General features: G+C 39.3%; 1 protein-coding gene across 12 annotated transcripts; it reads left to right on the forward strand.

Moving 5' to 3' along the window:
- The first annotated feature begins 40,103 nt into the window (after positions 1-40,103).
- FMR1 (fragile X messenger ribonucleoprotein 1) lies at positions 40,104-102,974 on the forward strand. 12 transcript variants are annotated; one of them, XM_024551072.3, is made up of 17 exons: positions 40,104-40,393; positions 57,444-57,496; positions 61,437-61,530; positions 64,068-64,139; positions 64,421-64,569; positions 68,008-68,101; positions 68,183-68,299; positions 81,037-81,207; positions 81,305-81,383; positions 88,972-89,081; positions 89,773-89,907; positions 90,420-90,482; positions 93,035-93,121; positions 95,598-95,793; positions 97,398-97,544; positions 98,037-98,119; positions 100,506-102,974. In XM_024551072.3, the coding sequence occupies exons 1-17, from the start codon at positions 40,343-40,345 to the stop codon at positions 100,665-100,667; spliced, it is 1,863 nt and encodes a 620-aa protein (XP_024406840.2). In that variant the 5' UTR covers positions 40,104-40,342; the 3' UTR covers positions 100,668-102,974. The 12 variants fall into 12 exon arrangements, with proteins under 12 accessions (XP_024406840.2, XP_024406844.2, XP_024406843.2 ...); XM_024551076.3 differs by having other exon boundaries at positions 100,557-102,974; XM_024551075.4 differs by having other exon boundaries at positions 97,437-97,544.
- Positions 102,975-144,179: the final 41,205 nt, after the last annotated feature.

A 144,179-nucleotide genomic window follows, 5' to 3' on the forward strand; every position in this document is an offset into this window, starting at 1 on the left:
TAAAATTCTTTTAAAAGAATTTCTGCAATACTGGTTGAATTCTTTCTAAAGCTTCATTTTCAAGGGGTTATTGTTTCTTCCATGGGATCCATACCCCTTCTTTTTGGTTAATTTAAACAGGTTGGATGTTAACTGCCCTACCTAGGGTTCTGTCAGCCCAAATGATTTAACTGACTTGTTCATAGAGCTCATGGGGGAATAATTCACCCTCTGGTCCTTCTAGACAAGTCAGGAATGCCTGGAGCTGGAGAGCATCTTCTAACACAACTTTTATACATAATTGCTGCTTCTTAGAAAAAAAAAAGGTATTTGTAAATACAATTTACAAAGTAAATATTGGTCAAACAATGCAATTGGCCAGTCTGACATTTAGAGAAAACTATTAGTAAGTTTTTGACTCTCAAACTGTCATTCTAGAAGTTGAAGGAACACCTGTGTTTGTAATTGTCTGGTTACTCCAGTAACCATCATTGCAGCTAAACTTTTCTTGGTTAGTTTTGTATTTAGCACTGAGTATGTAGTTTCCATATCTACAGGAAAGTCAATTAGATTGTTCCCCACTGTCAATTGTACCTGGGGCTCCTGTGGGGAAATAGCAATAGGTCAGGAGATGCCTACAAGTGGCCCTGAGCTTCCTCATTTGTCATCAGACTCATCTTTCCTTTGTAGAATTTCTTGGCAAAGGTTTTTGTCTTTTTTTTTTCTTTTTGAGTACCAGGCAGTCCTTTCTCCAGTGGTACTCCTCTTTGCAATAGGTACATTATTTGGCACCTAGTGTGTCTTTCCCTTTTCCTTTTGTATCCTGCCTTTCCTTCTCAATTCTCTACATTGTATCCAAGAGAAACCTGGTCTGTTTTAACTTCCTTGTTTCCAGGACATGGAAAGTTTTAAAGGCGATGTGCACCAGCTAGTAGGGATTTATTCCCAATCCCCATCTAAACATTGGAGCTTCCTTCTGATATCTGGGGCACTTTACCCAATAAATTCATGTTTACCGTCCAGACATTTTCTGGTGCCTGTGGGTCAGCATAAGTGTGTTTTCAATAGGCCTAAGAGATCCTTTCTAAAAATTCAGAAGGATCTTCTTTTGGTTTTTGTTGGAAGGCCTGTATCATATTTAGACTTCTTTGTTTACACACCCCTTTCTTAATCCCTTCCAATATGCACCTTTTGTAATGTTCTGGGAAGGCTCCCAGTTGGGCTCTGTCAAGGGAATTGCCCCAGCTTGGTTGGGGGGGTCCATTTGGGATTCTCTTTTTAAAAAAATATTATTTTATCAATTATGCTATTACAGTTGTTCCAATTTTCCCCCTTTGTTCCCCTCTACCCAGTACCCCCCATTCCCTCCAGCAATCCCCCTTTAGTTCATGTCCATGGGTCATGTATATACGTTCTTCAACTTCTCCATTTCCTATACTATTCTTAACACCCCTCTATTTTGTACCTACCAGTTTGTACTTCTTAATCCCTTAATCCCTGCAACTTTTCCCCAATTTTCCCCCTTCTCCCTCCCAACTGGAACCCTCCAATTGATCTCCATATCAATGATTCTGTTCCTGTCTGCTTGCTTGCCTAGTTTGGTTTTTTTAGATTCAGTTGTTGATAGATGTTAATGTATTGCCCTTTTTATGTTCATCATTTTGATCTTCTTTTTCTCATATAGCCCTTTAATATTTCATATAATAATGATTTGGTGATGATGAACTTTGGTTTTAACTTGTCTGGGAAGTACTTTATCTGCTCTCCCATTCTAAATGATAGCTTTGTTAGGTAGAGTAATCTAGGTTATACATCCTTGCTTTTTGACTCTTTGAATACTTCTTGCCAGTCCCTTCTTGTTTACAAAGCTTCTGTTGAGAAATCAGCTGCCAGTCTTATGGGAAACATTTTGCAAGTAAACCTCTGCTTTCTTCTTGCTGCTTTTAAGATTGTCTCTTTATCTTTAATATTTGGCATTTTAATTATGATTTGTCTTTGTGTGTTCCCCTTTGGGTGCAGATTGTTTGGGGCTCTCTGGGATTCCTAAACTTGTATGTCTATTTCACTTCAACAAATTAGGGAAGTTTTCTTTCAATATTCTATCTTCTTTTTTCTGTTTTTTTTTTAATTTTTACATTTTTGAATTACTTCACTGTTGTTCAATTACAGTTGTCTGCATTTTATCCCCACCGCTCGCCCCAAGCCAGGCCAAACCCAGCTCCCTCCCTTGCTTCCACTCTCTCCCTTGGTTTTGTCCATGTGACCTTTATAGTTGTCGGGGGGCTTTAACGCAGCCCCCCAGGTTCCGCCACGGCTGAAGAAAAAGACTACCAAGACATGATCTGCTTGGGGAGGAAAGGTGGCCATTTCTCTCAGGGGGAGAAGGGCCCCGAGCCTCTCTCTCTAGGGGCTTTTATTAGGTTCATTCGCATAGGAATACAGATAAAGCTCATCAATCATTGTCAGCCAGTAAGGGTTAAACAATACAAGATTTACAGAGAACTCTGAGGGCTTATTCTGAGTTACAGCCAATTAGTTAGAGGGCCATAAAACTTTAGGCGCCAGACTCATCTCAGGTCTGGACCCTTATCTCTTAAACTGAGGGTACAAATTAAGTAGGTTTCACAGGAATGTATGTATTTTTGTTAGGCCTGATTCCCCAGGGAATCCCCCCCTCCCAGCACAGGACTGCACTGCCCTCTGTTATTGCTTCAGGCTTAAGTCAGGCAAGGGAAGTAAGGCAGCCAAGAGATTAGGAGACTTCTTGCAGACAGAATGAGGACTCAGGCTATTTCACAGCCGAGGGGCGAGGGTCCATCACCCCCTTTTTCCACAGCCCCCCGAGTCCTTCCCTGCGGGCCTCTTTCGTGACCAGAACCTGTCTTAGGTTGATCCTCCCTTGAGGATTCTTACCCGTCATTGGCTAACTGGCGAAGCTCAGGGCCAAGCAGGGTGAAGTGGGCAGAAGTGGCACTTCTGCCAGGGAGACAAGCTTTTTCTCCGTAGTGGCTTATGGTCCCAACTCTGACTCAGCCTTAACCATGAGGGGTTACAGCCTCTGAAACCAGGCAGGGCGGTTCCCAACATATAGTAGTTCCTGAAAACCTTTCTTCCCACTGTCCCCTCCCCTTCCCCTCTGGCTGTTGTTAGATCGTTCTTAATTTCAATGTCCCTGGTTATATTTTGTTTGCTTTTTTGTTTTGTTGATTATGTTCCAGTTAAAGGTGAGATCATATGGTATTTGTCCCTCAACGCCTGCCTTATTTCAATTAACATAATGCTCTCCAGTTCCATCCATGTTGTCACAAAGGGTAGAAGCTCCTTTCGTCTCTCTGTTGCATAGAATTCCATTGTGTAGCAAGAATCTTGGGGAAATTGTATGTCTTTCAACTGCTAATTTTTTTTAAATTAATTTTTTATTGTTATTCAATTACAATTGTATGCCTTTTCTCCCCTTCCCTCCCCCCACCCCAGCTGAACCCACCTCCCTCCTCCACCCCCAACATCCCCCCCGATTTTGTCCATGTGTCCTTTATAATAGTTCCTGCAATCCCCTCTTCCCACTGTCCCCACCCCACTCCCCCCTGGCCACTGCTACACAGTTCCCCCCCTCAATGTTTCTGGTGGTATTTTGTTTGCTTTTTTCTTTTGTTGATTATGTTCCAGTTAAAGGTGAGATCATATGGTATTTGTCCCTCACCGCCTGGCTTATTTCACTTAGCATAATGCTCTCCAGTTTCATCCATGCTGTTGCAAAGGGTATAAGCTCCTTCTTTCTCTCTGCTGCGTAGAATTCCATTGTGTAAATGTACCATAGTTTTTGGATCCACTCGTTTGCTGATGGGCACTTCGGTTGCTTCCACCACTTGGCTATTGTAAATTGTGCTGCTATGAACATTGGAGAGCACAGGTTCTTTTGATTTGGTGTTTCAGGGTTCTTAGGGTATAATCCCAGCAGCGCAATTGCTGGGTCAAAGGGCAGTTCCATTTTTAGTTTTCTGAGAAAATTCCATATTGTTTTCCACAGTGGCTGCACCAGTCTGCATTCCCACCAACAGTGCACTAAGGTTCCCTTTTCTCCACATCCTCTCCAACACTTCTTTTTTCATTTGTTTATGATGGCCATTCTGACCAGTGTGAGGTGGTATCTCACTGTGGTTTTAATTTACATCTCTCTGATAGCTAGTGATGCTGAGCCTCTTTTCATATCTCTCTGGGCCCTTTATATGTACTCCTTGGAGAAGTGTCTGTACAACTCTTTTGCCCATATTTGAATTGGGTTGCTTGTCTTCCTGGAGTGGAGTCGTGTGTTCTTTATATATTTTGGAGATCAAACATTTGTCCAAGGTATCATTGGCAAACGTGTTCTCCCATATAGTTGGTTCTCTTTTTCATTATAATGCTGTTTTCCTTAGCCATGCAGAAGCTTTTAAACTTCATGTGGTCCCATTTGTTCATTCTTTCCTTTATGTCCCTTGCTTTAGGGGACGTATCTGTGAGGATGTTGCTGCATGGAATATCTGAGGTTTTCCTGCCAATGTTTTCCTCTAGGACTTTTATGGAGTCAAGACTTATATTAAGTGTTTATCCACATTAAATGTATTTTTTTTTGTATTGTGTAATTTGGTGATCGAGTTTCATTTCTTTGCAAGGAGCAGTCCAGATCTCACAACACGATTTGTTGAAGAGGCTATTTTTACTCCAATTTATGCTCCTGCCTCCTTTGTCAAATATTAATTGACCCTAAAGACTTGAGTTCATTTCTGGGTTCTCTGTTCTGTTCCATTGGTCTATGTGCCTGTTTTTATGCAAGTACCAGGCTGTTTTGATTACAGTGGCCTTGTAATACAGTTTGATATCAGGTATTGTGATCCCTCCTGCTTTGTTCTTCTCTCTCAAAATGGCTGCAGATATTTGGGATCAATTATGGTTCCATACAAATTTATGAAGTGTTTGTTCTGAATCTGTGAAATATATCATGGGTACTTTAATAGGGATTGCATTGAATCTATAAATTGCTTGGATAGTATGGCCATGCTGATGATGTTAATTCTTCCAATTCATGAGCATGGTACATGCTTCCATTTGTTTGTGTCTTCCTTCATTTCTTCCTTCAGTGTTGTATAGTTTTATGAGTACAGGTCTTTTACCTCCTTGGTTAGGTTTATTCCTAGGTACTTTACTTTTCTCGTTGCTATATCAAATGGGATTTTTTTCCTGATTTTTGTTTCTGCTTTTTCATTGTTGGTATACAGGAATGCCTTTGATTTCTGAGTATTGACTTTGTATCCAGCTGTTTTGCCAAGGATACCTCAGACAAGGGCCTGGTCTCCAAAATATATGAAGAACTCACATAACTCCACTCCAGGCAGACAAACAACCCAATTAAAAAATGGGCAAAGGACTTGAACAGACACTTCTCCAAGGAAGACATACAGAGGGCCCGGAGACATATGAAAAGATGCTCAGCATCACTAGCCATCAGAGAGATGCAAATTAAAACCAGAATGAGGTACCACCTCACACCAGTCAGAGTGTCCAACATAAACAAATCCACAAACAAATGTTGGAGAGGATGCGGAGAAAAGGGAACCCTAGTGCACTCTTGGTGGGAATGCAGACTTGTGCAGCCACTGTGGAAAACAGTATAGGATTTCCTCAGAAAACTAAAAATGGAACTGCCCTTTGACCCAGCAATTGCGCTGGTGGGATTATACCCTAAGAACCCTGAAACACCCATCCAAAAGAACCTATGCACCCCAATGTTCATAGCAGCACAATTTACAATAGCCAAGTACTGGAAGCAACGTAAGTGCCCATCAGCAAATGAGTGGATCAAAAAGCATGGTACATTTACACAATGGAATTCTACGCAGCAGAGAGAAAGAAGGAGCTTATATCCTTTGCAACAGCATGGATGGAACTGGAGAGCATTATGCTAAGTGAAATAAGCCAGGCAGTGCAGGACAAATACCATATGATCTCACCTTTAACTGGAACCTAATCAACAAATGAAGAAAGCAAACAAAATATAATCAGAGACATTTAAATTAAGAACAATCTAACAATAGCTAGGGGGGAGTGGGGAGGGGATAGAGGGGAGAGGGGTTTACAGGAGCTACTATAAAGGTCACATGGACAAAATCAAGGGGGAGTTTGGAGGTGAGGGAGGGAGTTGAGTTTGTCTGGAGTGGGGTAGAGGGATGGGGAGAAAATGCAGATAACTCTAATTGAATAACAATAAAAGTTTTAAAATAAATAAATAAATAATAAATAAATAAATAAACTGTAGCCACAATATCGAGGTCCTTTAAAATGGAATAAATCAAAGAGAAGCAACCAAATTTAAATGATGGGCAAAATGAATAAGTAGACATTTCACCAAAAAAGTTAAACAAATAACAAATAAGTACATGAAAAGATATTTAACATCATTAACCACTACAGCAGTTCAAATAGAACTGACAAGAAGATTCTTTTTTTTCCTTCCACTCCTTTTTTTAAATTTTTATTATATTTTTTCCACTAATATTTAACCCTCTTATATCCCTCTCCCAACTGCAATCACCATACCATTGTCCATGTCGATGACCTTTTTCCTTTTTGCTTGATCCTTCTATCCCCTTACTGCTCCCCACTCCAATAGCTGTCAGCGTGCTCTATCTACAAGGCTGTCTCTATTTTGCCTGTTGGTTCAGTTTGTTCATTAGATTCCACATATAAGTGAAATCATATGGTATTTGTCTTTCTCTGACTGACTTCCTGAACTTAGCATAATGATCTCCAGGTTCACCCATGCTGTCACAAAAAGGTAAAAATTTCTTTTTTATGGCCAAGTAGTATTCCATTGTGTAAATGTCCCATAGTTGTTTTATCCACTCATCTACTTATGGACACTTGGTTCGCTGCTATATCTTGGCAATTATAAAACACTGCAATGAGCATAGAGTTGCTTATGTACTTTTAAATTAGTGTTTTGGGTCTCTTTGGATATAGTCCCAGAAGTGGGATCACTGGGTCAAAAGGCAGATACATTTTCAATTTTTTGAGGAATCTCCATACTGCTTTCCACAGTGGTTGCACCTGTCTGCATTCTCACCAACAGTGCACTAGGGTTCCCTTTTCTCCACATCCTGGACAGCACTTGTTTCTTGATTTATTGATGATAGTTATTCTGACGGGTGTGAGCTGATATCTCATTGTGGTTCTAATTTGTATTTCTCTGAAGATTAGTGACATTGAGTATCTTTTCAAATGTCTATTGGCCACCTGTATGTCCTCCTTGAAGAAGTATCTATTTAGATGCTTTGGCCATTTTTTAATTGGATTGTTTGGGTTTTTTTGGTGTTGAGTTTTGTAAGTTTTTCAAGAATTTTGGATATCAACCCCTTATCAAATGTATTGGTGAATATGGCCTTCCGTTACATGGGTTGTCTTATTTAGTTCATGGTCTATTTTGCTATGCAGTTGCTTCGAGTAGGTTGCTTCCAGTACTTGGCTATTGTAAATTGTGCTGCTATGAACATTGGGATGAAGAGGTTCTTTAGGATTGGTGTTTCATGATACTTAGGGTATAATTGCAGCAGTGGAATTGCTGGGTCAAAGGCCGTTCCATTTTAGTTTTCTAAAGAAATTCCATACTGTTTTCCACAGTGGCCTCACCACTCTGCATTCCTACCAACAGTGCACTAGGGTTCCCTTTTCTACACATACTCTCCAACATTTGTCTGTTGATTAGTTTATGTTGGCCACTCTGACTGGTGTGAGATGATACCTAATTGTGGTTTTAATTTACATTTCTCTGATGGCTAGTGATGCTGAGCATCTTTTCATATGTCTCTGGGCCCTCTGTATGTCTTCCTTGGAGAAGGGACTGTTCAAGTCCTTTGCCCATTTTTAAATTGGGTTGTTTGTCTTCCTGGAGTGGAGTCGTGTAAGTTCTTTCTATATTTTGGAGATCAGGCCCTTGTCTGAGGTATCATTAGCAAATATGTTTTCCTATACTGTCGGTTCTCTTTGTAATTTGGTGCTGTTTTCTTTAGCCATGCAAAAGCTTTTTATTTTGATGGGGTCCCATTTGTTTATTCTTTCCTTTATGTCCTTTGCTTTAGGGGACATGTCTGTGAGGATGTTGCTGTGTGGAACGTCTGAGATTTTCCTGCCAATGTTTTCCTCTAGGACTTTTATGGTGTTACAACTTATATTTAAGTCTTTTATCCACCTTGAGTTTATTTTTGTGTATGGGAAAAGCTGGTGGTCGAGTTTCATTTTTTTGCACGTAGCTGTCCAGATCTCCCAACACCATCTGTTGAAGAGGCTGTTTTTGCTCCATTTTATGCTCCTGCCTCCCTTGTCAAATATTAATTGACCGTAAAGACTTGAGTTTATTTCTGGGCTCTGTGTTCTGTTCCATTGGTCTATGTGCCTGTTTTTATGTCAGTACCAGGCTGTTTTGACTACAGTGGCATTGTAATACAGTTTGATATCAGGTATTGTGATCCCTCCTGGTTTGTTCTTCTTTCTCAAAATTGCTGCAGCTATTCGGGGTCATTTATGGTTCCATATACATTTCTGAAATGTTTGTTCTATATCTGTGAAATATGTCATGATAGTCTAATAGGGATTGCATTGAATCTATAAATCGCTTTGGGTTGTATGGCCATTTTGATGATGTTAATTCTTCCAATCCATGAACATGGTACATGCTTCCATTTGTTTGTATCTTCCTTAATTTCTTTCTTCAGTGTTGTGTAGTTTTCTGAGTACAGGTCTTTACCTCCTTGGTTAGGTTTATTCCTAGGTACTTGATTTTTCTTGTTGCTGTATCAAATGGGATTTTTTTCCTGATTTCTGTTTCTGCAGTTTCATTGTTGGTGTACAGGTATGCCTTGGATTTCTGAGTATTGACTTTGTATTCAGCTGTTTTGCCAAATTCATTTATTAGGTCGAGTAGGTTTTTGGTGGAGTGTATAGGATTTTCCATGTACACTATCATGTCATCTGAAAACAATGACAGTTTCATTTCGTCCTTTCCAATTTGAATGCCTTTTATTGCTTTTTCGTCTCTGATTGCTGTGGCTAGGACTTCCAGTACTTTGTTGAATAGGAGTGGTGAGAGAGGGCATCCTTGCCTTGTTCCTGATCTTAGTGGGAAAGCTCTAAGTTTTTGTCCATTGAGTATGAGGTTCGCTGGAGGTCTCTCATATATGGCCTTTATTATGTTGAGGAAAGCTCCCTTTATCCCCATTTTGCTGAGTGTTTTTATCAGAAATGGGTGCTGTATCCTATCAAATGTTTTATCCGCATCTATTGATATGACCATGTGATTTTTGTCTTTGCTGATGTTGATGTGGTGTATTATGTTTATTGATTTGCGAATATCGTATCATCCTTGCATCCCTGGCATGAATCCCACTTGATCATTGTGTATGATCTTTTTAATGTATTGGTAGATGCAGTTTGCCATTATTTTGTTGAGAATTTTAGCGTCTATGTTCATCAGCGATATTGGCCTGAAATTTTCTTTCCCTGTTGTGTCTATATTCAGTTTTGGGATTAGGATGATGCCGGCTTCATAAAAGGAGTTTGAGAGTCTTCCATCAGTTTGGATTTTTTCGAAAAGTCTGTGAAGGATAGGGGTTAGCTCTTCCTTAAATGTTTTGTATAATTCTCCTGTGACACCTCTGGTCCAGGGCTTTTGTGTGTTGGGAGTTTTTTGATGATTGCTTCAATTTCGTCTGCTATTATTGGTGTGTTCAGGTTTTCTACTTCTTCGTCATTCAGTTTTGGAAGATTATATTTTTCTAGAAATGTTTGTATTCCACCTGGGCTTTCAAATTTCTTGGCATACAGCTCTTCATAGTTATTTCTTACAATCCTTTGTACTTCTATGGTATCAGTTGTAATCTCTCCTCTTTCATTTCTAATTGTGTTTATTTGGATCCACTCTCTTTTTTTCTTGATGAGCCTACTAAAATGCCTGTCAATTTTGTTTATCTTTTCAAAGAACCCGCTCCTGGATTCATTGATCCTTAGAATTGTGCTTTTAGTCTCGATGTCATTTAACTCTGCTCTGATCTAGGTTATTTCCTTCCTTCTGCTTACTCTTGGCTGTCTTGGTTGTCATTTTCCATTTCTTGTAGGCGTAGGGTTAGGTTGTTTGTTTGAAATATTTCTATCTTTTTAAGGTAGGCCTGTATTGCTATGAACTTCCCTCTCAGGACTGCCTTTGCTGTGTCCCATAAGTTTTGGGTTGTTGTCAGTTCATTTTCATTTGTTTCCAGAAAGATTTTGATTTCTTCCCTAATCTCGGTCTTGACCCATTCATTCCTTCATAGCATGCTATTCAGTCTCCATGATTTTGAGTGTTTGGGGTTTTCTCCTTTGGGGTTGGTTTCTAGTTTCAGTCCCCTGTGGTCAGAGAAAATGCTTGATATGATTTCAATTTTCCTGAATTGGTGTCCTATCATGCGACTTTGTGTCCTATCATGTGGTCTATCTTTGAAAAAGTTCCATGTACACTTGAAAAGAATGTGTATTTTGCTTATTTGGGATGAAAATCTCTCTATATATATCAATTAAGTACATTTCATCTAGGGTTTTGTTAAGTGACACAATATCCTTCTTGATATTTTGCTGGGACAACCTGTCCATTTTTGACAGTGGGGTGTTAAATTCCCCTTCTATAATTGTGTTGCTGTCAATATGTTTCTTGAAGTCCTCCAAGATTTTCTTAATGTATTTGGGTACTCCTATGTTGGGTGCATATATATTTACAATGTTTATGTCTTCTTGTTGGATTCTTCCTTTGAGTGTTATCAAGTGACTTTTTGGGCATCTTTTTATGGCCCTTCTTTTGAAACCTATTTTGTCTGATATGAGTATTGCTAATCCTGCTTGTTTCCCTTGTCCATTTGCTTGGAAAATTTGGATCCAGCCCTTCACTTTCATCTGAGTAGGTATTTGTTCCTGAGATGGGTCTTTTGTAGGCAGTATATGTGTGGGTCCTATTTTCTTATCCATTAGGCTATTCTATATCTTTTGATTGGAGCATTTAATCCATTCACGTTTAAGGTTATTATTGATAGGTAGTTATTCATTGCCATTTTTTCCTACCTGTGTTCCTCTCCCTTTCTCTTTTCCTTCCTTTCCTTAAAGCAGTCCCTTTAGCATCTCTTGCAGAGCTGGTTTGGTGGAAGTGTATTCTTTTATATTTCTTTTGTCTGGAAAACTCTTTATTTGGCCTTCTATCTTGATTGAGAGCCTTGCTGGGTAAAGTAGTCTTGGTTGTAGGCCTGTGGTTCTCATTACTTGTTATATTTTTTGCCATTCTCTTCTGGCTTGGAGCATTACCATTGAGAAGTCAGTTGTTAATCTTATTGGGGCTCCCATATATGTTACTTCCTGTTTCTCCATTGTTGCCTTCAAGATCCTCTCTTTGTCTTGGAAATTTGCCATTTTAATTATGATGTGTCTTGCAGTGGGCCTCTTTGTGTTCCTCTTGCTTGGGGCTCTCTTTTTCCTGGATTTGGGTAACTTTTTCTCTCCTCAGATTAGGGAAATTTTCCATCATTACTCTTTCAGACAGGTTTTCTATCCCTTGCTCTTCTTCTTCTCCTTCTGGTAGTCCTATTATACGGATATTGTTCCGTTTCATGTTGTCCTGCATTTCCCTTAATCCCTCTTCATTCTTTCTGAGCCTCTTTTCCTTTTCTTGCTCTTTCTGTGGTTTTTTTTTTCTACTTTGTCATCCAGCTCGCTGATCCGATCCTCTGCTTCATCAAGTCTGCTTTTCATTCCTTCTACTGTGTTCTTCAATTCAGAAATTGTATTCTTCATTTCCTCTTGCCCCTTGTTGATAGTTTCTATTTCCTTTTTCATGTTAATATAATTTGCAATGAGTTCATTGTAGTTTCCCTGTATTTTCTGGTAGTTGTCTCCGAGCTCAATGAGATTCCTGATATCCATTGCTTTGAACTCAGTATCTGATAGTTGACTTACCTCTTTTTCAGTTAGCATTCTTTCGGAGGCTTCCTCCTTTCCTTTCATTTGGGGATTGTTTCTTTGTCTTTCCATTGTTTGTGAGACTCTTCTTGTTAGCCTCTGCTTCTTAAATTGATGTATTCTGACTCCCTTGGTTTTTGGTATGAACTTCTGTGGTAGAATGCCAATGGGATTCATTGGTGCTCTCTCCTTATTCTCCTGTGCTCACTGGTCTTGAGCTGATGTTTAAGGGTCTAACAGGGTCTAACTCTGGTCTTTTCAGCACTCCAGGTTTTATTGTCTCACCTGTGGGAAAAAGAGAAAGGGGGGTAAAGAAGGGAAGGAGGGGAAAAGGGGATAGAAAAGGAAAGGAAGGAAGGAAGAAGGAATAATGAAAGATCGGAGGCAAGATAAGAAGAAACTTTAAGGAAAATTAAAACCAAAGAATAACTTAAAGAAGGCAGGAAGACGGAATAAAAAAGGTAAAGGATGAATGAAGAAGGAATAGAAAGAAGGAATAGAAGAGGGAAAGAAAGAAGGACAGAAAGGAAGAAGGAATTCAGGGGGAAAGGAGGGGAAAAAAAGATTTAAAAAGTCTTCTGCTGGCTTTAAACTGGTCAGGTTAGTTCTGCTCGTCTTCCTGTGTGTGAAACAGGAGGGGGTGATTGGAAGGATTGGTTTAACTTTTCTCCCTTCCTGAGCCACACTCTTTGCTGTTGTTCAGGCTCCTGTCCAGTTCCTCAGGGTCCTTCTGCTCCCCACTATGCCTTTAGTTCACCAGTTGTGCTGTCCTTGAGTTGCTCCAATTAGGGGCAACTCACACTCCCCCTTCTTGCTATTTGCTGTCTTAGATGCTAAGGGCTCTTGGTGTTGCTATGGGGTAGTTCATCCCCCTACTGGGTCGAGTCTTTCTAGGGAATCCCGTCTCCCCTAGCCCTGCAGCTCCCTTCTGCTGGGCGTTCTGCCTTTGTCCTAGAGAACCAGTAGGCCCTGCAGGACTCTGTTGGCAGGGGCTAGGTAGGAGTTGTTGAGAACTGGTGCTTTTAGGTGTAGTACCTGGCAGGCAGCCAGGCCGTTGATCAGTCCGTCAGCCGCTTTGGGCCTGGGTTGAGCAGCAGGCTGGTCTGCGCACCCACTGGAGGTTTCAGGTGTGGGCGCACAGCTGGGTTTTCAGGTGTGAGTGCTCAGCCGGGGTTTCAGTTGTGGGCGCCCAGTCCGCTAATCTGGGTGCACGCAACGGGGCTTCAGGTGAGAGCTGGGGCTGCTTATCCCAAGTTCACAGTCCAGGGGGTGAGGGGGTATGGGCGCAAGAGGCAACGGCTGCTGTGGTGATTTGTGTAACTAGCAGCTGAGTGCCTCTATTTTCTCTTTTTCTTTTTGAGAAATTCTTCCTTTCAAGCCCCCCTCGTCCAAACAAGCACGTGGCTGCTCACACAGCCCAGCCTCCCTCCCAAGAATCTTGTAGCAGACCCTGTTTCAGGGCTGGGGCTTCAGCTGCCCTGGTCCCTGCGCTGGTCCCAGGGACCTTATTGTCCTTAAGTACTCTTCTTACCGTCAGATCTTTCAATGTCCTCTATTTTTGTTCTCCGATCTTCATATATGCTGGAATACTGTTGGCTGTTAGCCCTTTTCCTCAGATCAGCTAGGTGTTTCACTGGTGCTGAGGGGAAGTGGACTCCCCTCCCACCTATCTTGCTGCCATCTTCCCACATCCAGTGCTTCTCTTATATTTACAACTCTAGCATGATATCAGTGGTTCCAGAGCCAGGACATAATGTGAATGGCTGATATCACACTATACTTAGAATCAGTCCTCCTGTCCTAAGTTGGCCTCAGTCCTTGACATATTTCCTTGATCTCTCTACTCCAAATATAAGTTCTTTGCTAATAGGCTTCTCATCCATCATGAAAAAGAGAATCATGGTGGTCCTTCTTCCCATCAGTCTTCTGGACATGTCTAAATTCCAGCTATAAAAATACCTTAGGCTCATACCAGTAGATCTGGATGCAATTCATACTAATTATAATCACTGTTAATTAAGTGTAAACACTTAATTTGTTATGTAACAAATTTTCCCTCCAACATTTCCTTAATTCTTTAAATAAATTTTTGTTGGAATATTTTTTAACTGGCAGAAAAGATGATATACTACATCCTCAAATAACATTGTTTCCTTCTGTGTCACTTTGTGATAATGTTAATGAGGAAAAAATTCATTCCTGGCCAAGGCCACTGTCGGTGTGATTTGCAATTTCTCATGTCTGCATGGATTCTTTGGTGTCCTCCCACATCCCAAAGATTTACACATTAAATTAACTGGTGTGTCTACATTGCCCCAGTCTGAGTGAGTGTGATGTGTGTGAGAGGCCCCACGTTGGTAGGATGTCCTGTCCACGGTGGATCTTGCCTTGTACCCTGAGCTCTCAGGAGAGGTTTCAGTTGCCCATGACCCTGAATTACAATAAGCAGGTTGGAAAGTTGCCATCTGACTTGTTTATATCAATCTTTCTTAAATGTATATACTGTTCACATTTATTTCAGTGGTTAATATTAGGGTTTTTTTAGGTCTTTATTTAGCAGTTTGATGATGTTTTGTGATCAGAAATATGCTGTAGGAACTTAACTCTTTTTTATATCAATTAACTTATGATAAAACTGGTATTGTTAAATCATTTTGCTTAAACTCAGTTTCCAAAAATATATCAACAACATTAAGTGAGGACTTATTGTATAGGATTCCCATGTAACCCTCACCCAGTTTCCCTAGTGTTAACATATCACATTACCTTGTTACATTTGTCACAACTAAGAAACCAACTTATATATTTTACTATTCACTAAACCACAGATTTCATTCAGATATCACTATCATTCAGTAGTTTTTTCTACTACCTTCCTTTTTCTCTTCAAGGACCCAATGCATGGTTGTCTCCTTTGGTCTGCCATCATTCCTCAGTCTTTCATTGTCCCTTTAATATTTTTAAAGATTTTGTTTATTTATTTTCAATAAAGAAAGGGAGGGAGAAAGAGGGAGAGAAACATCAATGTGTGGTTGCCTCTCACACACACCCCCACTGGGGACCTGGCCCACAACCCAGGCATGTGCCCTGACTGGGAACCAAACTGGCAAGCCTTTGGTTCACTGGCTGGCATTCAATCCACTGAGCAACACCACCCAGGCTGTCCCTTTTATTTTAAATGGCTGAAATATTTTTATGGCTGTTTTACAGGAATAGTCTGAGCCCTGCTCTGTCTAGATACTAAAGGTTATGGATTTCTTCCCATTAATTCTTAAAAGAAAGGTTTGCCAATAGAGAGGAGCAAGAGAGCTGCAGAATTTTGCTTTATAGTAAAACAAAAATACATTATACACGTATTTCTGAGGTTGGACTTCGTGTTACTGGTAGACAGTCTGTCCAGAATGCTGGGGAGTCTCCCCCATTGGCCAAGATGGTGGCAGGGGGAGATTCTTACACTGAGCATGCAGAAGGCTAGAAATATCAATGGATAGGGCCTCAGCATGAAATGCTAGCAAGATAATTGGATAAAGATAAAAGCCCTTTTTCCCCCTTCCAATACCAGATTGGGGGTAGGACCAGGGGAAAGCAGGCACATGGGACTTAGAAGTCAAAATGGCGCAGGGGGAGGGCTGGACCAGAGAGACCTGTCAGTCTAGCCTAGGGAATGAAGGGATAGGTTGGGTAGTGGACCAACCGGTAGAGTGTGCAAGTTTGGGAACTTGGTCATTTTGAGAAAGTACTTGGCCCATCCCACACACAAGCTAATATAATTCCAGGGAAACAAAGAAGCTTTCTCTTACTCATAGCTGATTTGGGCTCCTGATTAGCTGCTTTGTGACCTATACTCACCTCTTCTCTCCAAGGGCCACATGGCCTTAGTAGCCAACGGCCCATGGCCTTCAGGAGGGAGTCTCTTTCTCACCTGATGATGCACTGGCTGGTGCATTCGCATGCTCTCCCAGGTGTATATGACCTCGTAGCTCTAGGAGCCACATTGCCCATGCCATGGAGGCTCCACACACAGGCTCCAGGAAGGAACATGAAATGAACAGCACCTGATAACAAGCTAAGCTAACTGAATGAGGATCATGACTGCCTCACAGACACCTGAGGACTCCAAAGGACTATATTTTAAATTGGAGCAGGAACTCTGGGCACTGACTTTTGTCATGGCCTTGCTGAGGACAGTTGGATGTTTTCCATAGCAGAAAGAGGAGATGGGCTCTGAGACGGGAGTCCACCATTCTTCCAGATTGCACAACACCAGAATAAAACCTCTTTCCTTTTGCACAAGCATCTGGCACACGAGTTTGGCTTTTCTGGCAACAGGCAGCTAGACCTCTGTTTTTTCTTTGTTAATGTTCAGTACATTTCCTTTACTACTTGAAAACAGGCAACCTTTTCATAGAGGCCAGAAGCAAATATCTCTATACTTTACTTATACCTTTTGCTCTGTCGACTAGCTTGCCATTGTGAGCCTGGGGCTCCCCAGATCTTAGTGTTTCACATTCAATACTGTGGATGCAAAGTGCAGCATTCATACCTAGCTGTGTACCCAACACCATTCTGACTTTCTTCCAAAAGAATCCCAGTTCTATTTAAAGCGGCAATATGCCTGGCTAAAAAAGGCAATCCTCAGGCTTCCTTGCAGATATGTGTGGCCAAGTGACATAATTCTGGCCAATTAGATGTAAGCAGAAGTCTACTAGATGAGGTTTTTGAGAAAGCTAGCACTTTCCTGATTTTTAAAAAAGAGGAGCCCTGGCTGGTGTGGCTCAGTGGACTGAGTGCCAGCCTGCAAACCAAAGTGTCACTGGTTCTATTCCTACTCAGGGCACATGCCTGGGTTACGGGCCAGGTCCCCAGTAGGGGGCGCACAAGAGGCAACCACACACTGATGTTTCCCTCCCTCTCTTTCTCCCTCCCTTCCCCTCTCTCTAAAAATAATAAAATCCTTTAAAAAATAGGAGCAGTTGTCATGTGGCTTGCATACGCAATTCCCTCTCTTTTCTGCATAAAATGTAAACTAGAAAAAGTATGATAAATTAGGAGCAAAGTTATCCAATATATGCATAATGGGATTTTCTGAAAAAGAAAATTAATGGAAAAGAACAGAAGTATAAAGATATAATTGGCAATCATCAAAATGCTCTCCATATCCATGATTCTGTTTCTGATGGTTGCCAGATGGGAAGGGGGTGCAAGGGAATGGGTGAAGAGGTGAGGGAATTAAGAAGCACAAATTAGTAGTTACAGAGTAGCCATGGGGATGTAAAGTACAATATAGGAAATGGGGTAGCCAAAGAACCTATGGACATGAACAATGGTGTGGGCATTGCTTGAGGGAGTGGTGGGTGCTGGGTGGAGAGGGGCAAAGGGAGAAAAATTGGGACAACTGTAATAGAAAAATCAATAAAATATGATTTAAAAAAGAAAAAAAAAAGTAAACTCAAGGCCTGGAGAAAAAGCAGTCAATTTGTAAGCATGGGGATATAAAGGACAGTAAGTAGGAAGCAGAAGCAGTCCCCCACATCAGCTCCAGAGTGCCTACCTCCAGACTTCTTTTTACATGAGAATAACACATAAAGTAACAAAAACAATAAAACCCTTTACTTAAGCCTAGATTTGTCAGGTTTAAGTGACATGTAATCAATGTAATCATATGAATAAATACTTGCAACATATGTTGCAAGAGTCACACTTGCAACATATACTGACCCAGCACTACCACAGACAGTGACAGTTAGTAACCACTCTAAATAATCTCTGAGAAATCAAGATGACAAAAAAAGCCAGAATATTGGAGACAGACAATATTCCACATTTGAGAATGGACATAAGGACCTCCAAGAATTCTAAACACAATTCTCACTAAACAAATTCACATTTCCAAAGGACTTTGCTTGCTGCTCTTCAGGCTAAAACTTCACATAACTTTGTCAGCTTACTGAGCCAAATGAATGATTAAAACCAAGGTCCACTGCAGCTTAGGAACACTTCTCTCTTCCGATATTGACAGCCCTTCTTAGAGTGTACCCTTGGTGTGGGAAGAACAAGCCTGTCATATGTACTGCTCTCTAGAGTGAGAAAAGTTCTGTGTGAGTTTGTGGCTTGTGATGGCAACAGAAATAGAAGGCTAGATCCACAATCCAGCTGATACAACACTTGCAGTGCACAGGCATTGGTTAAACTCTTTTAAATACATCATCTCATTTGATGCTCACAATGCTCCAGTGAGGTGAATACTATAATTATCCCCATTTTACAGATAAGGAAACTGAAGCACAGAGAGATCAAATAACTTGCTCAAGAAGACTGGGTTAGGCAGAGCCTCTTGTCCCTAATTCGGAAATACTTTAGAAATCAATCCTTTGATTGGTTCACTCTCTGCAGCACTAGGACACTGCTACAAACCCCAACTCCTTAAAAATTGCCCTTTTCTCATGCTAGTGGTCACTGGCACTTTGAAATTACACAGAATCAACATTCCCTCCACATCTCATGTAACAAATGTGTATAACAAATGGAAATCAGCAAAGCTCTAGTCCTTGGTATTTCAACACTAAGACTAATAATTTTTGCTTTCATTCTATGAATAGGTGGGTGCCAGCATTATTCCTTCGGTGTAGTCAAACTTATTCCTGTTCTTCCTAGTGTTCATCTATTAGACTGTTATCTTTGTTTTCTGCCTCAGAGTCCAAATAGGTTAGGTGCAATAAGTGAGAAGGGCATATGGCTGTAGGTTATAGAAAATCAGCCTTAGAAAGGCTTAATCAAATAGAAGTTTATGTTTCTTACACAAGAATTCTGGTGGTAGGTGGCTGTTAACAATCTTTCACTGATGCCACTGTGATTCTCTTAGACACAACCCCCATGTTTTCTCTAGCTTTAGGAATCATGTCCACAACCAAGGCAGGCATCAGAGTGGAAGAGGCAACATCAGCCAAATTGGTCCCCTTTTCTCAAACAAACAAAACCTTTCCCAGAAACTTCCCAATAAGCTTGTGCTTACATCTTACTTGAAAAAAGTCACGATTGCCACTCTAGCTCAGCATGACTGGAAACATGCATGTTTAGGTTTTCCAGCCTCTGAGGAACAGGCAGGCAAGGGAGAATAAGGTTGGAAATGAAAGTAGAGGTAACCAACCCAGTGTCTGCCACAGATTGCATGCTTATTTGTTCTTAATAACAAGAAAATAATATGATTATCTCATAATGAAGTAGATAACTGAACCGACCTTGAAAGTCAATACTTCTACTTATGCGCACTTATTGGTGATGTTTGGTCCATGAATATGAGTCCTGACATTCAACCCCAAGGTACAAGAGAAATTCCAACTCAAATGCCTAAAATCAGGCTCTGACATATGCAGAGCTTGGAAGATGTCTCCCAGATTCACAATAAGGAAAAACATTGAGAAAACAAAAATACAATATTTTTTCTTAGACATACAGAACTGCCAGCCTAAAATGTAAAGAGTCAGGTGAGTATAAAGAATCACAGCAGAGATCAGAATAAATAAGGCAGAACCTGCTGGAGCCAATTATTTGTAGGAACACTTAAAGGGTGGTTTTGATGAATTGCTTGTGGCTGGGTGTGACCTAGGCTAGGAGTTGAAATCTCCTGGGGGATCAATCTTGGGGGCAGGCCTATACTTTCTTGGGTTTTGCCTCCAGAAATCCCACCAAGTTCTCAAAATGAAGATCTGAGAAAAATCCCCTCATGTTCCTTCTAGGAGATGGGAAAAGCAACTGTTTTGAAATACACCCTGTGTTTTCCATAATAAAGACCTGTTCTCCAAAAGAAATACATTATTACCAGAGCCCTTCATGAGAGAATTTGTAATGAGTAGATCTACCTTGCAAGAAATATTCAAAGTTATTCAAAGAGAAGTAAAATGGCATAGGTCAGAAACTAAAATCTAGGCCCAGGCTGGGTAGTTAAGCTGGTTAGAGCATCATCCTAATATGCCAAGGTTGTGGGTTTGATACCTGGTCAGAGTAGCACATACCTGTATTCACTGAGCACAATCAATGAATACATAAATAAGTGGAACAAATATTGTTCTCTCTCTCTCTCTCTCTCTCTCTCTCTCTCTCTCTCCCCCCCACCTTCCAATCTTGCTCTCAAAAATCAGTAAATAAAAATTTTTAAATGAAAAAGAAATTCAAATCTAATAGATAAAGGGCTTTGTGAAGGGATAAATGAAGGTAAAATAAACTCTCACTTTCTTAATCTTAATTGACTTAATAGATATAATAGCAACAACGTATTGGTGATTATAGTGTATGTATAAGTGAAATTAAATGACAGGAGGAACAGGAGAGAGGAATCAGCAACATTCTGTTATGAGCTACATGCACTACCCATGAAGCAGTATAGCCTTATTTGAAAATAAACTTAAATTATCCTCAGAGAAGATAGAACACAGAATCATATAAAATCCTTATTAAAGAAGGCAGGAAAGAAAGATTCAAAAAGAATCAATGACTACAATGAACATAAAAGTTATAAGCATGATACAGTAATCTGACAATATCAATAATAATTTTAAATGTAAATGGTCTAAACATGTGAATTAAAAGATAAAGACTGTCAAGAATTAGTTAGGGCACTTCTGGTCAAGATGTTGGCATAGGTTAACATAGCTCACCTCCTTGCACAACTACATCAAAATTACAACTAAAGTATGGAACAAACATCCCTCAGAACCATCAGAAATCAAATTGAATGAAAGTCTGACAACTGTGGAACTAAACAAACCACATCCATGCAGACTGGTAGGGGGGGGCAGAGGCATGGAATGGGTTTGTCCCACACCCATGTGTGGTGGATAAAAATTCAGGAGGGATATCTTAAGAGTGAGGAGTCCCAGCCCCACACCAGGCCACCCAGCCCAGGGTTCCAGTGCCAGGAAGATAAGTCCCCAGAAATTCTGGCTGCAAAAAAGAGCAGGGATTTAGTCGGTGGAAGAAACTTCCAGAGTCCTAAGCAGTTCCACTTAAAGAACCCACACATGAACTTACTCAGACTCACTTCCTCTGAGCCCCAGAACTGGGATAGTAGCTTGAAAGGTATCAGAGGCAAACGGGGAGAAACTGAAGTGTCTGGCACTAAGGCAAGAGATGAGGGACAGCTTTCTTGCAAACAGAAAGGTGGGCAGAGGCCATTGTTCCTTTTCTGAACATGCTTCCCACAGAAACACAGAGCTGGATGGCCTGTGCCATACCTGAGACTCTATCAACCTAGCTACTCTGTTTGCCCCACCCTGGAGATCCCCTGAGGGACTACCCCACCCAACTTACGGGACCACCCAAGCTGTTATCAGTGGCTTTTCTATATGAATTGCTGGTCTTGGCTCATGCTTCATAACTTCCTAAATTCTCTCAAACAAGCAACAGCCGGCCTCAGTGAGCCCCAACCCCCCAGTACCTATTGCTAAGTGGCCCCAGGCCCAGCACTAGCAGTAGCCAGCCTATTTCACATTTGGCTTTGCCTGGAGATCTCAGATCTCTTAACCCAGCATGAGTAGCAGCCATCTCAGATTGCTTTATAGCTTAGGCAGGGTGGCCCTGGGCAGAACACAGGTTGGGGCTGACCTTGGCCTGCACCATCCAGGAAACCCCAGAGTCTGCACACCCAGTGGACAGCTACTGACCTCGTTGGAGCACCACTACCCTGCCCCTGCACAGCTGATCCTTCATGGAGGACAGAGGTTGGTGGTCAATGGTGACAGCCAGTCTTTGCAGCTGAGTGGTCTGGCTAAATCTCTCCCATTGACCTTCCAACAGCAATCAACACACAACTACAAGAGGAGGGTGTACTTAGCCCACATGAAGAGTGCACCTTGAGTACCCAGCTTGGGTGATAGGGAAGGCTGTGCCACTGGACCCTAGAGGACATCTACTATATTAGGCCATACAACCTAGACAGGCAGTCAAAGCAGCTCTGCCTAATGCATAGAAACAAACACAAGGAGGCTGTCAAAATGGGGAGACAAAGAAACATGGCCCAAATGAAAGAAAAGATGAAAACTCCAGAAAAAGAACTAAACAAAACAGAGATGAGAAATGAAAGAACAGATTAAAACTTCAGAAAAATAAATAAACAAAATGGAGATAAGCAATCTATCAGATGCAGAACTCAAAACACTGGTTATAAGGACGGTCAAGAACTTTGTGAGGATCTCAACAGCATAAAAAAGATTCATTCAGAAACAAAGGATACACTAACCAAATAAAGAACAATTTACAGTGAAACAACAGTAGAGCTGATGCAGCCAAGAATCAACTCAATGAATTGGGACATGAGGAAGCAAAAACCACCAATGAGAACAACAAAAAGAAAAAAGAATCCAAAACATGAGGTGTAAGCAACCTCTGGGACAATTTCAAGAGGTCCAAAACTCATATCATTGGGGTGCCAAAAGGAGAAAAAGAGCAAGAAATTGGAAATCTATTTCGAAAAATAATGAAAGAAAATTTCTCTAATTTGGTGAAGGAAATAGACATGCAAGTCCAGGAAGTGCAGAGATTCCCAAACAAGATGGATGCAAAGAGGCCCACTCCAAGACACATCGTAATTAAAATGACAAAGGTTAAAGACAAAGAGAGAATCTTATAAGCAGTAAGAGAAAAGCAGTGAGGTACCTACAGGAGAGTTTCCATGAAACCGTCAGCTGATTTCTCAAAAGAAACTTTGCTGTCTAGAAGGGATTGGCAAGAAGTATTCAAAGTCATGAAAAGCGGGGACTTAAAGCCAAGATTGCTCTACCCAGCAAAGCTATCACTTAGCTTCCCAGACAAGAATAAAACTAAAGGAATTCATCATCACCAAACCATTATTATATGAAATGTTAAAGGGACTTACTTAAGAAAAAGAAGATCAAAACTATGAACAATAAATTGGCAGTAAATACATATCTATGAACAATTGAATCTGAAAAACAAACTAAGCAAACAAGAAGAATAGGGACAGAATCATGGACATGGAGACCATTTTAATGGTTGCCAGATTGGGGGGCAGGTTGGGGTAACGGGTAAAGAAGTGAAGGTATTAAGAAGTACAAAATGATAGTTACAGAACACCTATGGGGATGTAAAGTACAGTGTAGGAAATGGAGTAGCCAAAGAACTTATATGCGTGACTGATGGATATAAACAAAGGTGTGGGGATTGGATGAGGGTGGATGGGGTGCTGGGTGGAGGGAGGCAAAGCAGGAAAAATTGGGACAACTGTAATAGCATAATCAATAAAATATAATTTTTTTAAATTAACAACTTACTTAAGAAACAGCCTTAGCTGGTGTGGCTCAGCGGATTGAGCACTCGCCTGTGAAACAAAGTGTCGCTGGTTCAATTCCCAGTCAGGGCACATGCCTGAGTTGCAGACCAGGTGCCCAGTAGGTGACGCACATGAGGCAGCCACACAGTGATGTTTCTCTCCCTCTCTTTCTCCTTCCCTTCCCCTCTGTCTAAAAATAAATAAATAAATAAAGTCAGTTAAGAAAAAAGGTGGAGACTGTCAAAATGGATTTAAAAATAAGACAAAACTATATCTTGTCTCTAAGAAACTCACTTTAAATATAAAGGCAGGTTAAAAATTAAAAGACAAAGAGAGATAAACCATGCTAACCTTAATTAAAAGAAAGCTGGAGTAGCTATATTCATTTCACATAGAGCAGACTTCAGTGAAAGAAAAATTATCAGGGATTAAAGTGGGGCATTACATCACGATAAAGAGGTCAATTCTCCAAAAAGATATGAAAATGCTTACTGTATATGCAGCCAGCAACAGAGTATGAAAATACATGAGGCAAAAGCTGATAGAACTAAAAGAAGAAATGGAGAAATCTATTGTTATATTTGGAGTGTTCAATACCCCTCTTTCAGTAATTGATAAATTGAGCAGGCAGAAAATCAGTGAGAATACAGTTAAACTGAACAGTTCTAGCAATCAAGTTGACCTGATTGACACCTATGTAGTACTTCATCCAACATCAGCAGTATACATATTTCTCTTAAATTCACATAAAACATTCACCAAGATAGATCACACTCTGGTCTATAAAACATACCTTAAAACTGAAGCAACAGAAATCATACAATGTCCACTTTCAGACCACATTGGAATTAAACTACAAATCAATAACAGAAAGATAACTAGGAAATCCCCAAATATTTGGAGATTAAACAGTGTATTTCTAAATAGCACATGGGTCAAAGGAGAAGTGTTCAAAAATTAAAATAGTTTTAAATGGATTAAAAATACAACTTATTAAATTTTGGGGGGTGAAGCAAAATCATTAGTTAAAAGGGGATTTATATATCAGCAATGAACAACTGAAATTTGAAATTAAAAACAGAATACCTTTCCTAGCAGCACCAAAAAAGGGAGATATTTAGACAGAAATGTCACAAAATAGGTACAGTATCTATATGAGGAACACTAAAAAACCTTGATGAAAGAAATCAAAGAAGATCTAAATGGAGAGAGAGTCCATATTCATAGATAGGAAGATTCAATATTGTTAAGATGTCACTTCTTCCCAACTTGAGCTATAGATTCAATGTAGTCTCAGTCAGTAGCCCAGCAAGTTATTTTGTGGATATTGACAAACTGATTCTAAAGTTTACAGAGAAACACATAAGACTCAGAATGGCAAACACAATATTGAAGAACAAAGTCAGAGGACTGACACTACCCAATTTTAAGAATTACTTTAAAGCTACAGTAACCAAGATAGTATAGTATTGATGAAAGAATAGACAAATAGATCAATGAACAGAATAGACAGACCAGAATTAGACCCATAGATATATAGCCAACTGATATTTTCCAAAGGAGCAAGGACAATTCAATGGAGAAATAAGTCTTTTTTTTTTAAATGAGGCTGGAATGATTGGATATCCATATGCAAAGAAGAAGAAGAAAGAAGAAAGAAGAAAGAAGAAAGAAGGGGGGGGAGGAGGAGGAGGGGGAGGAGGAGGAGGAGGAGGAGGGGGGAGAGGAGGAGGAGGAGGAGGAGGAGGGGGGGGAGGAGGAGGAGGAGGAGATCTATACATAGATCTTACACTTTCATAAAAATTAACTTGAAATGGATCATAGACCTAAATGTAAAATACAAAACTGCAAACTTCTAGGAGATAATACATGAGGAAGTCTAGGTTAACTTAGGTTACAGATAACTTTTTGGATATAATGCAAAAGGATGATCCAGAAAGTAGAAAATGGATAGGTTGGACTTTTATTAAAAGTAAAAACTTCTGCTCATGAATAAAAAGACTAGCTATAGACTAAAAGAAAATATTTACAAAACACAACCTAATAAAGGGCTGGTGTCCAAAACATACAAAGAACTATTAAAACTCATCAATAAGAAAATAACCCAATTAAAAAGTGGGAAAAAATCTGGACAGTAAAGAAAAGGAACTATCAGAAAGAGAAACAAAGAAAACAATCCCATTTACAATTGCAAAAATAATAATAATAATAATAACGAATCTAGGAATAAATTTAACCAAGGAGGTAAAACACCTGTAGTCAAAAAATTAGAAGACACTGAAGAAAGAAATTAAAGAAGATGCAAGTAAGTAGAAGTATATGCCGTGCCCATGGAAAGAAAGAATTAACATGTTTAAAATGTCTATATTACCCAAAGCAATGTATGCATTCAACACAATTCCTATCAAAATACCAATGGCATATTTCACAGAATTAGAACAAATATTACAAAATTTTATATGGAACTACAAAAGACCCCAAATAGCCTCAGCAATCTTGAGAAAGAAGAACAAAGTTGGAGGTATCATGCTACCTGACATCAAACCATAGACCGTTGTAATCAAAATATCACGATACTGGCATTAAAACAGATATACAGATGAATGGAACAAAATAGAGCATCCAGAAATAGATCATCCCTTTATGGTCAATTAATATTTGACAAAAGGGTCAAGAACATACAATGGGGTAAAGATAGTCTCTTCAATAAATGATGTTGGAAAAATTGGACAGATATGTGCAAAAAATGAAAGAAGACCACATCCTTACACACACAAAAATAACCTCAAAATGGATTAAAAACTTAAAAATATTAGACCTAGAAGAAACCATAAAAATCCTAGTAGAAAACAGAGGCAGTGAAATCTTTGACGTTTCTCATAGCAATATTCTTTCCTATACATTCCCTTGGTCAAGATAAACAAAAGAAAAAAAATAAACATACGGGACTACTTCAAACTAAAAAGTTTTGCACAACAAAAGTAAACATCAACAAAACAAAAGGCTACCTACTGAATGGGAGAACATATTCACCAATGATACATCCCTTAAGGATTTAATATCCAAAATACATAAAGAACTTAAACAACTCAACACCAAGAACGAACAACCCTGTTTTAAAAATGGGCAAAGGAACTGAATAGACACTTCTCCAAAGAGGACACACAGATGGTCAATAGACACATGAAAAGATGCTCAATGTTCTTACAGAACAGACCCGGCGGCGGGTGAATGATATACTATTACCGAATGGGCCCCGCCTTGTGCTCCAGGGGTTCCCCCCTACCATACTAGGTTTGCCTTGCCTGCCGCCAGGGAAAGACGTCTCTCAATGACAGAGATTGGTGAAAAGGAAAGGAATTCTTTATTTAAAAAGTTATACAGACTTAGAATAATGACTTAATGTCTTCATTAAGGTACTAAAGTCCTTTAGAATACCCACAAACGCACACAGTCCTTCCCTCTCCCTCTGCTCAGTCCAGGGTACCGTATCTCAGGAAAAGAAGTAGAAGTCCAGGGCTCAGGTAGCCCATTGGTTTCCAGCACCGTCAGCTGTGTCGCCACCGTGGTCTCCAGTTAATCCAAAACCACATGGCACCTTTTAATGGCCCACCAGCAAGAGTCCTTTCACCCCATTTCTTCCTAGCAAGATCTCTCCTGCTTCCTAAGCCACGTGGCAAGAGGGAGCACCACAAAGCTGCATGGTCCCAACTTTCGCCAAAGCCACATGGTCCCCACCCTCCAGCATGGCTGCCTTACCTGGCTTTAAATCCCTGTGCCAATCTTCTTCTGCAGCCCCATTTCTGACTCCTCTCACAATCAGTTACACCTGCCAGCATTCCTGTGTTTTTCCAGTCTTTATTGGCTGCCATAGTAAATCTGGGCAGGCGTAGCCCCGTGGTGTGGAGCCAATTGTTTCCAAACTCTCACAGTGGCACACTGTACCCAGGGGGAGTTGCCTCCCAGTTACATCCTGGGTGGAAGTCACTCCCATCCCCCTGGCTCAAAGCATAGCCACAGCTATTTAACATATCCATGAAACCAGTTAAAACATATGGATGTTAAATGGCCATGCCTGAGGTTATTTGCAAAGCTGTTGCTATGCAAAACAACTCTCAATGGCCCTGCTCCATGTGTCCCATCCCCCAGTACAGACCTGCGGGGGTGAGCACATCCCATATATTTTTAATATTTTCTGGACACTGAGTTCTGGACCCCATTACAAATTCCTATTTGGGGTACCCTGGCTGCACACTGTTACAATGTCACTAATCATAAGAGAAAGGCACGTTAAAACCACAATAAGATATCACCCCACACCTGTCAGAATGGCTATCATCAGTAAGTCCACAAATGATAAATGTTGCTGAGAATGTGGAGAAAAGGAAACCCCTGTACACTGTTGGTTGGAAGGCAAACTGGTACATCCCCTGTGGAAAACATATTAAAAATGGAACTGCCTCATGACACAGTCATTCCACTTTTGAGACTATATCTGGACAAATCCAAAAACACTGATTTGAAAGAATATATGGGTGGGGAAGGTGGTGGCGAGATAGGTGGGAGCGGAGTCCAGTTCCCTTCAACACCAGTGAAACACCTAGTTGATCTGAGGAGCAAAGCGAACAGCCAACGGTATTCCAGCATATATGAAGATCGGAGACCAAAGATAGAGGGCATTGAAAGATCTGACGGTAAGAAGAGTGCTTAAGGACAATAAGGTCCCTGGGACCTGCGCGGGGACCAGGGCGGCTGAAGCTCAGGCCTAGGCGCAGGGTCTCCTGCAGGATTCTTGGGAGAGAGCCAGGCTGCATTGTGTGAGCAGCCAGGTGCTTGTTTGGATCGGGGGCGGGGGGCTTGAATAGGAAGAATTTCTCAAAAAGAAAAAGAAAATAGAGGCACTCAGCAGATAGTTAGAGAACTCTCTGCAGCAGCCACAGCCTCTAGCGCCCCTCCCCCCTCAGCTCCTGGACGGTGAACACGGGATAAGCAGCCCCAGCACTTACATGAAGCCCGGTGGCGTGCACTCAGATTAGTGGACTGGGGGCCCACAACTGAAACCCCAGCTGGCCGCCCACACCTGAAACCCCAGCGGGGAACGCACACCTGAAACCTTAGGTGGGTGCGCAGCAGGAGCAGAGGCTAGCTGCCCAATGCACAGGCCCAAGGCAGTGGACCCGCTCCACGACTCAGGCCCAAAGCTGCAGATCAGCCGGAACCACGACTCAGTACCAAAGCAGCGGACCCGCCAGCCGCGCAACTCAGGCCCAAAGCAGCAGACCCGCCAGCTGCTCGACTCAGGCAAAAAGCTGTGGATCGGCTGATCAAAAAGCTGTGGATCGGCTGGTTACCTGCAAGCGACCAACCTAAAAGCACCTGTTCTGAAAAACTCCTACCTAGCCCCTGCCCACAGACACCTGCAGGGCCTACTGGCTCTCTAGAACGAAGGCAGAACACCCAGCAGAGGGGAGCTGCAGGCTAGGGGAGACTGCATTCCCCGGAAAGACTCGACCCAGTAGGGGGCTGAACTACCCCATAGCAGCACTGAGAGCCCCTAGCATCTAAGACAGCAAAGAGCAAGAAGGGGGAGTGTGAATTGCCCCTAATTGGAGCAACTCAAGGACAGCACAACTGGTGAACTAAAGGCATACTGGGGAGCAGAAGGACCCTGAGGAAATGGACTGGAGGCTGAACAACACCGAAGAGTGTGGCTCAGGAAGGGAGAAAAGTGAAACCAATCCTTCCAAACACCCCAACCCGTTTCACACACAGGAAGACCAGCAGAACTAACCTGACCAATTTAAAGCCAACAGAAGACTTTTTTTTTTCTTTTTCTTCTTCCTTTTTTTCTCTCCTCCTTTCCCCCCGAATTCCTTCTTCCTTTCTGTCTTTCTTTCTTTTTTTTATTCCTTTTTCCTTCCATCCTTTATCTTTTTTATTCCTTCTTCCTGCCTCCTTTAATTTATTCTTTTGTTTTAATTTTTGTTAACATTCCTTCTTATCTTACCTCCGACGTTTCTTTATTCTTTCTTCCTTCCTTCCTTTTCTTTTCTATCCCCTTTTTCCCTCCTTCCCTTCTCCTTTCCGCCCCCCACCCCTTTCTCTTTTTCCCACGGGTGAGATAATAAAACCTCAAATGCCAAAAAGACCAGAGTTAGACCGTGTTAGACCCATAAATGTCAGCTCAAGACGAGTGAGCACAGGGGATTAAGGAGAGAGCACCACTGAATCCCATTGGCATTCTACCATAAAAGTTCATACCAAAAACCAAGGAAGTCAGAACACATCAATTTAAGAAGCAGAGGCTAACAAGAACAGTCTCACAAACAATGGGAAGACAAAGAAATAATCCCCAAATGAAAGGAAAGGAGGAAGCCTCAGAAAGACTGCTAACTGAAAAAGAGGCAAGTCAACTATCAGATACTGAGTTCAAAGCAATGGATATCAGGAAGCTCACTGAGCTCAGAGACAACTACCAGAAACTACAGGGAAACTACAATGAACTCACTGCAAAATATATTAACATGAAAAAGGAAATAGAAACTATCAACAAGAGCCAAGAAGAAATGAAGAATACAATTTCTGAATTGAAGAACACAGTAGAAGGACTAAAAAGCAGACTTGATGAACCAGAGGATCAGATCAGCGAGCTGGAGGACAAAGTAGAAAAAAACACCCAGAAACAGCAAGAAAAGGAAAAGAGACTCAGAAAGAATGAAGAGGGATTAAGGGAAATGCAGGACAACGTGAAACGGAACAATATCCGTATAATAAGAATACCAGAAGGACAAGAAGAAGAGCAAGGGATAGAAAACCTGTTTGAAAAAGGAATGATGGAAAATTTCCCTAATCTGAGGAGAAAAAAGTCCCCCAAATCCAGGAAACACAGAGAGTCCCAAACAAGGGGAACACAAAGAGGCCCACTGTAAGACACATCATAATAAAAATGGCAAAATTCCAAGACAAAGAGAGGATCTTAAAGGCAGCAAGGGAGAAACAGGAAGTAACATGCAAGAGCCCCAATAAGTTTAGCAACTGACTTCTCAATGGAAACGCTCCAAGCCAGAAGAGAATGGCAAAAAATATTCCAAGTAATGAGAACCAGAGGCCTGCAACCAAGACTACTTTACCCAGCGAGGCTCTCAATCAAGATAGAAGGCCAAAAAGAGTTTCCCAGACAAAAGAAGTCTAAAAGAATACTACTCCACCAAACCAGCTCTGCAAGAGTTGCTAAAGGGACTGCTTTAGGGAAAGGAAGGAAAAGAGAAAGAGAGAGGAACACAGGTAGGAAAAAATGGCAATGAATAAATACCTATCGATAATAACCTTAAATGTAAATGGATTAAATGCTCCAATCAAAAGACATAGAATAGCTGAATGGATAAGAAAACATGACCCATACATATGCTGCCTACAAGAGACCCATCTCAGGACAAAAGACCTACACAGACAGAAAATAAAGGGCTAGAAAAAAATTTTCCAAGCAAACGGACAGGAAAAAGAAAGCAGGGGTAGCAATACTCATATCAGACAAAATAGACTTCCAAAAAAAGGGCCAAAAAGAGAGACCCAGAACGTCACTACATAATACTCAAAGGAAGAATCCACCAAGAAGAAATAAACATTGTAAACATATATGCACCCAACATAGGAGCACCCAAATACATAAAGAAAATCTTGGAGGACTTCAAGAAAGATATTGACAGCAACACAATTATAGTAGGGGACTTTAACACCCCACTGTCAAAAATGGAGAGGTCTTCCAAACAAAATATCAAGAAGGATATTGTGTCACTTAACAATACCCTAGATGAAATAGACTTGACAGATATACAGAGAGCTTTTCATCCCAAAGAAGCAAAATTCACATTCTTTTCAAGTGTACATGGAACTTTTTCAAGATAGACCACATGATGGGACACAAAGCAAGCCTCAAAAAAATTCAAGAAAATTGACATCATATCAAGCATTTTCTCCGAGCACAAGGGACTGGACACTAGAAACCAACCCCAAAGGAAAAAACCCAAAACACTCAAAATCATGGAGACTGAATGGCATGCTATTAAACAATGAATGGGACAAGAACGAGATTAGGGAAGAAATCAAAATCTTTCTGGAAACAAAGGAAAATGAACTCACAACAACCAAAAACCTATGGGACACAGCAAAGGCAGTCCTGAGAGGGAAGTTCATAGCAATACAGGCTTACCTTAAAAAGATATAAATATTTCAAACAAACAACCTAACCCTACACATACAAGAACTGGAGGAACAACAACAAAGACAGCCCAGAGCAAGCAGAAGGAAGGAAATAACCAAGATCAGAGCAGAGTTAAATGATATAGAGACTAAAAGCAAAATTCTAAGGATCAACGAATTCAGGAGCTGGTTCTTTCAAAAGATAAACAAAATCGACAAGCCTTTATGTAGGCTCATCAAGAAAAAAAGAGAGAGGATCCAAATAAACACAATTAGAAATGAAAGAGGAGAGATTACCACTGATACCACAGAAATACAAAGGATTGTCAGAAATTACTACGAAGAACTGTATGCGAAGAAAGTTGAACACCTAGTTGAAATGGACAGATTTCTAGAAAAATATAATCTTCCAAAATTGAATGAAAAAGAAGCAGAAAACCTGAACACACCAAGAACAGCAAATGAAATTATAGCAGTCATCAAAAAACTCCCAATACACAAAAGCCATGGACCAGATGGTTTCACAGGAGAATTCTACAACGCATTTAAGGAAGAAATAACCCCTATCCTTCTCAGACTATTTGAAAAAATCCAAACTGATGGAATATTCCCAAACTCTTTTTATGAAGCCAGCATCATCCTAAACCCAAAACCAGATAAAGAAACATCGAAGAAAGAAAACATCAGGCCAATATCGCTTATTAACTTAGACGCTAAAATTCTCAACAAAATATTGGCAAACCGCATCCAGCAATACATTAAAAAGATCATCCACCATGACCAAGTGGGTTTCATCCCAGGGATGCAAGGATGGTACAATATTCGCAAATCAATAAACATAATACATCACATCAACAACAGCAAAGACAAAAATCACATGATCATATCAATAGATGCGGAAAAAGCATTTGATAAGATACAGCACCCATTTCTGATAAAAAACACTCAGCAAAGTCATAATAAAGGGAGCATTCCTCAACATAATAAAGGCTATATATGAGAGACCTACAGCCAACATCATACTCAATGGATAAAAACTTATAGCTTTCCCACTAAGATCAGTAACAAGACAAGGATGCCCTCTCTCACCCCTCCTATTCAACATAGTATTGGACGTCCAATCCACAGCAATCAGACAAGAAAAAGAAATAAAAGGCATCCAAATTGGAAAGGAGGAAAGGAAACTGTTACTGTTTGCAGAGGACATGATAGTGTACATGGAAAATCCCATAGACTCCACCAAAAAGTACTTGACCTAATAAATGAATTTGACAAAAGGGCTGAATATAAAGTCAATACTCAAAAATCAAACGCATTCCTGTATACCAACAAGGAAACAGCAGAAACAGAATTTAGGGAAAAAATTCCATTTGATATAGCAACAAGAAAAATAAAGTACCTAGCAGTAAACCTAATCAAGGAGGTAGAAGTCCTGTTCTCAGAAATCTACTCAACATTGAAGAAAGAATTTAAGGAAGAAAAAAACAAATGGAAGCATGTACCATGCTCATGGATTGGAAGAATTAACATCACCAAAATAGCCACACTACCCAAAGAGATTTATAGATTCAATGCAATCCCTATTAGAGTACACATGACATATTTCACAGATATAGAACGAACATTTCAGAAATTTATATGGAACCATAAACGACCCCGAATAGCTGCAGCAATTTTGAGAAAGAAGAACAAAGCAGGAGGGATCACAATACCTGATATCAAACTGTATTACAAGGCCACTGTAATCAAAACAGCCTGGTACTGGCATAAAAACAGGCATATAGACCAATGGAACAGAACAGAGAGCCCAGAAATAAACCCAAACCTTTATGGTCAATTAATATTTGATAAAGGAGGCAGGAGCATAACATCGAGCAGAAACAGCCTCTTCAACAGATGGTGTTGGGAGATCTAGACAGCTCCGTGTAAAAAAATGACACTGGATCACCAAATTACGCCATGCGTAAACTCAAGATGGATAAAAGACTTAAATATAAGTGGTAACACCATAAAAGTCCTAGAGGAAAACATTGGCAGGGGAATCTCAGACATTCCATGCAGCAACATCCTCACAGACATGTCCCCTAAAGCAAGGGACATAAAGGAAAGAATAAACAAATGGGACCTCATCAAAATAAAAAGCTTCCGCATGGCTAAAGAAAACAGCACCAAATTACAAAGAGAACCAACAGTGTGGGAAAATATATTTGCTAATGATACCTCATACAATGGCCTGATCTCCAAAATATATAAAGAACTCACACAACTCCACTCCAGGAAGACAAACAACTCAATTAAAAACTGGGAAAAGGACTTGAACAGATACTTCTGCAAGGAAGAGATACAGAGGGCCCAGAGATTTATGAAAAGATGTTTAGCATCACTAACCATCAGAGAGATGCAAATTAAAACCACAATGAGTTACCATCTCACACCAGTCAGAGTGGCCAACATAAACAAATCCACAAGCAAATGTTGGAGAGGATGCGGAGAAAAGGGAACCCTAGTGGGCTGTTGGTGGGAATGCAGACTGGTGAGGCCACTGTGGAAAACAATATGGAATTTCCTCAGAAAACTAACAATGGAAGTGCCCTTTGACCCAGCAATTCCACTGCTGGGTTTATACCCTAAGAACCGTGAAACACCAATCCAAAAGAACCTGTGCACCCCAATGTTCATAGCAGCACAATTTACAATAGCCTAGTACTGGAAGCAACCTAAGAGCCCATCAGCAAAGGAGTGGATCCAAAAACTATGGTATATTTACACAATGGAATTCTGCGCAGCAGAGAGAAAGAAGAGCTCCTACCTTTTGCAACAGCATGGATGGAACTGGAGAACATTATACTAAGTGAAATAAGCCAGATGGTGAGGGACACATACCATATGATCTCACCTTTAACTGGAACATGATAAATAGAAGAAAAAAGGAAACAAAATATAACCAGAGACATTGAAGTTAAGAACAATCTAACAATGGGCATGGGGGAGTGGGGACGGGATAGTGAGGAGAGGGGACTACAGGAACTTCTATAAAGGACACATGGACAAAATCAAGGGGAAGGGTGCAGGTGGGGGAGGGAGGGGGGTTCAACTGGTGTGGGGTGGAGGGATGGGGAGAAATGGCACACAACTGTCATTGAATAGCAATAAAAATTAAAATTATTTATAAAAGGAAAAATATATGCACCCCTATGTTCACTGTAGTGCTATTTACAATAGCCAAGATTTGGAAGCAGCCCAAGTGCCTGCCCATAATTAGATGAGTGGACAAAAAGCTGTGATACATTTATACAATGAAATCGTACTCAGCTATAAAAAAGAAAGAACTCTTACCTTTCATGAAAGCATGGATAGACCTTGAGGGTATTATGCTAAGTGAAATAAGCCAGTGGAAGTAAGACAAATCCCATATGATTTCACTTAATGTGGAATCTAATGAACAAAATAAACACTCATAGAAACAGAGAACAGGCGGAAAGCTGTCAGAGGGGAGGGGGCTGGGTTAAATAGATGAATAGATTAGGAAAAAAAAATTAAAGGCACAGACAACAGTATGGTGATTACCAGAGGGAAAGAGGGGTGGGGGCAGGTAAAAGAGGATAAATGAGGGATAACTGGTGATGGAAGGAGACTAGACTTTGGATGGTAAACACACAATATATAGATGATGTATTATAGAATTGTACACTTGAAACTTATATAATTCTATTAACCAATGTCACCCCAATAAATTCAATTAAAAATGATCTGAACAGAGACTATACAAAATAAGACATGTAGATGGCTAATAAGCATATTAAAATGTTCAACATAATAAGTCATTAGGAAGTTGCAAATTGAAGCACCAATGAGATTCTACTACATACCTATTAGAATTGCCAAAATTCAGAACACTGACAACACAAAATGCTTATGAGGATATGGAGCAACATGAACTCTCACTCACTGTTGGTGGAAATGCAAAACAGTACAGTAACTTTGAAAGACAGTTTACAGTTTCTTACAAAACTAAACATACTGTTATCGTGTGACCCAGCAATCATCTTCCTTGGCATTTACCCAAAGGAGTTGAACACTTATGTTCATAGACACTTCACATGAATGTTCATAGCAGCTTTATTCATAATCGACAAAAACTGGAAGCAACCAAAATGTCGTTCAATAGGTGAATGGATAAACAAACCATGATACATCAGACAATATACTATCATTCCTCAGTAAAAATAAATGCACTATCAAATAATGAAAAGACAAGGAGAAACTTTAAATGCATATCGTTAATGCATATCGAAAGAAGCCAATATCAAACTGTTATGTTCTGTATGATTCCAGCTAACATGATACTATGGAAAAGGCAAATCTATGGAGGCAGAAAAAACTCAGTGGTTGCCACGGATTAGGAGGTTGAGCTAACGACAAAATAGGCGGAGTACAGGGGATTTTTAGGGTGATGGAGGATTCAACATGATCCTGTAAGATGGATGCATGACAAAGCTTACCCAAACCTATACACCATACAACACAAGGAAGGAAACTTAATATAAACTATGGACTTTGGTTAATAATAAGGTATCAATATTAGCTCATCAACGGTAACAACTGTACCACAATAATGCAAGATACTAATGATAGACATAACAGCAGGGAGGTGACAGGGAACTGATATGGGGACTTTATCTTTTCAATTTTTCTGTAAGTCTAAAATTGTTCTAAAACATAAAGACAATTTAATTTTTTTCTTTTTTAATTTATTTTAAAGAGAGGAAGGGAAAAAGAGATAGACAAAAATAAACATCGACTTATGTTCCACCCATATAGGTACTCATTGGTTGCTTCTTGTATGTGCCCTGACGAGGGCAACCTTGGCATATTGGGACAATGCTCCAACTAACTGAGCTACCTGTCCAGGGCCTAATATTTTTCTAATATCTAGTTAAAAGGAGATGTCAAAGTGAGGCAAAATTGCCATAGCACATGCCATAAAACAAGTGAGGCTTTAGCTGGGTCCTAGAGGGTATGTATGATTTCTCAAGTTAGAAAGGACAAGATATTTAGGATAGGATCAAGGCACAAAAACGACTCGGAGGCACAAAAAAAGACTCGGAGGGCTCAACTTGAGAAGGAGCAGGGAATATAACACAGTAAATCAATGCAAGGACAACACGCAGCAATTTGATGAATGCTAAAAGCCATGGCAAGGCTAGAAGTGCTGAAGCATCATTTCAATATAGATAAATATAGGCATGGAAGTGGACTTGACCAGGGCTGTGCCCTCAATACATATTCACTCCTTCAATAAATATTGAAATATTATGCAAGCACCTACTATGTTCCAAACATTGTGTTGTAGTAGGCACTGGGGACAATTACTAACTGAAAGAAACAAAAATTTCTGTTCTCATTGAGCTTACATGCCAGCGAGAGGAAACAGACAGAACCTGACTTGGTCTTTTCAAGAAACAGCAAAGAAGCCAGTATGGCTGGAATGGAATGAAGGAGAGAGATAGAAGATGAGATAGAGGAGGAAATAGCGGCCAGTATATGAAGGACATAGAGGCTAAAATAGATAAAGACTTAGAGTTTTACCCTAAGACATTCAGGGAACACTTGGACGGTTTTGAGTGGCAAAGTGACTTGATTAACACCTGAGTTATGTCACTCTCTCTTCTGTGTTGAGAATAGAATAAGAGTGGCTGCAGGTAGACCAGAGAGGTTGGTACAATAACACAGATAAGAGACAATGGGGGCTCAAACCATAGTTTTAGCAGTTCAACTAATGAGAAATAAATTGCAGACTCTGAAAGGGTTTGCTGATGGATTAAATGTGTGAGAGAAAGACAGGGTCAAAATGAGTCAGTTTTAGGCCTGAGCAAGTAATTCAAAGAAGGAGTTGCCAGTGACTGAGAGAAAGAAAAATATGGGAAGAGCAGGCTCACAAGCAGGGATGGGCCCATGTATAAATTTAGTGGAGCCGTCTTAAAAAGGGGGCATTTCAAGAGCTAAAGATCAGAGAGAGGCTGAGATGCAAAGTTAAGTGGGCAAGACTAAGTCACAGTACATACAGGTACCAAGGATAAGCATGTTGATTCACCAAACAGTTCCTAAAACCAACCACTTTGTATGTACCACAGACACAAAGGTAAATAAGACATCTTTCTTGCCCGGAAGGAAAACACAACCAATGAAGAAAACAGAAATATAAATAAGTGATTCCAGTACATGAAGCATCATAGTAGAGGTATTCAACATTTACTGAGTCCCTGCTATATCAAGCAGTATGGTCTGGAAGCGGGGGTTAAGCCTAAAGTTCTATAAGAGCACAAAAGAAATTTTTGCAAAAATGTTCGTAAAGACATTTACAAGGGTTTTTCACCATGCTGTGACGTCGAGGAGTTGTCAGTAACCTAGACACCCGTGCTTAGGGAAATGTATTAGTAAAAGCTATGGAATATTCAGCAGCAGTTAGAAGTGAAAATCCAGGTATACACACAGCAATGTGGATCATTAGCTCAAGGACATAGTGTTGAGTGGAAACAGTGGGAAACAGATTTACAGTATAACATCATCTCTGTAAATGTAAAAGGCATACATAAAACACTGCGTGTCTTAAATTATCAAGGATACGTATCAAACAAGTTGCAGTTTGTGTGTAGAAAAAGAATGAGAGTGGAGAATGAAAAAGTCAAGGAAAGATAATATTAACGACATAAAATAATATAAATAAGAGAAGGGCCTTGCAGGGACTGATGATGACAATGTGCTGAGAATTGAAGAGCAAAGTTAACCCACCTCTCTGTACCTGAGGTAAAATAATGAGCTAACAGGAATCCAGCTGATAACCCTAAGGATAAGGGTATTTCTGGGGGCCAGGAAGGGCACGGAGAAACAGGAAGTCATGAAAGTGCATTAAAGTGTCCGGGAACAGCACCCAGTTTAGTGGGCCTTCTGGTTCTGAAAAGCTGGTAATAATTGAAATTCCTGGGTAAAGTGAACACATCCTACACTTGGAAAGTAGTATCATTCTCATCGATCTGGCCCCTTTTATACCACTGGGGTTAAAGATCATGCTGTCCTCCCATTCAGCCTATTGTAAATTTTTCTTTCAGTCCTGTCCATGTCTCTGCATCTCGTGACTACTCCAGAAACCCTAGTCCAACGAGTCATTCCTGTTTACTGTGGTCCCAAGGAATGTAGCCCTTGATCCACTGCTTTTAAAGTAACAGTGCTACTCTGGCTAGGAATGGGGTAGGAAGAGAACTGGAGGTTGAAGGATGCTTCTCATTCTGGGTCACATGACTGCACCTGCGGGGGACTGTTCACCTTGTTGCCACCAACTCAGTGCTGCCAGCTCACTCTCACTGGTCACATTCCAGGTGGAGTCTATTTCAGCTCTGACCCCCCTCCCCCACCATGCTGGATCCTGTCCCACTATCATAGGTGTACCTATCCTTCATAGCTCTTATCACAGTTGCAATTTCACATTAACTTTACTGATCATTTGATTTATGTCCATGAAGGCCTCTGGGATCCTGAAATACTGACAGTTTTTTTTTTTTTTTCCTTTTTGTCTTCACCGAGGTTTCATTAGCACTTAGCACAGTACCTGGCATATGATAGAGGTTCACTAACGCCTCAATTGGTTACAAGCCTTCCAAGAGAAACCTAGGTTAAGGTGGATAGAATTACACTACAGAAGCAAGGAGAAAGTTGAGGTTTGTTTTTCTGTGGAGGGGAAGGGGAAAGAGCTGCAAGGAAACAGGTGCATGGACCCCATGGGTCACATGACTGCTATAAAAATTGTCCCCCTCACTCTTTGGTACAGGGTGGGCATAAGTAAAATAGTAGAAAAATAAGCTGATCAACTGTATATAAATTAACAAATGTTTAACACATTCTGTCTCTCTCTCTCTTTTTTTTTTTTTGGTATGTCTAGTAAATCTATGAAACTAAATCGAGGGAAGGCAAATATATGAGTCAGTGCTGGGTTTGCGGAAGTACTAACATTTCCAGAGGTCCAGACACAATCCATTGCCCCTCAGAGAACACAGGATGTATCCACAGGACAGCCTGAAATATCTTGGGGAGGGGCGCCGTTACTCTCACCGTCTGCCTGTAAAAATCACAAAAGCCTGGGTCACTGTGGTTGCCACTGTTACTAGTTCATAGTCTTCAATATAATTCCTCACCTTTATTCCTGCCCGCCCCCCGGCACTCCACCTCCACCTCAATTAGGCTCGGCCTCACTTACAAAACAAAACAACAAAAATTCTCCAAAGCAAGCCAGCCAGAACTCTGAGAAGTGAATGCGTATGATCGGTCTGGCAGGCCTTTTCCCACGCCTCCTTTCGCCCTTCTACAAAAATGGGCGCTTTAGCCTTCGTCAGGGGACGCCAGGCGGCCCGACCTCCGCCAGCCAAACGACCCGTAGGCGACCGTCCCGCCTTCCCGCGTTCCTCCGGGTCAGAGCACCCGGGCCCGCGCGCCTCACGCCGGGCCCGTCCTTCCCACCCCACCGGATTCTCCGGAGAGCGCACGCGTGCGCTCGAGGACCAGAGCGGAGAGACGGGGCGGGGCTGGGGGGGGGGAGCCCAAAGCCTTGGGGGTGGGGCGGCGTCCGTCACGTGACACTGTTTCACTGTTTACACGAGGAAAGGCCAGAGGAATTGGCCTCGGCTAGGCGCTCTGCTCCGTTTCGGTTTCACTTCCGGTGAGGGGTAGTCTCCGAGCTGGCGCTGAGCCGACGTTTAGAGCCGGAGGTGGCCGCGGCGGCGGCGGCGGCGGCGGCGGCGGCGGCGCGGCTGGTGGCTGGGCCCTGAGCTCCCGCAGCCCACCTCTCCTGGGCGGGCTCCTGGCGCCTGCAAGGCTGTCGGGAAGATGGAGGAGCTGGTGGTGGAAGTCCGGGGCTCTAATGGTGCTTTCTACAAGGTACTTCGTTCTAGGGCAGGCCCCATCTTCCCTCTTCCTTCCCTCCCTTTTCTTGTCGGCCTCGGTGGGAGGCAGGCCTGCGGCCCTGTTCCCCAGCGCTGCGCCAGGGGGGCCAGGGCGCGCTAGGCGGGATGTTGTTTGGGAGGGAAGGACCAGACTTGGGGCCTGTAGGAAGCCACTGGAGCCCCTCTTCCTCCTGCTAGAGGCCCTGGGTCCTACCGGAATGAGAAGCGGGCAAGGAGGAGAGGGTGCCCTTTCGGGGGCCGAGACCCGCCAGAGAGAGCTGGGGACAGGCTAGGGCCAGCGGCAGGTTGGGGATCCCTGCAAAAAGGGCCCGTATCTGCAAGAAGTGACTGCGAGGGCTTATTTCTCTTTTCCTAAATATCCTCTCCCAGTGGTATCCGGGCCCGACGTGTGGGTAGTTGCTTTGGAGCGGGGTAGCTTCTGTCGCCGCCTCCTGCCTAGCAGAGAGGGTTTGAGATCTCCTTTAGCTTCTCTTTCTGTCCAGCATTGAGACTTCCGAGAGCTCCACTGTTTTGGGCAAGGCGTGTGAAGAAAGGGTATTAAGAAGCGGTAATCAATATCAAATTACACTGGCAACTGATTTTTAGTGGCTTCTCTTTATGTATTTCAGACATTTTAGATCGAAAGTTGCAGGAAGACACTGACTAATCTGAGTAATGCATTAAAGAAGTTGGTAATCTTGAATATTTTTGTACCTCCTCCCTTGTTATAAGATGTGGGGAAAATTCAGGAATAGAGATGCTTCAGCTTCTAAAATCATTACCAACTTTGCTTCTTAAAAAACAAATTTTCAACCCTCCAAAGACCTGATTATATGCCATGAAACTTCAGAAAATCAACTGAATGTTATTACTGGGGAATTTTTTTTAAGTGAGTGAAAATAATTGTTTTCTGCTCCCAAGGACTTAACTGCTCTGAATGTGCAGTGTTGCAGTGGACTATTGTTGAAGTTTTACACAGGCCTGATGGTTTTACTCTGTGTTTTTCTTTTTTAAGTTACACCACTGCTTATCAACTAATATCTTACACTTTCAAAAGAAGATTAAAAATATTTTGATGTATCAGTAGTGCATTTGTTGGTACATACTAACTCTAGATCTGGTAATCTGTAAATTATTACTTCCTGTTCAGTGCCCCTCTATAAATTCTGCAAGTAATATCTCCCCTTACTATAGTTTTGGCAATAGAAGGTGTGTATGTCAGGAAGCATGGAAATTAGCTGTTGCCATTGTCCAACAAGATTCTTAAATTTATTATAGAAGAACTTAAATGTTTCAGATGAGACTGGTTTGGCTGAAGGAAAATAAACAATTGACTTAACTCTATATGTGTTTACCAATTGTATGGAAATATTTGAAGATCAATATATTTCATAAGTGAGTAAAGTATATAAACTGTTCCACACTTTTGGCAAAAATATTAAGCCTTTTGCTATAAAAGGAGGAAGAAATAACCCAGCATTTATGTTTTTAAGTCTCACCAATATAAAATTTTTTTCCGTTGACCCTGCGGTCAAAATTTTGGTTGCATTTATTTTGGTGATCCTTAATTTCTGCTAGTTTGTGTAAAATCATTCTGGTTCCAAGATAGGTAGTTTTTGTTTTTTTTTTAACCAGATTTGTGGTGCTAATATTAATAAATAACAGCAGGGGCTAATGGTTGCACAGTATTCTAACCTTGATATTAGCTTAGATTGGATGCCACTCTTTGTCTTGTAGTGGAGTTTGCTTGCTATAGAGCGCAGATAGCACATCCTGCTCTTGAAGGATTTATCCACCTCTTCCAGCAACCTGTGCTTTGTTCCCGTGATTTTGCTTGCAAAGTGATTGAAATATAAGAAATGTTATCAATCCCCTTGCTTTGTTGTTTAACCAAGTTGCTTAATTTGAAGGTAAATAAAAAGTATATGTTGTCCTGTATTTTCCTGAGGGTAAATATGAACAAATGCATGTAAAGGAATTGCTGTTATATTTATTTAATTAGGTTTATTTTTAAGAAAACCTCAAATGGTCTATATTGGTGAAAAAATAGTTTCTATAATGAAAAAGGCTTGAACTTTTATAGGACTTATTGCTGTGAGTTCCAAAAGTAAAGCAAAAGTAAATTAAGTTGCTTGTCCTGTAGGAATTGGCAGACAAGATGAAAATAAAGACCAATAAAAAATGAACTATAGTGGCGAAATGATAGAAAAGCCTTTAAAAACTAAACAACTCAATCATCTTCAGTGTAATTGAATTCAGACTTTGATTTGCCTAACAGAACCAGGATATTGCAAGGGACAATTCTCCATCTTCTGGGCCCCTGATACAATGTTGCCACATACACTGCATAGAATATATGCTGGGAACAATTGAATTGTTTTTCTAAAAAATAAGCTCAGATTGCAGAATTAACAGAACCATGAAGGCTAAGTCCTAAGATTGTAACAGTTCATTTCTGTTTCTCACTCTGGTGTTTGTTCTTAAAAACTGGGAAGTTGGAATTATTAATTATCATAGCCACTACTATCCTGCTTAGGTATTTGACTTAGAAAAAATTAGTCACAAGTACAATTTATAGAGCCTTATGTTATTTAAAACAGGACTACATTTGAATTATACCTAGCAAAATCTTTTCAAAGCAGCTCCTAAATGAGTAATGCTGAAATAAGGTCTTTATTCTAGGGGCATCTGCCTAAAATAGTATAGTGGGGGTTTTATTGTTGTTGATGTTTTTTTTTCTTGACTCAGTTATACATTAAGAATGATAATGAATTAACTCCATTTTAGATGTAGAATGTATGTCATTCCAATATAAATGTACTAATATATCTCAAGATTCCTAGGTTTTGTATAATACTATGAAAATTACTAAAGAAGGGTAAGTCGTATATTAGAAACGTAAGATACAATACCTTCCCCTGGCCAGCGTGGCTCAGTTGGGCACGGTCCTGCAAACTGAAAAGTTGCCGGTTCAATCCCAGTCAGGCCACATGCCTGGGTTGCAGGTTCAGTCCCTGGTCAGGACGTGTATAGAAGGCAACCAGTCAATGTCTCTCTCACATCAATGTTTCTCTCTCTCTCTCTCTCTCTCTCTCCTTCCCTTCCCCTCTCGCTAAAATAAAAAATAAAATTGAATTTTAAAAAACAATACAAAAATTTTTGTTTCTGCAAATATACTGACATATGTAATGTGGTATAAATATATTACAATTTTATTGTTAGATTATATTTTAATATATTTTATGTTTTTAGATTTGGTATCTCAGGATAGACTTTAATTTGGTGAGTAGTGATATGGAACTAGCAGCTAAATAAGAGAAAATCTGAAATCGAGGAAAATTTTTTAATGAAGACATAAGTAGTCCAAAATATCATATCAACTACATAGCCTCCTAGAAATCACTGTTTTACTAGACATGTATAAGGCACTGTTCATGTTTCCTCTGAAGTCTCTAGACCTAACTTTGCATACAGGTGATATTCTGTACTTTGAGGAAGTGTATTATTCAGGTCAGCCACATGTTTTTTCTTCCCAGAGTCTAAATAACCTTTTTAGTGTTTAGTATGTTTGTGGAAACATTATTTTTTCCCCTTCTAAACTATGCATTTTCCAAGTTCATAACCAAACATTCTGAAAATATCGAGATAATTAAACACAGAATTCAGTGATACAACTGCTGGCTGGGTTGTTCATTTGGTTCAAGTGTTGTCCCATGCACCAAAAGGTTGAGGGTTTGATCCCATCTGGGCACATAATTAGGTAGCAGATTCAGTTCCTGGTCAGGGCGGTACAAGAGGCTGATCCATGTTTTTCTTACATTGATGTTTATCTATCTCTCCCCTTTCCTCTCTCCCCAGAAAAAAATAACAAACATATCCTTGGGCAAAGATTTAACTTAAAAAAAAAATTAAGTGATATAGCCCTGGCTAAGGTTGCTCAGTGGATTGAGCACTGGCCTGTGAACCACAGGGTCACTGGTTCGATTCCCAGTCAGGGCACATGTCTGGGTTGCAGGCCAGCTCCCCAGTAGGGAGTGCACAAGAGGCAACCACACAGTGATGTTTCTCTCCCTCTCTTTCTTCCTCCCTTCCCCTATCTCTGTAAAAATAAATAAATAAAATCTTTTAAAAAATTCAGTGATACAATAATTGGGTTTCTCATTCCTGCCCACTATGGGAATGTGCTTCCCGAGATGATTACAATCACGATTATCATAGCTATTAACAGGTGCTGAGAGCTTTCTAGATGCCGAGAGCTTTCTAAATGCCAGGGACTGTTCTAGGCACATTCCCTCTGATCTTCTCCCGCATCCTGAGATACTGTCATTATTCCCATTTTGTAGATGAGTACATAGATGTACAGACAGATTAGGTAAGTGACTTTACTATTATGTGTCAGAGCTAGTTAGGATCAGATCCATGATTTGAGATCAGGTAGTCTGATTTCCTGAAATGCTGACATTTAGCTTGAAGAAATGAGTTGGATTTGATTTCCTGCCCATTTTTTGGCTTCATTGTAATCTTTGATTGCATTTATTATTGTATCACTTCCTTAGCATTCTATAAGTGCAGTTGCAGTTATGTTGCCATTTTTTACTGTTGGTACAATGATGTGAAATGTAATAAAATGGTTAATATGTCAGCCTCCTTTTTATTTCTTTAAAGATTTTATTTATTTATTTTTAGAGAGAGGGGAAGGGAGGGAGAAAGAGAGGGAGTGAAACATCACGGTGTGGTTGCCTCTCACACACCCCCTACTGGGGACCTGGTCTGCAACCCAGGCATGTGCCCTGACTGGGAATCGAACTGGAGACGCTGTAGTTCACAGGCCAGTGCTCAATCCACTGAGCCACACCAGCCAGGGCTCAGCTTGCTTTTTATTAACTCTCGTACCTTGACATATATTATACTGTAATTCTTCATATGAATAGCTATTAAGGAAAGGCAAATTTAGAAATCTTTGATCCTGCTATGAAATTGACTTTTGTTACATTGGGAGCATATAAGAACTGAAGTATTCAAAAGTTAGGATACATACACACAGGAAAATTAATAATCCTTTTAATGTTCTCCCTGTACTTGTATGTGGTCTTTGGTTCAGGGTGAACCAGAAAGACTCTATTTTCCTCAAAATTTGTGGTAAATGCCCAGGTAAAGTCAAGTATTCCTAGATATGCAATGTAGTTGGAAGGGCTGTTGATGAGGTTTATTGTCCTTTTCCGTTTTCATTGTTCATTCCCTTATTTTGTTTGTTCCCACACACAAAGGGTGACAATAACTCATTTGATATATGAGGTCTTGGGTTTGAATCATATTTTATCCCATATGTCTCTATTCTCTATATCTTACAGTTTTTTTTTTTTTTTTGAAGGATTATTTTGCAACACTCTAAGTTTTCTCTGATGAGCGTAATCATTTCGCCACGTGTGCTGTCTTCAGCGATAGTGTAGCGGTTGTGTTTATTGGTGGTCAGGGGCTTATGCTAAAATTTCTGTACATGACAACCTCTCTTGTGATCCGTGACTCATATTTGTGAGAGAGTTTACTATAAACTAAAGGATGAGACGTAGTAGAGGAGGAAGAGTTTACCCAAAAAGGGATGGATTTTCTTCTTAATTTCATCAATTTGGTACTGTAATGTTTGAATTGGATTTCTAGTCATTACACACTTTGGTAAGTATGGTTTTTCTGATTGCCTTTTTGGGCCAGTTACCAATAAGTTGGGGAATCTCATAATTACTTTTGATGTCCTGCTTATTCCCCCAGATGAAGAGTCTGTGTCTATGTTCAGCTGCACTTTAGCACCTTTCTAAGACCCCAAAGATTTTCATTACATTTTTCCCTTCTCAGAGTTATATCTCAATTTTTAAATCTTTTTAAAAATGTGTTTTTATTGAGATGTAATTTTCTCAAATGCAAGAGCCTTTATGGTTCTGCGTTTTTTATAAAATATGCCCCTCTCTGCTTTACCTCTGTTATTTAATGCCAACTATTAAATAACATTGCGCTAGGCACTGGACATGTGTGATTTCATTATAGAAACCTTAGAATGCAGGTCCAGTTCCCCTGTATCCATTTGTTACCTGCAGATGAGGAATCTGAGGACCAAAGACCACTTCTTGGAGAGCCCCATAGCTGTGCTGTGGTAAAACCAAGATTTTGAACCTAGGTCTCATTCACAGCACAATTCTTAACCACTGAGTTTATTGACTGTTACAAGAGCTCTAGCTCTCATTCAGTAGAGCTTCCTTTGTGTATTCATTCAAACCCCTTCAATTTGCCTTCTTTGGTAACCTCTCAGAAATCCCCTCCCCAAAACCAATTTGACTATCTTCTCCCGAAATGTCAACTTTGCTTGCTACAGATAGGTAGGGATCACAACAAAATGTAATTCTCCAAGTTGGTGATGGGTGGGGTAATAGTGCTCTGGAAGTGGTCAGGAATGGAGAGTATGAATGTTAGGGTAATGGAGGGGCTGGGACAAAAGGAAGGGTATTGGACAAAGTATAATAAATAGGAAGATGGGACCCTTGTTGGAAGTGACGGTTTATTAAAAGGCCTTAGAAGTCATAGGAGATGGTTCTTCTTGGTGTAAGTGCAGACCAAAAGAAACCAATAAGTTTTTTTTCCCACTTATTACAACAACAATGAGAAGGTATTATGTGCCTTCTGCATTTACTTAATATGCACTAACCAAAAAATGACTGATTTTGGAGCAGCCATTGCAAACATCCGTATACAGATAAGCCTCATTAACTCAAAGACAATGGCCCTGGTAGGCTGTGATGATTACTCAAACCATTTCTCACACTACGTCCAGAATTGCTTTCAGAGCCTTTGAAAGCTTTTTTGTTTGTTTAGTTTAAATAGTCACAGGAGTTGCAGATCTTCCTCCTTTGAGGGAATATTTTATTTAGGGAATGGACAGATGTGGTGAATGAGTATGATTAAACTGTGCAGTAAATTCTTAGCAAATAAAAAAATATATAGTACTGAAATTATGAGACTGATTTTCAGAGCACTTTTAAGGTGATTTTGAAAACAGTCCTTGACATTTATAAATGTTTTAAATCAGTGTCATCCAGTGGAACTTTCTGAGATGATGGAAATGGTTCCTACTTGTGCTGTCCACTACAGTAGGCACTAAGCCATGTGTGGCTAGTAAGCACTTGAAATGGGGCAAGTATGAGTGGGAGACCTATTTTTAATTTTATTTTATTTAATTAATTTAAATATAGTCACATATGACCAGTGGCTGCTTTGGTGGGCAGCACAGTTTTACACAAGGGCAATAGTATTGGTAAGATACCTCATTTAACAGCAGTAGTTCTTCACCCAGACGTAACAAGGTTTCCTTACCTAACTAGTGGACTTCTGCGTCTGTGGACTCTCAAGCGTGGATTGAAAACAGTACAGGTATTGATTGAAAAAAAACCTGTGTGTAAGTGGACCCATGCAGTTAAAAACTATGTTTTTTAATTAACGATTTTATTTATTTTTAGAGAGAGGGGAAGGGAGAAAGAGAGAAACATCAATGCGTGGTTGCCCCTCATGTGTCCCCTATTGGGGACCTGGCCTGCAACCCAGGCATGTGGCCTGACTGGGAATCGAACTGGCAACCCTTTGCTTTGCAGTCTGGTGCTCAATCCCCCTATCCACACCAGCCAGGGCTAAAATCTAAGTTGTTTAAGGGTCAACTGTACTGCCAAGACATGCAAACATAAAACTTCAGACAAGGATGAAGATGGAAGCAATATCCCTTCTTGGTAAATAAGAGATCATCTCCTAATAAGAGTTTTGATTTTATTTCTTATCCCACACCCTAAAAGCAGATTGTTGATTTGGTATTAGCCTCATGTGAATAGAGAAAAGTGGGGGAGAGGGGTCTGTTCTTCCCATTTTCCATAATTTTGGGGACTGACTTTATAAATCTAAGAGTGACCACTTCCTGCAGTTTTAACTCAAAATCAAGCCATTGTGCTCCTGAAATAATAGAGGGAAAAGAACCCCTTAAAACACTGAGGCCTTGAACCCTTATGAAATCTAGTATATCTTGAAAAGTCATGGTCACTCTTACAGTTCTCAAAATATGCTGTAGAAATTGTTCATGATTTAAATACAGCTGAGTAAATGCAAGCAAGATCGAAATGATAGGAAGAAAATGTGGATTCCCCCCCCCTTAAATTGGCAACTATAAAGCTTTATACACATGTTTAAGTTAGAAATAATAACGTAGCCATGTTGGGTATAGCAGAACACCTAGGTTGCATTTTAAGTCCACCTTGGACTCACAAGAAAACTTCCTTTAGCATAGCTTTGCATTTTTTTTAAAAAACATAATTGCAGGAGTTTGGCGTCTCTGTTTATGTATCTTCAATATAAATGTTTTCCAGGGCCCTGCCTCACTTACCATTATTTTTGTTAGGAGCAGCTAATTAATACTTGCCCGATAAGTTTTAATTTTGTATATTTGGTTGTTTCAGCTTTTTAAAAAATGTTCTAACTTCCAGCCTTTGAAGACATATTCATTTACCAATATATTTGCATTGAATCACTTGTTTAGCGCACATATTGTGCACCTACTATATACCAGAAATTATGCCAGTTAGGGAGGATACAGAAGTTAAAGAATGGTCTTAATCTAAACTAGTTATCTTCCCAATATCCAAAGTAATCAGGGTTTACCACTATGTTTTCTTCTAACATTTTCAGTTCTTTTTAATTTTTTAATTGTTGTTCAAGTACACTTGTCTCCATTTCCCTCCACTACTTTCCCATGCCTCACCCACACTTACCTCCCACACTCAATCCTCCCCTCCTTTGGCTTTGTCCATGGCTCCTTTGTACATGTTCCTTGACAACCCCTCCACTTCACTCCCCCTTTATCTCCTTCCCCCTCCACTCTGGTTACTGTCAGTTCTTTATTTCAATGCCTATGGTTTTATTTCACTTGCTTCTTTGTTTCATTGATTAGGTTCCACTTGTAGGTGAGATTGTATGGTATTGGTCTTTCACCATGCTGCTATTTCACTTAGCATGATGCTCTCCAGTTCCATCGATGCTGTTGTGAAGGGTAGGAGATGCTTCTTTCTTTCTGCTGCATAGTGTTTCATCATGTGAACGTACCACAGTTTTCTAATGCACTCATTTACTGATGGGCACTTAGGTTGCTTCCAGCACTTGACTTTAATAAATTCTGCTGCTGTGAACATTGGGGTGCATAGGTTCTTTTGAATTGGCGTTTCAGGATTCTTAGTATAATCCCAGCAGTGGAATTGCTGAGTCAAAAGGAGTTCCATTTTCAGTTTTTTGAGGGAATTCCATAATATTTTCCACAGTGGCTGTACCAGTCTGCATTCCCACCAACAGTGCACTAGGGTTCCCTTTTCTCCAAAACCTTGTTAGCGCTTGCTGTTTGTTGATTTGGTTATGATGGCCATTCTGACCAATGTGAAGGGGTACCTCATTGTGATTTTAATGTGCATCTATCTGATGGCTAGAGATGCCGAGCTTCGTTTCATATGTCTCTGGGCCCTCTGTATGTCCTCCTGGAAGAAGTATCTGTTTCAGGTCTTTGCCCACTTTTTAATTGGATTGTTTGTCTTCCTGGAGTGGAGTTGTGGGAATTCTCTATAAATTTTGGAGATCAAACCCTTCTCCAAAGTATCATTGGCAAATATATTTTCCCATACGGCTGGTTCCCTTTTCATTTCACTGATGTTTTCTTTAGCTGTGCAGAAGCTTTTAATTTTGATGCAGTCCCATTTGTTTATTCTTTCCTTTTTATGCCCCTTGCTCTAGGCACATATTGAAGAAAATACTGCTGCATGGAATATCTGAGATTTTCCTGCCTATGTTCTCCTCTAGGACTTTTATGGTGTCACGGCCTATATTTAAGTGTTTTATCCATCTTGAGTTTATTTTGGTGTATGGTGTAAGTTTGTGGTTGAGTTTCATTTTTTTGCATGTAGCTGTCCAGATCTCCCAACACCATTTGTTGAAGAGGCTATTTTTAGTTGATTTTATGCTTCTGCCTACTTTGCAGCATATAAATTGACCATAAAAGCGTGGGTTTATTGCTGGGCTCTCTATTCTGTTCCATTAATCTATGTGTCTGTTCTTATGCCAGCACCAGACTGTTTTGATTACTGTGGCCTTGTAATATAGTTTGAGCTCAGGTATTGTGAACCCTCCTACATTTTCCTTCTTTCTCAAAAGTGCTTCAGCTATTTGGTGTAGTTTATTTAGTTCCGTATAAATTTCTGAAATATTTTTTCTATCTCTGTGAAATATGTCATTGACATTTTAATAGGAATTGCCTTGAATCTATAAACTGCTTTGGGTAGTATGGCCATTTTGATTATGTTGATTCTTCCAGTGCATGAACATGGTATATGTGTCTATTTGTTTGTGTCTTCCTTCATTTCTTTCTTCAGTGTTGTGTGGTTTTCTGAGGACAGGTCTTTTACTTCCTAGGTTAGCTTTATTCCTAGGTAATTTATTTTCCTTGTTGCTATAGCAAATAGGATGTTTTTCCTGATTTCTGTTTCTAATATTTTGTTGTTGGTGTACAAAAATGCCTGTGATTTCTAAATATTGACTCTGTATGCCGCTGTTTTGCCAAATTCACTTACTAGGTCGAATACTTTTTTTGGTGGAGTCCATAGGGTTTTCAATATACACTATTGTGTCACCTACAAACAATAACAGTTTTCCTTCCTCCTTTCCATTTTGGATGCCTTTTATTTCTTTTTCTCATCTGATTTATGTGGCTAGGAATTCCAATACTATGTAAAATAGAAGTGGTGGGAGTGGACATCCTTGTTTTGTTCGTCATCTTATTGGGAAACCTTTTAGTTTTTGCCTATTGCCTGTTGCGTAGGATGTTGGCTGTAGGTTTCTCATATATGGCCCTTATTATCTTGTGTAATGTTCCCTCTACTACCACTTTGCTGTGTGTTTTTATCATAAATGGGTGCTGTACTTTTTCAAATGCTTTTCCCCCATGTATTGATATGATCATGTGGTTTTTGTCTTTCCTTTTGTTTATGTGATGTGTTATGTTTATTGATTTGTGAATATTGGACCATCCGTGCATCCCTGGGACCAATGCCACTTGGTTATGGTGTGTGAGCTTTTTAATGTATTGCTGGATATGGTTTATCAATATTTTGCTGAGGATTTTAGGATCTAGGTTCATCAGCGATATTGGCCTGTGTTTTTCTTTCTTTGTTGTGTCTTTATCTGGTTTTGGGATTAGGATGATGCTGGCTTCATAAAAAGAGTTTGGGAGTCTTCCATCTTCTTGGATTTTTTGGAATAGTCTGGGAAGGATAGGTGTTAGCTCTTCATTAAATGTTTTGTGAAATTCTTTGAAACCATCTGTTCTAGAGTTTTTGCGTACCAGGAATTTTTTTTATTACTGCTTCAATTTCACCAGCTATTATCAGTCTGGTCCTTCTTTCTGCATCTTCTTGATTTAATTTTGGAAGATTGTATTTTTCTAGAAATTTGTCCATTTCACCATTTCATTAGGTTTTCAAATTTCGTGGCATATAGTTGTTTGTACTAATTTCTTACAATCCTTTGTATTTCTGTGATATCAGTTATAATCTCTCCTCTTCCACTTCTGATTTTATTTTGGGGGGTTCTTTTATTTCCTTGATGAGTTAAAGGCTTGTAGATATATTTTATCTTATCAAAGAACCAGCTCCTGGATTTATTGATCCTTTGAGTTCTTCTTTTAGTCTCTATGTAATTTAATTCTGCTCTGATATTATTTTCTTCTTTCTACTAGCTCTGGGCTTTGTTTGTTGTTGTTCCTGCAGTTCTAGTAGATATAGGGTTAGGTTGCTTATTTGAAATGTTTCTATCTTTTTTAGGTAGGTCTGTGTTGCTATGAACTTTGCTTTCAGGTCTGCCTTCGCTGTGTCCCATAGGTTTTGGGTTGTTGTGAGTTCCTTTTCATTTGTTTCCAGAAACTTTTGATTTCTTCCTTTATCTCATTATTAAACCATTCATTGTTGAATAGCGTGCTTTTCAGCTTCCATGAGTCTGAATGTTTTTGTGTTTTTTTCCTTGAGGCTTGTTTCTAGTTTCAAGCCCTTGCGGTGTGAGAAAATGCTTGACATGATTTCAGTTTTCTTGAATTTGTGAGACTTGTTTTGTGTCCTAGCACATGGTCTGTCTTTGAAAATATTCCATGTGCATTTGAAAAGAATGTGTATTTTACTTCTTTGGGATGAAAGCTTCTATATGTTTGTATCAGTTAAGTCCATTTGATCTAATGCATTGTTCAGTTCCACAGTATCCTCGTTGGTGTTGTGGTGAAAGATCTATGGACTGTCGACAGTGGGCTGTTAAAATCCTCTTCTATGATTGTGTTGCTGTCTGTATCTTTCTTGATGTCCTCCAAGAATTTCTTTATATATTTGAGTGCTCCAGTGTCGGCTGCATATATGTTTACAATATGTATGTCTTCTTGATGGACTCTTTCCTTAAGTATTGTGAAGTTTTCTTCTGTGTCTCTTTTTATAGCCTTTGTTTTGATGTCTATTTTGTGTGATACAAGTATTGCTACCCTGGATTTTCTTTTCCTGTCCGTTTGCTTGGAATATTTTTTGCAGCCCTTCACTTTCAGTCTGTGTAGGTATTTGTTGTGAGGTGGGTCTCTTGTAGGCAACATAAATGTGGGTCATGTTTTCTTTTCCGTTCAGCTACCCTATGTCTTTTGATTGGATCATTAAAACATTTACATTAAAGGTTATTATTGATAGGTACTTGTTCACTGCCATTTTACCGCCTTTTGTACCTGTGTTGTTCTCTCTCTCACACTCTTTATCCTCTTCTTCTTATAGCAGTCCCTTTAGTATATCTTGCAGAGCTGGTTTGGTGGAGGTTATTCTTTAAGCCTTGTTTTTTCTGGGAAGCTCCTTATTTCACCTTCCATTTTAATTGAGAGCCTTGCTGGATAGAGTAGTCTTGGTTGCAGGCATTTGTTTTTCATTACTTGGAATATTTCTTGCCAGTCCCTCTGGCTTGGAGCGTTTCCATTGAGAAATCAGCTGGTAGTCTTATCGGGGCTCCCTTGTATGTTACTCCCTGTTTCTCCCTTGCTACCTATAAGATTCTCTCTTTGTCTTGGAATTTTGCCATTTTAATTATGATGTGCCTTGGAGTGGGCCTCTTTGGGTTCCTCTTGATTGGGACCATCTGCGCTTCCTGGATTTGTGTGACTTTCTCATCAAATTAGGGACATTTTCCATCATTACTTTTTCAAACTGGTTTTCTCTCTCATGTTCTTCTTGTCCTTCTGGTATCCCTATTATATGAATATTATTATATTCCGTATTGTCCTCAGTTCCCTTAACTCCTCTTCATTCTTTTCGAGTCTTTTTTTTTTTTCTTTCCTTGTTCTTTCTGAGAGTTTTTTTTCCATCTTGTCCTCCACCTCACTGTTTCAAACCTCTGCTTCATTTAGCCTGCTTTTGATTCCTTCTGCTGTGTTCTTCAACTCAGAAATTGTATTCTTCATTTCCTCTTCACTCTTTTTGATAGTTTCTGTGTCCTTTTTGATGCTGATATAGTTTGCAGTAAGTTCCTTGTAGCTTCCCTGTAGCTTTTGGTAATTCTCACTGTGCTCATTGAGCTTCCTTATAACCATTGTTTTGAACTCAGTATATGATAGTTTATTTGCCTTTATTTCATTTAGCCCTTTACTGAGGATTTCTCCTTTCCATTTGATTGGTGGATGTTTCTTTGTCTGTCCATTGTTTGTTAGACTTCTCGTTTGCTTCTACCTCTTAAAGAGATGTGTTCTGACACCCTCACTTTGTGGTGTGGACTTCTTTGGTAGGAAACCTGTGAGATTCAGTGGTGCCATCTCACTGATCTCCTGAACTTGGTGCTCTTGGAATGCCTTTATGCTGTTTATTTGGGTCTCTGGCTGTAATTGGTTCTATTGGGTGCTTCCCTCCAGCTGGTAGACTGAGAGTCACTGCCCACCACATAGTATGTGCTGATATGCTGGTGCTGCCAGAACAAAACAGCTCAGTTCAGGAAACAAACCCACAGCCACAAAAATAACTCCCTTCCACAATCCCACTATCAACAGCAAATGATCCAGTATTATTAAGGGTGCAAGGAGATTAAGAGTATTATAAGAAAGGAGAGCGAATATGAGATGAACTACTTAATGAAAAATGATTTGGGGAGGGTAGAGGGAGGGGCACCAGTAAGAGTTGGGAATCAGAGCAATGCAAATAGAGAGAGTAAAATTTACATCATGAATATAAAAGAGAATGGAGAAGCCGAATATGCTCAAACTTGATGGAAGAGAGTTGAATGTTAAAAAGCTATACAGGAAAGAAAATATCACTAATCATGTAGAAGACCACAGTGGATTTCATCTCGGTAGTCTGTCATATTTACCATTGTTTTTTCTTTCTGGATCCACCTCTGGTGATGTCAGATGTTGACCCGGTCTGACCTTAGGCAGCCTGTTCTGAGACTGCCAGGGATCTACTGTCAGTGGTTGTTTCCTTCAGTTTTAAATCTAGTCACTCACCAGTCACTCTTAATCCCCATAGCGTGGGTCAGAATCCCTCTTGGGGTTGGGGCTATTATTTCCCCTTAGGCTACAGCCACTTGGAGGGATTGGTCTGTGTGAGCACATGGCTGCTGCCATGTGGGGGATGACTCAGCACTGGGTTCCTTGAGGCTACTCTCTCAGCTTTCTCCCCAAAGCTTCTGTCCCTAGTCTCTTCTCAGGCATCTCTATCCCACTCTGCTCCCGCCTTTGATACTGCCCAGGGTAAGTGGCTGCAAATGATAATTTGTGCGTTGGCTCTTTAAATGGCTCTTTGCATCTCCAGTCGTCCATCTCTGGCAGAGAGCAACCTTGATGCTTTTCGCCCCTGGTTGTTATCTGTGTGCTTTTGAGGCTCTGGTGCTCTATGCTGGGGATCCCAGCTTAGGGTTTACACCCCAGATTTCTCAGGTGGATCCAACCAGTTGCTTAATTATTCCTCTGGCACTACTGCCTGTGGGTGCCCAGCCAGCCCTTTTGAGTCTCCACCGCACTCTTTACCAAACAGGTTGCGCTAAAGCTGAGGCTTCTCTCTTGCTATTGTTCACTTGTTTGTTCTGGGTGATTTCTCCACAATTTAGTTGTAATTCCAGATTGCTCCTAGGAGGAGGTTAGCGAGACTTCTATTCACTCTTCTGTCATCTTGCCGCTGCTGAGTTCGGTAGTTCTTACTCTTACATTTAGGTCTCTGATGCATTTTCTTAGTTAATTTCTGTGCATGGTATGAGGTAAGGGTCAAATTTTATTCTTTTGCATTTGGCTATCCAGTTGTCCTGTTCGTTGAAAACAGTATTCTCTTTCCAATTAAAACATCTTGGCTTTCTTGTCTACAAAGGATTTATTTGTACTGTACCCATTTCTCCAATTCTAAGCCTTTGTTCCTGCTGCCTTTTATTCCTTGCATGCCTCCCCATCCTCTGCTCTCTTTTGTTATGCTAATTTTCTTTAAAGTTTGATAGGAGCCTCACCTTCTTGTGTGTCTACCCTGATCAACACATACATATACCTTCCATCCAACACACATAACTCCTCCACATCTAGCATAGGAACCCCTTAGGCAATGATTCACTTAATAACTGTGCATTGAGTTTTTAATAGGCATTCTGAAGTCTAACAGTAAATAAAATAAGACCTGTCATCCACCACCCCCCTGACCCCAGAAGTATGCTGTTAGTGGGAAAATAGACAATAATAATAAAGTGTGGTAAGTTTATAGTAGGGATAAGCACAGGATGCTGTAAGAATGCAGACAACAGAATTTCACTTAGTCTTCAGGGTTTCCTCATAGGAGGTGAGATCTGAACCAAAACCTAAAAAGTCCAGTAGGAGATTTGGGAAGAAGGAACATTTACAAAGAGAGGCCCAAGTATTTTAGCATTGCTGGACCAGAACCTCCAAGGATGTTAAAGATGCAGCTTGGAGAGATTACTAGTGGGGCCAGGCCATAAAGTGCCTTTTACAGGCAGAGAAGGAGTCTAGCCATAACCCTGGCAGGTATGGAGAAACCACAGAAGAAGGGAAACATGTACAGAACAAGTTTGAGTAAGAAGCTTAAATCTCTTAAGCCATTATAAAATGAATTAAGATATAAAGGTTTCTTTATGCTTTATTCTACTCTAATTGTCAAAACAAAGACAAAACCTGCACCTGTTAAAAAACAACTTTATAGAATTACAGACAAATGCCGATGAACAAATTCTTGATAATTAGCAATTTCTTGTGTTATGTCATTTTGTAGAATTACGGACTTTGTGCAGATTAAAGAATTGTCTGTAATGAGCTACTACTTTTGTTATGTCTTTCTGTAGATTATTGGCAATTATGTTATCAGATTTAAAAGATTTAAACCTCTGAACTGTATATTACTACTTTTTTCTCCAAGTGCCTCTGAGATTGAAAATTTAATTAAACTGTGGTAATTGGGCTTTTTAGTGGTATTAGCAGCAGTGTATTGTTGTTAAAGAAAATGTAGGGTACTTGTACATACGCAGATTTTCAGCTATATTTAGCAATTTACTACTGTCTACTAAAATTTTACTAAGGAGAAAAAGATAGGTTACAACAGATCTATACTGGCTGACATACAGCCCTGGAACAAGTTTTATAGTTTCAAATAATTGTAGCCTAAAGTATACCTTCAGCTTCGCACTCACTACCAGCATTGTAATTTTCAGTTTACTGTGTCCCTCCCTCTGTCTGCCTGCCCTCCCCTCTCCTTATTAGATGCATAACTCTGGAGTACTTTTTTCATGTTTTGTTTTAACTAATATTCCTAGGGCCTAGCACATAGTAGGTGGCTACATATAGATGTGATTCATGAATGAATTATCCATACAATATCACAAATTTTCATTTGAAGCTCCATTTTATTCTTAAACATAAAGTGTTTGGTATCTGTAAAATTTAAAAACAAATGATCTTCAGGTTTAGAAGTTAATTTAACTGTTTTTTTTTACAGGCATTCGTAAAGGATGTTCATGAAGATTCAATAACAGTTGCGTTTGAAAACAAGTAAGTGTCTTGGTATAATTTTAGGTTCAGGTTCTTTTATATTTTACGCTAATTATTCTTTTTACTCCTCATTAAAAAATTTAAGCCTAGTTTGAGTGTTTTCCAGGAATGGATCTTCATGTTACTAACCAGGAAGTTCCTGAACAATTCCACATTAAACCAATGGAAAAACTGTTCCAAGAGACCTCAGAGATCCCGTTTGTATAATTTTGATCCTTACATCTCAGTTTCCTTGAATGTGAAGGAAGAAACCAGATCCTTCTGTATGAGTAACTGAGAGTTCGTATAGGAATATTTGTAATTGTTAAAAGATTAAAATGAATGGATTCATGGGTGTTAGAAAATTGATGTGTGTTTTGTAACATTAAATCTAAAATCAGTGGTATTAGTTTTCTATTATGTTTTTTAACTTTATTTTTATTGTTGACAGTATTACAGATGTCCCCATTTCCCCCCCTTTGCCCACCTTCGCCCCCCTTCCCTCAGGCGATCACTTAGTATATTTTATTGGAAATAATCATATTTACCCATTAACTTATTTTTATCTGTTTTTTATATTTATAATCAATAGTAGTGGTAACTGAAATTTTTTGCTTTCTTCTGCTAGATGCATAAATAAACATACTTATAGGCCCAGGAACATTAGCTATATGAAAGCATCAATAATAAAGATGTTAACATTTTATTGGGGGAGACAACTCTCTTGACTAAAATTTTTTTTTAAATATAGTCCACATTCTGTACCAGTTTCAGATGTACAGCAAAGTGGCCAGAAAAGCATGCACTTTACAGAGTAGTCCCTCCAGTGTCCCAAGGGCCCACTTGGCTGTACACAGTCATGACACTGCGTTCCCTATGCTGCGTCCACATCTCTGTGACTGTTCTGTAGCTACCGATTTATACTGCTTATTCCCTCCACTCTTTTCATGCAGTCCCCCTACCCCCTCCCTTATGACACCTGTCATTCTGTTCTCTGTATCTATGTTGACTAAAATTTTTGATTGCTAATAAAGGCTGTTTTCAGAGTAGCCGTTCAAGGTTGTAAAGTATAATAAACTCCTTAGCCAAAGTGTAGATGTGGCCATAATCTTACTGAATCTTCATTTTACTGAACTCTGAAGAATGCTCAACAATTATAGTATTTTGGCTTTTATGTACCAAGAGAATTAATAGTATAACAAAAGCAAATTAAAAATTTATAGAGAGAAGAAATAGATTAGTGATTGCTTAGAAATGGGGGAATAGGGAGACACAGCTGAAGAGTATAGTGTTTCTTTTTTGAGGTAATGAGTATGTTCTAAAATTGACTGGTAACGGTTGCACATACCTTTTAATATACTTAAAACCATTAAATTTTACATACACTTAAGTGGATAGATTATATGGTATGTGAATATGTCAGTTAATCTGTTAAAATATAGTATCTGGAGCCCTGGCTGGTGTGGCTTTGTGGATTGAGGGCTGTCCTGTGAACCAAAGGGTCGCCTGTTTGATTCCCAGTCAGGGCACATGCCTGGCTTGCGGGCACGCCAGCGGCGGGCACGTGAGATGTTTCTCTCCCTCCCTCTCTGCCTTCCCCTCTCTAAAAAATAAATAAATAAAATCTTTAAAAAATGTAAAAATAATAGTGTCTGGCCCAGACATACTGTAATTAGATTGTTTGCAGATTCTTTTACCTACCAGCAGGACAAAGTCGTGTCCTCTGATGCATGAAATACATTTAGGGGGATAGAGATAAAAATGACTTAGTGTATCTGACCCTACTCTTAGCTCTAGACTAATAGTTTCAGTCCAAATTACAGAACACCTCTCTCTGAATACATAGAGCCTGCAGTTCCAAATCTGCCTCTTTGTTGTTTCTGGTATCCGTGGTTATACTCCAGACAACAACATCACACCTCTTACGGAGGAATCTTTGGTAACTTGGAGAGTAATTTTTTTTCTTTACTCTGTAATTATACTCTTTACTGCTTGCTCCCATCACTGGGTAAACAGTTTCCCCTAAAAGGAGAGTTATCTTTATTTGCCACTTAGTTTTTCCTGTAGTCCCTAATCTAGGGTATTAACACTAAGCAGTCATTTTCTCTTCATTTAAGAGTATATCTAGTTCACATACTGATTTATCACATCAGTTCTCTTTTATTTTCAATCAGATTTCTACTATAAACTTAAAATTATTATGTCTTTGGACCTCCCTCCTACTTCTCTCGTATACCATAGCTGTATAAAAGTTTCTCTTCAAACTATCTGTCATGTCAGGAATTTGAAATAAACTCTTCTTCCTTGAGTTCATGAAATATGTTTGAGAGTCAACACTGGGCTTAAGCATATCACCAGGATTTGATAGGTCCCTACCAAAGTCGTCTTTTTGCCCTTCTTCGTTTTCTTTTTGTTTTTCTGTTTAAAAAACCCTAATATTTTATAAAACTTTGGACTATATTTACCCTTTCTTTTAATTAAAACCTCCTATTACAATAATAACAAATTGTTTTAGATGCTTTGTTTTTACCTTCCCTATTTCACATTTTTTTATTGATTGACTTTTTAGAGTGGGGAAGAGAGAGAGAAAGAAACATCGATTTTTTTTCCCACTTACTTATGCATTCATTTGTTGATTCTCGCCCTGACCAGGGTTCAAACGTGCAACCTTGACATATAGGGATCATGTTCTATCAACTGAGCTACCTGGCCAGGGCCTTCACGTTTTTTGAATAAAGAATTGGAATTTTTATCTTTGTACATGTAAGACTTAAAATAATTTTTCCTTATTTGAACTAAGAATATAATATTGTATATTATTACTTGCTTTACCAATCAAATTTATCAATGAATTTGTAACATGTTAAAAGGCGAAAGATTTGTTCTGAAGAGAAGCCAGAGTATGTAACATGTTAAAAGTCACTATTTTTTCAGCAAGTTTAAAAAGGCTTTTCTGAAGTAAAGGCAATTTTTTTGTTGTTGTTTTGTAGTTTTCAAGTGTGTATAATTCAGGGAAAGAGTTCAGTCTAATATAGGCCCTAATCAGATTTCCACAAATTCTGACTTACTTACCTACCTTATATAATAGCTCTTCTTTTTTAAAAAACATGCACTTTTCTCTATAGGATTTTACTAAGAAAGCTCTTTAGTTAAAAACAAACAAAATAAAAATGGAAATGACTGCTATAGCTGTTGAATCCTCCAGTGTTTTTGCAAGTTTGTCTTTCAGTGTTTCATATCATTGTGGATATAATAGAATAATTGGGGGTTATTCAAAATTATTTCATGTCATTTTAAATTAAAGACATAGTCAACTTACCAAACTCCTATAGGCTGTCTCCACTGGGTTTCGGTGGTTTAGAAGACCCCACCAAGGCCAGTGCATGCTGGTAGGTCATACTGATCAGCAGCCAGCTATCCGTGGCAAGAATTGACCACCTCGTGGGATCTAAAATTTAAATGGGGAAAAGTGAGTTCTGAATTGCTAATATGCTGACTGCCCCGTTTTGCTTGGGAATTAGGGGGCATTTAGTACCAGTTTTTGTGATAATTGGAATGTGGTTAAAATTCCTTTGCAAGTAGAAGTCTGGTGGTGATATTACTAACACTTACTGATACTAACATATTTAATTTAAGCATCAAAGGACATTTAGAACTCTTAGAGGTTGAAATTATTGAAAAAAAAAAGGCTCATTTGGGAAATTATAATGTTGATCTCTTATGTTTAGAGAAATATTCCAACTAGAAAACTACAAGGCTGTTGTGCTGCATGCAGACTTTGTTGAAATGTCTCTATGTTGCCCTTAGGCCCCACTTCCCAAAATACTGACAGTTTTAAAGCATCTGCTTCTTTAAATTAGATTACCAGAGGGTCATACCTAACCAAAGTTGGTAGTATCATGGTCATTGTTTCCATTAAACCGAAAAGCTGGTTAAATAATTGTGTGTTTGTTTGTTGCAGCTGGCAGCCAGAGAGGCAGATTCCATTCCATGATGTGAGATTCCCACCACCTGTAGGTTATAATAAAGATATAAATGAAAGTGATGAAGTTGAGGTAAGTTTCTCATGTCATCAAGTTATTAAACACTGAAGGAGTGGGAGCATTTAAACTGCCTGTACCTTTACACCTTATCTTTAAAACTACCCTGAGAATGTTAGCTGTGATGGATATGAGCCTTTGACTGAGCTGTCTTAATAATGATTTGAAATAATGCACGATGCTTAAATGTGGCTGCCTGAGCGGCAGTCTGGGCATGTCTTGGAAAGTTACCACTCGTTTCCTTTGCCCACTAGTACTTCTTTTCTGACTTTCCTCAACCTCTGAATCTTTGGATTAGGAAAATTAGTTTTACAAAGGAAAAAAAAATCATGACTTTATAATAGAGCTTCATCATGGGATTTATTTAAGTAGTAGTAAATCCTCCTGGTATATTTTTTAAAAGGCATCTATGAGTTTTAGTGTGTACACGTACAATTAAAACATCTTTTCACAGGGTATGCTGTGAACTAACAGCTCATGTGCCATTTATGTGTTTGACTGAACAGTGCTGTGGAGATATAACATAATTAACAAACATTGTGTTAGTGCATTCTCTAGTTAATGAAAATTTGGGGTTGGGTGGACTTAAGGCACTTGGGTCCAGTTTTTATTGTAATTGGTCTCTGTAGTTTCCTCTCTTTCCTCCCGTTTCACACAGTCTGTTTCAAGCTGCTGCTTTCTTCACAATGCCTTGTTAGTAGTTGCAACTTTATGAATATTTGTGGTATTAAGGAAGCAGCTAAGTAGACATTTGTACAGGTAAGGTTAAATGTACTAGGTATTTGAATTCTTATTTTCTGTGCTAGGTACAGACGATGCAGTGAAACAGAAGAGTCCCTGCCTTTGATGAGGTCACATTCTAATGAGGATTGCTAACATGGCAGGTGTAAGTCCTAGGAAGAAGAATAAGTAAGAGGATAGAAGGTGATATAGGGGCAGGAGTGCTATTTTGGAGAGTGCTCAGACAAGTTCTCTGGATATTCAGGTCTCTGTTCTTTTCTCTAAAATTTGAAATCAGAAATAGATTAAAGTACTATTTATTTACCAAAAATGTACTCAGTACCTACTAGGTGTAAGGAACTGGGCTGTTTTGTGAGGGATCCCAGTAGGGAACTAAACACTATTTATTCTTGAGGACCTTGAGATACTCATTTTCCTTAGGAGGCTACAAACTCCCTGAAGGCAAGAATCAGGACTTTTGGTCTGTCTATATTAAGATTGTTCATAATAGTGTTTGGTGGATAAAGGGGACTTTTTCTCAATTGTATCACATGACAAGCAGTGACCAGTGAGTCACTGTTGCTAGGTTGACCCCACAATATTGCCTAACATAACAGGTTATTGCTCTGGCTAGAGCAGAGTTGAAAGGAAATGATGGTGGCAAGAGGGAAAGGCAGGTTAAATTAAGTTGTGTTTTGTCACTGTATGATATATCCATTAATTTTAAGTTATAAAAGAGGTAAGATGCCAGGTCTTTTTGTCTGTATATATCAGAAATTCTCATAATATTAATGGATGGAGGGGCTCCCCCCCCCCAACTTAGTCACAGACAGGTGGGGACCAATGAGACACTGTTGCCAGAATGACCTCTTTGTTTTATATAACAATTACCAGATTATTTCTCTGGCTAGAGCAGAGTTAAGAAGTTGTGGGGGAAAGAGGGAAAGGTAGGTTGGGTTAAGTTGTATTTAGTCATGTGTAACTATCAACTTCAGTTGTAAAAGGAAAATAAATAAGAGTCGGGGCTTTGAGTTGCTTGTTAGCCTTAGGCTGTCTGTACTCTCTGTTTGCTCCTCCACACCCCCCTTGTCCTCCCTGCTTCTTTCTGCTTCTGAGTATTACTGTTTCTCTATGTATACTATATTATCTTTTTCTTATTAACTTTGATTTGCTAGTGTTTTCACAAAAGGTTCCGTGCTGCACATCGTAAATGAACTTTGAAGTGGTCACGAGAGAGAGTGGTTAGAAGAACTGATGCACAGTGTGTGAGAGCAGGAAGGTGGTACCCAGAGGATTGCCAACATGGACTTGTCCATTTTAGTGGAGAGGGTACAAGAGACCAGCGAGTGACCAAGGATCTGTTCATTTAGTCCCTAGGAGATGTGAATGCCAGGACGGTAGTTTTAGTGGGCTGGGAGTAGTCTGCAGCCTCACCCATTCAGTGACCATGCCGCCAGGTGTAGGCCCGGATCAGTGACTTCCAGTTATTTGCTTACTAGAATAAAAAAAAAAAAAGTTTGTACATTTTTAGATATTTTTTTAAACTTTCAAAGTACCGAAGGAAAGTATGACCAGGTTTATGAATAGTCAGCTTATTGCTGAATTAAAACAGAGAAATAGAAAAAAGCTCTTTTTACAGGGCTCTCTCAGGTAATCAGGAAGTTTCCGATTATATATCTCTGTCTAGCTGTAGGGGTACCATCTAGTTTAAGGATACAGCATATGGGTTTGAAAGACACCTAAGGTCATTTTAAAAAATTTTCCTCAATGTCTGATCTATAAATTTCTGAATGATGTTAATCATGAAATATTCTGTTGTAATCTTTGTGTAGGTTTATTCCAGAGCAAATGAAAAAGAGCCTTGCTGTTGGTGGTTAGCTAAAGTGAGGATGATAAAGGGTGAGGTAGGAAAATGCATATTTAACATTTTTTCCTATACTATATCTCTTTTCTAAACTCAGGTACAACAATTCAGCCTGGATTTGTATTTTAAAGAAATAAATAACTTGAGTCATTTTATTAAACTGTTTTCTCTACATATTTAGTATGTTTCATGTCTTTCAGTTAGTTGATCAAATACAGTTTTTATACTTTCTAGAGAATTAAAAAATTGCTGAATAGGTATAGATTATTGCTCTTACTTTAAACGCTATGACCAGGAATGAATTTTATTTATTTCTGTCAGTTTTACGTGATTGAATATGCAGCATGTGACGCTACGTACAATGAAATTGTCACAATTGAACGTCTACGATCAGTTAATCCCAACAAACCTGCCACAAAAGATACTTTTCATAAAATCAAATTGGACGTGCCTGAAGACTTACGGCAAATGTAAGTTGATGTGCAAGAAATGCTGAGAATTTACAGGTGATAGGCAATTAGTTTATAATAATCAACATTTTAAAATAAGAAAAAATCAATTTTTTTAAATATATGTATTGGTTATGCTATTACAGTTGTCCCATTCCCCCCCCCATCACTCCACTCCATCCTGCCCATCCCCTCCTTCCCACATTCCCCCCCCTATAGTTCATGCCCATGGGTCATACTTATTAAGTTCTTTGGCTTCTACATTTCCTACACTATTCTTACCCTCTCCCTGTCTATTTTCCACCTATCATCTATGCTACTTATTCTCTGTACCTTTACCCCCCTCCCCCCCTCCCACTCCCCTATTGACAACCCTCCATGTGATCTCCATCTCTATGGTTCTGTTCCTGTTCTAGTTGTTTGCCTAGTTTGCTCTTGTTTTTGTTTTAGGTGTGGTCGTTAATAACTGTGAGTTTGCTGTCATTTTTACTGTTCCTATTTTTGATCTTCTCTTTCTTAGGTAACTCCCTTTCACATTTCATATAATAAGGGCTTGGTGATGATGAACTTCTTTCACTTGACCTTATCTGAGAAGCACTTTATCTGCCCTTCCATTCTAAATGATAGCTTTGCTGGATACAGTAATCTTGGATGTAGGTCCTTGCCTTTCATGACTTGGAATACTTCTTGCCTGCCCCTTCTTGCCTGTAAGGTCTCTTTTGAGAAATCAGCTGACAGTCTTATGGGAAGTCCTTTGTAGGTAACTGTCTCCTTTTCTCTTGCTGCTTCTAAGATTCTCTCCTTCTCTTTAATCATGGCTAATGTAATTACGATGTGCCTTGGTGTGTTCCTCCTTGGGTCCAGCTTCTTTGGGACTCTCTGAGCTTCCTGGACTTCCTGGAAGTCTACTTCCTTTGCCAGATTAGGGAAGTTCTCCTTCATTATTTGTTCAAATAAGTTTTCAATTTTTTGTTCTTCCTCTTCTCCTTCTGGCACCCCTATGATTCGGATGTTGGAACATTTCAAGATGTCCTGGAGGTTCCTATGCCTCTCCTCATTTTTCCCAATTCTTGTTTCTTCATTCTTTTCTGGTTGGATGTTTCTTCCTTCTGGTCCACACCGTTGATTTCAGTCCCAGTTTCCTTTGCCTCACTATTGGTTCAGTGTACATTTTCCTTTGTTTCTCTTAGCATTGGCTTCAGTTTTTCATCTTCTTTTCAAAGAAATTCAACCAATTCTGTGAGCGTCTTGATAACCAGTGTTTTGAACTGTGCATCCGATAGGTTGGCTGTCTCCTCCTTGCTTAGTTGTATTTTTTCTGGAGCTTTGAAGTGTTCTGTCATTTGGGCCTTTTTTTTTTTTGTCTTGGCGCATGTGTTACTTAAAGGGGCGGAGACTTAGGTGTTCATTGGGGCGGGGTAATGCTGGTCGCTGGGCTGTGACGCTGTACATGGGCCCCCCCCCCCCAAGAGAGAGCAATGGCACCCGCTTCACTCTCCACCGGATTTCAGTCTTTCACTCCGCTACCCACAATCAAACTGGGCCCCTCTGGTGCTGGTTCCCGAGTGGGTGGGCTTGTGCACGCCCTAGGCCCCTGTGGGTCTCTCCAACGACCTCTCCTATGACATTGGGAGTCTCTCCTGCTGCCGCCCCAACCCCCACGGGCGTTTTCAGTCAGAGGTCTGAGCCTTCATTTCCCCCCACTGGAGCCCTGGGCTGTGTGGTCTGCTTTGCTCCCCGCCGTTCGTCCCGGTTTATCTGTGTGCGAATGTGGGGCCGCGGCGTCTGCTAGTGGTCAGACTGCCTGCCCCGTTCGTCCCACACTCAGCCAGTCTTGGTCCCGCCACGGCAACGGGAGGCTGCCCGTCTCCGCCCCTCCTACCGGTCTGGATGAAGGTTTATTTTTTATTTCCTTGGTGTCAGACTTCCGTGCCATTCGATTTTCTGTCAGTTGTGGTTGTGCGAGGAGGCGCAGTGTGTCTACCTACGCCGCCATCTTGGTTCCAGAGCAAAAATCAATTTTTAAATTTAGTGAAAATGGTTTGCAAAAAGTGGTGAAAAAAATATTTAGTTTTTTTTGCAGTTATATAGCTAAGCCAGTATTGTACTTGTTTAAACCTACTTGTATAGATACCTGGCTAATGTACATTTGTTTTTTAAATAAACTAACTTGTTCACAGGCTTTTAAGATTTTGAACTGATTAATACAGATTTTGTTATAAGTTACAAATCAAATTCTAGACAATGAAGAATACTCCAGGTTAGTTCCCTTTTAGCTGATATTTTCAGATAAATATATAATAACTAGAGCTAATGAAGCTTCAAAAGGTCATCTCTGTCTTTTTTTTTTTTTTTTTTTTTACAGGGACATGTTTTGGGGCTGTGTGTCAGCAGGGAGACCTGCATGTGGTGTGCATGGCTGTGAGAGGTGGGGTCAGTGCTGGCACGTGTGTGTGGCAGGGCTGAGGACTCTTTCTTTGTTCCTTCCTGTCCTCACTGAAGGCTCAGTGGGATGAACAGGGAAGGTCCCAGGCCAGCAGCTGCAGGCATGGGGCGATGGACAAAGGCAGGCAGAGATACGGGTGTGTCTCTTCCTCCCCCATCAACTTCCCACCTCTGGGCCCTCTGAATAGGAGATGGTCACAATCCCTAGTTGAAGGGAATGGAGGAGTGTGTGTGTGTGTGTGTGTGTGTGTGTCTTTGTTTGGCATCCTCTTATTTTTACATTGTATTTTCTCCAATACCATTTAGTCCCCTTATACCCCCCTCCCCCACTGCATCAACACACTGTTGTCCATGTCCATGAGTCCTTTTTCCCAAAGATCATCTCTATCTTGATCTGGAGTAAGGCTTAAAGACTTTTTAGTTAAGAGATTTTTAAAGATTGTATACAAAGGATATAGTAAGTTTGATTTGGGCATGCTCTACTTTAATGTACAGTTCAAAATGCATAGGAATCTTGCATTTTGATTATAGAGATTTCATAGGCATGTACATTTTTGTGCCTTCTGATTCATCTACATTTCCTTCTCTTAAATTGGTCAGCAGTTTTTCTTTACAAAAGGAACAAGAAAACAAAATTGGGTCCCCTGTAGCTATCCCCAACAGTTTTCAACAGTTAACTCAAGAATATTAGTTACTTATATTTAATTGAAATGAGGAAGTCTGCAAAGGAAGAATAGCTTCCCTAAATATGTCACTTCTGTTAATCTGAAACCATCCATAATCCCTTAAGAACATAACTTTTTTTTTCCTTTCTTTATAATCTCAAATGCTTGATTATTTCAGAGGTTCACAGCAAAGGAACTAAACCTTTAAATAGATACAGTATACCTTGCATAAATCATCAAATTTAATATGAATCCACAATTCTAAGTACAGATCTCTCTGCATATATTTATGCCAGTAGTTGGTAGTCATTCATCTTAATTTCATACTGGATATTTATTTTATTTTTAGGTGTGCCAAAGAATCAGCACATAAGGACTTTAAAAAGGCAGTTGGCGCGTTTTCTGTAACTTATGATCCAGAAAATTATCAGCTTGTCATTTTGGTGAGTGTTTTTGACTTATTTTGGTGTTCATCATTTGGGGCATTTGCTTTGATAATAATGGTGTTAATTTATATCTTTTAGTCTGTCAATGAAGTCACCTCAAAGCGAGCACACATGCTGATTGACATGCACTTTCGGAGTCTGCGTACTAAACTGTCTCTGATACTGAGAAATGAAGAAGCCAGTAAGCAGTTAGAGGTATGTGGCTTTCCCTAGTGCTGCTTGTAATGCTATCTAGAAATGGTAACTGTTCAGTTACAAAACTTGAATAAGGGCGGATTGTTCTTTATTTAGTGTTTGTTAGCAATTCCTTATATTTTATATTTAAAAAATTAAATCAGGCCAAACATAACCATAGTAAAGTTTTTGAGGATGAGGCTTTAAAATAAAGCAACATTTACGTATATAAAGGAACTTCTGGAACTCGCTTTTACTAGAAGTTCGTCAAAGCTGCTAATAAAATAAGACAATGCTTCTTCCATATTACATGTTATCATTAAACTATTAGAGTATTTAAATATCAAATCATATTCTTTTCATTATGTATGTTTATTTCTGTTTAAAAGGGTATAGATCTTCTTCATTCTGATTAGTTGTCAGTCTTTAAAACTCCTGTGTTCAGATTCCCGCCAGAAGCTATTTCTCTAAGTTATTATTTCATCTCTTAAAGTGCATTTTATCTACTTTTATTAATCTTTCAATAATTTTCATCACCATACATTTTTTTTAAAAAAAAAATAACTATCTAGTACTTCCATCCATTACCATAGAAACTAAGTAAAGAAAAGGAGTTCCAAACTACATTTTAAGAGAGAAAGTAGTCAAGGTTGTATTCTTGTAAAATCCTGTGAAACTTGCCACCTTCCTATTTGATGTGTGCTTTCTAAACTCTTAGCAGGAGAGGAGACATTTGAATCTTCTGTTGGTATATTTCCTTTTGCTACTTTACTTTCCTTATGGCCGTAGAGGTCTGTTGAATGGGTTTTTGCTCTCATTCTTTCTTAATGCCCTTGTGTTCACAAGCCAATGGTTTGTTTAGTAGTGATGATCTCGTAACTTTCAGTTCAAAACAACCTCCTTACTTTTCATTGTGAGTAAGATGGAAATATATGCCTCTTCTTAGACATCTAATTCTTAAATGAACTGTTATACCTTAGGCTTATCATGTATCAGTGCATTATCAATGAAAATAATAAACTAGGTGAATGAACCCAGACTAAAGAAACATTTCTTTAAAAATCCTACAAATATTTGATAAATTCTGTTAATCTAATTGACAAAAAAAGGTATTATACATTTTTTAAGTATATTTTATTGGTTATGCTATTACAGTTGTCCTGATTTTTTTTCTCCCCTTCATTCGCCTCAGACCATTATTCCCCGCCCCCTTCAATTCATGTACATGGGTTATATGCATAAATTATTTGGCTTCTCCATTGCCTATACTATTCTTAACCTCCCCCTGTCTATTTTATACCTACCAATGTTGCTGCTTATTCCCTGTACCTTTTCCCCCAATTTCCCCCCACGCTTCCTTCCCACTGATAACCCTCCATGTGATTTCCATTCCTGTGATTCTGCTTCTGTTCCAGTTGTTTGCTTAGTTTGTTTTTGGGTGGTTTTTTTTTTACGTTCAATTTTTGATAGCTGTGAGTTTGTTGTCATTTTACTGTTCATATTTTTGACCTTCTTTTTCTTAGATAAGTTCCTTTAACATTTCATATAATAAGGGCTTGATGATGATGAACTCCTTTAACTTGACCTTATCTGGGAAGCACTTTATCTGCTTTTCCATTCTAAAGGATAGCTTTGCTGGATAGAGTAATCTTGGTTGTAGGCCCTTGCCTTTCGTTACTTTGAATACTTCTTTCCAGCCCCTTCTTGCCTACAAAGTTTCTTTTGAGAAGTCAGCTTATAGTCTTATGGGCACTACTTTGTAGGTAACTGTCTCCTTTTGTCTTGCTGCTTTTAAGATTCTCTCCTCATCTTTAATCTTATGTAATGTAATTATGATGTGCCTTGGTGTGTTCCTCTTTGTGTCCAACTTCTTTGGGACTCTCAGCTTCCCGGACTTCCTGGAAGTCTATTTCCTTCACCAGATTAGGGAAGTTCTCCTTCATTATTTTTTCAAATAAGTTTTTGATTTCTTGCTCTTCTTATTCTCCTTCTGGCACCCCAATGATTCAGATGTTGGAATGTTTAAAGTTGTCCCCGGGGTTCCTAAGCCTGTCCTCTTTTTTTTTTTTTTTAATTCTTGCTTCTTCATTCTGTTCTGCTTGAATGTTTATTTCTTCCTTCTGTTCCAAATCCTTGATTTGAGTCCTGGTGTCCTTCCTTTCACTGTTGGTTCCCTGTGTATTTTCTTCTTTATTTCACTTTCCACATCCTTCACTTTTTCCTCTATTTTGCATCTGCAGTCAATCATTTCTCTGAGCGTCCTTATTACCAGTGTTTTGAACTGTGCATCTGATAGGTTGGCTATCTCTTCATCATGTAGTTCTATTTTTGGAGTTTTAACTGTGCTTTCATTTGGGTGAAATTTCTTTCACTTAGCATACTGTTATGTTGTAAGGGGTGGAGCCATAGGTATTGGCCAGGGCGTGGCAACCCAAGTCACTGCATTGTGGCACTCTATGTGGGGGAAGGGTCTGAGAGGGAACAGTGCTGCTTGCTGGGATCTCAGCAGACTTTCAGTTACTTCCTCTGCTACCCACAAGCACATTGGGCCCTTGTGGTGCTCATTCCCAGGTGGGTGGGTTTGTGTACGTTCTACGACCCTGTGGATCTCTGCAACAAACTCTCCTAGGAGGCTGGAAATTTCTCCTGCTGTTGCAAACCCTGCAGGTTTTTACAGCCAGAGGTTTTGAGGTGTTCTTTTCCTGCGCTGGAACTCTGGGCTTCACGGTCTGTGTTGCTCCCCAGTTATTCCTCCCAGTTTATCCCCATGCAAATGTGGGCACGCTCAGTCCTCCAGCTGCCACTTTGCTGCACGTCTTCTCTGCCCTGGCTGCCCATCTCTGCCGCTCTTACCAGTCTGAATGAATATTTCTTCTTTAACTCCTTGGTTGTTGGACTTACATACAGTTCGATTTTTTCACAGTTTGAGTTTTTGTTTTTAAATTTGTTGTTATCCTTCTTTTGGTTGTGTGCGGAAGCAAAGTGTATCTACCTATGCCTCCATCTTGGACGGAAGTAGGATATTACACTTTTAAAATTCTTTACAGTAGTTATTTATACTCATTCAAATTATGTATGCTGAATGAGGAACTAGTATGCAGCCTGTCTTACTTCACTGTTAATATATTAAAGAGATATACACATTCAGATAAGAAATTTTCATTTTTCAACATTAGCCACTAATATATTTGGGTATCATTAATGGCATGTTAGGAATAAATATTAATTATAATAATACAATTTAAAGAGAATGATTATAAGTTATGGGTGTCAGTTTAACTTAGTTTATAGTCATCAGTGAATATTTGAAAGATTCCATCATACTTGTAGATCCAGATCGCAAGGTTTTACACACTCTTACCTCATTTTAGGTGGCAGGAACATATGTAAGATAAGTTGTAAATCTTTCACCTTCTCTAATTAATTTAATTTAATTACTGTACCCACATTTTTTTATTGTTGTTCAAGTACAGTTGTCTCCATTTTCCCCCCAAGGCTCTCCCCTGCCACACCGAGCCCCACCTCCCACCCTCAATCCTACTCCCCTTTGGTTTGTCCATGAGTCCTTTATACATGTTCCTTCATGCCCTTCCCCTTTTATCTCCTGTTACCCCCCTCCCCCCTCCTCTGGTTACTGTCAATTTGTTCTTTACTTCAATGTCTCTGGTTATATTTTTGCTTACTTCTTTGTTTTGTTGATTAGGTCCTACTTACAGGTGAGATCATATGGTATTTATTGATACATTTAAAAACTTCTTTTAGTATATATATTATTTTGTTTTATTTTAAGTATATTTTATTGATTATGTTATTACAGTTTTCCCAATTTTCCCCCTTTATCCTCCTCCACCCTGCACCTCTCAACCCTCCAGCATTCTTCCCCTTTAGTTCATGTTCACGGGTTGTACATACAAGTTCTTTGGCTTCTCTTTTTCCTATACTATTCTTAACCTCTCCCCATCTATTTTATGCCTACCAATTACGCTTCTTATTCAAATAAATTTTCAGTTTCTTGCTGCTGTTCTTCCTTCTCACATCCCTATAATTTGGATAGTGGAACCTTTAAAGTTGTCCTGGAGGTTCCTAAGTCTCTCTTCACTTTTTTGAATTCTTGTTTCTTCATTCTGTTCCAGTTGGATATTTATTTCTTCCTTTTGTTCCAAATTGTTGATTTGAGTCCTGATTTCCTTCTTGTCACTGTTGATTCCCTGAATATCTTGCTTTATTTCACTTTGGGTATCCTTCATTTATTCTTCCAGTTTTCGACCAAGCTCAGTCAGTCCTGTGGGTATCTTGATTACTAATGTTTTGAATTCCATATCAGATAAGTTGGCTGTCTCCTCATCATTTAGTTTTTATCTGGAGTTTTGCTCTGTTTTTTCATTTGGGCTATATTTCTTTGCCTTGGCACACCTGTTAAGTTGTAAGGGAGTGGAGCCTTAGGTATTCTCCAGGGCAGGGCAACCCTCTTTGATGTTTTGTGGTGTTGTCTATTGGAGAGGGTCAGAGAGGGAACAATCCAGTTCACTTACTGGGCTCTAGCCCCACTTTCCAACAAACTCTACTGTGAGACTGGAAGTTTCTTCTACCGTGGCAACCCCCGCTGTAGTCCACAGTCAGCCCTGAGTCTCAGTTTTGCATTCAGCCAGCCCCACCTTTGTGGTCTGCCACCTTGCCCCAGGTTCTCTCCGTCCGGCAGTCTGCCCGTCTCCCTCCTACCAGTTGGTTGACTGTTTCTTTAATTCCTTGGTTGTCAGAGTTCCATGCAGTTTGATTTTCTGGCACTTGTGGTTGTTTATTGTTTTTAGATTGGTTGTTATCCTCCTTTTGGTTCTGCAAGGAAGTGAAGGGTTTCTACCTACACCTCCATCTTAGCTGGAACTCTTAAAAACTTGGATATCAAACCATTTTCTGAGGTATAATTGACAAATATATTTTCCCATACAGTTGGTTCTCTTTTCATTTTAGTACTGTTTTCTTTAGACATGCAGAAACTTTTAATTTTGATGAAGTCCTGTTTGTTTATTCTTTCCTTTATGTCCCTTGCTCTAGAGGCATATTGGTGAAAATATTGCTGCGTGGGGTATCTGAGGTTTTCCTGCCTACGTTCTCCTCTAGGACTTTTATGGTGTCACAACTTATATTTATGTCTTTTATCCATCTTGAATGTATTTTGTGTATGGTGTAAGTTGGTGCTGGAGCTTCATTTTTTGCATGTAGCTATCCACCTCTCCCAACACCATCTGTTGAAGAGGCTATTTTTACTCCATTTCATGCTTCTGCCTCCTTTGTCAAATATTAATTGACCATGGAGACATGGGTTTATTTTGGGGCCCTCTCCTCTGTTCCATTCATCTGTTTCTGTTCTTATGCTAGAACCAGACTTGTTTTGATTACAGTGGCCTTGTAATATACTTTGATATTAGGTATTGTGATCCATCCTACTCAGTACTTCTTTCTCAAAATTGATGTGGCTGTTTGAGGTTGTTTATGCTTCCATATACTATTTTGAAATGTTCTATATCTGTGAAATATGTCATTGGTATTTCAATAAGGATTGTGGTGAATCTATAAATTGCTTCGGATAGTATGGATATTTTGATGATGTTAATTTTTCCAATCCATGAGCATGGTACATGCTTCCATTTGTTTGTATCTTCCTTAATTTCTTTCTTCAGTGTTGTGTGGTTTTCTGAGTACAGGCCTTTTACCACCTTGGTTAGGTTTATTCCTAGGTACTTTGTTTTTCTTGTTCGTGTAGCAAATGGGATTTTTTTCCCCTGATTTCTGTTTCTGATATTTTGCTATTGGTGTACAAAAATGGCTTTGTTTTCTAAATATTGACTTTGTATCCTACTGTTTTGCCAAAAACACTTACTAGGTCGAGTAGTTTTTTGGTGGAGTCTATAGGGTTTTCTATGTACACTATCATGTCATCTGTAATCAAAGACAGGTTTACTTCCTCCTTTCCAATTTGGATGCCTTTTATTTCTGTATCTTGTATGATCTCTGTGGCTAGGGCTTCCAATGCTATATGGAATATAAGTGGTATTGGTGGACATCTTGTTAAAGTCTTGTTCCTGACCTTAGTGGGAAAACTTTTAGTTTTTGCCCATTGAGTATGATGTTGGCTGTAGGTCTCACATATATGGCCCTTATTATGTTGAGGAATGCTCCCTCTACTCCCACTTTGCTGAGAGTCTTTATCACAAATAGGTGCTGTACCTTATCAAATGCTTTTTTTTTTGCCTCTGTTAATATGATCATGTGATTTTTGTCTTTACTTTTGTTTATGCTATGCATTAAATTTATTAATTTGGGGATACTGTACCATCCTTGCATGCCTGGGACAAATCCCAGTTGATCATGGTGTATGATCTTTTTAATGTATTGTGGGATGCAGTTTGCCAATACTTTGTTGAGGTTTTTTTGATCTATGTTCATCGTTGATGTTGGGCTGTAGTTTTCTTTCATTCTCCTGTCTTTATCTGTTTTTGGGATTAGGATGATGCTAGCCTCATGAAAAGAATTTGGAAGTCTTCCCTCTTCTCCGGTTTTTTGGAATAGTCTGGGAAGGATAGGGGTTAGCTATTAATTAAATGTTTTATAAAATTCTCCTGTGAAACTGACCAGTCCAGGACTTTTGTGTGCTGGAAGTGTTTTCATTACTGCTTCAGTTTCACCAGCTGGCATCGTTCCGTTCAAGTTTTCTGCTGCTTTTTTATTCAGTTTGCAAGATTATATGTTTCTAGATAATGGTTCATTTCAACCATGTTTTCAAATTTCTTGGCATACATTTCTTCATAGTAATTTCTTACAATCCTTTGTATTTCTGTGGTATCAGTTGTATTCTCTCCTTTTTCATTTCTCATTTTATTTATTTGGATCCTCTCTGTGGTTTTCTCGATCAGCCTGGTGAAAGCCTGGTTGGTTTTGTTTATTTTTTCAGACAACCAGCTTTAGGATTTGTTGATCCTTTGAATTGTTCTTTTAGTTCTATGTCATTTAATTGTGGTGTATCAATGATTATTTTCTTCCTTTTACTTGCTCTAGGCTTTGTTTATTTTTGTTCCTCCACTTCTTACAGTGGAGGAACACTGTAAGTGAAGGTGTAAGTGAAGGTAGGGTTAAGTTGTTTATTGGAAATGTTTCTGTCTTTTTATGTAGGCCTGTATCGCTATGAACTTCCCTCTCAGGACTGCCTTCACTGTGTCCCATAGATTTTGAAATGTTGTGAGTTCATTTTCATTTGTTTCTAGAAACTTTTTGATTTCTTCCTTAATCTCATTTTTGACCTATTCATTGTTTAATAGCATGCTATTCAATCTCCATGAGTTTTACTGTTTTTGAATTTTTTCCTTGAGGTTGGTTTCTAGTTGTAGCCCCTTGTGGTCAGAGAAAATGCTTGACATGATTTCAGTTTCCTTCAATTTGTTGATGCCTGTTTTGTGTCCTTATCATGTGGTCTACCTTTGAAAATGTTCCATGTACACTTGAAAAGAATGTGTATTTTGCTTCTCTGTGATGAAAGGTTCTGAATATATCAGTTAAGTCCATTTGGTCTAGGGCATTGTTCAGTGTCACAATATCTTTGTTGATACTGTGTTTGGAAGATCTGTCCACTGTTGATAGTGTGATGTGAAAATCTCTTAATGTAAGTGTGTTGCTTTCTGTATCTTTCTTGAAGTCTTCCAAGACTTTCCTTATATTTTTGGGTTCTCGTATGTTGGGTGCATACATGTTTATAATTTTTATGCCTTCTTGATGGATTCTTCCCTTGAATATTATTATGAAGTGTCCTTCTGTGTCTCTTTTTATGGCATTTGTTTTGAAGTCTGTTTTGTCTGATATAAGTATTGCTACCCCAGCTTTTTTTTTCCTGTGCATTTGCCTCAAATATTTTTTTCCAACCCTTCACTTTCAGTCTGTGTAGGTCTTTTGTTCTTGGTGGGTCTCTTGTAGGCAGCATATGTGTGAGTCATGTTTTCTTATCCATTCAGCTACCCTATGACTTTTGATTGGAGCATTTAATGGATTAACATTTAAGGTTATTATTGATAGGTACTTATTCATTGCCATTTTTTCCCTTTGTACCAGTGTTCCTCTCTATCTCACTGTTTCTCCTCCTCTTCTTAAAGCACCCCATTAGCATGTCTCTCAGTACTGGTTTGGTGGAGCTATATTCTTTTCGCCTTCATTTGTCTGGGAAACTCCTTATTTCACCTTCCATTTTAATTGAAAGGCTTGCTGGCTGGAGTAGTCTTGGTGTCGGGCTTTGCTGTTTTTTAGTTGGAATATTTCTTGCTATTCCCTTCTGGCTTATAGTGTTTCTGTTTATAAATCAGCTGCTAGCCTTATCAGAGCTCCCTTGTATGTTAATTCCTGTCTCTCTCTTGCTGCCTTTAATATTCTCTGTCTTTAAAATTTGTCATTTAAATTATGATGTGTCTTGGAGTGGGCCTCTTTGGGTTCATCTTGATTGGGACCCTCTGTGCTTCCTGTAGTTGGCCTGGCTTCCCCCCTCTCCGGGTTAGCAAAGTTTTCTGTCACTATTTTTTCAAACAGGTTTTCTATCCCTTGCTCCTTTTCTTCCTCTTCTGGGATTGCTATGATTCGAATTTGTTGCGTTTCACGTTGTCCTGAAGTTCCTTGAAACTGTCTTCATATTTTTTGAGTCTTTTCTTTGTGCAGCTGGTCTATGTCATATTTCTTTCTACCTTGTCTTTCAGCTTAGTAATTCAGTCCTCTGCTTCATGCAGGCTGATTGTAATTCCTTCTGGTGTATTTTTTTATTACAGATATTGTATCCTTCATTTATTTCTGGGGTTTTTTTTTTTTTCAGTTTCTATTTCCTTTTTCATAGTGTTATAGTTCACAGTCAGTTCCTTTTAGTTGTCGGGGAGTTCTTTGAGTATCCTTATAACCATTCTTTTGAATTCTGTATCTGGTTGTTTGCTTGCCGCCATTTCATTTAGCTCTTTCATTGTGAGTTCTTACTTTGTCTCCCCATTTTAGGTGACGCTTTCTGTTTGTTTCTGCGACTCCAGATGCTCATCTTTGCCAGCTGTCTTCGTAGGGTGAACTTGTGTGGTAGGAGTTCTGTGGGACTCAGTGGTGTGGTCTCTTTGATCTCCTTGTCTAGGTGCTCTAGGGTTGCCCATTCTTTTGTTTGTGTGGGCTTTCTTGTTGTACTTGGGCTTTACCTGTTGGTGGCTTGATTGTTGGTGGGTTCTCCCCTCCAGCAGGTTTACTGGTATTCGCAACTGCCACCTTGTCTTGTATGCTGTTGTACAGGTGGTGGTTAACAAAGCACTATTTTACCAGACCACCAAACCTACGTCCGCAAAAAGAACCCTCCTACCGCAGCAACTGTCTCAGCCACAATTGAACTAAGGATTAATAAAGGTGAAGGGAGATTGTGGATATTATAAGAGATGACAAAGGGAATATGAAATGACTTAAAGAGGGGAAAATGTTCTTTTGTGCTAAGAGGGAGGACAATTTATGAGAGTTGGGATGGAACCGAGGTGAAGAAAGGGAGAGAACAAATTTTACAACATAAGTGAAACATGAAAGGACAATGGAAACAATGGGGTAAAGAAGAGGGAAGAGAATGCTATGAGGTTTGAAGTGAAATTGAAAATATACTGGACCAAGGGGAGCAAAATTGCAGAAAAACCACAGCAGCAAATGCTAAATGAGGTTTAATAAAGTTGGAACAGGAATAAGAATATTGTAGAAATCAAAAACTGTATATGAGATGTCTACAGTGAAGAAAAATGATTATGAGAACCTGAGGGAAACAAAGCAAAAAGAGTAAGGAGTAAAGCCCAGTTTGAGAGAGGAGGAATAAAGAAAGAAAAGAAAAGGAAAATAATAGGGAGAGAGAAAACAATAAAATACAAAATCCTTACTCAAACTGATCATTGGCAGGGCAAAGATGATTTGGAGTAAAGACAGCGGGAGAGTATTCTGTAGGATTTAAAGTACCAAGTACTGAACAAATAGGAGTTTCTTTGGAGAAGTACAGCAATAACCATGGTATTTCTCCCAACTAGCCACTATTTATAAAAGGTGAAAAAGAAATAAGACTCTTACTAGAAAGGAAAAAGAATGTGAGCTGATGTTAGAAAGCAGAGCACTTAGGAGAGTTTAGATGGATGAGAAATAGTGACAGTAAGGGATAGAAACTTAGCATAGTGTATGAGAGAGTAAAGTTAACCACAACAATAATTAAGCTCAGGAAGATGGTGAAATGGATTAAGACCAGGAAAGGGCACTGTATGGATTTGGACTAATAGCAGTGTGATAAGAAATATATGATCTGAATAAAAAGAATAAAAAGTGAAAGACCAAGAATAGTGTGTTATTTGGAATATGAGTGAAGTGAAAGAAGAAAAATTAAAATGCAATATGAAAGGGAGAACAAAAAACAAATCAAACAATAAAAACAAATGAAAAAAACTAAATAAATGGAAGGAAGAGAAATAAAAAAAACATGCAAGTTCTGAAAGGTAGCAAAGTGAAATTTATCTCAGCTGTTGTTTTCCTTCTGACTTCTTTCTGGATCCCTCTCTGGTTTGCTCACAGCTCTAGGTCTTACTGTCTTTGCCTCAAAAAAAAAAAAAAAGCCCCCTGCTGATTTTACACTTACTGAACTACGTTTGCATGTGTTCCTAGATCGTTCAGGCAGAGGTGGGCTGGGCTCTGCTCAGTTATTTTATTTTCCTGTGGTTCAGCAAGGATGTGGGCTCAGTCTGGGCTACAACAATCACAGCTGCCTTTTTCCCAGCCCACGCCCTCAGAGCCCTCTACTGCTCACTGTCCGCTCTGTGCATTTGCACCAGGCTGGCCAATAATCCACCACATTTTTCAAACCTTTGATGACTCCGTAAGGTGCACTGAGCGGGAGCAAATCATGCCCCCCTACCCTTTGTTGGCCTGGCCTCTGGGCCTGTGGAGTCCCTGCTTGGATGCTTAGTTCTTTTTTTGAGAAAATTCCCCTTGGGTGCCGCCTGCTGCTCTTAACAAAAGCCTGGCTTTCCACACAGTCCAACTCTCTGACCAGCCCAGTATCTATCTGGGTCACAGCCAGTTGTGGCCCATCTCTTCTCCCACCTCCAGGTGTCACCCCACTCCCCAGTGTTATATGTCACAGTAGCTCAAGAAACCAGAAGGATGCAGCGAGCCAAGGAGCAGGGTTTATTAGCTGGGAATAAGAGGGAAAGTGGAGCCAACCAAGGAAGGTTGGGGAGCCAACCAAGGGAGGTTAAGACTCCCTCGGTTGTTCTTAGGGCAGGGTTTTTAAGTGCAAAAACCTGCGAAGGGTAACTGGTTGGGGTGTCAGAGTCTGATTGGCAAGAGCTGGTTGCTGGGTGCCATTTCTGCTGACCATTGTTCTTGATACATCTTGTCAGACCTCCGGTTAAAGCTGCATCCTGTTATGCCGGATAGGCAGACCCCAGACCCCAATCTTAGGCGAGCATATGTTTGTTCTGGGTAGGGTGGGCAGGCAGTTTTCCAGGCAGGCATTTTCCCAGACTCCAGTTTCCCATGGTACAGTTTTCCTGCCTGGTGATTTTCTATTCCTCCTAAGCCTGCCTAGGTCTGTCACACAATTTCTCTGGTACTGTGCCAGCCAGTGACCACTGCCCCAGCCAGTGACTGCCATCCCAGCCAGCATACACCACCGGCTGTGTGTTTCTTACTGCCTCTTTATCCCCCCCAGTGACTTTACATATCCAGGTCTCTCCTGTGGCAGGTCTGGGACTTCCCCACCTTGGGAGGGGAGGGAGGCAGTAGGCTGCTATCACTGACCCGACTCTACTCCAGTGCCCCTGTGGCAGTCACGGTTTTTGGTGCATGGCTCAGGGACTTTCCCATTGGCCTACAAAATCTCCTTACTGCCCATTTTTAAGCATCCTCTGCACACTTTGGCTTCCAGAATTCATATCAACTGGGATTCTGTTGGGTGTTCCCTCTGTTCTTCAGAAGATCGGCTAGGTGTCCCAGTTGGGTACACAAGCAAGTGGGCTCAACTCCCACCTGCCTTGACGCCATCTTCCTTCCCCTCACCCTGTACCAACAGTTTTTATGAATCCCTTTCCTCAGGTTGGGGGATGAGGCTGCAGGATGTCATTGTAATGTCATCACTACATCAAAGGGATGTCTGGGCCACAGTATCTAGTAATAAGTTACATAAATGGCACTGTTTCCAGAATATCTATTGCTATATCTATATCTGATAAATACACATACAGATATATATACACACACACACACACTTACGCAGGTGTGTGTATATATATACACCAATATCCTTTAATAAAAATGAAGTTAATACAATTTTTTTAGGGATGGTATTTATTTTATTTTTTACTTAAAAACCATTGTGTCTTTCAGACCCAGTGAACTGGTTTTTATTTGGGAACATTTGATCTGCTTCCTAATCACTGTGATGTTGATGTCATTGGTTAAAACTAAGGCAGCCTTGCAAATACGTTTTCAAAAGTTACCTTGGAAAATTGTCAACAAGCCCTTTCTTATTAACAAAAATATATCAAATAGCATATACCTTCAGTAACCAAAAAGAGCTTATGCTGTGTGTGGGTGTTATTTTCTAAAATTTGCCACTCTCCAGCTGAAACTAATTTATAGGCCTCTGGTATACAGGGTCAAGATAATTGACATGGCTGGCTTAAATACAGTTGTTTCAGTAGCTGATAAAGCATATTAATCAAACATACATTTCTCTTCAGAGTTCAAGGCAGCTTGCTTCAAGATTTCATGAACAGTTTATCGTACGAGAAGATCTGATGGGCCTCGCTATTGGTACTCACGGTGCTAACATTCAGCAAGCTAGGAAGGTTCCCGGGGTCACCGCTATCGATCTAGATGAAGATACCTGTACATTTCATATTTATGGAGAGGTAAATATTTGACTAAATAGTTTTTTCCCCCTAAAATAAAAGCCAGTGTTTCAGGTGGCTCATATTTTGGCTTAAATCTCTTCCCCCTTTTTAATAGGATCAGGATGCAGTAAAAAAGGCTAGAAGCTTTCTTGAATTTGCTGAAGATGTCATACAGGTTCCAAGGAACTTAGTAGGTGAGTCAGAAATTGCTGTTGGCATACACTAAAAATACAAACCGTAGCTAAATTATTTACACCTATATGATTTCTTCCCCCCCCAGATGTGCAATTTTATTTTTTTATTATTGTGCAATTACAGTTGTCCCCATTTTTCGCCATTACTCTACCCTTCCCTACCCACCCCTCTTCCCACATTCAATCCTCCCCCTCCCATTGTCTTTTTCCATGGGTTCTTTTTTTTCTTTTATTTTTTAATTTTTATTTATTTATTTTTAATTTCTTATAATGTTTTTTAATATATTTATTGATTATGCTATTATAGTTGTCCCATTTCGCCCCCCACTCCACTCCATCCTGCCCACCCCCTCCCTCCCACATTCCCCCACTATAGTTCATGTCCATGGGTCATACTTATAAGTTCTTTGGCTTCTACATTTCCTACACTATTCTTACCCTCCCCGTCTATTTTCCACCTATCATCTATGCTACTTATTCTCTGTACCTTTCCCCCCCTCTCCCCCTCCCACTCCCCTATTGACAACCCTCATGTTCTAGTTGTTTACCTAGTTTGCTCTCGTTTTTGTTTTATGTGTGGCTGTTAATAACTGTGAGTTTGCTGTCATTTTTACTGTTCCTATTTTTGATCTTCTTTTTCTTAGGTAACTCCCTTTAACATTTCATATAATAAGGGCTTGGTGATGATGAACTTCTTTCACTTGACCTTATCTGAAAAGCACTTTATCTTCCCTTCCATTCTAAGTGATAGCTTTGCTGGATACAGTAATCTTGGATGTAGGTCCTTGCGTTTAATCTTGGGTAATGTAATGATGAGGTGCCTTGGTGTGTTCCTCCTTGGGTCCAGCTTCTTTGGGACTCTCTGAGCTTCTTGGACTTCCCGGAAGTCTATTTCCTTTGCCAGATTAGGGAAGTTCTCCTTCATTATTTGTTCAAATAAGTTTTCAATTTTTTGTTCTTCCTCTTCTCCTTCTGGCACCCCTATAATTCGGATGTTGGAACGTTTCAAGGTGTCCTGGAGGTTCCTAAGCATCTCCTCATTTTTCCAAGTTCTTGTTTCTTCATTCTTTTCTGGTTGGATGTTTGTTTCTTCCTTCTGGTCCACACCGTTGATTTCAGTCCCAGTTTCCTTCTCATCACTGTTGGTTCCCTGTACATTTTCCTTTGTTTCTCTTAGCATAGGCTTCATTTTTTCATCTGTTTTTCGAACAGATTCAACCAAGTCTGTGAGCATCTTGATAACCAGTGTTTTGAACTGTGCATCCGATAGGTTGGCTATCTCTTCGTCGCTTAGTTGTATTTTTTCTGGAGCTTTGAAGTGTTCTGTCATTTGGGCCTTTTTTTTTTTTTTTTGTCTTGGCGAGTCTGTTATTTTAAGGGGCGGAGCCTTAGGGGCGGGGTTGCGCTGGTTGCTAAGCTATGAAGCTATACGTGGGGGAGGGGCCTAGAGGGAGCAATGGCGCCCGCCTCACTCTCCTCTGGATCTCAGTCTTTCACTCCACTACCCACAATCAAACTGGGCCCCTCTGGTGCTGGTTCCCGAGTGGGTGGGCCTGTGCACACTCCAGGCCCCTGTGGGTCTCTCCAACGACCTCTCCTGTGAGGCTGGGAGTCTCTCCTGCTGCCGCCCCAACCCCCACGGGCGTTTTCAATCAGAGGTTTGAGGCTTTATTTCCCCTTTCTGGAGCCCTGGGTTCCGAGGTCTGCTTCGCTCCCCGCCATTCGTCTGGTTTATCTGTGGGCAAATGTGGTGCCGCAGGGTGCTACCCGCTGCTCTGCCTGCCCCGCTCTCCGCCACTCTGAGTCCGGCCCTCTGGGTTTATCTGTGCAAATGTCGGGCCGCAGGGTCTGCTAGTGCTCAGACTGCCTGCGCCCTTTGTCCCACACTCTGCCAGTCTCAGTCCCGCCACAGCCACGCGAGTCCTCTCCACCCCGGTGCCCGTCTCCGCCCCTCCTACCGGTCTGGATGAAGGTTTAATTTCTATTTCCTTGGTGTTGGTCCCCCTTGCTGTTCGATTCTCTGTCAGTTCTGGTTGTGCGAGGGGGCGCAGTGTGTCTCCCTACGCCGCCATCTTGGTTCTCCCTCTTTCCATGGCTTCTTTATACATGTTCCTTGACTTGACCCTTCCATTTTAATTTACTTAATTGAAGCTTCATCTTTGAAATATGGTCAGTTGCTACAGTGTACAGCAAATATTTGGTAAATATACTCAAGAATTACATTTAGAAAGTATACAAAATATAGTTCAAACCTACTTGTGCCAAGAGAGATACATTTTGCTTAGCCTCTTCATTGTATATTTATGTATATTAAAATTGAAAATGTGTTCTTCAAAATAAATGTCATTTGGGGCCTTTATAATTTGGAATGGGTTGATATTTGTTCCCTTTAATGGAGCTAATAGCATTCTTAATTATCTCAGAGTTGAAAATCTGAATGTAGGTTACTTAAATGTAGTAACTTTCAAAGCTGTAACCCCAGATGTCTCTGGGCCTTTCCACAATTGGAATGGTAATGTTTTCCCCACCCATCCCCCACCCCCTCCAGTTTTGCAACCATTAGCTTGTTCTCTATGTCTGTGGGTCTGTTCATGTTTTGTTTTGTTTGTTTTATTTTCTTTAGGTTCCATATATAAGTGAAATTATATAGTATTTGTCCTTTTCTAACTTATGTCACTTAGCATAATACCCTCTAGGTCCATATATGTTGTCGCAAATATAACAAAATACCATTCTTTTTAACAGAGTAATATTTCATTCATGTGTGTGTGACATGAATATTTATCCATTCATTTATCAGTAGAAACTTAGGTTGCTTTCATAACTTAGCTATTGGTAAATAATGCTGCAATGAAAATAGGGGTGCATATATCTTTTTGAATTAGGTTTTTTGTTTTGGGGGTTTTTTCCCAGATAAATACCCAGAAGTGGCATTGTTGGGTTATAAGGCACTTTGATTTTTAATTTTTTGAAGAAATTCCATACTTTTTTCCATAGTGGCTACACCAGTCTGCATCCCACGAACAGTGCACTAGGGTTCCCCTTTCTCCATATCTTCACTTGTTTGTTGATTTTTTGGTGATAGCCATTCTCACAGGTGTGAGGTGATATCTTACTGTGGTTTTGATTTGCATTACTCTGACAATTAGAGATGTTGAGCATCTTTTCATATGATTGTTAGTCCTTTATATGTCCTCTTTAGAGAAACCTGTTGAGGTCCTCTGCTTGTTTTTTAATTGGGTTTTTCATATTTTGATGGTAGGTTGGATGAGTCTCTTATATATTGTGGATATTAACCCCTTACCAGATATATCATTTGCAAATATCTTCTCCCATTCAGTAGGTTATCTTTCCATTTTCTTGATGGTTTCCGTAGCCATCAGTGGTCATTCTTCATTTTGACTTGTTGACTTGTTTCATGACCGTGATGAGTACCGACAGCCACCTGGGAACTCTTCACTAATTCTCTCAGACACTGCCGATGTCTTTAGTAGAATGTATCAAGGTACAGTTTTATCAAGAACACTACCTATGTTTTTAATATATAAATAAAATTTGGACATACTACCTATACTGTTTTTTAAACTTTGTATCATGACTGATTATAAAAAGTAAGTCATATGCTTTTGAAACTTTAAAAATGAAAAAAATAAGGACTTCCTATACATTTCATTCACAGTTTCAGTCCTGTCTTTTTGTCAGCGTAAAATTATAACCATCTCCCTATGCCATTTAAAAAGCACTTGGAACAATATTTTTCTCCAAAGAAAATTAGTTGTATTGAAGAAACAGTATAAGTATTAGTGAAATAATACAAAATTATTCACTCAAATCTATACTACAAACAACTAAAGAACATGACTATGTAATGTTATTGAGGTAACTTGCACACCAGTTGTACACACGACCTGATTACCTCAGAGGGGTGTTATGAATGGTATTTATTTTTCTCTTTTTTACAGTTTGTCAAGCAATATTTAACAATTAGAAACGTACTGTGTCAAATTCATTAAAGTTCATTTTGGATATAGCATGAAGATGGGGAAAAGTTCTTGGGTATCTAGATTTCAATCTTATTTCACTTGTTGGTAGCTATTTCACCTTGGCAACTGACGTAGCCCTCCTGACTCTTTCTTTCCTCACCTCTAAAACAAATGTGATAATAGTGTCCACTGCCCAGGGGTGTTGTGGTGATTAAGTAGGAATATTTAGATAGCTCGGTGTCAGTGTATAGATGTATATTACTTAAGCTGTGGTCATAGTAGAGGACCCTAAATGTTAGTTCTTTTTCTGTCCCTTTATTCAAAACAATTCCATCCAGTTCAGTAGAGCAGAATTATACTAAACTGTCCATGGGGGGTTTAAAATAACTGTGGAATGTAGAATTGCATTATTTGCTATTAAACATAGAAGGAACCTGCAGTCTTAGAGAAGAGGGTTCCAGAACTGACCTTTCACCAGAAAACCTGCTGATACACAATCAGCCTGATTTTTTTTCCTTCTAGTTAGTAAAATGAGATTATCTACTTCAACACTGGGAATGTTTGGAATTTTCAGAAATCATTCTTATATGATATGATTTGGCAGGTCAGATCTTTAGGAGACGTCTAATAAGTATTGCATGAGTTTTCTTGGAGGCTCATAACATGATTTATGATCGCTTTATTTTTTACAAACCCTTAATATGTAAAGTGATTTATCTTTCTTTTCTAAATATTTGCTTGTTCTTCACATACCTTGACAGTGAATTGGTTTAATTTTCCATCAGCGATAGTTAACACACAGTACTTAGGATAGTTAAGATATTAATAAAAACATGTGCCAAAATCTTAATTTTTGCTAACTCATTTAGAGCTTTATTAAAATCATCATTAATTTATGAAAATATGCATTATAGATTAAAAACAAACTGGGAAGATTCCGTGTAATGCTTCTATTCCCCCCATTCCTTTACATTTTTTTTCTTTTTTTAATTTTTATTTAGATTTTATATTATTTTTTATTTTATTGTTATTTCATATCTCACCTTGTACCCTTCCATTGTCTTACTCCACTTTGCCTTCTTCCTGCCCTTATTTTCACTGTAAATATTATTTTTTCCCATGCTATGCATTGCTACTATTCCTTACTCTTACTATTTCTCCCCCCTCTGTTCTCCCAAAAGCATTCTTTCCTCCTTTAGTCAGCTCACATTCTTTTTCCCCTTCTTACAGTATTCTTTTCTTTTTATTGTTGTTTAAGTACAATTGTCTCCATTTCCCCCCTCCACTCCCCACCACCCCAGCCATCCCCACTTTTTACCCTTGATCCTACCCTCCTTTGGTTTTGTCCATGTGTCCTTTATAGAGGTTCCTGACAACCCTTCCCCCTTTTTCCACCATTATCCCCTCCCACCTCCTGTCTGGTTACTGTCAGTTTGTTCTTATTTTCACTGTCTCTGGTTATATTTTGCTTGCTTGTTCATTTTGTCGATTAGGTTCCTGTTAAAGGTGAGATCATATGGTATTTGTCTTTCACTGCCTAGCTTATTGCACTTAGCATAATGCTCTCTAGTTCCATCCATGGTGTCACAAAGGGTAGGAGCTCTTTCTTTCTCTCTGCTGCCTAGAATTCCATAGTGTAAATGTACCATAGTTTTCTAATCCATTCATTTACTGATGGGCACTTAGGTTGCTTCCAGCACTTGGCTCTTGTAAATTGTACTGCCAGTCCTTTACATTTGAAGAAAACAAGAACAGAAGTAACTGACAAAAGCACCTAGATCAGGAGTCATGATTTAGTGTTTAGTTCTGATCCCTGACCCCTGGTCAGTCAAAGTTATTGCGGGGAGTGAAGGTACCACATGCGGTATGAGTACTAAGGCAGTGCTGGTTAGAGGAACCACACAATCCTGTTGTGAGAAGGCTTCCCTGCAGTCTTATCTTAGACTGTCTTAAAATAAATTTTGGGCTTCCAGATGTTTCACCATCCCTTCCTTAGATGAGAGGGTGGGGTAAGCACATGATGAACATCACCAGTACAAGAGTGCTTTAGGTACTTTGGGAGAACACTTGGAATTAGAAGTAATTTACATGTAGATTTCTAGACGTAGTAGTTACTACATGTGTAATGTGTCACTTTACACTAATGCATGATGACGGTTATGAACTCCCAGTTAATTATATGACTGAATTTTATAAAATGAGGGAAAGAATTGAGTGCCTGACGTCTTGAAGCTTTAACAGATGTCGTTAAATAATACTTAATCTTAAACAGGTATTGAGCTTTTTCATTGTGTTTCTGAGTTATTTTAAAGTGTGATTTCTTAATCTTTTACTCTGTAACTTATCTCTTTCCCTTTTAATACACTGATATAATTTGTGATTAATGCACAGCAGTAGTGTTCTGTTAATACATTGGCCTGAAGAATGTGCACTTCTGTTAGACGTGTGTATAGCTGCTTAAGCCATTTAAAAACTTAGAGGAATGTTTATAAATGTGTCATATAAAATTCTAAAAATACAGTCATATGCTGCATATGACATTTTGGTCAGTGACAAACCACATATACTTTGAGGCTCCCATAAGATTATAATGGAGCTGAAAAATTTTTGTTACCTAGTGACATTATAGTGCAACGCATTCCTCATGTGTTCGTGGTGATGCTGGTGTATACAGACGTGCGCTGACAGTCATATAAAATATAGCAATACAGTGATGTATAGTGTATAATACTTGATAATAAATAACTATGGACTGGTTTATGTATTTTCTGTGCTGTGCTTTTTTTTTTAATCATTCTTTTAGACTGTAGTCTTTCTACTTATAAGAAAAAAGTTTGCTGTAAAACAGTATGTCATGTTATGCCCTCAGCAGCCTCATACATCTCATGTTTGAGTCTCTTGATTGCATCATTTTCTCTTATGCTTGATTTAATCTATTGTTCTTTTGTACAGTAACATGCTGTACAGGCTTGTAGCCTAGAATCAATAGGCTGTACCATCTAGGTTTGTGTAAGTGCACTCTGATGTTTGCACAGTGACAGAATCGCCCAGCTAAGCATTTCTCAGAATATATCCCCATTGTTAAGCAGTGTGTGACTAGTATTCACCCTGAGCAAAGAAACAGATTTAAATCAGGTACAGATAGAATTGAAATTGCCAAATAAAAGCACAGATGCATTTTTATTATCTATCATTTTTCTTAATTTTTAAATAGAATTTCGAAAAAAAGAATGATACACACCAGTGTACTAGCAAGTTTAAAGTGTATTCTTTTGTGCAAAAGAAGAGCTTGTCTTTGAACCTCCTTAAAAATTCAAAATTATCCACTCAGTTCATGAGTATTAATCAACTCTAATACCTAAACAAAAAAGTGTAAACAACAATGACCTGATAAAATGGAAAGCCAGTTTAACTCTTCCTTTTCATTCAAAGACTGTTTTGGTCTTGCAGTTTTATATAAAATAACACGATAGTTTATTTATTTTATTTTTTATTTTTTATTTTTATTGTTACTCAATGACACGATAATTTACAATGGGGTGTGCTTACTGGTTTATGGTAGGTGTTCTTAAAACCAAACATGAATTATTCATTTCTTAACTTAGGCAAAGTAATAGGAAAAAATGGAAAACTGATTCAAGAGATTGTGGACAAGTCAGGAGTTGTGAGGGTGAGAATTGAGGCCGAAAATGAGAAAAATATTCCACAAGAAGAGGTATGTTCTAGTGCATATATTTCTGGTTTGCCTGAGAAAAGTCTTTTATTGTTCTATTTGACATTAATTTAGAGGCCTCTGTGATATGCTCATAATGTGGATGTATAAATTCTGATTACGAGGCATGCCAGTTAATGATAGAGTTGTAGATAATGGCCTCTGTCTATTCTCCAACGCTGTGACTTTGGATTAGTCACTTTAACCCCTTTAAGTCTTACTTCTCAGTCTTTAAAATGAGTTGTAATTGTAAAAAAAAAAAAAAAGTGTAAAGCACTTTTCAAATATCACTTAATGTTACTGACTGAGACACAGTTGGGACACTGCTTAGGTTTTCTGGCTTTTATCCTTTGGCTTTTTTAGTTCATGTGTATATTTAAGTATTGTGTGGGGTGGGGGAGGCGAGTGCATGCTCTCCTGTACAGTGGTACAGTGTTTACAATGAAATACACCCAAATTGTCATAATGTTCTTATATTGTCTAACCTTTTCTTTTGTGAAAGGTTCTTTTGGTTGGAATGAAATGTTTTGGGGTTTTTACTTTTTACTGCATCAATTTTCCATTCTATTTTGCTTACCAAAACTGTTTATAATAATTTATACTCTTAAAATACGATCATTGATACTGTAAAGGAGCTACATAAAGTCTTTAAAATTGGTTCTTTTTTTTCTTGTGTTTTGTGTGTTTTACGAAGGAAATTATGCCACCGAATTCCCTACCTTCCAGTAACTCAAGGGTTGGATCTACTCCCTCAGAAGAAAAAAAACATATAGATATAAAGGAAAACAGCACTCATTTTTCTCAACCTAACAGTACAAAAGTTCAGAGGGTAAGAAATATTTGTCACTTTGAATTACACTAAAAGTAATTTCTTTTACTCAGGTGTTATAATTGGTGTTCCAGGTATTTTCTCTGGTTAGACTAATAGACTACTCATACTGTATTTTATTTCACATCTGATTGCTAGCCTACGAGATACTACAAACTAAAAGTGATACCTACTTTTCAGTTTATTCACAGTGACAAAACTTTTGTTGTAAACATAAAATATGGGGTTGCTTTTAATGGTCACATTTTTCTTTTGAGGGTGTACTTTTATTTTTTCATGCCTTATCTCTTGAAATTTTGTGGGTTGTAATAGCTCAAAATGTACCATCTGTTTCGATGTATTTGTTACTACTTAAAACCATATTTTAGAAACTGGTTTTCAATATTTGAACTAATCTAACTGTTTAGAAATCAGTTTAGAAGTCCTACAGTGAAAGTCCTGCGTTCAGGCTTCTGTGTACAGATCATTTCTCATAGTTAATGACATCACTTGCGTTCCTTATACTGCTTTAGGTGTTAGTGGTTTCATCAATTGTAGCAGGGGAATCCCAGAAACCTGAACTCAAGGCTTGGCAGGTAGGAAAACATTCCTTGAAAAATAATTTTTATTTTATATTTTAATGTTTATACCCCTTGTTAAGAAAGACTACAAATGATCACCGAGGTTGGAGGCTGGTGGAGGAGTGTTTGTGGGTATGTGGATTCATTGCCCCTGGGGAGAAAGCTCAGATTTCTTCCTGTTGCTTAGAAGGCCTTTCTCTCATGGTCACCTGTCCAGTATCATCTGTTACAGCTCCTCCCCTTGCACTCTAGAGAGGCTTAGTGTTACTGAACATTAATACTGAAGTACTTAGAGGTCTCTGAACAATTATACGATCTGTTGCTTCTAGACAGATGCATATGTTTTCTCCATCTAGAGCACTCTTCCTCCTGCCACCTTTCTTTGGCCTTATTCCTTATACAGCTTTCCATGGGTACTTGCCCCAGGTCACCTCCCACTTAACTGCCAAGAGCCTTTCTCCTTTCCACGCTCCAGTGAATGTGCTGACCCTATTGCAGCACCTCAACCACATTGTGTGTTCCTTGAGTATAGCGAAGGGACCTCTACATGGCTCATGAGAACTATATATGGGGAAAATGTTATGACTCACAAGAGATTCAAAGCAAAAATGCCATTTTATGAAGAGAAATATAACCTCAGGTGGATTGGATATTTCTGTCTGCTGGGCATGTCAGTTCTCGTGCCAGAACAGGGAATCACTTTTCTTTTTCTTTTTTTTTTTTTTTCTTTTTTAAGATTTTATTTATTTATTTTTAGACAGAGGGGGAGGGAGGGAGAAAGAGAAGGAGAGACACATCAATGTGTCATTGGTTGCCTTTTGTGTGCCCCCTACTGGGGACCTGGCCTGCATCCCAGGCACGTGCCCTGCCTGGGAATCAAACCAGCGACCTTTGGTTCCTAGTCCGCATTCAACCACTGAGCCACACCAGCCAGGGCGGGAATCACTTTTTCTTGGTGTCAGTATAGAAGGCCACCGTTCTACTCTCACCTTTTTTCATTTTAGTATACTGTTCTGGTGTATTAGCAATATGCTTAATTTAGAGTGGTACATGGGTACGCCAGCAGTTTGAACATGTTAAAAGAAATTATTTTAAAATTATTTGTTCCACAGTCAATCAAACTAAATCTGCGACATGGGGTTTCAAATCTTACTTTGGTAGCATACGATCCAGAGGGCGGGGCGTAGCATTTTATATGACACTTCGGAAAATAATGTGGTTAACTGTTTTGTAACAGACACAGTTGTGGGGGAAAGTCAACAGTCAAAAATGTTTTTGAGAAGAAGATATGATCCATGGACCTGATAATTTCTAAAGTTCATATATATATTTGATGCAAAAAAAAGTCCATTATGAAGTCCGTGGGTTTTCAATTGCACCTGATTCCTCAGGTGGTCATTGCTAGTGGGAAGTAGTGTCTTTTGTATCAGATAAAGGTCAGTCTCCTAGCTGTATTTCCTAATTGTTCAGTTTTATTCCACATCAACGATCATGTTCATGTGGAAGGAACAAATAATCCTGTTCCAGCCCTACATCCATTTAAGATGCCGTGTACCAAATGCAGGCAAGCAACAGGAGCCCAACAGTAGCCACATCTATCAAATGAATGCTCTTTTTAAAAGAGTGATACTTGCTAAAGAGATAGCTTTTTGGCTTCCAACACCTAAAAACTTTGCCTAGAAAAGTATAATATTTTACCCACATCAGAGCCATTATATGCTTTTTTAGTCACGTGTGAATATCAGTAACTATGTGTATTTCTTCAGCAAAATATTGAAATGTTCTCAATTATCAATGTTGTAATTGTCAGCTATTAGTTTGCACAACTAGCCTGTGCTTCTCCATAACTTGTGACAAGAAATAGTTTTTTTTTTTCTCATTTGTACTGACGGGCTGGAAGAATAAAATTTTAATATAGTACTTTTTAAAAAACTATATTAAAATAGTACCATAGAAAGGAGATGAAACTTTCCTTATGACTCAGCCTTTTGTAATTTTCAGAGCACATTGTTGAAATGTATTGAAATGTTAAATTTTATGCTCATGGGTATGCCAGTTTTTTTCCCTTACAGAATAATTACTTAGTACATTTTAATGTATCTAATTTTGTTTGTGTTTTGTTTGTACTCTGTTGACTTGGTTAGCAAAATTGATTTAGTTTTTACTTTTGTACCCTAGTATCTAATTATGAATGATTTTTTTAAGAATTCGATTTCGATAAAAAATTCTAGATGAATTAGAGTATTCATTTTGTTTATGCATCTCACATTAAAGCCTGTATAATTTTGAATTACATAATTTCTGATTTTGACAACATTTAATTTTAGCGTTTAAAATGTAATAACCTGACGCATTGAGGGAGTTGTTACATTGATCTGTCCTTATTCACAGTAGACGTGTAAAATGTACCAGCTACTTTTGTTTTCATGTATTGATTTATATTTTCAACAAACATTTGTGTACCTACTGTTTGTCAGACCCTGTGCTAGAGATTTAGTTGTCATTTGCATTTTTCAGATTAATCCATTATTAATTTTATAGGGTTGTTGTTGCCATTTATTTTCCAGGGTATGGTGCCATTTGTTTTTGTGGGAACAAAGGACAGCATCACTAATGCCACTATTCTTTTGGATTATCACCTGAACTATTTAAAGGTGAGAACAGAAAAATCTTTAATTTCTAATTCTTTTAGCATTGAAATGTGAAAACTCCATGGTAAACCTTTTAGCAGTTAAGATTCATTCTGTAGATTATAATGAGCTGTAAAAAGTAAGAGAGAAAATACTCATTTTGTTTAGCTTATTATATTCCTTCTGTAAACACAAGTCAATTTTCATCATTATAAATTTAAGGACCAGTATCCCAGTTCTCAATACATTACCCTGTTTCCCATTATTCTTTTGTGAAACCCTTACATTCGATTTAGGTAAATGCTGCACATACATAGCTCATTCATTCAGTCGATCCTTCCTAGCCTCTGTGACTTGTCCACTTGCCTTTGTTGTCTCTTTTATGTTATTTATTAAGGAAATCCCAGTGTTTCATGAAGTCTTTTTTTAAATGTGTACCCTTCATATTTTTCTCTATACTCTATTATACAAAATCAAAACGATTTATGTCTTCTTGTAAGTGCTTATTTTAGTGAGTGTTTGTAGCATTTATGCCCCCTGTAGATTGCAAAAGTGAAAGCAGCAACCAGGGGGCTACAAGTTGTAAATGGAAAAGAGCACTGGATTGGCCGTCCAGCCATTTGCTTCTAGAGTCTCTTCTGCCATGACCTAGCTGTGTGACTTAAGGCAAGTCACTCTCCTAGACTAGATGCTTTTTATATTTTCTTTTGGCCAAAATGTTCTGTAAGTCAATGAAATGGAGTCTTATCCATGTCACTTTTATAATTTCTTCTTTCTGTCCATATGTATCAAGATTATAATGTAACTGGTACTAAATAATACTTTTAAAGTAGCCCAACTCTATTTTATTTATAATGCTGTCTTAAGAATTCATTGCTGATTTCTTAAATAAAATTAAACAATTTCTAGCTGTATGCAAAAAAGGAAGAAAATTGCAATAGTTAGGCATGTCATTCATTCTTATGGTGGTCAGTTAATATTTGAAAGTGGGAAAGTTTTATCCAGCAAGGCTTGCATGGGTAGGATACTCCATTGATGTGCTTATTTGTTTTTGTTTTAAAACGTGTTTATGTGTAATCTGTTGTATGTGTTTTTCTTCATATTCTTAGCTTAAATTAATTATGAACACCTGGAGAGTTAGTGTTGCCTTGTATCAATCCCTTGTGCTTTTGACTAATCTTCTTTCTTAGGTCTTTTGATTTATTCCTCACAATATCTTCAATATCTTTTCTGGTCATCAGCAGCTGTCCTGTTGCCATTCTTTCTATCACCAGATCTTCCCTTGATTGGGCCTGGCATCTTTCACCAAAAGGTGACTGCTTTGCCCCAGTGAGAAGACCTGGGTTACCATTCTGTTTTGCAAGATATACCCATTCCATGAGCTATAACTGTACTTTTGGAGTAAGCCACTCACTCAGCTGCAGTCTCTTCTTTATTCAAGTCCTTTGTAAAACTAATTCTAGTTCAGAGCTCACATTATACACACCCAAGTCCTTACCTGCCCTTTCTTTTCTGGAAACTGCCACAACTAAGATTTTAGTAACTTACCTTTTCAGGGGCTTCTCCAGTGACTGTTCATGTAGACAGTCTCTCTGATGGCCTCTGCTTGACTGAAACACCCATTACTACTATAGTTATGGATCTAGCTCCCTATAATCCATAAATTAGATGTTTATGGGTAGATAAGAAGGACAAGGGTTATAATTGAGACATTATATGGATTTGAAAGAACCCAACATACTGGAAGCACTGTGTGTAAGCATCTGTCTGTGGACCCCAGGTGTATATTTTAATCAACTAAATTTATACCATTTGTCATTCTTGTTCTAGCAGAGTTGCGCTCTTTGAGGTTCGCAGGGCATGATGTAAGACGTAACTTTTTTCATCAGCTATTAAATAGTCTTCTCCCCTATAAGAGGAATATGAGCATTTTCAGTTCATTGAGAATAATTGTGCTTTAATTGTATAATCACATCAGAGACCTACTGTAGTGTACGTTCTTTGAAAACAGAAGATGACCCAAACTCAGTGCTTTGTAAATTAAGATGTTAACTGGCAAATCTATTTCAATTCAGATTATTTACAATGCGTGATATTTTTAAGGTTAGCTGGTTAAACCTTAAATGTCTGTTTTCTGTATTCATACATTTTAGAGTTGTTTTATTCAATGTCCTATCATTAAGTCCCAAATCTAGCATATCTGTGCTTTATCAGATTCTATTGAGTAATAGTGCCAAATCAAACAACTTTAAATTCTATTAATGCTGAGTATTTTTGTTATATCTCTAATTCTGGATATCAGTAATCTGTTATTTATAGTAATTTTCTTTTTAAGGAGATCATTCAATTTCCTGATAATTCTGTGTAACAATGTTTACTATAAATTTAGAACTGAAATTTGAAATATTTCCAGTATACTTTTTGTCTGATAAAAAGGAGAAAGGTGTTATTAAGTAAAATGTCAAATTATTTTTACTGTTATCTTGTATATTTTAAATAGGAAGTAGACCAGTTGCGTTTGGAGAGATTACAAATTGATGAGCAGTTGCGACAGATTGGAGCTAGTTCTAGACCACCACCAAATCGTACAGATAAGGAAAAAGGCTATGTGACTGATGATGGTCAAGGAATGGGTCGAGGTAGTAGACCTTACAGAAATAGGGGGCACGGCAGACGCGGTCCTGGATATACTTCAGGTACAAACTAAGCATTTTACTCAGTAACTTTATCTGTTCCTAGACTTAATAGCTGCTAATCTCTACTATTCATTAGAACCCCATTATAACAATTTCTCACTACATGGTTTCCGATTCACAGTGGGTCAGGTTGTGTTGGAAGAGACATAGAGTGAAAACCTGATGATAACACACAGACTTTACAGGGCAGGTGTGAGTTCTGTCCACACTCTTGGGATAAATCTGCTTAAGCCCTTGTGTATTTACCACTTTTGTAAGGCCTTTCCTGATTTTATTACTGTATATCCAAAACTTTTTACACTTGTGTCCTGCGGCTCATTTTTTTGTCAGGCATGTGCTGGTCATACTTGCTGGATGGACTGTGTAAATCAGGGGTCTGCATCCTGTGGCTCATAAGGTGATATTGTACGGCATGGCCAAAGTCAGCCCTAGGGACAATCAAGAAGTCGGCGAAGTTTCTCTTTGCCTTCCCAGCTCTTCTGTCAGTGCTTCTTTCTTGTCTCCCACTGCCTTTCCCTGAACACTGTCCCCACCTGCCAGTGCCTACTGTCTTTCTTGGTCAACTGTATATCTACTATGTAACTTGCTGATGATGGTATAAGGTATAATCCATCTCACACATATTTGCATTTCAAAAAGGAACTCTTTAAGATGGAAAGCCTTCAAGATCCACAGGAATGAAGCTATAATGGTGAAGCTATAATTGGTCATTAGCTCCAACAGAGGAAAAGAGAGGTAGTAGAGTTTATATTGTGCAGTGGGGGAGAGACATACCTACTCCTAAGGCCAACCTTGAACCTAACCCCTAACCCCGCTTTCAAAAGTCTGTTCTTTTTGCTGTTGAAGTCCCACCTCACTATGGGGCTCTTTTCTTTCACTCCTGTTCCTTAGGTCATTAACCCACCCCCTCAGGCATAATGTGTTTATTGCAATAATTACTTTATTAATAATAAATTATTCCAGTGGGAATTGGAGGGAAGGTTGTAGACCAAACATCAGGCAAGCATGTCCCTATTCAGCTACGTCCAATCCCTGCTCCCACAAGAGACCTTTCTTTAAGGCAGTTGCCATGGTAGTCTTCTTTCCCACCCTCTCAGAAGTGAACAAAATGTGTGTATTCCCCTCTGTTCCTTAGGCAAACCTTATTAAAGGGAACTCTCTTCATAGAGGTTTTGTTTATCAAGGTATTGCATTTAACTGTTGTGGACAACTTTTCCTTCAAAGAGCTCAGATGGTTAAAGGAGCACAGCTGTTTAATGATGTGGCATACTCAGGTTTGAACTTAGATGACTAAAGGAAACCTTTTACTTTTTTAAATGGAACAAAAAGTGTTTACCAAAATTACCTCAAATATTCTAAAACCCTTTATTTTGAATTTAAGATAATTTGTTTTACAAAACAGAAGGTGATAATGCTCTTTGGAGGGCTTATAAATTGGGAAGAGTATTGGATCACCCCTGAAACGGTCTCTGGAAGCTTCTGTTAACCTAATGGGGTTTTTTTTGGTTTTTTTTTGTTTTTTTTTTTTTTAAGTCAGACAATGGTATATAACTTTTAACTCTCGATAGGAACTAATTCTGAAGCATCAAATGCTTCTGAAACAGAATCTGACCACAGAGACGAACTCAGTGATTGGTCATTAGCTCCAACAGAGGAAGAGAGGGAGAACTTTCTGCGCAGAGGAGACGGACGACGACGTGGCGGTGGCGGAAGAGGACAGGGAGGAAGAGGGCGTGGAGGTGGCTTCAAAGGTACAGAGGGTCTCATTTGTTAAGAAATAAAGATGAATTGTGAAAACTGCCTGAAGTTCTGTGAAAAATCTTGGTGATTTAATGACATATTATGAAGACCTCATTTCTCTTGTACTGGTTACCAGAGGAAAGGATCAGCCTTTATTCATCCAATTATTAACAGACTATTATTAGCGTTCCTTATGATTCATGTATAATATATGAATAAACACTGATAAGTCCAGCTTCTTTATAACATAACAAACAGAACATCTGATTATTAGCTCAGATTGACCTGTGACAGTTGATGCAGAATTGTAATGACTTCAAAATATTTTGGTTTTTTGGTAGACTGCCACAATATGAACTGCTGTGTAACTAGAATCACTAGGTTGCTGATTACATTTTAGATTTAATGATTGGTCTAAGTAAATTGAGGATACAGGCTTAAACAGCTTCCAATAAGCTTGTTAGAATCAGTAATTGTTGAACCTTTTTAAAATGTCTGTATAGGAAATGACGATCACTCCCGAACAGATAATCGTCCACGTAATCCGAGAGAGGCAAAAGGAAGAACAACAGATGGATCCCTCCAGGTAAACCTATGTGCCTCTTTTCATCTGAATTGTTTCAATTACAGTAGTTTAAAATATATGAGTTTATTTTACTTTTTAAAAACATATTTAAAGAATGTAAATTTGATATATGTGAAATAATTTCCTTTCAGCATTACAGTTGTGGCAATCAGTCCTTTGTGCAAGTATACAAAGGTTTCTCTAGGGAATATACACTCTAAGGATTTGTGAAGACTTTGACAGCCGCATTATGACTTTGATACCACATTGGTGGTCCCTACAATTCCGCCAAGAAAAGAATAGCCCAGAATATACTGAGAGAGAGACCCGAGTAAGCCCTGTGGGTCCCTCCTCCCATGAGTAGCAAGAATAAGGTGTCCTCTTTAAGTGGAAAGTAATGAAAAGAAGGTGTCTTTTTCAAGGGTAATAATTATGATAGGCAGGCTGATGATACTCAGCCAGAACCTGCTGAATCAGTCAGCTGCTTGTTTGTAGCCAGCCTCTATGCTGAAACTCCTGTATCAGTTATTCATCACCTGTACTGATCCCACTGTTAAATAATTTTGAAATTACCACTGAGCATGCCCACACACCTTTGCTCTTCTGTGTGTGTTGTATGTAATTTCATCTTACAGCAGCCCCTCAGGTAAGTCATTTTACTATTCTCTTTTACAGGTAAGTAAACTGAAGTTTAGAAAGATTCAGTCCTTTGCCCAAAGTGACATAGTTACCATATGGTGCAGTAATATTCAAACCCTGCTGATTCCAAGAACCCATGTTTTCCTCTACTTCCTTGACTCTTAATTTTAACCCAGCTAGTTAGGGTTCCATCTTGACTGTGGATTGGTTTGCGACCAACACCCAAAATAAGTGAGAAATGAGTTTTTAATTTAAGAGCAGAACCTTTGTGACAGAATGTTCTTTAGAATTCATAGCAGTTGTAAGTATTGTTACCTATTGGTGGGTTCTTCAGGACTAACATAGAAAAGACCTTAGACCTAAATAAAACTGTGGATGAGGTAATATACTTTTATGTGGTTTATGAAGATGTAAGGCATTTATATGTACCAGTTTTGTAATTCCCTACTTAAACGGACACGTTCGATGAACTAGGCTTTGTGATCACATTGCTTAAAAGGATGCATATTTATAATTAAAATGGTATATTGAAAGAAAGGCGGTGTTTTCTATGTAAGTATGAGAATAGATCTAAATCAAAGCACTGAACCCTTGACACAAAACATTTAAAACACACACCCAGACCCAACTCTTAAACATACTTTGAAATTACAGTGAACCAGTTTGGGATATATGAAACATATGTACTTGAAGCCGATCAATATTTGTCATTAGGCTCATTGGTCGATATTATCTTCCTTTTGTATAGAATCTAGAACTCTGTTAGCAGTATTTTAAGTGTTCAGTGTTGGCATTTAAAATACTGTATAAATCTTAGAATGTTATTTTAAAGATTTTATTTATTTATTTTTAGAGAGATGTGAAAGGAGGGAGAAAGAGAGGGAGAGAAACATCAATGTGTGGTTGCCTCTCACACACCCCCTACTGGGGCCCTGGCCTGTAACCCAGGCCTGTGCCCTGACTGGGAATCAAACTGGTGACCCTTTGGTTTGCAGGCCGGTGTTCAATCCACTGAGCCACGCCTGCCAGGGCAGAATATTATTTTTTAAATCACCTTTATCTTTACACTCTTCCTGGAATTCCAGTCCCTCTACATATTAGTGTCTTCAGATTTCCCTATACAATATACAGTGCTTATTCTTCAGACAGGGTTCAAGTTATATGATCATCTGACTTGCCTTACTGAAATATAAGCTGCTAGAAACGAGTGCTCATATTCTTCTACCAAAGACAATGGGAACCCTCAGTATAGAGAAACTTAATCACACCCATGATAGGAAGTTGTAAACCAAAGACTAGTTAATAAGTGAGTTAGTTGAGTTATTATCCTGGTAAAATCGGAATAGTAAGGCATTAATTTGTCTCTTTCTCTTGCATTTCATAGTCTTTGAAGAATAACCCATTCTTTTGAACTTGAGTATTATAGCCATGTATATTTTGTAATCAGTAATAGTAATTCATTTTAACTGTTTGTTTCTCACTGTTTTCTGCTTAGAAGAAGACACGGTAGGATTGTGAGTTTTTATCTAACTTTGGATGCAGTGAGATGACCAGTGTGTTCCAGTTAAAGAAGAAGAGCGTTTTAAAATCATAAACCAAATAAAGATCCTACCTGACCTAATTTCTTGCACTTCTTCTATTCTTACCCACCCCCCATTTTCTTTTTTAACATGTTGAATTTGAACTTCAGGTTTAAATTTCTTGTCAGGCCAATTACAGATTATAATAGGATATGGTCTGTGTATATAACAACTATAACTTGTTTTAGATCAGAGTTGACTGCAATAATGAAAGGAGTATCCACACTAAAACATTACAGAATACCTCCAGTGAAGGTAATCGGCTGCGCACGGGTAAAGATCGTAACCAGAAGAAGGAAAAGCCAGACAGCGTGGATGGTCAGCAACCACTTGTGAATGGAGTACCCTAAACTGCATAATTCTGAAGTTACATTTCCTATACTGTTTCCATAATTCTTATTCCATATAGAAAACTTTGTTAGGCCAAAGACAAATAGTAGGCAAGATGGCACAGGGCATGGAATGAACACAAATTATGCTTAAGAATTTTATTTTTCTGGTATTGGCCATATGCAGCAATTTTCAGATTTGCACACACACACACACACAAAAACCTTGAAATTTTGAAACACTGCTTTTAAGTATACTTAGCACTTCAGGACAGGATTTTAGTTTGGTTTATTTTTTAAAGAGCTGAGAAGTGATATCCTTTGTTAATTTAGATTTGTTCCTGCGTAGGGTGGTAACTACTGGTACATTTCAGATTTTCTGAATAAAGCACTTAATGGTAATCATATTAGACTTCTATTTTCAGTCTCATATAGAAGTCCATGAAATACTGTGTCGTTTCATGTCCTATGTCAGTTTATGTTTTGGTCCACTTTTCCAGTATTTCAGTGGACTGTAAAATGTATGTGATGTGACATTTGTCATTTCATTAGCAAAAAAAAAAAAAGTTGTATGATCTGTGCCTTTTTTATATCTTGGCAGGTAGGAATATTATATTTGGATGCAGAGTTCAGGGAAGATAAGTTGGAAACACTAAATGTTAAAGATGTTGCAAACCCTGTCAAATATTAGTACTTTATAGAAGAATGCATGCTTTCCATATTTTGTTACTTGCATAAACATCAGGTTAAGCAGTATAAAGAATAGGACTTGTTTTTTATGTTTTGTTGCACTGAAGTTGACAAATAGTGTTATTGAGAGGGATGTGTAATTTTGTCTTTATAGACAGAAGACATAATTATCTTTTCATTTGAGAGAGGCTAAAATGTTTTCAGCTAAGAACAAATCTTTTTGGTTGAATGTTAGTAGGATATGCCTGCTCTTTGGCCTGATGACCAGTTTTAACTTAGAGCCTATTTTATTTTTCCTCACCCCCCGTTTTGTGAAGTTTTTCATATTTTAATTTCAAGCTTATTTTGCGGAGATAGGAGAGTCATTTCCATGTGTGCACAATTACTCTGAAGTACAGATACTTTGTCTAAGAAATATTGGAAACAGGTTAAATGTTTTGTAAACTTTGAAATATTAGGTCTAATGTATAAGCAGAATTGGAAAGCAGACTAAGATTGGTTAACAAATAACTTTTGAAAGTTTCCTTTTGTTTTTTGATGTGTTGGGTTTGGTTTTGTTTTTAGTTTAGTTTTGTTTTTTTTTTTTAATGGGTAAAATTTACTGAGGAATAATATGTGAAGGGCCTTCACTGTAAGATGTTATATTTTTCTTAAAAAGTAACTCCAAGTTGGGGTACCACTGAATCTGTACAGAGCCGTATACAAACCGAAGTTCTGCCTCTGACGTATTTTGTGAGTTTGTTTCTTTGAATTTTTGTTTTAGTTACTTTTCCTTGCATACAAATAAGCATATAAAAATGAAAACAAACTGCACATGATTTCAAGAATATTAAAAAGTCTTTTAAAAGTATTGCCAAACATTAATGTTGATTTCTAGTTATTTATTCTGGGAATGTATAGTATTTGAAAACAGAAATTGGTACCTTGCACACATCATCTGTAAGCTGTTTGGTTTAAAACACTGTAGATAATTAACCAAGGTAGAATGACCTTGTAATGTAACTGCTCTTGGGCAATATTCTCTGTACATATTAGCGACAACAGATTGGATTTTATGTTGACATTTGTTTGGTTATAGTGCAATATATTTTGTATGCAAGCAGTTTCAATAAAGTTTGATCTTCCTCTGCTAAATTGATGTGGATGCAATCCTTACAAATGATTGCTTTTAAAATTTTAAGGTAGGAAAATAAATCTATAGAAAGTGTTATGTTATAAAGTGTAACTGTTCCCATTGGAAATTTCACATCATAGAAAGTTAGCCATTATCAACCAACTTCCAAGAAATTGATCTTGTTTAATCTTGTTTAATAAGGTGAAAAAATCAACAAAATGGTACAGAAGCACATTGTGCCGTTACAATATGCACTAAGTCTCTTTTTTTACAAAGGCTGAATTCAGCAAGGCGCTAACTTGCTTAAATGTGAATTATTAACTTCTAAAACTGTAATTTGATTCACATGTTTTCAAATGGATTTGAAGTTGATTCATATTACGATATTTGTGTGCTAAATGTGTATGGTTTTTTTTTTTTCAGTTCAAAGTCATGATGTTTTTAAAATCTTATTAAAGTTTCAAAAATCTGAAGATTGTTTATCTAGATGTAAAGTTTTATTAAAAAGTTGCACCTCTGAAAAAGCAAAAATTAGTCTGACAGATATTTGCTCCTGGTCTTAAATTTCTAAATATTGTATATTGAAAAAAATAATGATATGTGGGGGTGGGGGGAGGGAGTTACTCTCCATGCAAAGCATATATGCCTTGCAGATAATCCTTTATGTGCCCTTAAAAGGCAAAAATACTGATGTTTGAAAATACAACTGTCCACATTCCCGGTTACAAGATTTCAACACATTAATTACACAGAATGCTGCTACACCATATTGAATACATACTTTAGCCTGTATCCACGTAAACGTACCCTGCCATTTGGAAAATATTAAATGTGTCTATGTAAGTTAAAAAAAAAAAAAACCAACAACTATGATGTCAATATCTCAGTATTAAAATAAATGACAAGATTGAGGTAGAATGTGCCTGAATTGGCTGTTCTGGTCATTTCAAAGTGTTAAAAGTCCAAAATAATCCAATGATGCAGGATAGTCTCCTCTAAATTGATGTTTTTTGTTTTTACAGAAAAATTTGTGTTTTCTGCTTGTCTAGTTTTTCACTGTGATGATTTTCTGGTTCTTTGCTACGTGTTTTGCTTAGTTCTGGGCTCTTCAGAGCCAAAAGAGCTGAGCACAGTCTGTTAAAAATGGCAAGTAGAAACAATCCTTAAGTAACTTGGTTGGGTTTTCTTGGTTTCACAGTAGTTTTCAGTGCTGCCCATGAACAGCCTATTGGCAGCGGTGAGCTTGAGACTCAGTTGGGCTCGCTCAGAGGCATTGCTCTCATCATGATTTTAGAGTTCCTGGTAGCTAGGAGTTTAGCACCCTGATAGAGTCAATATACTTACTTGGTCTCTATTGAGCCAGTTTTCTCCATGACCATAAACAGCACCTTTTCCCTCATAACCCTCTGATCCCTCTGATAACCAGTTATTCTGAAATAGCCATTACCAGATGGTAGACTTGTTTTTTTTTGAAGGCTTAAGGGGTACCGGCATTAAAATCTTGAGCATCTTTTCCTCTGTTTATTTAGGGCTGTTTTAAATTTTTATTTGGGGCTATTTAGTTTTCCATTTCTTTCTCAGAACTTTCCATGATGAAACAGGAAAGTCCTTTTTTTATGCTAAGAGGAGGTTTTTTTGTTGGTGGGAGAGGCATTTTAAAAGATCTTTGCAAGTTGATTACAGGGTTCGGTTGAAAATTGTAAGGAAGATTAAGTCAACAGAAGATGGTTGCACGGAATCCTGGGAGTTAGGATCTATTATCATTATTCAGTGTCACACAGAACTTGGATGGCTAATGCTAAAAGAGGAAAAAAGGAATTCCTGTGTTATTTTACTCTTGACCAGAGCATAGAATAGTTTTTTGATAACTGGAAAAGTCATTTCACCTCTCTAGGATTCAGTCTCTTCATGGGTTAAATAGACGTTGCTAAAGTATCTGAAATATAAAGTTCTATACGCCATTGACTATATAGCAGACATTTCACAAGCTTTTTAGAGATACAAGCATCCTGTTTTAGGCCTTCTGAAAGATCAGTGTTGAGTGGGATTGATTAGTCAATGGGCAGTTCCAGTATATTCGGTAGTAAGTGCTAAGATGCTCAGGGTGAGGTGGGAGCCTATAGGAGAAACAGTGAAGTCGGGGTGCTGTTGAGTCAGTCAAGGGCTTTTCAGGTGAAGTGGAATCTTCCGATGAGGGAGGACAGATTGGAAGAGTTAGCCAGGAGAAAAAGTGCTACAGGCATTGATATAGGCATGAAAAAGTGTATGTGTGAGTTCAGTGTGACTCAGACATAGAATTTTTTTTTTTATAATAAGTGGCATTAGTTTTTTAATGAAAGAAAATATTTCTGGATTTGGTAAGTTATATAACATTTTTAAAATAACATGAGTTGTTAGCATGTTTGGTTTTCCTTTTTCTCTCTCTTTTTTTAAATTGTTCAAGTACATTTTTCTGCCTTTTCCCCCCACCGTCCCAGCCCTCCCCACCTCCCTCCCCCATTTCCACCTCCACTCGTTATTGTCCATTTGTCCTTTATAGTTGTTCTGTAAACCCTTCACCCTTTCCCTCCATTATCCCCTCCCCTCTCCCCTCTGGTCACTATCTGCCTGTTCTCAATTTCAATGTCTTTGGCTATACTTCGCTTGCTTGTTGGTTTTGTTGATTAGGTTCCAGTTAAAGGTGAGATCATATGGTATTTGTCTTTCACCGCCTGGCGTATTTCACTTAGCATAATGTTCTCCAGTTCCATCCATGCTGTTGCAAAGGGTATAAGCTCCTCCTTTCTGCTGGGTAGAATTCCATCGTGTAAATGTGCCACAGTTTTTTGATCCACTTATTTAGTGATGGGCACTTGGGTTGCTTCCAGCACTTGGTTATTGTAAATTGTGCTGCTATGAACATCGGGGTGCATAGGTTCTTTTGGATTGGTGTTTTAGGGTTCTTAGTATATAATCCCAGCAGTGGAATTGCCGGGTCAAAAGGCAGTTCCATTTTTAGTTTTCTGAGGAAATTCCATATCGTTTTCCTTAGTGGTTGTACCAGTCTGCATTCCTACCAACAGTGCCGCTAGAGTTGGCTTTTCTCCACAACCTCTCCAACATTTGTTGTTCGTTGCTTTATAATGGCCATTCTGACCAATGTGAAGTGCTATCTCATTGTGGTTTTAATGTGCATCTCTCTGATGGCTAGCAATACTGAACATCTTTTCATATGTCTCTGGACCCTCTGTATGTCCTCCTTGGAGAAGCGTCTGTTCAAGTCCTTTGCCCATTTTTTAATTAGATTGCTTATTTTCTTAGAGTGGAGTTGTGTGAGTTCTTTATGTACTTTGGAGATCACACCCTTGTCTGAGGTATCATTGGCAAATATGGTTTCCCATATGGTTGGTTCTCTTTTCATTTTAATGCTGTGTGTGTTTTTTTTTTTTTTTAGCTGTGCAGAAGCTTTTTATTTTGATGAAATCCTATTTATTCTTTCCTTTAGCAGACATAGAATTTGAAGCAGGGAGTGAGAGAGGAGAACTAGAGATACTGTCAAGGAGGGCCTGTGGTGCCACATTGGAGCGTAGAATTTTTGGAAGCCTTTGAAGGGTTTGAAGTGAATTTGGGTTTGCACTTGATGTGTAGAGGGACAGACAGGATTGCCCAACAACTGGGACCTCTGTCAAGTTTCTGGATAACCAGCTGGCAGGAATGACTGGGCCCAAATTCTCTTCCTTGCAGTCCAGATTTAGCTTCCCACAAAGTCACAGATGCTGGCAGTCTATTCCCAGACAGTTCCCCTTACAGATGGTATTTTAAGTCATGATTTGATATGGGTTTCAGGCTGTTGTCGGGGTTGCTGTGGAAAGGTAGATTCAGATTTTTTAGTTTAGCCCCAAGGTGCAGCCAGGAGTGCCCTGGCCTTTGCATGTCTCTGCGTGAGTGAATGAGTCTATTCTTTCTGATTCACCTTGCTTGTCTTTTTCCTTCATTAAAACCTTTTCCTTTTACATGGCGTTTGCCTTCACCGACTGCTTCACAGACAGTGCCCAACAGGCCAACTCCACTTATTCCAGCTCCAGCCTTTTGGAAGCTACAAAAGGGATCAACTAAGCCATAAATGGACAACATCCGTCCTAGGGCTGGTGGTGGAAAACCTAACTGAGTTGAAATCACTGGCAAACACGTTATTTCAGTGCTTATTTATGGCCATGCTGTGTGCCACAAAAGCCCTGGAAAGTTCTCCATGTAAGGCAGATAGAGTTTTATTCCTTGGTACCCCCTTTACAAGCCAGCCAGACATGTGAGCCCTAAGGAAGAAGAAAGTAGGACAAAATAGCCCTTGGTCCCAAGTGCCATTGGAACAGTAGATGTAACCTAACCTCTTAGATTTGAAATCTATCATCGTGCAGTGTACCATGCAGGGGCTTGGGTGGGGGGAGGTGAGGGACATACAACCTGAGGAGCTTCAGTGTACTAACAGGGAATTGGACTCGCAGCAGTGGTCACAGGAGTCCATTGAGGCTTAAACTGCTTACATAATGAAGCTACCCATGAGACCAGGGACACTGATCATCCAGCATTTGGGGTTTACTGCCCAATTCCTTCTTGCCAAATAAATTGGCTAGTCTGACCATTGCGGGGAGGGTAAATGTGCCTGTCCTGTTCTTGAATTGGTTTATCCTGGAAGTTGGATTCACATAGCCACAAAGAGGAGACTTTACTGAGATAGTGAATGAAAACTGAAATATCCATACTGTGGTCACAGCTGCTTTGAGGCACTCTGGCATTATATCATCCTTGGGTGTAAATCCCAGGCACCAGGGATAACTTGTGACTGGATGAACTTAGTTCAGGCAAAGTTGATGCTGTCTTCCATGAAGACATCCCTAACTTTACTCCTACCATGGAGTAAGGGATAGGATAATCCTTTTGAGCTGATGCAGGCCCCACCCAAGAGTGACAGAAGAGGCCCTGTAAGGTTTCCCAGGTCTCAGTAGAAATGAAAAGGCAGGAAAAGGGCACAACTCCAGACTTCCTTCTGAGTCTCCCTCAGGCAGCAAGCACGCTGTGGACTCTGGGTCTTGAGCAAAGGGATTGCTAGGTAAGGAGAGAGATGGGAAAATCAAGAGTCTGGTGGGCTGATACGTAACCTAAGTCACTCCAAGGAGGTTGCAGAACCTAAGACCAAAAAAAAAAAAAAAAGACTGATTTTAGAGTGGACATGAAGGAGATAACTATGGAGAGCCAAAGCAAGGAGGTCTTGGATGGAGGAAGATTACCTTTGGAGATATAGGCTAATATTTTCCCCCACTGCCTCACCAGCAAATCTCCAAAGCTTCCTGTGTCCTTGGGAGAAGGGTCCAGAGGAGGAAGCTAAGTAGTTAACCACATCTCAATGCTGCTGGAACAAAACTCCCAGACACTACCCGTCCCCACAGGCCTCTGCACCACCCAGGAGTATGATTTTCTACTCTGACTGCTAGAAGACCCTTCAAGAGTTCATTCAAAAGCAAACTTGGCCTTGAGCCAAGTTCTCTGCTCACTTCCAGTGGATTGCTGACTTTCTGCCCTAATCCATGTAGCCTGGAACATAAGTGCAGGGAGGATTCAGCATAGCTGGACCTACCAGATACTGGAGCCTGAAGAGTTGTTCTTGGACCTGTGAAGTCCACAGTAAATTAATTTTCTTGGAAGGATTTGGGAATGATTTTACTTAGAGCCAAGAGACTTGACACAATTACTGTAGATGTCATTGGCCCCTTTGATGAGACTGTGCTCATGGTCATGTGCATTGTCACATTGCATAGTTGGCACAGACATGCAGGGTTTTGTCAGCCCCACACATTACACTGACCTGCTGGGTGGGTGCAGGCATTGCCATCCTTCCTGGTGAATGCAGAGCCTCATATTCCCAAGCCTTGCAGGATTGTGGGTTTGAAACTATCACAGACCAGTACAAGGCTTATTCCACCACCAGGAGCAAATGGTAGGTTTAGTTGGTGAGTAAATCCAGTGTGTTTGACCCTTGATTACAGATTACTGTGTTTTTAATAGTGGTCACCATGGAACTAAAAGCACCTGATATATCAACAAGTGACTAAACTACAGCCATTACTTGCACTTGGTGGCCCTAAACCTCCACTGTCCAGTTCTTCAGTTACTGGCCGACATGTGACTGTTGAGCACTTGAAACATGGCTGGTCTGAATTCAGATATGCTCAATATGTAAGTAAAATACACAACCTATTTTGGAGAGTTTGAAAAAACATGAAAATTAACTAATTTTTATATTTAGATGCCAAAATGTTAATATTTTGGAACTTTTGGGTTACATAACTATTTAAATAAGATTAGTTACACCTATCTCCTTTTATGTTTTTTTTAAATAGTGACTACTAGGAAATTAAAAATTCTATGTGTGGCTCACATTATATTACTCTTGTTTTCCTTTCTAGATTTCTGTAGGGGAAAAAATGGGTAGTTTATTTTCACCTGACAGGGCATGAAGGTCACCTTGACTGTCCTGCCTCAGGCATTTTGGACTTTCCCAGCAATATTTAATAACTAACATACCAGTAATGAGTTCGCAAGCCATTCTATTGATGATATTTTGATAGCAGCCGTCCCAGAGGAAAGTATTCTCACTGTAATTCATGCTGTGTAAGCACAGCTGTCCATATGTGGCAGAGCTTTGAATGAGGAGAGATGCCAGGGCCAAGCCCCCGCGTGCCTATCTTGGGGGCTATATGAGCAGCAGCCCAAAGAGATGCTCCACAGCCTAATAAGGAAAGACAGCTGGTCTTGCAGACATTAACTACACAAAAGAGTCTTTACTAAGTCACCAGACTGGTAGCCAAATTTGATCGGGGAGCCCTACAGTAAGAAGCCACAGAAGCAATACAGGCATCAGTAAAATCAATACCTGTCCTCCACCCTCCAACTCATTCTGATCCCAGTCCTACATATATCTCTGGCAATAAGATTCTTCCAATATAGGGGGTGGGTCATCGGTCCACTTCTGAATGATATATGCTTTTGCATGACAATTACTGGCCCTGGTTGGGACAGATTGTCTCAGTGAAGGAAAAAGTGTAACTCTGAATTCTAAATTCCAGCCTGCAATGGGTTGTCCCTAAACCAGATTCCATCAGATGTATCATTGATGGTCCAGTCAGGAACACAGAAATCACACTAGTGATTTTGACTGAAAATTTAATGCAGAGATTGGTTAAGCTGACATTGAAGGATTGAAAATGCAAAACAGAAACATTGAAGTAACACAGAGTGGGGTCTGCAGGATGCATTTACCATCCTGTGGCCTTGGTGAATGAGGGGATTATTTTGGGATGATGAGAACTTAAAAGCTCAAAAGAGTAGCCCTCAGAATTAAAACCCAGACCCCTAGGAAAGGGGCATCTTCAGTCAGTACTGGTACCCTTGGTAACTCAGGCAGACCACTAAGGAAGGGGTGCCAGCAACTGGCTGATACTGATTTTTCTGAGGAGTCTTGATGATACTGTTTCTGAGAAAAGGGTAGGGGGTTGGTGATCTGGAAATTGGATTCAGCTACTGCTACTGAACCATTCCTGCCAAAGTGAAGACCCATAGTCTTCCAGTCTCCCTGCAGGGGCATCCAACCTGCAGCTTCTTGGCCACATGTGGCCCAGGATGGCTATGAATGTGGCCCAACACAAAATTGTAAATTTACTTAAAACCTTTTTTTTTTTTCTCATCAGTTTTTGTTAGTGTTTGTGTATTTAATGTGTGGCCCAAGACAACTCTTCTTCCAGTGTGGCCCAGAGACACCAAAAAGGTTGGACACCCGTGCGAGCCTCTTAACAGCAGAATTTAAGAGGCAGCAACGACAAAGGAGAAATGTGGTGTGCTGAGTCCCAGCCTAGCCTTACAGAACAGCGTATAGAAAGAAGGATGACGTGGAACTGAGAGTCAATAGCTTAATAATCGACAAAGTGCAAGAAGCCAAAAAACTGAAATGAAAATCTTATATTCAATTGGAGTTCGGGCTAACTTCAAGAATAGGTAGCTGCACACATAATAGGTACTGAGATGGCCCCATTGCCTGCTTTGCCTGAGTGACTGGCTCCATGGGGGTCTCAATTTTGAGACTAGGTACCATACAAGGAAGTCCATTTCACTGATGGGTGAGCAAGTTCAGTGAAATACTAAGCCATCTGTTATAATAATTGTACAACCTGTGGCATTGCTGCTCTGCACAATGGGTAGAACTTCAAGAGGTGCTTTTGATGATAAAGAATTCTGCTCCTCAGTGAATGAATATACCTTTACATCGACTCATGGATTGCTTCTAATGGCCTCACTCTTTAGTCAGACAATTAAGCCAGCCAGGATGAGACTATTAAAGTCATATCCCAAGGAAACTATATAACTCACCAACAAGTTCAATTAATAAATCATATATATATAATCTTAGGAAGGACCACATCCTGAGAAAAGCAAGGTATCTGCAATGAGAAAGTCAAAAGATCTTGTTAGCCATCATACCCATGGTGACCTATTAGATCCATGTCCACACCAACTACAGTAACAAAACCACCATGAAGGGCTGTCATTTGACACACAAAGAAGCTACCATCACCCCCAGAGCCTATGTCGTTTGGTAGTTTCACAAGCATGTAATTTATGGCCTATTTGGTCTTACCACAGAAGACATGACTGGCTTATACTGGCACATATATTTCACAGGTCCCCTGCCCCTACATAGTTTGGAGATGAGATCTGTAGATATGGGGTTGCTGTCCACCTCCCCAGATAGCACACATAGATTTAAGGCTTTGATGCACTACCTTTGCCCCATGCCAGAGAAAGTGAGGAGAGACTTTCAGACCACGATGCAAATTGGACATTTATGAAGGAAAAGTAAGGAAGAGGGATTAGGTAGGAAGGATTTTAGACTACAGTGCAATTCCAAGTAAGTTTCAACTAGGCTGATGGGGAGTTTTTCAGCCAAAGTCACCTGTTAAGGGAGTTCTTTTACTCACAAGAGTGGATCTGCATTATTACCCCCACTGTACTCAGTTATTGGTTGGAAGTAGTCTATAGGCAATACAACTTTTGCACAGAGTAATAGATCCAGAAGAGCAGCAACTGGGATTGTCAGGCAATTATACTCTCCACAACAGGTTGGAGTGGCCCACTTGTGTAGCTGCCACACTACATAATTATAACCCCATTCCTTTTTTGGACCTGCACTAACCATTGTGAGTTTCTGGGAAGTTTTTACTGCATGGGTAACAGAAATGAGAATGGACAACAAATATGAAATGGCATTTGGTGTCCTTTCCCACTGGGCAGACAGCTGTGATACTGGGTTTGCCACATACTTCCTCTGAAATTTGGAGACACTGCTGTGGTTCTTATGATCATCTTCCTCAATATCAAGAGAATGCTTATGGTAAATGTAATCCTTGTGTCTCTGTGGGGCTTTTTATTCCAGGCTACAAAATAAGGCCTGATTAATTCCCGAGGGGAGCTCATGGACCCACACTGGCTGGGCATGGACAGATCCAACCCTAGGAAGTAAGTAAAAGATAAAGAAGCTAATGACCTCTCTGTTTTCTTAGTCCAGATACGGCAGACTGTATGTGTCATTGCCACAGTGACTATGGTGGCAACTATCACAAAATTAGACATGTCACCCCCAACTTAATATGGCTATGAGGAATCATATCAGCATCCCAATATTAAACAGTGCCTTAGGTATTGCTTCTACCAGGCAGTGGCCTCAGCCACTGTTTGCCTTGACCTTCTCTACTCGTGTCCATCCTTTGTGCTGTCTAGGCTAACAGTATGCAGAAGATCACCTTGGATCCAACACAAAGCAGCATTTGTGTGCTTCCCATCCACTTCCAGGACTAGTTTTTCTGTGTGGTAAGACAGCCTTCTTTCTTCCCCTGCCTCTCCCTTGGACACAGGGTTACCACTTCCTGAGAGTAGTCATTCAACTCTTTGGTAATCAAAGATCCAGTGGCCACAAGCCATATATCCCCAACCTCTGGTGCCAGTGCCACCAGCAGGATCTCGCTGGGGACATTAGGGAAACAATTGGTCACTATTTTATATGAGTTTCCCACCATCAAGAGGTGATTCTAGGGCTCACTTGGGAGATAGCCAGGAGTTTTACTACCAAACATATTATTGACTTTCACATCTGATTGTATTGGATATCTGCATAGCTTTGGATTATTTTCTGACTAGGCAATGTGTACTGTGGCCAACAGCTCTTGCTGCTTCTGGCTAAATACCTCACTGCAAGTGGAGCTATCCGAGAGCAACTATAGAAACTACCCATATGGCTCTAAACCGCCCCCTATCTAAGCCCTGGGATCTTTTTCTCATGACTTGGTCTAGAGTCTATGACTAGAGCACAGGTGGCAAACACAAGGCCCATGGGCGAATCCAGCCCTCCACCTTGTTTTATCCGGCCCAGCACCTGGTTTCTACCCGGTGGCAGCACCGACCTCTCGCTCAACTGTCAAGGAGTAGTTACATTTATACAGTCCTAAAATTACATCCGGCCCTTTGAAGGCAACTGTGAAGCTGATGTGGCCTCTGGTGAAAATGAGTTTGACACCACTGGGCTAGAGCTTTCAGAGAACTGTCCAGCTTTCATGATGAATTTTGGACTCGTACTCAGAGCCCTTCTCATCTTACAATGTCTTCTTTGCCATAGCTACCAACTCCAGAAAACCCTATTGGAAAATCTAATTAATTTCTGACTCCAATGGGAAGGCAGGCCTCACTGTGGGATAATAATAGAACACGAGACCATGTACCTCATCTTACTAATACTTAGGCTTGTAAGTTACCCCAACTTAACCTATTCTTGTGCCCATTCTACATGACGGTGATGGTTTCTTTCACTCCCTTTTAAAGATAGGTTAAAGGGGGCAAGATGAAAGGCTGGGAGGCCAGGTTTTTGGAATAATGAGCCAATGCAAGAGCACTGAGAATGCAAAAGGGTGGCATTGCTATGATATTTAGGAGATAAAATGATTGAGACTTGGTGATTATTACAACTGGGGAAAAGGAGAGGGGAGAAACTAACGTTGTAATTCTCAGAGTCTTGGCTTGAGTAATATTTTTTTTCTTTTAGGGGAATGGAGATTCATTCAACTAATATTTATGAAAAATAAACTATGAGCCAGACAGTATATTTGATGCTCGAGATGCAAAAGAAAAAGATGCTGGGAGACAGAAAAATTAGCAAACATAAAAGATAATTATGGAGCTTCCTTTCAGGATGGCAGAGTAGGTAAACACAGTACTCACATCCTATCACAGTTCCATCAAAACTACACCACAACCATCATTTGAACTGTCTGATCTGAAAAAAAAAAAAAAAAAAAAGAACTGCCTGATCTGGCTGAACAGAAGTCCTACAACTAAGGATATAGAGAAGGAGTCATATCAAGACTGGTAAGAGAGGCTGAGACCCCAAACAGGCTGGTCCCACACCCACGTGCAGTGGTTAAAACTTGAGAGGTATATCTCAGTCTTGGAAGTCATCCATGAGGAGTGAGGATTCTCAGCCCCACACCAGAATCCCCAGCCCATGGTTCCAGTGCCAGGAAGAGAAGTCCCCATAACCTCTGGCTGTGAAAACCAGTGGGGACTGGGGCTGAGTGAAACAGAGAGCTTCTGGAGTCCCCAGTGTTCCTCTTAAAAGTCCCACCCTCAGACTTATTCAGATTCACTCACTCTGACCTACAGTGCTGGGACTGCAGCTTGAAATGCGCCAGAGGAAGATGAGAAAGAACTGAATTGTCTGACATCAGGGCAAGGGCTGAAGGGGCAGATTTTTTTCCAGACAGAAGTGCTGGCAGAAGCCATTGTTCTTTGCTGAGCCCTCTCCCAACAGAGCCAGCAGGCGGGTGCCCTATCTCAGTCTCCATCAACCTGGTTAACAGGACTCACCCAGACCTGATGATTCCCTGAGACCCTGCCCCACCTAAATTTGGAGCTCACCCAAGACATTTGCTGTGGCTTTTCCTACAAATGGCCTGTCTTGGCTCATGCTGAAGACATTCCTAAAATCTATCAAACAAGCAGCATTGGGCCTCAGTGTATCCCATGCCACTTGATAAGTTGCCCCAGGCCTGGCACTAGCAGCAGCCAGCCTTGGTTTGAAGCTTGGCTTCTCCTGGGCCCCTTCAAGTACAGCACAAGTAGCAGTCATCTGCAGATCACTTTATAGCTCATACCAGGTGGCTCTGGCCAGGATACAGACAGCAGCTAACCTTGGTCTGCACCTTTCAGGAGGCCCCAGATCCAGCACACCCTGTGAACAGCTTCAGACCATGCCAAAGCACCACCCAACAGCACACTCCACAAGTAGCACACTCAAGGGTTGGATTCATTGGGCACTACAGCACTGTTAAAGTGAATCCTTCTGTGGAGGGGCTGACCTCCTGCTCCTTGGGGTCAACCCCTAGAAGCAGATCCTCCACATTGGTTGTGGCCAATCCTTACAGCCAATATACCTGACATAAATCTCTCCCATTAATATGATAACAATGAAGACAACTACAATAGGAGGGTGTACACAGACCACATAGTAGAGTGCACCTGGAGCACCCAGTTTGCATGACCAGGTAAGCTATGCCACTGGGTTCTATAGGACACATACTACCTAAGACCACTCTACCAAGACTGGGAGATGTAGCAGCTCTACCTAATAAATAGAAAGAAACATAGGGAGTCAGCCAAAATGAGAAGACAGAGAAACATGTCTCAAATGAAAGAACAGAACAAAACCCCAGAAAAATAACTAAACAAAATGGAGACAAGCAACCTACCAGATGCAGAATTCAAAGCACTGGTTATAAGGATGGTTAATGAACTTAGGGGAAGAGTAGATGAACTTAGTGAGGACTTCAGCAAAGAGATAGGAAACATAAAAGTGGAGATAGAAAATATAAAAAAGGCTCTTTCTCTTCAGGTCTCAGGTACTTCAAGAGCCACAGACTTTGCTGTGGCCAAGTTCAAGAACCACATCATACACAACCAATCCTGAAAATGGTGCCAAAATGGCATCAAGAAACCCTGATCACAAACATACAAATCTCTTAAGGGAGTAGACTCCAAGTTCCTGAGGAATATGCACTTTGCCAAGAAACACAACAAAAAGGGCCTGAAAAAGATGCAGGCCAACAACACCAAGGCCATGAGCAAATGTGCCAAGGCTATCAAGGACCTCATGAAGCCCAAGGAGGTCAAGCCTAAGATCCCAAAGGGTGTCAGCTGCAAGCTCATTTGACTTGCTTTCATCCTAAGCTTGCTTTTCCTAATGCCGGTACCCACACTGCCGAAGGTCTCACACCCTGCTGACCAAAGTCTAAGGTCAAGGCTCAAACCAAGCCCTACGTTGTGGCTGTGGCTGTGGCTCAGGATCTGAAAGGTGCACAGGCCACCACGAAGGCTCAATAGTAGAGGCCTCTGTTTACTAATGTGAGTGAGGACGAAAGGACTAAGTGTGACAACTGGGCTGCTGTTTGCATGAAGCTGGTGTCCTCCAGTGCTGTTTGAATAAATAAACCTGAGGCAGGATCTGTAAAAAAAAAAAAAAAAAAAAAAAAAAAAAAAAAAAAAAACCCATAAATATGAACCAGTCAGAAATGAAGAATACAATAACTGAAATGAAGAATACATTATATGGAATCAATAGTAGAGTAAATGAAGCAGATGATCAAATCAGTGATTTGGAAAATAGGTAAGCAAGAAATACCCAATCAGCACAGCAAAAAGATTTAAAAAAAAAATGTATCCAAAGATGGTGGCGAGATAGGTGGGAGCAGAGTCCACTTCCCCCTGCGCATGGGTAGAACACCTAGTCGATCTTCTGAGGAACAGAGTGCACAACCAATGGTATCCCAGCATATATGAAGGTTGGAGGTCAAAACTGGAGAGGACATTGAAAAATCCTCTACAGTAAGGAGATTATTGGTTTGAGGCAATAAGGTCCCAGGGACCAGCACGAGGACCAGGGTGGCTGCAGCCCCAGGCCCAGCACCCCACGGGTCTACCACAGGATTCTTGGAAGAGAGCCAGGTCAACGACTCCCTCCCCTGCCAGACAGGGAGGTTTGAGCACCACCAGGATGGACCTGGATGATTGAAGTCACTGGGGGAAATAAGAATGAAGCGGCAAACACACAGGGGCGATGTGCGCCTGCTGAGACTGTGGATGGCTGGGAAGAGTTGGGCCATGATGAACCCTGACCCAGAGAGTCCCTGGTCTGTTTGGAGACTTGGGCTTTATGAGAGGCCAGGCACTTGCTTGGAGCAGCAGGCTTGAACAGGAGGAATTGTTTCAAAAAGAAAAAAGAAAAAAAAAAAAAAAAAAAAAAAGAGTCACTCGGTGGCTGTTTAGGGAATTCTCCTGCAGCAGCTGCCCGGGCCTCCCCCCTCCCAGCTACTTAGCCTGGGCCAGGGTCCTGCCTCTGCTACTAGGACTGTGGCTGCACCCGTACCCTACCACAAGCCACAGAGGTGGAGGACACCCAACCAAGACTGCGACCCCAGTGGTGCCACTGACTCAGCCGCCACCCACCACACTACAGGTGCCGCTGCAGTGGCAGAGGCTGGCATACACCTGACACCGCCACCACGCGACTGCACTCCCGCTGTGTCAGCAGAGGCCCAGCGCTCATGCCTGCAGCCCCAAGAATGGCGCAAGGCAGACCCCACAACCCTGGGACTGCAGTCCCACCATGCACTCACGTCAGTGGGACGGTGCATATCGGACCCTGCTGCCCAGAGGCACCAGGCACCCAACCCCACCGCCCCAGCCAAAGTAGCAGAGGAGGCGTGTGCCGCCACAGCCAGGGCAATATCTGGGCCCAACTGGGCAACAGGAGCTAAGAGGAGGGCGGAGATGCCCCACGGCAGAGGAGAGCAGCAGGGCTCAGGGAGTCAGCAATCCCCAGAAAGACTTAATCCAGTGGGGGAGCCAAACTACTCTGAAGAGACTCTGAGAGTCCCTAGCATCTAGGACAGCAAAGAGCGAGAAGGTGGTATGTGAGTTGCCCCTAATTGGTACACCTCAAAGACAGTACAACTGGTGGACTGAAGGCATGGGGAGGGCACAGAAGGGCACTGGGGACCCAGCAACGAATTAAGGAACCTGGCTGGAGGCTGGGCAACTGCAAAGAGTGTGGCTCAGACCTGGCCTCCATTCCCTCAAAACCACAGGAAGGGAGAAAAAGACAACCAATCCCCCTCAGCCTGCAGCAGCCAGGGGGACCAGCAGAACTCTCTTGGCCAGTTTAAAGTCATCAGGAGGAAGCTTTTCTTTCTTTCCGTTTTTCCTTTTTCCCCCCAAATGAGACAATAAGTCCTGGAGCTGTGAAAGGACCAGAGTCAGACCCAAAGAGGGAACACCAGGCTAACCCCAAAAACTGTGAAACTGAGACAAATATCACTTTGCTCTTCCAGAGAACTTGCATGTTATTGTTTATTTGTATTACTATTATTTTTTCATTATTTTTACTTTTTATTTTATTACTGCTTTTTAAATTCTTTCTGTTTAGTTTTCTTCTTTTATTTATTTTTTAATTGCATTGTTTGACTGGCTTCCTTGTTCTCTCTTTCATAGTGTATTTTTAATTTTCCTTCTTTCACTTCACTTGCCTTCCAATAGCACACTACTCTAGGTTGTGTACTTCCTATTCTTGTTATTCAGATCATATAGTTCTTGTCATATTATTGTTTTTCCAGTAGTATTGTAAATAGTTGTTGTTCTGTATAATTTTAAATACTATGCAACGCCCCTCCCTGATCTCAGCCCATTTCACTATCTTCCAAAGCTTTATTACTGTTGTGGTTAACTCTATTCTCTCACACACCATGCCTACTTTCTATCCTTCACTCTCACTATATCTCATAATCTGACCTCCCACAAATGCTCGGTTTTCTGGATTCAGCTCACAAGACTTCCCTCCTCTAACAAGAGTCTTATCTCTTTTCCTCCTTTTATAAAAAGTGGTTAGTTGGTTGAAACGTGATGGTTAACACTATACATATCCAAAGGATCTCCTATCTCTTTTCTATATGTTGCTACAATAAATTCCATAGAATACCCTCTGGTTGTCTTCATCCACGTTGCCTTCCACCAGAAACTGATCACATACAAGAGCAGATGGGAGCTGTGAACACCAATATACCTTCTGGGAGAAAGAACCCACCAACAGAAGAGCCACCAACAATTAATAAAAGAAGATGGTGAAGGAGTGAGTGAAAACCACACTAACCTTTCCAGGACCAATTTGGAATTACAACTACTCTGGAGAAATTACCCAGAGCAAACAACTCAACAATAATGAGAGAGAAGCCTCAAAACCCAGAAACACAGAAGAACCAGCTTTGGCACGACCTGTCTGCACCTGCATACAGGTGCATCATACAAGATGTCATGGGCAGAATGACCCTCAGGTAAACAGCTGGAGGAAAGGACCCACCAAAGAAAGACCCAACAACAATCAAAACCAAAATACATCCAGAGAGTCAACATAAATGACATCCCGAGAGCAGCTAGTACAGGAGATCCATTAGACTGCATCACTAAATCTCACAGACCTTCTACCATAGAAGTTCACGCCACAACCCAGGGAGTCAGAACAGATCAATTTAAGAAGCAGAGGATAACCAGAAGAGTCTCACAAACAATGGGAAGACAAAGAAACAAATCCCAAATGAAAGGAAATGAAGAAGCCTCAGAAAGAATGCTAAATGAAATAGAGGCAAGTCAACTATCAGATATTGAGTTCAAAGCAATGGTTATAAGGAAGCTCAATAAGCTCAGAGAAAATTGTCAGAAACTACAGGGAAACTAAGATGAACTCACTGTAAACTACATTAACATGAAAAAGGAAATAGAAACTATCAACAAGATTCAAGAGGAAATATACAATACAATTTCTGAACTGAAGAACACAGCAGAAGGAATCAAAAGCAGGCTAGATAAAGAAGAGGATTGGATCAGCAAGCTAGAGGAGAAGGTAGAAAAAAACACACAGAAAGAGCAAGAAAAGGAAAAAAGACTCAGAAAGAAAGAAGAGGTGGTAAGGCAACTCCAGGACAACATGGAACATAATAATATCCACATAATAAGGATACCAGAAAGAGAAGAAGAAGAGCAAAGGATAGAAAACCTGTTTGAAAGAGTAATGATGGAAAACTTCCCCCATTTGATGAGACAAAAACTCACACAAATCCAGGTAACACAGAGAGTCCCAATCAAGAGGAACCCAAACAGGCCCAATCACAGACACATCATAATTAAAATGTTCAAATTCCAAGACAAAGAGAGAATCTTAAAGTCAGCAGAGAGAAATAGAAAGTAACATACAAGGGAGCCCCAATAAGGCTAACAGCTGACTTCTCAATGGAAACGCTCCAAGCCAGAAGAGAATGGCAAAAATTACTCCAAGTAATGAGAACCAGAGGCCTGCAGCCAAGACTACTTTACCCAGGAAGGCTCTCAATCAAGATAGAAGGCCAAATAAGGAGTTTCCCAGACAAAAGAAGTCTAAAAGAATATACCTCCACCTAACCAGCTCTGCAAGAGATGCTTTAAGGAAAGGAAGGAAAAGAGAAAGACAGAGGAACACAGGTAGGAAAAAATGGCAATGTATAACTACCTATCAATAATAGCCTTAAATGTAAATGGATTAAATGCTCCAATCAAAAGACATAGAATAGCTGAATGGATAAGAAAGCATGACCCACATATATGCTGCATACAAGAGATCCACCTTGGGACAAAAGACCTGCACAGACTGAAAGTGAAGGGATGGAAACAAATTTTCCAAGCAAATGGACAGGAAAAAAAAAAAAAAAGCAGGGGTAGCAATGCTCATATCGGACAAAAACAGACTTCAAAACAGGGGCAATAAAAACAGACCCAGAAGGACACTTCATAATACTTTAGTAAAGAATCTATCAAGAAGTAAACATTATAAATATATATGCACCCAAATATATAAGAAAAATCTTGGAGGACATCAAGAAAGATATCGACAGCAACACACTTATACAAGGGGATTTTAACACCCCACTGTCAAAAATGGATAGATCTCCCCCCCCAAAAAAAATAAAGATATTGAGGCATTGAACAATGTCCTAAATCAAATGGACTTAACTGATCATATGCATATATATAACTTTTCATCCCCAAAAAACAAAATACACATATTTTTAAATGCCCATGGAACATTTTCAAAGATAGACCACATGATAGAACACAAAACAAGTCTCAACAAATTCAAGAAAATTGAAATCATATATGTTGGGAACCACCCTGCTTGGTTTCAGAAGCTATAATCCCCCTTGGATAAGGCTGACTGAGAGACCTTGGGACCATAAGCCACTAAGGAGACAAAGCTTATCTCCCTGGGGGGGGGGGCATCTATGCCCACTTTACCCTGCTTGGCCTTGAGCCTGACCAGTTAGCCAATGACAGGTAAGATTCCTCAAGGGAGGGAACACCTAAGACAGGCATGGTCATGAAGAGGCCCTCAGGGAATGACTTGGGGAGCTATAGAAAAAGGGGGTGATAGACCCTCGCCCCTCAGCTTTGACATAGCCTGAGTCCTCATTCTGTCTGCAAGAAGTCTCCTAATCTCTTGGCTGCCTTACTTCCCCTGCCTGACTTAAGCCAGAAACAATGAGAGAGGGCAAGGGCGGTGCAGTCCTGTGCTGGAAAGGGTGGATACCCAGGGTGATCTGGCCTAAGAAAGAATACATAAAACCCTGTGAAACATGCTTTGCTAAGAATGCCCTCAGTTTTCTGATAAGGGTCCAAGCATGAAATGAGTTTGTTTCCCAATGTTTTATAGCCCTTTACCTAACTGACACTGACTCAGAATAAGCCCTCAGAGTTCTTTGTATGTTATCTATTGTTTGATCTTTACTACCTGACAATGATTGATGAGCTTTACCTGTATTCCTGTGCAAATTGAACCCAATAAAAGCCCATTGAGGAAAAGGCTCTTGGCCCTTATCGTTTGAGAGATTGGCCACCTTTCCTCCCCAAGCAGATCATGTCGTGGTAGACTTATTCTCATCCGTGCCGGCCAGGGGGGGCCCTGTGGGTGGAGCCCCCCCACATGTATCCAATATTTTCTCTGAGCATAAGGGACTGAAACTAGAATCCAACCTCAAGGAAAAAACTCAAAAACCCTCAAATTCATGAGATTGAATAGTATGCTATTAAACAACTAAGGGGTCAAGAATGAAATTAAGGATGAAATCAAAAAGTTTCTGGAAACAAATGAAAATGAACTCATAACAACCCAAAACTTATTGGATACAGTGAATGCAGTCCTGAGAGGGAAGTATATAGCAATACAGGCCTGCCTAAAAAAGATAGAAACATTTCAAAGAAACAAATTAACCCTACTTCTACAAAAACTGGAGGAACAACAACAAAGACAACCCAGAGCAAGTAGAATGAAGGAAATAACCAAGATCAGACCAGAATTATGTGACATAGACACTAACAGAAAAATTCTAAGAACTAATATATCCAGGAGCTGTTTCTTTGAAAAGATAAACAAAATCAACAGGTCTTTAAGCAGAGTCATCAGGAAAAAAAAAAAGAGAGGACCCAAATAAACACAAGCAGAAATGAAAGAGGAGATATTACAATTGATACCAGAGAAATACAAAGGATTGTAAGAAATTACTATGAAGAACTATAAGCCATGAAAACCTGCTTGAAATGGAACAATTTCTAGAAAAATATAATCTTCCAAAATGTAATCAAGAAGATGCAGAAAGCCTGAATAGATCAATAACAGCTGACAAATATGAAGCAATAATCAATAAACTCCTGGCACACAAAAGCTCTAGACCAGATGGTTTCACCGGAGAGTTTTATAAAACACTTAAGGAAGAGCTTACCTCTATCCTTCACAGATTATTCTAAAAAAATCCAAGAAGACGAATGACTCCCAAACCCTTTTTATGAAGCCAGCATCATCCTAATCCCAAAACCAGATAAAGAATCAAAAAGAAAAAAAAAAAAAAAAACTTCAGGCCAATATCACTGGTGACATAGACTCTAAAATATTCAGCAAAATATTGGCAAAACAAATCCAACAATATATTAAAAAGATCACACTCCATGATCAAGTTGGATTCATCCCAGGGATGCAAGGATGGTACAATATTCACAAATCAATAAACATAATACATCACATAAATAAAAGGAAAGACAAAAGTTACATGATAATATCAATAGATGCAGAAAATGAATTTGATAAGGTACAGGACCCATTTATGATAAAAACACTCAGCGAAGTGGAAATAGATGGAGCATTCCTCAACATAATAAAGGCTATATATGAGAGACCTACAGCCAACCTCAAACTCAATGTGCAAAAACTAAAAGCTTTCCCACTAAGATCAGGAACAAGACAAGGATGCCCACTTCACCACTTCAATTCAACATAGTATTGGAAGTCCTAACCACTGCAATCAGACAGGAAAAATAAATAAAAGACATCCAAATTGGAAAAGAGGAAACAAAACTGTCATTGTTTGTAGATGACATGATTGTATACACATAAAATCCAATAGACTCCACTAAAAAACTACTTGACATAGTGAATGAATTGGGCAAAACAGCTGGATACAAAGTCAACATTCAGAAATCAAAGTCATTTTTTTACACCATCAATGAAACTACAGAAAAAGAAATCAAGGAAAAAATCCCACTTATTACAGCAACAAGAAAAATAAAGTACTTAGGAATAAACCTAACCAAGGATGTAAAAGACCTATACTCAGAAAACTACACAACACTGAAGAAAGAAATCAAGGAAGACACAAACAAATGGAAGTATGTATCATGTTCATGGATTGGAAGAATTAATATCAGCAAAATGTCCATACTACCCAAAGCAACTTATAAATTCAACACAATCCTTATTCAAGTACCAATGACATATTTCACAGATATAGAACAAACATTTCAAAAATTTATACAGAACTATGAAGGACTCTATATAGCCTCAGCAATGTTGAGAAAGAAGAACAAAGCAAGAGGGATTACAATGCCTGATATCGAACTGTATTGCCAGGCCATTATAATCAAAAGAGTCTGGTACTGGCATAAGAACAGGCACATAGACCAATGGAACAGAATAGAGAGCCCAGAAATAAACCCAAGTCTTTACAGTCAATTAATGTTTGACAAAGGGGGTAGAAGCCTAAAATGGAGTAAAAATAGAGTCTTCAACAAATGGTGTTGGGAAATCTGGACAGCTACATGCAAAAAAAAAAGGAAACTCGACCACCAATTTACACCCTACACCAAAACAAGTTCACGGTAGGTAAAAGACTTACATATAAGTCGTAACACCATAAAAGTCCTAGAGGAGAACATACTCAGGAAAATCGCAGATATTCCATGCAGCAATATTTTCACTGATATGTCTCCTAGTGCAAGGAACATAAAGGAAAGAATATACAAATGGGATCTCATCAGAATAGCTTCTGCACCACTAAAGAAAACAGCATTAAAATGAAAAGATAACCAAATGTTTGGGAAAGCATATTTGCCCACGATAACTTGGGCAATTGTTTGATCTTCAAAATATATACAGAACTCACACAACTCCACTCCAGAAGACAAAAAAAAAAAAAAAAAATAGACAAAGACCTGAACAGACACTTCTCCAAGGAGGACATGCAGAGAGCCCAGAGGCATGAAAAGATGTTCAGTATCACTAGCCATCAGAGAGATGCAAATTAAAACCACAATGAGATACTACTTCACACCAGTGAGAATGGTCATCACAAACAAATCAAGAAACAACAAGTGTTGGAGAAACGTGGAGAAAAAGGTATGCTGGTGCACTGTTGTTGGGAATGCAGACTGGTGCACTCACTGTGGATAACAGTATGGAATTACCTCAGGAAAATAAGAGTGAAACTGCCTTTTGACCCAGCAATTCCTCTGCTGGGGTTATATCCTAAGAACCCTGAAACACCAATCCAAAAGAACCTATGCACCCCAATGTTCATGGGAGCACAGTTAACAGTAGTCAAGTGCTGGAAGCAACCTAAGTGCCTATCAGTAAATTAGTGGATAAAATCCTGTGGTATATTTGCACAATGGAATACTATGCAGCAGTTAGAAAGAAGGATCTCCTACCTTTTGGAACAGCATGGATAGATCTGGAGAGCATTATACAAAGTGAAGTAAGCCATGTGGTGAAAGACAAATCCCATATGATCTCACCTTTAAGTGGAACCTAACCAACAAAACAAACAACTAGCAAAATATAACCAGAGACATTGAAATTAAGAACAAACTGACAGTAACCAGAGGGGAGGTAGGAGCGAATAACGGGGGGCAAATGGCGAAGGGCTTTCAGGAACAACTATTGACATATGGAAAAAACCAAGGGAGGGTGGGTTTAGGGGAGGGAGGTGGCAATCACTGGGGTGGGGTGGGGGGATAATGGAGACAACTGTACTTGAACAATAGAACAATAAAAACATAAATTTCAATCTGTGTATTGCTACATCTATAAAAGTTTTCATTTAAATTAAACAAACATTAAAAATAATTTTATCAAAAAAGAACTAAAATGAGTGGTGGCAATGATTTTTTTAATATTCTGAGGTAGTGAGGATCAAGATGTGCAGGAGAGGGCAGGGTGGACTCCAGGGCAGAAGTGCTATTCGAGATGAATTTTGATGGGAGGACCAGATTTGGCTTAGTTGGAGAGGGGAGTCCTGCCATAGAATTCATTACATCCACAAGAAATCTCTTCCCTGTAGACCGCGCAACTGCCTGTCATTTCTAACCAGAGGTGGCTTAACTTTCCCCCTTGAGTAATCTATAACTGAATATCTATTTTACTTGCCATTTGACTTGAGTTCAGGTGTGATATGAACCAAGTACACAGAGAACTCAAGCTAGCTTGAACTGGTTGTACATTATAACAAGAGGAGCAGAGAGCATCAGTGAAAAGCTTTCTAAGAATTTGCTACTAATAACCTTATTAAACTTGCATTAAGATGTGTTTTGAAATTCATTACATCCTCAACGTTATTTTAGATGTATTTTTATTTTCATTAATAAGTATCAGAAGCCTCATTATATTTAAGTATCTCTGGTAGGCTTAAGATTTATATAGATATGAAGGAAGGAAAAGATCAGGTGGATGGGGAGAAAAGGAAGCAAGGGATGGGGGCTTATAGAGGGAGAGAGGAGATGGGGGGTGGTTGAATTGTTCTTATAGTAATAGAGTGCCACTAACATTAGTCTGAGTGCCAAATTCAGTTTCTAATCTTTATCTTTTTTTAAAATAAAGTTTAAATCTATATGCATATGCCAGTTAAACATCTGTGTATTATATAACATGAGATACTTCAGTGTGTACATAGTTTTGATAAGGTGGAAAATGTCAAGCTTTATAATACCATGCTTATTAAACTTAGACTAAGTGCATTTTCATGTTCTTTTTCTTCTTATCTGATTGAATTTGTCATTTGGAATTAAGGAAAAATTCAGAGCTCAGTCTGAAAATGACAAAACTATGTTTTCTTTTAATTAATTAAAAAAGTATGTTTTTAAAGATTGTAGGTCATTTGATACACAGATGATGTAAATAGCATACCCCCCATACACTTTCAGTGTTGCTACTTGCCAGATGGTTGTTACTGAAAGTTTCTACATTTGGACAAATCCTGCTACCTGATTCTCTGTACTATACTGTGGTTTTCATTATGTGGATAGTCCTCATACCACTTTTTTTAGAATGGGAGGTAAAGAATGGGGAGTAAATGTGTCAGAAATTTCCTAAAAATCATTACTCATTGAACTTAATTTTTTTAATTTTAATTAATCAATTTATTTTTATTCAGTTACAACTGTCTGCATTTTCTCCCCATCCCTCCACCCCACCCCGGCCAGTCCCACCTCCCTCCCCCACTTCTACCCTCCCCCTCGATTTTGTCCTTGTGTCCTTTATAGTAGCTCCTATAGAACCCTCTCCTCACTATCCCCTCACCACTCCCCTCTGGCTATTGTTACAATGTTCTTAATTTCAATGTCTCTGGTTATATTTTGTTTCCTTTTTTCTTTTGTTCATTGAACTTTAAACATAGCCATTTACATTTTCAAATCCCCATGTTTGTGTGTTTCATCATAGAGTACAATATAATTAGAAATGTTATTTTGAAAAGTTTATGCAGTAATTAGCCAACTGCTGAAAGGTTTGAAGTTCTTAGGATTATATCTATATGAATTCAGAGAAAGGATATAAAGCTGATAAATTTTATAAGTACTGCTAGGCTCTAAGAACGGTAATGAAATATGAGATGAGAGTGTGAACAAACTAGAACCCTGCTCTAACAAGAGTCACTATAGATTTGAAATTTGCATGAAGTCAGTCTTTCTTGGACCCTGTTCAAGGTAATTTAGTTACTGAAATAATAAGAGAACCTCATTTTACATGGGTTATATATCTGACATGTTCCCATTGCAAGGACTCCAAGGGTAGCATTTGAGAATTCTGGAATAGTAGATACTATTAAAAAGGGCAGTTTGCTGCCAAGTAACTAATGACCTAATGGCCAAATGTAGTGGCCTTCCCTCAATTCCCACCCAACTTCACCATTTTTTTGTCACTGTGGACTGCTCCTTTCTTGAAACTTTCCTTCCATAGATTTCATTGTTCTCCTTATCATTCTGATCTATCTCAATATGCTTTTCTTTGTTTTCCCAACTGTAGTTTCCCAAAGCCTTATTCTCATCTACCAGAGAATATTGTGTTTGTAGCAGAAAGAACATTTAAAAAGATCTGTGTAATAGTTACAGTTCTGTCTTTACTACCAGTTTTATACTGAGCTTAATTTCTTTTTGTATTGCTTTTCTTGTAAAATTAGAGTAGAGAATTGAGTTAGATAATTTCTAAGGTCTTTTCTGACCATGAAATCTGTGCTTCTCTGGGTGAATGAATTTTAATTCTGAGTCCTGAAATTTTCACCTCTATCTGTTCCATATTTCTACGTGCTCTCACAAATTAAATATTCTATTAGCACTTTAAATGCAACATGTGGAAAAAACTGAAGTTATTTTCTTTTTCTCCCAAATCATCTCCCCTTGACACCTATCAGTTTCTGTCAGTGGTTTTGTTAGTCTCTCAAGCTAGAAATCCTGGAGTCATCTGTAACTATTTACTTTCCTTTATACTTAATATGTAATCTGTTCTCTTAGTCTCCCTGTTATTTTTATTTGTTTGTTTCCTTTGGAATGAATCTGGGATTTTCCTCTTTTCCCATTTTACTACCACAACTTAGTCCAGGCCTTGTATGCTTTCAAATGATGTCCTGAGTGATTTCAGGAGAGAAGCAAAAGGGAACCAAGGTGTATTAGTCTTCTAGGGCTGCTATAACAAAATACCACAGACAGGGTAGCTTGAACAGTAGACATGTATTTTCTCATTGTTCTGCAAACTAGACGTCCATGATCAAGGGACCACTTGATTTGGTGAGGACTCTCTTCCTGGCATGTAGATGGCCACATTCTTGCTGTGTTCTCACATGGCTTTCCTTGATGCACGCAAGAGAGGGGTAGAAAGAAAAAACAAATTCTGGCTTTTAGTAAAAAAAAAAACAACACAAATTAAAAATTAATTTTAAAAAATTTTTATTGTTATTCAATTACAGTTGCAAGCCTTTTCTCCCCATCCCTCCACCCCACCCCAGCTGAACCCACCTCCCTCCCCCACCTCCACCATCCCCCCTGGTTGTGGCCATGTGTCCTTTATAGTAGTTCTTGTAATCCCCTCTTCCCACTGTCACCCCCCGCCCCCGGCTATTGTTAGATTGTTCTTAAATTCAATGTCTCTGGTTATATTTTGTTTGCTTGTTTCTTCTATTGATTATGTTCCAGTTAAAGGTGAGATCATATGGTATTGGTCCCTCACCCCCTGGCTTATTTCACTTAGCATAATGCTCTCCAGTTTCATCCATTCTGCTGCAAAGGGTACAAGCTCCTTCTTTCTCTCTGCTGCATAGAATTCCATTGTGTAAATATACCATTGTTTTTGCATCCACTCGTTTGCTGATGGGCACTTAGGTTGCTTCCAGTACTTGGCTATTGTAAATTGTGCTGCTATGAACATTGGGATGCACAGGTTCTTTTGGATTGGTGTTTCAGGGTTCTTAGGGTATAATCCCAGCAGCGGAATTGCTGGGTCAAAGGGTAGTTCCATTTTTAGTTGTCTGAGGAAATTCCATACTGTTTCCCACAGTGGCCTCACCAGTCTGCATTCCCACCAACAGCCCACTAGGGTTCCCTTTTCTCCGCATCCTCTCCAACATTTGTTTGTGGGTTTGTTTATGTTGGCCACTCTGACTGGTATGACATGGTACCTCATTGTGGTTTTAATTTGCATCTCTCTGATGGCTAGTGATGCTGAGCATCTTTTCATATGTCTCTGGGCCCTCTGTATGTCTTCCTTGGAGAAGGGACTGTTCAAGTCCTTTGCCCATTTTTTAATTGGGTTGTTTGTCTTCCTGGAGTGGGGTCGTGTGACTTCCTTATATACTTTGGAGATCAGACCCTTGTCTGAGGTATCATTAGCAAATATGTTTTCCCATACAGTTGGTTCTCTTTGTAATGTCATGCTGTTTTCCTTAGCCATGCAGAAGCTTTTTATTTTGATGAGGCCCCATTGGTTTATTGTTTCCTTTATGTCCCTTGCTTTAGGGGATGTGTCTGGGAGGATGTTGCTGCGTGGAATGTCTGAGATTTTCCTGCCAGTGTTTTCCTCTAGGACTTTTATGGTGTTACAACGTATATTTAAGTCTTTTATCCATCTTGAGTTTATTTTTGTGTATGGCGTAAGTTGGTGATCGAGTTTCATTTTTTTTCACGAAGCTGTCCAGATCTTCCAACACCATCTGTTGAAGAGGCTGTTTTTGCTCCATTTTATGCTCCTGCCTCCTTTGTCAAATATTAATTGACCGTACACTCTTGAGTTTCTTTCTGGGCTCTTTGTTCTTTTCCTTTCGTCTATGTGCCTGTTTTTATGCCAGTACCAGGCTGTTTTAATTACCGTGGCCTTGTAATACAGTTTGATATCAGGTATTGTGATCCCTCCTGCTTTGTTCTTCTTTCTTGAAATTGTTGCAGCTATTCGGGGCCATTTATGGTTCCATATGAATTTCTGAAATGTTTGTTATATATCTGTGAAATACGTCATGGGTACTCTAATAAGGATTGCATTGAATCTATAAATTGCTTTGGGTAGTATGGCCATTTTGAAGATGTTAATTCTTCCAATCCATGAGCATGGTACATGCTTCCATTTCTTTGTGTCTTCCTTCATTTCTTTCTTCAGTGTTGTGTAGTTTTCTGAGTACAGGTCTTTTACCTCCTTGGTTAGGTTTATTCCTAGGTACTTTATTTTTCTTGTTGCTATATCAAATGGGATTTTTTTTCCTGATTTCTGTTTCTGCAGTTTCGTTGTTGGTGTACAGGAAAGCCTTTGATTTCTGAGCATAGACTTTGTATCCAGCTGTTTTGCCAAATTCATTTATTAGATCGAGTAGTTTTTTGGTGGAGTCTATAGGATTTTCCATGTACACTATCATGACATCTGCAAACAGTGACAGTTTCATTTCCTCCTTTCCAATTTGGATGCCTTTTATTGCTTTTTCTTCTCTGATTGCTGTGGCTAGGACTTCCAATACCATGTTGAATAGGAGTGGTGAGAGAGGGCCTCCTTGTCTTGTTCCTGATCTTAGTGGGAAAGCTCTAAGTTTTTACCCATTGAGTGTGATGTTGGCTGTAGGTCTCTCATATATGGCCTTTATGATGTTGAAGAATGCTCCCTTTATTCCCACTTTGCTGAGTGTTTTTATCAGAAATGGGTGCTGTATCTTATCAAAGGCTTTTTCCACATCTATTGATATGATCATGTGATTTTTGTCTTTGCTGCTGTTGATGTGATGTATTATGTTTATTGATTTGCGAATATTGTATCATCCTTGCATCCCTGGGATGAATCCCACTTGGTCATGGTGGATGATCTTTTAAATGTATTGCTGGATGTGGTTTGCCAATATTTTGTTGAGAATTTTAGTGTCTATGTTCATCAGCCATATTTGCCTGAAGATTTCTTTCTTCGTTGTGTCATTATCTGGTTTTGGGATTAGGATGATGCCGGCTTCATAAAAAGAGTTTGGGAATCTTCCATCAGTTTGGATTTTTTCGAATAGTCTGTGAAGGATAGGGGTTAGCTCTTCCATAAATGCTTTGTAGAATTTTCCTGTGAAACCATCTGGTCCAGGGCTTTTGTGTGTTGGGAGTTTTTTGATGACTGCTTCAATTTCGTCTGCTGTTATTGGTGTGTTCAGGTTTTCTCCTTCTTCTTCATTCAGGTTTGGAAGATTATATTTTTCTAGAAATGTGTCCATTTCATCTAGGTTTTCAAATTTCTTAGCATACAGTTCTTCGTAGTAATTTCTTACAATCCTTTGTATTTCTATGGTATCAGTTGTAATCTCTCCTCTTTCATTTTTAATTGTGTTTATTTGGATCCTCTCTTTTCTTCTTGATGAGCCTCCTTAAAGGCTTATCGTTTTTATTTATCTTTTCAAAGAACCAGCTCTGGGATTCATTGATCCTTAGAATTGTGCTTTTAGTGTCTATGTCATTTAACTCTGCTCTGATCTTGATTATTTCCTTCCTTCTGCTTGCTCTGGGCTGTCTTTGTTGTTGTTTCTCCAGTTCTTGTAGGCATAGTGTTAGGTTGTTTGTTTGAAATGTTTCTATCCTCTTAAGGTAGGCCTGTATTGCTATGAACTTTCCTCTCAGGACTTCCTGTGCTGTGTCCCATAGGTTTTTTGGTTTGTGAGTTCATTTACATTTGTTTCCAGAAAGTTTTTGATTTCTTCCCTAATCTCGTCCTTCACCCATTCATTGTTTAATAGCATTGCTATTCAGTCTCCATGATTTTGAGTGTTTTGGGTTTTTTTCCTTTGTGTTGGTTTCTAGTTGCAGTCCCTTGTGGTCAGAGAAAATGCTTGATATGATTTCAATTTTCTTGAATTTGTTGAGGCTTGCTTTGTGTCTTATCATGTGGTCTATCTTTGAAAAAGTTCCATGGACACTTGAAAAGAATGTGTATTTTGCTTCTTTGGGATAAAAAGCTCTATATATCTGTTAAGTCCATTTCCTCTAGGGTATTGTTAAGTGACAGAATATCCTTGTTGATATTTTTTTTGGAAGACCTGTCCATTTTTGATAGTGAGGTTTTAAAGTTCCCTACTATAATTGGGTTGCTGTCAATATCTTTCTTGAAATCCTCCAAGATTTTCTTTATGTATTTGGGTGCTCCTATGTTGGGTGCATATATATTTACAATGTTTATGTCTTCTTGGTGGATTCTTCCTTTGAGTATTATGAAGTGACCTTCTGGGTCTCTCTTTAGGGCCGTCTTTGGAAATCTATTTTGTCTGAAATGAGTATTGCTACCCCTGCTTTTTTTTCCTGTCCGTTTGCTTGGAAAATTTGTTTCCAGCCCTTCACTTTCAGTCTGTGTAAGTCTTTTGTCTTGAGATGGGTCTCTTGTAGGCAGCATATGTGTGGGTCATGTTTTCTTATCCATTCAGCTGTTCTATGTCTTTTGATTGGAACATTTATTCCATTTATATTTAAGGTTATTATCGATAGGTAGTTATTCATTGCCATTTTTTCCTACCTGTGTTCCTCTGTCTTTCTCTTTTCCTTCCTTTCCTTAAAGCAGCCCCTTTAGCATCTCTTGCAGAGCTGGTTTGGTGGAGCTATATTCTTTTAGAGTTCTTTTGTCTGGGAAAGTCTTTATTTGGCCTTCTATCTTGATTGAGGGTCTTGCTGGGTAAAGTAGTCTTGGTTGCAGGCCTCTGGTTCTCATTACTTGGAATATTTTGTGGCATTCTCTTCTGGCTTGGAGCGTTTCCATTGAGAAGTAAGTTCCTAAACTTATTGGGGCTCCCTTGTATGTTACTTACTTTTTCTCCCTTGCTGCCTTTAAGATCCTCTCTTTGTCTTGGAATTTTTCCATTTTAATTATGATGTATCTTGCAGTGGGTCTCTTTGGGTTCCTCTTGTTTGGGACTCCCTGTGTTTCCTGGATTTGGGTGACTTTTGTCTCCTCAGATTAGGGAAATTTTCCATCATTCCTTTTTCAAACAGGTTTTCTATCCCTTGCTCTTCTTCTTCTCCTTCTGGTATTCCTATTATACGGATATTGTTATGTTTCATGTTGTCCTGCATTTCCCTTATTGCCTCTTCATTCTTTCTGAGCCTCTTTTCCTTTTCTTGCTCATTCTGGGTGTATTTTCCTACCTTGTCCTCCAGCTCGCTGATCTGATCCTCTGCTTCATCGAGCCTGCTTTTGATTGCTTCTGCTGTGTTCTTCAGTTCAGAAATTGTATTCTTCATTTCCTCTTGGCCCTTGTTGATAGTTTCTATTTCCTTTTTCATACTGATATAGTTTGCAGTGAGTTCATTGTAGTTTCCCTGTAGTTTCTGGTAGTTCTCTTTGAGCTCAGAGAGCTCAGTGAGCTTCCTGATGACCATTGCTTTGAACTCAGTATCTGAGAGTTGACTTGCCTCTTTTTCAGTTAGCATTCTTTCTGAGACTTCCTCCTTTCCTTTCATTTGGGGATTGTTTCTTTGTCTTCCCATTGTTTGTGCGACTCTTCTTGTTAGCCTCTGCTTCTTAAATTGATCTATTCTGACTCCCTGGGTTTATGGTATGAACTTCTATGGTAGAATGCCAGTGAGATTCAGTGGTGCTGTCTCCTTAATCTCCTGTGCTCACTGGTCTTGAGCTGATGTTTATGGGTCTAACAGGGTCTAACTCTGGTCTTTTCAGCACTCCAGGTTTTCTTGTCTCACCGTCTCATCTTTCGATGTCCTCTATCTTTGGTCCCCGATCTTCATATATGCTGGAATACCGTTGGCTGTTAGCTCTGCTCCTCAGATCAGCTAGGTATTTCACTGGCGTTGAGGGGAAGTGGACTCTGCTCCCACCTATCTCGCCGCCATCTTCCCCAGCTATATCAAAATTTCATTTTTATAATGACACTAATTTTACCAAATAGGCCCCACCCTTATAACCTTAATCACATTTTTGGAGGCCCCACATTCCAATACAACCAAACTGGGAATTATGTCTTCAACATGTGGACTTTAGGGACACAACCAATCCATCCAAAACACAAAGCTAGCTATCATCTCATGGCAAAAACAAGATTGGGGACTGAAGAGGGCATCAAAATGAGATGTCTAATCCAAAGAGTTCATACAGGAGTAACAGTAACTGGGATGGGACTGCAAGTGGGGTTTGGGAGATGGCTAGGTGTTGGGTCTTGAAGATGTTTCCTGGCACTTCAATAAGAATATGTGGCTGTGACCTTAGGAAGGAGGTAATGAGTAAGGATGTTTGCCAACACAATTTGGACATATACTTGGACTGCTAATATACGTTCCTTCTAATCCAACATGTAAGTTCCTGTCAGACATATCTTCCTAAAACAGTATTGTTTCATTTCTATATATTATAAAGAAATTCTAATGCATCCAAGAATATCTGGAATCCAAGCATTGTGTTAGGTGCTGTGAAGGATAAAATGGTGAATTAGATCATGCTCTGTGCTCTCAAGGGACACATAGTCTAATAATGGATATATACAAGTATCTAAGGTAGAAAGTCACACTCCATAAAAAAGGTATAGATAAAAACAATTAGCATGTTTGGCCTTTTCCAGTTTATGTAAAATTTTCATACACATTGTCTTCTGTGACCTTCAAAACAGGTGCAAGGAGATTTGTCCTCTTGCTCAAGATTACAGTGATAGAACAAAGATTCCAATTTATCTTCTGAGTTCCTTGCTTTTCCTATTATAGGAAACAAAAAGAAAATAAATATAGATAAAAACACACAATAGCATCTTACTGTTTCAGCTTTACTCAATTGGACTCACTCTATAACTCCAATAATATTTCTTAGAACACTTCATATACCTTTTTCTCCAACCAGGGAACTATCTTTATTTCTTGGCATACCCCAGGCATTATTCTTTCTTTTGCTCTTTACCCATGTTGCTCCCAGATTTAGGATTGTTCTTCATCTTCTTCACTTACTTGAATTCTTTCTGACTTTCAAATTGCAGCTGCTTCAACTCTCCCATGAAGTGCTCTGCACGTGCTCCAGGTCCCAGTATTTCCTCTTTTCTTGGAACTTTTTTCTACACTTGTATTCTTATTCATATAATCTAGCATAATTATCCTTTTTGTTATTAGTTTTCTTTCTGTAGCTAAATTGGAACTCCCATAAGTATAATGGACCAAGCTTCACACTTTTTTTGAGTTTAGAGCTGTGTTTCTCAAAATGAGTTTCCTGTACCAGTATCCTCCTCCTCCTCCTCTTCCTCATCACCATCCTGTGGGAACATGCAAGAAATATATGTTCTCAAGCCCCACCCTAGATCTACAGAATCAGAAACTCTGGTTGAAAGCCAGTAATTTGTGTTTTACCAAGCCCAACAAGTTTTTCTTATGTACACCCAGGTTTGAGAACCACTGGTCTCTAGACGATGTTGTAGGCAACTTGGTAAATAATGCTTGGAATAATCTAGTTAGTTAGTTCTGTTGATTTTTTATCTTTGTGATGTTGTAAATGATAACTTAAACTCACAAAGTTTCCTATCTGTAAATCTGATGTTATGTTTTTAATGGCCTTAAATAATATATATTCATGTTATGAATATATATTCATGTTTGTTAAGAAACATCACAAAATCAGCCTACTAGATCAGTGTTTCTCAAATTCTGTTCTTTAGATGGCTTCTATGGAATAACCTTGGAAATATTTAATAATAAGATTACTGGGATTTACCCAAGAGATTTTGATTTAGGAAGTCGGTTTAGTCCTGAAATTTGTATTTTTTAAAGCATTCCACGTGAATCTAGTATGCAGGCCATTTGAAACTACACTAAACTCTTAAGTTTAAACATTTATTCATTTATTCTTTGTGCAAATATTTATTGAGCTCCTTCTTTAGTCTATGCACTTGCTGGGTGTTGTGTTCGTCTCCATCAGATCATCTTTCTGAGCAACCTCATTGTCCATATTATGTGCCATTTAAGTCCATAGCCTCAGAGTTCCCTAATGTACTCAATTCTGAGGAATCTCTCCTGTACTCTGCATTGGTCACCCACTTTTCATGTCCATATCCTGAACCTTGACATTCATCAAGAATTGAACCTCTCGAGTCTCCGAAATCTTAAACTTTGAAACTCTATTCTTTAACTGAAGGTGCCTTGTCCTCTAGGCACTTATTGTCTTTATTGTTGCTATACCTGTTCTCATTGAGACTTCCAGGCTCTTTGGCTCTCTGTTTTTCCCTAGTTTTCTATCTTTTCAACATCACCTAATTTATTTACTTAGCCTAGATCTTATTGCCTGATACATCAATTAATCTATTCTTTCCAGCTCCTTTGTTTCATTGCAACTGAATCCACACATGATTTCTCTGTTCCTAGATCTAGGCTCCTAGAAATTCCTAGAGAAAGGAATTTTCACAACTGTATAGATCTGTATCACCAGACATTCCCACTGGGACCACTTAAGTGTTTCCAGCCACACCAATCCACTTGATGTTAACAAAAAGCATGCTGCCTCACCACTCTGAGCTTTTCACCCAGCATACTTACTAATTGAAATGCTCTTAAACATCTCCTCATCTATACTCTCCTTTTTTGTAGCTTACTCCACTCAGGATGCAGGCTTCAGCTTAGATGTCACCTCCCCTAGAAAATTTACCTCAAACCTCCTGCCCACACTGGGTTAGGCTTCTTCCTGCTTGTCTCCTAACAATTTGGTTGCCTTTACTTGGATTATCACAGTTTGATATAATTATCAACCTATATATCTCTCTTCCCTTCTAAACTTTATGCTCCTTGAAGGCAGGTCCCATGACTTATTTATCTTTATGTCTGTAGTATTTCGAATAGTGTTTACTTCACAAATGTGTCAGTGAGTGAATGGATAGGGGATAAGTTGATCCATACATTTCCAGTGTGAATATGTTGGCCACAATGTATGGCATTTTATATGAAAAGAAAAAAATTACCTCTAGGACAATGAACAAATCTTCACCCATACTTCCACCTTGGGCATTGTTATTACATATTGGCTAGCATATCTAACTGTGTATCTCAGTAATGCATGTTAGAAGTCTGAACCTAAAACCAAGTCCTCTGTTCCTAGAGCAGTAGTGGATTTTGAAGTAATATAGCCATATTACATTTTTTTGGTTACTTAAGGTAAAATGTACACCATTAAATTTAAAGTAAAATTTATGGATAAAGAAAATGTTCTTATTTTACTCATGTGAAGTAAGATATATTAAAGTCATAGCATTAGAAGTACTTGTAAGCCCCCAAGTACTTTGCATTTTTTTGTATCTAAAATTCTGAAATTAAAAAAGTTTTGCACACCCAAAACTTTTTTTCTAATTCATTTCACAGCAAAACTTGGTCTGACCTGACCTGGTATACTCTATAGTTGTTATTTAATGCTTAGAGTAAATATTCATATATTTTGTTGTAAAAATATTACTGCATTTGAAAATGAGCTTCTGTCCAAGACCCCATAGGAGTGTCATGTAATATTCAGTTTATCATGTCATATTGCCTTTTCAAAATCCAAAATATTCTGTCAGGTAAGCACACTAGACTTATCAGTGAGAACACTTCATAAATTATATAAATGTCTAATCACTATTCTGTACACCTGAAACTAATATAATATTGAATGTCAACAGTAATTGCAAAATAAAATATAAAATAAAATTCAAATATTCTGCATTTTGAAACACATCTGGCCCCCAAAGGACTGAGAATTATGTAGGGTTGCTTCAATTATTATTTCTTGACACTGTAGTTAACAGCACTGAAATATAAAGAGGCCATAAGAAAATCATATAAATATAATTTTGGCCTTCAACCAGTATTTCCCTTATGCCTGGAGACTATTTTTATGATTAATTGAGGAAAAGATGTTTATTTACCCCATATCTGTCTTACCTAGTGGAGCTCAGTGACATCATGTAATGTAGTTTTAGTGGAGAAAAATGAGTATTTCCTTCAAAGTCATCATTTCAAAGGCAGGCTTATCTATCTCTAGGCCCCAAATGCTCAGAACCTGGTTCCTCTATATAGCTAAGTAGCACTGTCAGGGACCAGGTGTCCTATTCTGTACATTGAGCTGAGGATAAGAATGTATTTGTTATTGCCTCTTAAAAATATTATATACAAATCTTTATTCTTTTCTTTCTCTTGTGGGTTTCCATCCTTACTTCTGATTTGAGCATTCTTTTTTTAAAAGATTTTTATTTATTTATTTTTAAACAGAGGGCAAGGTGGTGGGGAGAAATAGAGGGAAATAAACATCAATGTGTGGTTGTTTCTCATGTGCCCCCTACTGGGGCCCTGGCTCGCAACCCAGGCATGTGCCCTGACTGGGAATCGAACCAGAGACCCTTTGGTTCACAGGCCAGTGTTCAATCCACTGAGCCACACCAGCCAGGGCTGCTTTGAGCATTCTTATTTTTTCTCCTTGTCTTGTGTTTAGGAACTTAGAAAGTGAAAGTTCTATAAATATAAAAATCAACTAAATTTTTTTAGCCCTCATTTGTTACCAGGTTCTGTGGTATATCTAAAAGTACAAGATAAGGCTTTTGCCTGAAGTTATTTCCAAGCAATGATGGGGAAAAGAGGCAGGTTAGCATAGTGGGTGAGAGATTGTGCTTTAGATCCAGGCAGGTCTGGATTTTAATCCTGGCTCTACTATTGAGTAGTGTGGTGACCTCAGGCAAGTATTTTCCTTTTTTAGTACCTCAGTTTTCTCATATGAAAATGGAAATGATGAAAATAGTACCTGCCTCATCAAGTCATCATGATTGTGCAAAAGAAGTGCTTATACAAAAGCTTTGGCACATACTCGTTATTACTAGTCATTATTCGCTAACAATGCAGTGTGGTCTAATGGAAAGAGTCTGAACTTCCGAGTTAGGCAGACCTAGAATTTCCATTTACCAGCAAAATGTAACCTTGGTTGAGTTATCTAACTTCTTTAAGCCCCAGTTTAATCACTTGCAAAATATGAAGTACAATATTCACCTTGTAGGATTGTTGTGAAGATTAAATGAGATAAATTATATAAAGCACCTGGCCAAGTTTTTGACCTATGATAGGCTTTCAAGTGCCTCCCTATATCACTGTCCACACAAATGCAAGGAAGTACAGGACTGAATACCAAAGATAGCAATAGTTAGTGAAAGTGCAAAATTGTAAAACTACAGGTGATAATGTAATGTGAATTATTAACTATTTAATTTTAAAGTTCATAGGAGGAAGAAATCCACGTAGTCTAGGAATGAAAGGGAAGACTTCTTGGACAAATAATATATAAGCTGAGCCTTAAAATGTGGGTGACACTGATATCAGCAGAGGGAATTAAGACAGCATTCTTGTTGTAGAGGATGAAATGATCAAAATGACACTATATACAGTAATAATGGACATAATAATAAACATGAGTGGACCAAGTGTAATATTTTCTATTAGATTTATTAAATTTGTTGAGTTAAACAATCAGGTGGGAATGTGTAAAGAGTTGTTTGGGCAAATAGCCTTTTCCTTATAACATGCTGTTATTATTGTTTCATCACTGTTGAAGCCACACTAAGTCAACCCAGGTTTCATTTTGAACTTTTAATATTACAGCAAATGGGCCAATCCTTTATGAAGGAAAGTTAAGAGGATTTTAAAGGGGTTGAAGAAACAAAGAAAAAAGCTAAAGAGAGAAAGCTGAAAGGTTAGAGCTAACAATGAAAAATGAGGAAAGATTAAGTGATGAAAAGAATCAAGAGAATAAAGGTAATGGCAATAGAATATAAAGTTGAAATACTTAATATTTTGTTCATCTTACTATCATTTTGATTCAGTTAGTGCTTTTTTTTTTTTTTTACCACAAATGTTTGCACCACAGGAGTACCAACTTCTGAGGTGATAATATCACTGGGAATATTTGTATGGTAGAAAGGTAAACAAGAAATGTACCAAGTTGTTTGGGTGCCACATTATTTCTTATACATAGTGTAGCTCTTTGTGGGAAACAAAAATATGTAATCTGCCATCTCTGACTCTGAGGTTCCTTGATAGACACTCTTGCACAATAATAATGGCAATAGTCCCCCATGTATGTTGACCAAACCACATATCAAGGAGATGGAGCATATAGCCTCAGGAGTCTGACAGGTCTGAGATTGAATCCTAGATTCTAGATGTTAGTTTCAGATACCTGCTCCCCAAACTTATACTATGCAGTATTAGAAGACATTGAGAGTGGGGATTCAAGAATTATACACTAGAGATGACCTGGGCCTCACTTGCACAGGCTTACCTATACTGTAGCCTTGGCCTGTGTCTCCTTCTTGTGAAGGGCCAAGTAAAAATAAAATGGTTGGTGAGAAAAGAGGTGTACTTCACAGAGTAGAGTACTGGACTAGGAGTCAGGATCCTCAGGCCATTAACTACTGGCATTTCCATACGCAAGTAACCTCTCAGCTCCTTAATACCATAAACTGCAATGTTTGTGTAGCTTAAACAATATCATGTGCATATGTTTCAAAAATTGCAATATACCAGGATTCCTCCTGGAAGAGGAAATCCACCAAGAAAGGAAACACCAACAGATAAGAAGAGAAGAAGGTGAAGGAGGAAAGGGAAGCCACACTAAGTCAACCCAGGACCTACCTGGAGATACAAATAAATAGTGAAGAAATTACTAAGAACAAACAACTGAACAAGAGCAAGAGAAAAGACTCAAAACCTTGTACACACGGAAGAACCAGCTCCAACACAACCTGCCCACACTTGCAAAACAGAAGACAAGAGGTGGGGGACAGACTGCCCTCAGATAACCAGCTGGTGTGAAACACTCACCAAAGAAAGTCCCAACAAGAACCCAAGACCAAAGACATAAACAGAGCCAACATAAACCACAGCCCAAGATCAGTAAGATTAGGAGATCAAGGAGACTGTACACTAAATCTTACAGGTGTTCTATCACAGAAGTTTACACACAAAACCCCGGGGATCAGAACAGAAAACTTAAGAAGCAGAGGCAAACAGGAAGAGTCTCACAAACAATGGGAAGACAAAGAAACAACCCCCAAATGAAAGGAAAGGGGGAAGTCTCAGAAACAATACTAAATGAAAAAGAGGTACATCAACTATCAGATACTGAGTTCAAGGAATTGGTTATGAGGAAGCTTACTGAGCTCACACAGAATTACCATATGATCTCACCTTTAACTGGAACATAATCAATAGAAGAAAAAAAGCAAAAAAATATAAACAGAGACATTGAAGTTAAGAACAGTCTAACAATAGCCGGGGGGGTGGGCAGTGGGAAGAGGGGATTACAGGAACTACTATAAAGGACACATGGACAAAACCAAGGGGGAGGGTGGAGGTGGGGGAGGGAGGTGGGTTCAGCTGGGGTGGGGTGGAGGGATGGGGAGAAAAGGCATACAACTGTAATTGAATAACAATAAAAATTTTTAAAAAATTAGAAAAAAAAAGAATTACCAAAAACTACAGGGAAACTACAATGAACTCACTGCAAACTATATCAACATGAAAAAGGAACTAGAAACTACCAACAAGGGCCAAGAGGAAATGAAGAATACAATTTTGGAACTGAAGAACACAGTAGAAGGAATCAAAAGCAGGCTCGAGGAAGGAGAGGATCGGATCACCGAGCTGGAGGACAAGGTAGGAAAATACACCCAGAATGAGCAAGAAAAGGAAAAGAGGCTCAGAAAGAATGAAGAGGCAATAAGGGAAATACAGGACAACATGAAACACAATAATATCTGTATAATAGGGATACCAGAAGCAGAAGATGAAGAGCAAGGGATAGGAAGCCTGTTTGAAAAAGTAATGATGGAAAATTTCCCTAATCTGAGGAGAGAAAAAGTCACCCAAATCCAGGAAACACAGAGAGTCCCAAGCAAGAGGAACCCAAAGAGACCCACTGCAAGACACATCATAAATAAAATGGCAAATTTCCAAGACAAAGAGAGGATCTTAAAGGCAGCAAGGGAGAAAAAGGAAGTAACATACAAGGGAGCCCCAATAAGGTTAGCAACTGACTTCTCAATGGAAACGCTCCAAGCCAGAAGACAATGGCACAAACTATTCCAAGTAAGAAGAACCAGAGGCCGGTAACCAAGACTACTTTACCCAGCAAGGCTCTCAATCAAGATAGAAGGCCAAATAAGGAGTTTCCCAGACAAAAGAAGTCTAAAAGAATACACCTCCATCAAACCAACTCTGCAAGAGATGCTAAAGGGGCTGCTGTAAGGAAAGGAAGGAAAAGAGAGAAAGAGGGAAGAAGACAGGAACAAAGAATCAGCAATGAATAACTACCTATCAATAATAACCTTAAATATAAATGGATTAAATGCTCCAATCGAAAGACACAGAATAGCTGAATGGATGAGAAAGCATGACCCACACATATGCTGCCTACAAGAGACCCACCTCAGGACAGAAGACCTACACTGACTGAGAGTGAAGGGCTGGAAACAAATATTCCAAGCAAATGGACAAGACAAAAAAAAGCGGGGGTAGCAATACTCATATCAGACAAAATAGACTTCAAAAAAAGGGCCATAAAGAGAGACCCAGATGGTCACTTCATAATACTCAAAGGAAGAATCCACCAAGAAGACATAAACATTGTAAATATATATGCATCCAGCATTGGAGCACCCAAATACATAAAGAAAATCTTGGAGGACTTCAAGAAAGATATTGACAGCAACACAATTATAGTAGGGGATTTTAATACCCCACTGTCAAAGATGGACATATCTTCCAAACAAAATATCAACAAAGATATTCTGATACTGAATAAGGCCTTGGATGAAATGAATTTGACTGATATATAGACAGAGCCTTTCATCCCAAGGAAGCAAAATACACATTTGTTTCAAATGCACATGGAACATTTTCAAAGATAGACCACATGATAGGACACAAAACAAGCCACAACAAGTTCAAGAAAATTGAAATCATATCAAGCATTTTCTCTGACCATAAGGGACTGAAACTAGAAACAAATATGAAGGAAAAAACTCCAAAACACTAAAAAACATTGAGATTGAATAGCATGCTATTAAACAATGAATGGGTGAAAAATGAGATTAGAGAAGAAATCAAAAAGTTTCTGGAAACAAACAAAAATGAACTCACAACAATCCAAAACCAATGGAACACAGCAAAGACAGTTCTGAGAGGGAAGTTTATAGAGATACAAGCCTACCTAAAAAGAATAGAAATAGCTCAAATAAACAACCTAACCATACACCTACAAGAACTCCAGGAACAACAAGAAAGATAACCCAGAGCAAGCATAAGGAAGAAAATAACCAAGATCAGAATAGAATTAAATGACATAGAGACTAAAAGTACAATTGTAAGAATCAACGTATCCAGGAGTTGGTTCTCTGAAAAGATAAACAAAATCGACAGCCCTTAAGCAGGCTCATCAAGAAAAAAAGAGACAGGACCGAAATAAACACAATCAAAAATGAAAGAGGAGAGACTACAACTGATACTGCCAAAATACAAAGGATAGTAAGAAATAATTATGAAGAAGTGTATGCCAAAAAATTTGAAAACCTAGATGAAATGGACAAATTTCTAGAAAAATATAACCTTCCAAAAATCAATGAAGAAAAAGCAGAAAGTGTGAACAGACCAGTAACGACTGATGAAATTGAGACAGTAATCAAAAAGCTTCCGACACACAAAAGCCCTGGACCAGATGGTTTTACAGAAGAATTCTACAGAGCACTTAAGGGGGAGCTAACCCCTATCTTCCACAGATTATTTCAAAAAATTCAAGAAGATGGAAGACTTCCAAACCCGTTTCACGAAGCCAGCATCATCCTCATCCCCAAACCAGATAAAGACATAACAAAGAAAGAAAACTTCAGGCCAATATCACTGATGGAAATAGATGCTAAAATCCTCAAAAAAATATTGGAAATCCACATCCAGCAATACATTGAAAAGATCATAGAGCATGGTCAAGTGGGATTCATCCCAGGGATGCAAGGATGGTACAATATTCGCAAATCAATAAACATAATACATCACATCAACAACAACAAAGACAAAAATCACATGATCATATCAATAGATGCGGAAAAAGCGTTCGATAAGATACAGCCCCCATTTCGGATAAAAACACTCAGCAAAGTGGGAATAAAGGGAGCAGTCCTCAACATAATAAAGGCCATATATGTGAGACCTACAGCCAACATCATACTCAATGGACAAAAACTTAGAGCTTTCCCACTAAGATCAGGAACAAGACAAGAATGCCCTCTCTCACCACTCCTATTCAACATAGTATTGGAAGTCCTAGCCACAGCAATCAGACAAGAAAAAGCAATAAAAGGCATCCAAATTGGGAAGGAAGAAATGAAACTGTCACTGTTTGCAGATGACATATTAGTGTACATGGAAAATCCTATAGAATCCACCAAGAAACTACTTGACCTAATCAATAAATTTGACAAAACAGCTGGATACAAAGTCAATACTCA

Source organism: Desmodus rotundus, chromosome X, assembly GCF_022682495.2.
Source record: "Desmodus rotundus isolate HL8 chromosome X, HLdesRot8A.1, whole genome shotgun sequence".
Taxonomy (NCBI): domain Eukaryota; kingdom Metazoa; phylum Chordata; class Mammalia; order Chiroptera; family Phyllostomidae; genus Desmodus; species Desmodus rotundus.

What these genes read in the sequence shown, in the direction of transcription:
- FMR1 (XM_024551071.3), top strand. Translation starts at nt 40,343, where the DNA reads ATGGAGGAGCTGGTGGTGGAAGTCCGGGGCTCTAATGGTGCTTTCTAC. An exon ending in TGAGGATGATAAAGGGTGAG is followed by an intron (nt 64,140 to 64,420) that starts GTAGGAAAATGC and finishes TATTTCTGTCAG; the next exon opens with TTTTACGTGATTGAATATGC. An exon ending in ACAGTACAAAAGTTCAGAGG is followed by an intron (nt 89,908 to 90,419) that starts GTAAGAAATATT and finishes ATACTGCTTTAG; the next exon opens with GTGTTAGTGGTTTCATCAAT.